Here is a 144,179-nt window from a genome sequence, read left to right as displayed (position 1 = left end):
TTTTATTTAATGATCAACTTTTCTCCTGAGGTGGCTGTCTCTTTCCGATAGAATTTAATATAGAAGGACTGAAAGTGAATAGTCAGGGAAGAAATATCAGGCACAACTCGTATACATCAAATTCAGATTGCATTTGTTAGTTAATTAGCTACCGGGGTTTCTCTGTGCAGTGTATATATGTCCTGTGGAACATGGCAATGGGATCTGTAGGATCTTTTTACTTTTTCTACGAATATAGTATCAAAAATGTCAGAGCTGATGTGGAAATGTTTTAGTGGTTATTTTTATTTAAGGCCATGTCTATCCAGCTTAATATATAAAATATTTCTAAGCAGTGTGCAGCAAATTTAAAAAAGCACAAATATTACAAAAATATATAATGAACCCATTCATATAAACTACTAATAAATTTAAAGCTATGATCAATACTGTGATTGGGTACTGATGGTAACCCTTTTTCCTTCTGATATACCTTCCCTCTTGACCTCCTGGCTCTAACCTAGAACTCTACCCTGGCTGTCACCCAGGACCCAAACAAAATTGCAGGGCACTCTGAAATCTCTCACAACGAAGAGGTCCATGTAACTTCCATAGGTTGAATGTAGCACTGCAGATTTCATAAAGCCTATTAGCTTACACATTACTTTTTGCCTGCCAATATATGCTTGCATTACTTGTTTGTATCACATAAATGGCCAAAGAGTGGGAAAAGAGGAACTAATTTACAAAAGCTTCCTGTGTTGCCTAAAGTTGATTCTTACTTGTTACAGCCAAATAAAGTAAATTTGCAAGCTTGGGCTGAATGTGTTAACTGTCCATACCTTGGACCAGCTGGAGCTTCTGAATAGAATGACAGCCTTGCATAGAACACACTCAATTTCTAAGGTTACAAGTGCATGGGTGGTGGTTGGTAAACTGGCCACATCCCTTTCTATCAGATGAAACTGATAAAATAAGTCAGGGCCATAGCCATTTGAGTGTTCATAAGTCTACCAGGTCCAACCTTTCCCAGACTGGGGAAAGTAATGAAATTAGTTGTAGGCATGCACTTCCCTTGGATGATTTATTTCTCCCCCCTTAACCCCACAGATATTAGTCAATATTCAACTAAAAAATCACGCTAATGCAAGGATTAGCACTAGCCCTGATGACTTCCCCCCCCTTTCCTCTGGAGGGTTGGGTGAATAGATGTAGGGGGCACATGGGGGAGAAGAGGGGGAGATTATTCTGTTGCACAAGGGGAAATCCTTACACTGACTGAAGGATTTGCTTAACACCACATTTAATACAACCCATTGTTTCCACCTGTTCTGAATCCTGTTTTTGTTTATCCTGAACCAGTTGATCCAGATTGTTGCTTTTTGTTGGCTACTTATTCTATTAAATAGTCTCATGGACGTGCCTTAGTAATCCATGGATACTCTTTTTCTGGATTGAAAAATAACTATCCAAGCCTGGTCTTCTGTGTTTATACTTTCTAATATTTTGCTTAGTACATCTCCTACTATTAAAAAAAAGCTGATTATTTGGAATTTCTGTTTGAAGGAGAGGTGAGTTGAAAAGCACAGAGATTTCTTTGTAAGTGTAGACTCCAAATGCCAAGGTTTCTGTAATAAAAAAGTGCCAACAACAAATAACATTAGCATTACTAAGTGCGGTTCTTTATCTTGTTGGAAAGAAGCCTTTTTCAAAAACAGCAACATTTTACCAGTAATGTTTGTTTGGTTAGAATGTTAATATGTTGCCTATAATGGGTTATATGTTTTTATCATACTCAGAGCTTGGAAAAGTTACTTTTTTGGACTACAACTTCCATCAGCCCCAGCCAGCTGGCTGGGGCTGATGGGAGTTGTAGTTCAAAAAATAACTTTTCCAAGCTCTGATCATACTATGTCTATAGTTCGGCTTTTAAGATTACGTCTGTTTTAATATGTGTTTACATTATTGTGTTATAAATATGTCAAACTATATTAACATATGCATGTGGCAGGAACATTCTTTTTCCCACCTGCCATGTTTATGCTGAAGTGATACAGTCTCTTGAGGACTGTGCCATCTACCCTTGGTAAAAAATAGAAAAGCAAACTATGCCTTAAGATGGGGTTCATCTTTTGATGTATTCTAGTTCTATGATCTTGCAGGCCTCTAATTCTAAGTGGCTTCTGACTAGTCCTTCATACATTTTGTTCACCGTGCTTGACTGTTCCCCACCCTTGTTTAGACCTGGGCAGGAAGTGGTAGTCGGAGACTGATTTAAACATAGTTTGAACTCTTACAGATAGAAGGGGGGTATATCTATCATTAGGACTACTCTCTAAATGGTTTCAGAAAGAGGGTGGCCGTTAGTTACCACCTTTAGGAAGAATCTGACTCATTTTTGCCAATGGGTTGACTGAAGGATTAATTAGAACTTACTATGTTGTAGGCTTAGTGATTTGGTTGCAACGCCTTAGATTCTTCCTGTATGATTCCTTCCTTTTTAAGGGGGGGAAATTGACACACATCAAATTATTTATATATATAAAATATCCTCTCTTTCCTCCAAGGAGCTCAAGGTGGCAACATGGTTCTCCTATATCTCCATTGTATCCTCACAACAACCCTGTGAGGTAGGTTAGGCTGAGAGACAGTGACTGGCCCAAGGTCTCCCAGCGAGCTTCATGGCTGAGTCAGCATTTGAACCCTGGTTTCCCAACACTCTAACCACTATGCTGCATGGGCTCTCAAGTTTTAGTAGACTTGTATAGGATTGCCCTGTGAATTGGTGTTAAATCCTGATGAATTTTAAAACCAAGGAGCTTTTAAAACCCAAGGAGAGATGGACATTGTGGAGTCATTAGAGAATTTTAGAAACTCTTCAAGAAGGTCCCTCTTGCAGGCAGCCAAATAATGTGTCTCTAGACTAGCTAGCCTCTCCAGAAGATATTTGGGTTTCAGGTATAGTGGGCCCGGACAGATTTCAGGCATTAGTGTTAATCTATACTTTGAATCTGGGTAATTGGTCTGTAGCTTTCAACTCCACGTTTTGTTGCTGATGTACAGTTCTCAAGCTACCTTCCATTAATATGTTTAACTAGAAGGTTTTCATGCTTTTACTGGTTGTCAGTCATAAATTGAGAGCCAGTATGGTGTAGTGGTCAGAGTGTTGGATTCGGACCTGGGAGACCAGGGTTCAAATCCCCATTCAGCCATGAAGCAGACTGGGTGACCTTGGCCCAGTCACTGCCTTTCAGCCTAACCTACCTCACAGGGTTGTTGTGGGGGATTAAATTAGGAGGGGGAGAACCATGTACGCCACTTTGAGCTCCTTGGAGAAAAAGTGGGATATAAATGCAATAATAATAAATGGTAAATAACCTCTTGTTTTGAGGGTTTTTTGGTTTCCATTATTTATCTTGGTCATACCTAGACCAATACAATCAGTGTATTGTATATTCCAATTTAGTTGCCTTTTAAGTATTAGGTACTGTATTATTTTGGTAAATCTTTTACGTTTCATGCAGTGTGCTTTTTGAGTCAATTAAAATATTAATTTGACAACTTGCAGTTGATAGTTTGCTTTTAATTATCATTAGTTGTGTAAAGAATTGGTTATGACCATTTTAATGTGTATATTGTTGTGTAAAAGCTTGGAAAACATGGGGAAAGTAGAGATAAGTTGAGTCATAATAGTCCAGTAGAACCATCAGACTTGTGACAGACTGTGTAATTGCTACAAAGCCGATCACAAAATATGTAACACAAAATGCTCTTATCATACTAAAATCCCATTAAATCACTAATATGACCACCACATTGCAGTTATGTCATGTATTCATTATATGCTTAGTTTACGTATGTTCTGTTCCAAAATGTCCTGTTCATTGGTCAAGTTAGACTAAAAGCTGTTCTAACTTCAAATTCAAGAAAAGCCAAAGTAGATTCAATGAAAGAGGATAATTTACAAATAATAGTTTATATAATAAAAGCTGCTGTGTCCTAAACAATATAATCTCTGTGTTATGATTATCGCTGAACTGTACAAATGGCCAATTTTGTTGTGTGTACAGCACATAAATTTGATACCATCAAATATGAGGGTATCATTTGAAGTAGAAATTCTGATCATGGAGCTTCCATCAAGGTAGAATCAATGTTGTCATAGTCTAGATTAGTTGACTCAACATAGCAATAAATGTCAGTCATCAGTCTCTGCGTTTTTTGCATTTCTTCATGACGTGCCTCAGCAGTTCACGCTTCCTGGTAAGAATATCAGTAATGCTTTGTGACAGTCACATGCTAGAGTACATGTGGAGGTACAGCCAGAGCTATCTAGCTTGAGAAACTTCTCAGTACTAGGCTTTTTTAGTGTGTTGGCAGTTATGTTAAGTACCCTTTGGTGCACTTCCATTTCCACTGAAGTGGTCACAGAGTCACCACAGACAGCTGTACTTGACAGCAAACTCTGAATATGTGCTATGCAGTTACAGAAGTTGTGGTAGAATTCTCATGTCAAACATTGATGTTACTTTGTATATTGGAAGGCATCTGCTTATCAGCCAGTTCCTTACTTCAAACACTCATCACTGTGTCCTGCATAGAGCCGGGATAAGGAACCTGTGGCCCTCCAGCTGTTGTAGTGCTGGCCATGCTGACTAGGGCTAATGGGATTTGGGAGTCCAACAATATCTAGTGGGCCATAGGTTCCACTTCTCTGGCACAGAACAAGTATAAAGGACTCCCATGCAGCTAAAGCATCGTATATGGTGTGAGGATCATTGAATACAGAAACATTATTGCATAGCTGTGAGTCTGCAAGAACTCAAATGCCTTCTTAGCTTGGCTGACCATTCCTGATGTTGTATTGCACTCAGTGAGTGGAAATGCTTCCCCCCTTCCCTTTTTGTACTGCCTGTAAGCTATAGATGGCAGTTGGACGTGTTGTTTGTTTCTGGCTTCAACAGGAGAGTTCCTTGTTTTGGATCTGCATGCATTAGCTGCATGTAAAACAATGCAAGTGAGTCTGCATCCTTGCCAACAATGGCCACATGATGACCATGACCAGTGTTCTCAAAGGCACTGAATACCATCATTGTGTCAGAATTGCCAACTGCCAGCTTAACATCTAAAGTTGGTTGAGTAGCTGCTATGCTTGTTCCGTGGTGTTGTGTGTGGATTTATACCAATCAGTGCCACTACATTTTATCTTTGATCACTTTTACCTTTGAACAATAATAAAGTGTTGGTGACAGTGTTAGTGCCATCAATCTACATTTCTTCATCTGGTCACTTACTGCAAATATGTACAGGGATCCAGAAATTTTGTGTGGCCCCAAGGGGGATGATGGGTCTCGAATGTAATGCCACATAGAGCTTTGGGTATGCTCTAAGTGCCTATGCAGCTCATTGCAACTGTGGGGCAAGCCCTGTTCTCTACCCCTATCCTAAGCTGGTTGGTGAGAGCCTATCATTTTCACATTCAGTCTCAAATCTGAAAACTATCAAGAATATCTACTACTGGCTACGTAAATTTACAGAACATCACAGCTGCAATGTAACTTCCCTGTGGCATTCTTTGATAATGCTACTGCTTCTCTCTTTATACCACTTATCGGTAAGGGTTTTGATTAATGGATTGCAAAAGCTCATGACGCTTCTCATGTGTGGTGACCATATCATTGGCATAGTTTTCTTGTAGTTGATATTTCATCCATCATTCTGCTCAGTATGGCATACTGGCATCTACAAGAAATTGGTTCATTTTACAGTATTGGCACATGTACTTGCTTTCTGTAAAATCATACAGCGTGGTAAAAGCATCTGAACTGTCGGGTTCTCGAAAGTGACCAGGTGAGAGTGTAGTGGAGACTGGTACTCTGTTATTGTGCTGAATCTTGAGGAGTTATGATTTATTTATTTATTGCATTTGTATGCCGCCCCATAGCCGAAGCTGTCTCTTATGATGACACTTTGCCTCTCTTACAGCTAAATTAAAAATGGTGACAAACAAAATAAATTCTTGCCCCCACTTTTTATGCCTCTGCATCAAATTTTATTAAGCCTTTTATCTACATAGTTGCAGCTTCCTATCTTTTCTCTGTTGAAATGGTTGGCACACACATCAACTTGGTCTTCATTAAGCAAGTATTGTCTCTTGAAGCCCAGCAAGGAAGCCCTTCTTGGAGATTCTTAGTCTTGACACAGAAATCTGTTCTTTGGTTTCTATACTTCCTTGTGTACATGTTGCCTCAGCAGTAGCTGTATCCCTCTTGCCTCTGTCACTTTCTTCAAACAACGTGCAAAATGAGGTTAACAAATTTCTGTTGATGTAACTGAAGAACATGCTGCTTTGTTTCATAGTGCTTTTTGGGTTTTTTGGTCAAGTTTAGTCTTGTTATCACTTAAGTTTATTTCACAGGAAATATAATGGTCTACAAAAGGATATATTGTTCAGTGATGATATCCAGTGTGATAAATTAATCTACAGTGTTGTGTAATAAGCATCCTCCCTCAAGTATTAGTAGTATTGAGAGATATTGGAGGGTTACATACTATTACAAGAATAATACTATAGGAGATAGAGGCCATCAAGTGGTAGTAATTGTTACATTAGTTCCCTTTGGATTTAGCAAACTTTTTAGTACAGTGGTGTTGGTACTTTATTTTGTATGCCATGTTTCAGCTCTATAACAATTACTTGTACCTTCTCTTACCATTCCACTAGGTTTGAAGAAAAGATTCTGGGTTAAGGTTTAAAATATATTGGATTCTTTTGTTTAGACTGAATGTGATGTGGCGTTGCTTCCCACAATGTCATCCTTGGAACTAAAAATAAAGCAATTGGAGGCGGATTATTTAAAATTTAGCCCACCAGTATGAATTACTTTCACCCAGTGCACTTACACTTCAGGTTTAGAAATGGAAAATGTTAAAACTTGCAGAGCTGAATTGGGGTTTGTTTTCTGTTTCAGTGTATTCTTGGCTACCTTGTGCATGGATTGCAAATTCAGGTTTATGCAACCAGATGCCTTAGTCTCATGATTACAATCACAAACAATTCTTGTGATTAGCAGTACTTTTTTCCAGTGTGTCACTGTTCATTACATTAAAAAAATTACTCTGAGCTAATATTTCATTAAGGGATAATTTAAATTGTGTTTGTATGGGAGCAAAAAGCATTACCTGTCACAAGAAGTTTCAGTATGAGTTATTTTATCATGTACTACAGTAAAGCCATGATCCTGCAAAGGCTTAAATCACATACTTTGCTGTGATCACGCTAGCTGCTCTGGCTTCAATTACTGGGCGAGTCATTCCTGGGGGAAAAAGTACTGAATCCCCACCAAGGCTACTGCTGTTGCTGGCAATCTTGATTATATTGCTCTAGTGTAGACTTGTGTTTAAAGCAGAGAAGGAGAACCTGTGACCCCCCAAGATGTTGCTTGACCCCAGTTCGCATCAGCCCCAGCGAACATGTGTAACGATTAGGGATGATGGGAGTTCTAGTTCACAACACTTGGAGGACCAAGGTTCCCCATCCCTGTTTTAAAGGAAAGAAACCCCCCCTCAGTGACAAAACCTTAAAAATCATAACCAGGATTCAAAGAAGTGCACAACTAGCTATGCACGCTCAAGGGGGCTTTGGGTTTCTGAGGCAGCAGTCCTCATGTCACATGACACAGTGCCCTGAGGAGTGTTTGAAAAGCAGTTTGGGATTGGGTTAGATATAAGCAATCGCCTTCACACAGTTAAGAAGCATGATCACATATAACACCATTCCACACATTGGGGTAATGTCTGTATACAGAAGCCTGCTTGCATGTGTAGGCTCACCCTATGATATGGCTCCTCTCTACAGTTGTTACCCCAACACAAGAAGGATATAATGTATGAAGGGAGCTATAGGGCCTCCTTTTCAAAGCTACTGTGGAAACCTTTGGGCTCAACAAAAGTAATGCTTTGAATCGAAGCCCATGATTTTATAGAGCAACTTCAGTGTCCTCATTTGTAGAAGCCCATAAATTTTGGATGGTCTTGGTAGACAGTCAACATCTTTGGTAGCTAGGATTACTGCATGCCCTACAACAAGGGAGGAAGAGATTTTTTTTTTAGTGTCACACTTAGTTGGGTAGATAAAGTACAGCATGAGCTCAGGAGTTATCCTCCTTTCCCAAAAGCACACTTGAAGGGTAGTTGCAGGAGTGAGCCATGAATGTTATCTCTGTTATCTTTTTTGGCGCCTATTGAAGATCTTCCTCTTTCAACAAGCCTTTTAAGTTGAGACCTTATCCCAGTCTGCATCTGTGTTGGAATTGTTTTTTAATATGTTTTTAAACCTTTTTTTAAAAAATGTTTTAACCTTTTTAAAAAAAGATGTTTTGAAAGCTTTTTAAAAAAATGTTTTTAAATATGTTTTTAAAGTGTTTTTAGCACTTACGTTTGCTGCCCTGGGCTCCTGCTGGGAGGAAGGGCAGGATATAAATTAAATAATAAAATAATAAAATAAATAAATCTGTAGGCCCCTGCTCATTTTAGGACTTTCCAGTTGAAGTTGACCAGTCATGAATTCAGGGGCTGGGGAGTATAGTCCTTCAAAACCTTGAAGTATGAATCAGGATGTCCCTGATTCAAGTCTTGATTTGATCATGAACTCTCTGAGGCTTTATGCAGACCGCTGTCTGCCAGCCCTATCTTCCTCTAACAAAAGCAGGTACTGGAGACAGGGACAAAAACGGTCATTGGTAGACATTTCTGCTCTCAAGTCCAAAATACTGTTTGGAATGATGACTGCTGTAGTTGGTACTCACACTTTTGTCATACTTGTAGGTCTCTGGGCCAGGACTGATGTCATGTTTCGGCTGTTGTAGGTAATGTGCTACTGCTCTCTCATGTCCTAACATCTGGTTAGGAAAAGTGCTTTGTTTTCATGTTGGATGAAACCAGTTTTGAAACTTATGTAGGAGGGCACTCCCAACTTTCAATGTGTTTATGTTCTGTTTTGAACTAAGATAAACCTTTCTGTGTCTTAATTTTTGAGATCTCTGCTTATTTAGAGGTTTCTTTTGAAGGCGAGGTAGGCTACCGCTTTCCCCTTGACACCGTGATCTACTAGGTGATGGTCCCACTAGGTTTATAGAATTCATTCCTATATTAACTGTCACCTTGGAGGTAGCTATGAGAGACAATTGCTATGCAACTGCCTTTGTTTATAACAGGTGTTTCCAAATTGTGGTCCATGAAACAGTGGTCCATGAGCTTCATTCATGTGGTCTGCACCATGTCCACATTAAATATTCATGCCAATTTTCCATTGTATTTTTATTGCTTTTTATTTATTATATTTTATTGTGTTACAATTTGAATTCTATGGAATGCAAATTGTAATATAATAGTATACAATATAAGAAATACAAGAAAGAATATAATGAAAAATTATGCAGCATTTATCACAGCACATTACAATTGCTACAGCAGGCAGAGAAATCGTTAAGTGATCTGCCAAGATCATCAGAAATTTTCACGTGATTCATGGGAGAAAAAGTTGGGAGCCACTGGTTTATAATATGGCAAGCCTTGGGTACCCAATCCACAACCACTGTAGGAAAACCATGTCTGAGAGTAAAGGGATAATGGAAAATGGGTCAGTAGATAAAAAAAATACCAGTGCTGAAAATTTCAGAAGCACAAGAGAAAGAGCTGCACGAGCCATGTGTCTGGCCAATCTATGTTGAGCATTAAAGTTAGCTGTTGAACATTTTTAGTTTCAGTGTCTCAGCACTTGTTTACTGTTGCATTTCTCTCTGCTGACAATGTGAAAAAATTGCTACCTAAATGGGGGGTCAAGTGAAAGGGGAAGAGTGAATAAAAGGCAGAGTCCCTTTGGTGATAGGATAACTCTGAAATCCTGTGATGTCAGGGTCATATTGACACAGTCTTTCTCTTAACTGTATCAGTGGTACCAGTTTTTGTTTTCTTGACTGAACTGGTAATCATTCATACAAGAGTCTTAAAATCATGGATAAATCACTTTTATTTTGGAGGTTGAAAATAAATTCTAAACATTGTATTGATTGGTTTATAGGTCACTCTAATGGAATTTTTCAGAGAAGATTGAAAAAGGATAGACAATAGACAGAGTTCTTGCACTGGCAACTAATTCCCTTTAAAAAAAAAAAAGATGACTTGTGTCAATGATAGGACCAATATTATGTAATGGTACAATATGTATGTTGAACTACTTTGTCATAAGAGAGCCAAAATATAGCCAATGGTTAGGAAAGTCAATTTTTTGTTTACATGTAATAGAATTTTACATTTTTAGCATTTATATGAATTGCCTTTTTGTGTATTTTCTTGATTGTACACCAGATTGTGAGGCAGTTGCATTTTTAAAAAATGAGTGGAGGCAAATGATACGATACATGTGGATCAAAGATTTGGTCATGTGGATTAGTGGCCTTTGTTATGGGTTAGTAAAGTATTTATCGAAGTCAAATGTTTAATTGTACTTTGCTCTGCGAAGTTTATCAAGCATTGCAGATTCCAAAGCTTTTGTCTGCTGCTTCTGTATTTTTACAAGACGTGCATTTGTTTTAACACTGTTCCTCTCTCAACCCATTTCAGATTTATATATGGAATTATTAGAAAAGACAGTGTAACAGTAGGTAGGTTGGTGTTGCACATAAGTACTTCAGACTTTTTAAAATATTGGCTTGGATACTAACATAAATTAACTTAAAAAATAATGGAAGGAAAGTTTCCTGTTCCCTTGTCTCTCCAGCAGCCCATCTGTGCCTGATCTCAGATTGTTCAAAGGGCCCCTGACCCTCCGAGGGCTTTATGGGGGTTGCAGGTAAAGGGAGGAGGGGAATGGGAAGCTGTTTGACTGAACGTCCTTACCACTTATGGTCAAAATCATTGTGTTAACCATAGAGAAAGTTGAGTGTGTTTTTCATCTGTCAGAAATTATTGGCAGTTATAAACTACTACTTATTAATATTGCATAGTCAAAATATTAATAATGTCAAAAATAAGAGTAAATATATCTTGGCCATGAAAATATATGTGTAACTTTGTGTTCAATTCTAAATGTCTGAGGGAACTTGATGCCTTGCTGGAGATACTGTTAGTGCCCGATGACCGATCATCTAGAAACCCATGATATAAATGTAACAAATGCTGATAAAGCCAGTGGCGTACGTAGCATATTTGACACCCGGAGCGGATCATTTTTTAGCACCCCCTCCTCTATACAACAAAATTATTTTCAGTAATAATCATGAAATGAAACGAATAATAATAATGGCCAGGAAAGAAATGCAGACAGTGAAAATGTTCTTTTATTGAACTTTGTATATATAATCATGCCAGAAAAAAAAAATATTACAGTACAAAAAAGGGAAAAAGTGGCAACCTGCAAATAAGGCGTTGTAGCTATTTGCTTTGCAAGGGGGTGTGTGTGTGTGTGTGTGTGTGTCGATGACGGTGGGAACTGAGGAGGTGAGGAGACAGAAGAAGGGGCAAAGGTCCACCTTGCATGCAGTTAACAGCCCGCAGAGAATCCCTCGCAGTTGAAGTTTTCCTGGTGGGGGTTTATCCATTTCGGGCTGGCACACCCGAGACAAGATAGAGCCGGTTTGGGGCTCCAGGATTTTGGATGGCCTCGTTGGCTCAAGTTGCTGGTCAGCGCACAGACAAGATCTTCTCCCCCTCCGCCCCCCAAAAGCCAAGGAGCGGTGCACTCTGGGGCGTGTGCGCTTGCTCGCTCACATGTGCTTGGCGTGGGGGCCTTTCCCGACCCATACACGCTCGCCTCCCATCCCTCTGGCATGTGCAATGTGAACAGCCAACAGTATACGTGTAGACCGTCCCAGTAAAAGTCGCCAGAGATTTCCAAATGCGATGAGTCCCTTCTTTTCTGGTTCTGGTAGACTTTTTTTTTTTTTTTAAGTGGGGACAAGTGTAATCATTTTTTAGTAAACAGCAGCAAGATATCTCAGTTTCCCTGGAAGTGATGGTCTCCTTTCCTTTGCTGAATGTGTTTTAAAAAAAAAAACTTCCGTCATAAAGTTTCCTTCGCTTGGTAGCACCCCACCCCACCATTGTTGGGGTGGGAAAACTGGTCTGGCTCACATTCCTCAACAGCTTCTGACTGGCTGGAACGATCGGCTTGTTTGGTTGCCTGACTGTTTATTTCACAGTCCTTTTTTTAATATAATGCCCCAGACAGGTAGCCACTGGGGCTAGTCAGTTTCAACTTTAACTTGAAGCAATGTGTATGACTAGGCAAGCTCAGTGAGGTGGAAGCGATGGAGCCTCTCCCCTTCCCCCTTTTGATTTCTTCAGAGAGAGACAAGGATCTTGTCAATTTCATGTGTTCTCCTAGCAGTTTCTCACGGTTGTGGCGGTGGGCAATCTTGCGCTTGGGCTCTCTGTCCATCCTTATGAGCCAATACAAGTGCTGACAGCGTGTTTCAGACAATGCACCCCCTTATTGGCTGCACCCACTCCTACCACTCCACCCTTGGTACCAGGGTTGTGGAGTTGGAGTCGGAAGCAATTTTGGGTGGAGTTGGAGTCGGAAGAAATGTACTGACTCCAGCTTCAAAATAAAATTAATAATTTATTTTTTTAATGTATTTTAAGGTCTTTTTATGGTGTCTTATAGTGTTTTTAGCATTTCTGTTTGCCGCCCTGGGCTCCTGTTGGGAGGAAGGGCGTGACATAAATCAAATAATAAATAAATAAATAAATAAATAAATAATATACATTTGCGATTTATGAAGGAGTCAGAGTTGGACAGTAGAAAAATAGAGGAGTCGGAGTCAAAGGTTTGACGTAACGACTCCACAGCCCTGCTTGGTACGCCACTGGATAAAGCGATTTCAAATATGACAAGGGAGGGGATCATATCTTTTTTTAAAAAATATCTAAAAATTTATTTTTCAGGATGGTCAGTTACTGCACACTTGCTTCCTTATAAGTCACACCCAAAACATTCATTGTTCTTTGTAAACAAGGTATTGTATGTTTAAAGAAAAAACAGATACTAGAATTTGGTTGAGTTACAGACCTATTTCCTTCCCAGTGTGGTTTTATGCAGGGGAATTTAATCCATGGCCAAAGATTTGGTGTGCATATAATATTATTTTAATCCGTCTCCTTTAGCGGGTTCATGACTTCTGTGCTAAATTAATTCAAACGTATGTACTTCCCCTGGATAAGAGCCTTGGTTTTATGTGAACAGGCCCTGGGGCATAAGTAATATTATGTGAAAGGGAATAGTGACATAAGAAAAAACAGAGAGGAAGTGGTTGAAGCTTGGTTTACTTAACCAGGGATTAAGAGGATAAGCAAAAGTCTTGTTCCAGGCAGTATTCCATTCCCCAGTGGTGCAGCTGAGAAATCTTCATCTTGAGAGATTTGATGAACAACTAAAGCTTCATCTTAGATAATTTTTTTAACAGAAGGGAAGATGCTTCGTCTCTACCATCCACACACACATATAGACACAGACATATAGACCTCGCTGGCTGAAACAAAATATGAGAGACAAACTACAAGCATTGGTTCACACATAAAGCCATGGTTTGGAGTGAGGTGGGTGTGATGGAGCAGCAACCCATGGTTTATTTCTGAGCATGAGTTAATGTGTGAGAATGAGGCCATTGTGCCCTTCATGCACAGGTAGCTACTACTTAAAGAGATTTATTTTTTTATCCTGAATATATGTAATGAGAGAGCCAGTGTGGTGTAGTGGTTAAGGTGTTGGACTAGGACCTGGGAGACCAGGGTTCAAATCCCCACATAGCCATGAAGCTCACTGGGTGACCTTGGGCCAGTCACTGCCTCTCAGCCTCATGAAAACCGTGTTAATAGGGTTGCCATAAGTCGGAATCGACTTGAAGGCAGTACATTTACATTTTATATGTAACAAGTGGAAACCCAGGAAAGTCTAAGAGAGGTAGGAGGAATTGGACTTCAAGGAAGTGAGCTCTTTAAACTCAGCTTGTTTAATTAAAGAATGATTTGTCTTCTGGCACAAAAGGCTTATAAATCACTTTTTAAACATCCCCCCCCCAAAAAAAAATTGGGTTTGAGTGGGCACTGCTGGCCTTATAATTTGAAGGCACTTGCCCAAAGGGCCCATTTGAATGAAGCAAATTTGTGATTCTGTAAATTGTGGCATGTGTATCTCCTATATGTAAGTGCTAGTTCATACATATGGTGATTACAGATAGGATCTAAAGCTTTTAGAAGTCAAAAGGCCACACATTGTACTTCTAGAGCAGATGTGGCTAGCATGCGACCCTGCCAAAGTTGTTTGGACTCCCAACTCGCATCAGCTCCAGCCAGCATGATTAATAGTTATAGAAGATGGGAACTGGAGGGTAGCATAATCTGCAGGGCCACAGGTAGTCACTACTGCTCCAGACTAATGGTATCGGTGAAAATGGATGAGGAGATCATTTATGTATTTGTATGCAATCCACTTGCTGTGCTATTCCTTGTATGCAGTACAATGAATTAAGAACATAAGAAGAGCCTGCTGGATCAGGCCAGTGGCCCATCTAGTCCAGCATCCTGTTCTCACAGTGGCCAACCAGGTGCCTGGGGGAAGCCCGCAAGCAGGACCCGAGTGCAAGAAGACTCTCCCCTCCTGAGGCTTCCGGCAACTGGTTTTCAGAGCATGCTGCCTCTGACTAGGGTGGCAGAGCACAGCCATCACGGCTAGTAGCCATTGATAGCCCTGTCCTCCATGAATTTGTCTGATCTTCTTTTAAAGCCATCCAAGCTGGTGGCCATTACTGCATCTTGTGGGAGCAAATTCCATAGTTTAACTATGCGCTGAGTAAAGAAGTACTTCCTTTAACCCCATTAGTACTGAAAAGGAGGGTTGCTTCTCCTGAGTATATTTATTTCAGAAGAGGTTTATCAGTATGCCTTTTGAACCCTTCAAGTGCATATTTTGATCTGGTTAGGTGATTTTATTTAAGGAAAAACAATGTGTATCATTTGAAAACTAGACAGAATAATTAACTCTGCAATACAGCAAGTTTCATTAGGATAAAAATGGCATCCTGTTGCTAATTTCTTAGAGTGAATTCACTTTAGTGGAGGATTGTTCATGCATTGCTTGAAGGAAAAAGATGCTTCGTTGCATCTATTCTTGATTCAACATGCTTCAGGAGCTGTAGCAAGATAAAGCTTAGAGAACTGCAGCAGAGCACTGTAAAGTTGCTAAAGTACTTTTATCTTCAAGGTGAATGCGATTTAGTCTCCCTGGGAGACCAGAGTTCGAATCCCCACATAGCCATGAAGCTCACTGGGTGATCTTGGGCCAGTCACTGCCTCTCAGCCTCATGAAAACCCTATTCATAGGGTCGCCATAAGTCAGAATTGACTTGAAGGCAGTACACACACACACATATATTGAATTTACAGTAAACTACTAATTAATGCAAAGGGCTCTCATCATTCAGTTTCCTGCATGCATTTTAGTTAAATACTCTCAACATTAATGTTGTGGCATCCTTACATCAAATTGATAGACTAGCATGCTCCTAAAAATTGCCATGTTGGTTTGATAAAAAAAAAACACTGTTGTCCTTATGCTGTTTAGTCTTGAGGACTTGAGTGAACCATTTGCTGACTGTGGTAACGCCATCATTTGATGTGGTCCGCTTGCCTGTTTTCAAGCAAATATCAAGTGGCACCTAATTCCTCTTTCTGCAGAACAGATGAGGAAGGTTGAATTTTTCCATAATTCCTCAAATGTTGTCATTGTCTCTTCATAAATCATGACTTGGCATTTTCCACCTGCAGCAAAAGTAGTCGCAATTTCAGATAACTTTCTTTCCTCCTGTCATTCATGCTTCCAGCATGCAGAGAAATAAACAGACATTTGGAGTTGAAATCTATTCAATTGCTTAATCATCAAATGAAAAACATTTGCAAATATCCCAAAATAGTGCATGCGAAGTTTATCTAGCATACATATCTGAGAAATTCATAATACATAATGACAGCTATCTTGAAACAGACGTATTTCACCACCTCTAGAGAAATGTCATTTTAAATAGGACTCTAAACATCTTACTATTTTGAGTGACAGAGGACAGTCCTTAACCTTATTTATATATTGTTTACTCTTTCTTTGCTACACTTATTGGTACTATAAATTACATAAATTATAAATTAAGTGATGTATATTTATATAGGTAGCCTAAATTGTTTTCATGACGAAGGGTGGAATTTAGCATTGTGCAAACAGACCTGCTCGTTCATTGGGACAACTTCCTCTCCTCCCCCTCCTGTTTCCTGTATGTTCCCAATATCTGTTCTGGAGGGTCCACCAACCCTTCAGAACTGGTTTTGAAGGTGTGTGGAGCTGTAGGGTGGAGGAGAGGAAAGTGAAGTAGTGTTGTTTGAGCAAAGGTTCGTTCCGTTCATATATGGACAGCTTTGGATACAACCCAAACATTTTATTAGTTTCTGTCTACTGTAGGAAGCTAAGCAAATGAGTGCACTGGAGCACATGGAAATAGTGGATCTTCTATATGTACCTAAACAGATTAGTATAGTTCTCTTGATGGCAAAAGCATATTCATTATGTCGGTGTTGTATAAGTTGCTTTTTTACTCAGTTTTGCTGTTCCTTGTGTTTGTGTGCTCACTTTTATGATAAAATGTCAAAAGTGCTGCCACCAACAGTAGATATACCAAAATTATGAAACTCTAAGTAGATAATTAGCCCTGCTAATGTGTTCTCTAGATTTCCAAGCATAAAAGATCCTTCATTTTTTTCATATATCAGATAGGGCTAGTGGTGATGATGTTATAAAATATAAACCCAAAACCTGTGGGTTGTATCTAACGTAAGTCATACTTGAAATAGGCTCTTGAAATTAATGAACATGACTAACTTGTGTCTGCTAAATTCAAAGTGCTCTTCTCTGAATTTGACTAATATTAGATAGAACTCTGTATTTGCAGGGTACTTAAAACTTGTTCCTTGAGCCCAAGAATGATTTGGACTCGTTTTTCTTGATCAGCAGCCCTCTCTGCCATGGCAAATTGCTTTTGAATTGCTTTTTTTAAAGGTGCAGTTCATGATATGGCATAGTTGTCTGTTGTCCCAAGAAAAAAGTAAAATAAAAAATGGAGGTAGTGCAAGCTCCTAGCATTAGTCTGTGTAGCTTTTTGATTCCTGGCTGGCATTTAGGTAATAACTAAAACTTTTTTCAAAAGTTGACATCTGGTTTTGTAGATTGATTTGTTCTGTTTGGTCCACTTTGGATGTAAAAGGATCTGTAAAAAGCAGACATGCATCCTATACTAGTGGTGTGCATATTTTCCTTTCAGGTGTTACATCTCCCTTGTGACAGACTGTAGAAATTCCAGAAGTGTGCGTTATGTACATTGTGTCCCACAGGTGATATGTACAAGTTCCCATGATACAACACATAGCAACAATGATACAGCTGAGTACCCCTTCCCTTCTTTTCACCATATGGTGTAATGTCTAAAGACACCAAGTTGTGTGCAGTGGAGATGAGTGCTCATAAAAGAGCATTCTCATCTAAAAAAAGCAAGGCTAGCGAAGTATCATTTGTGGTGATTTTCAGGCCTTTCTTACTTGTAACTTCCACTGCCTCACTGACGACCACAATTATATATTTGCACTCTTTGCAAATTAGAATCACTGTTGTCTCTTACTGGCAAATAATGGCTTTAGAACAGCTGAAATCTGTGAATGACCTGAGTGATGGAAATATTCAGGCTTGAAATTGTGAACCCATAGAATTGTGCCAAGTTTCACTGTTCATCCCCACATTGTTTCAATGAAGGTTATTATTTATATTTGTTGTAAACCGAGCAGTAGCAATTTGCTTCCTGACCCAGAGTGTGGGCTATTTTAATTTATATCAGGTAGGAACAGCCATTCTTTGTAATGACATTGTGACCTCTGCTCCGTCAGCTTCAACTGTCCTTTTGTTTTTGTTTGCCACAGGAGTAACAACCCATCAGCATTTTTTTAAGCACAGACTTTTCTGTTCACTTATATCCTGTCGAGAACTCTGGAAGTCCAGTCATGAAGTAATTTAAGGAAACATTTATTAATTAGCATATCCATATTAACAGTGGGGCTGCTAAAGCTTTTATTGTTATGTATTATGTACTTGAATAATCAAACTGTAAATATTACCTGGAAAGGTTTGCTGACTTACAGAATACTTCTCATGTTTGAAATACCTTCTAGTCTATATTTTATGCAGTTGACCAGCAAGTGGCTTTTGGACAGTAACCTCTAATATAAATATTAGTTGAATCTTTGTTTGAAACTATAGAGTATCAATGCTGTAGATGTCATCTATCTAGATTTCAGCAAAGCGTTTGACAAAGTCCCCCATGACCTTTTGATTAGCAAACTCGTCAAATGTGGACTACATGGAAATACTGTCAGGTGGATTCACAACTGGTTGGAAAACCGTACTCAAAGAGTGGTCGTTGGTGGCTCTGCTTCGGACTGGAAGGAGGTTTCGAGTGGAGTGCCATAGGGTTTTGTCCTGGGGCCGATACTCTTCAACATTTTTATCAATGACTTAGATGATGGGGTGGAGGGAAGCCTTATGAAGTTTGCGGATGATATGAAACTGGGAGGGATAGCTAACGCAATGGAAGACAGGAATAAAATCCAAAGGGACCTGGATAGACTAGAAAACTGGGCTGAAATTAATAAAATGACATTCAATAAAGACAAATGCAGGATTCTGCATTTAGGCCACAAAAACAAAATGCACGGGTACAGGATGGGAAATACCCGGCTTAGCAGTAGTGCGTGTGAGAAGGACCTTGGAATTGTAGTGGATCGCAAGTTGAACATGACCCAGCAGTGTGATGCTGTGGCAAAAAAGCCAAATGCGGTTTTGGGCTGCATAAACAGAGCTGTAGTTTCCAGGTCGAGGGAAGTAATAGTCCCACTATATTCTGCATTAGTCAGGCCTCATCTGGAATACTCTGTTCAGTTCTGGGCACCTCATTTTAAGAAAGATACAGACAAGTTAGAGCAGGTTCAGAAGAGGGCGACGAGGATGATAGCTGGTATGGAGAACAAGTCTTATGAGGAAAGGTTGAAGGAACTTGGCATGTTCAGTCTGGTGAAGAGAAGGCTGAGGGGTGACATGATTGCACTCTTTAAGTACCTGAAGGACTGTCACATAGAGGAGGGTACAGATTTGTTCTCTGCTGCCCCAGAGGGTAGGACTAGGTCTAATGGTTTTAAGTTGCAGGAGCATAGATTCAGATTGGACATTAGAAGGAACTTCTTGACAGTAAGAGCAGTTCGGCAATGGAACCGCCTGCCTAGGGAGGTGGTGGGATCCCCTTCGCTGGATGTCTTCAAGCAGAGGCTGGACAGCTATCTGTGGGAGATGCTCTAGCTGTGAATTTCCTGCTGTGAGCAGGGGGTTGGACTCGATGGCCTACAAGGCCCCTTCCAACTCTATGATTCTATGCTTCTAATCAGAAAACTACTGGAAAAATATAATATAAAAATAGACATGTCTTAACCTCTGTGGAGTTCTGTTGTGCGTTGAGATCCCACATGCACACAGTTACTTCAGTGTTGGGACCAAGAGATAAAAGGAATGTTCCCTGTATTGGTCAAATACCTTTTTTATCATATATTTATTGTTATGTGCCTTCATGATATTAATTAATTAATTAATTAATTACAAATACCCTGCCTTTACGTATGGTTCTCAGGCGGTCTTCCATCCAAGCACTGACCAGACCTGACTCTGCTTAGCTTCAGCAGGGTGCTGGCCTCATGTGCCTTCATAGCTTGGGACATGCACATAACATTAAACCATTGTTTAGTTTTACGAGGACAAGCTGCAAAAAGTCTCAAGTTCATGCATTTCTCCTCTGTCGTGTGGCACAGCCACAACGAGGAGATTAGAAGTAATTCTATTTTTTATAACCACAGTATAGCAGTTTAGCATTGCATCTGAATTTAAAAATGGTTAATTTTAACTATCATTAGTGAAAACGAGCCAGCTTCGTAAACTATGATTTCAGCTTGTCTTGTTTCCACTAACTACAGTTTCTCTGTAGTCACAACAACCTGCACTTACTCTAAAATAGAAGCAAAAGCTCCTGAACTCCTCTCATCAGTGCCAAAGGGAGACATGGAGGGCTCAGTAAGAGGATTTTGGCTCTGAATAAAAGTTGCAAAATATCTTGCTGAAAAGTGAGTTGATAGGATTTGGTGTCTGCCATGTATTTGAAATTAGAAAGCTTCAGGTTCAGCTCTAAAAATTACGTTGAATTGTGGTGCCTACTTGCTTAGACTCAATGGTCCTAAGCTTTGTTTTTACTGCTCCTAACTACATTCATTTTTTTGTTTTAATCTGCAGGTGAAGGAGGAATTCTAGAAGGAAGGGCACGTTCAGCTTGCAAACATGCCATTTCCCTTTGGCAAATCCCACAAGTCTCCTGCAGACATAGTGAAGAATCTGAAGGAGAGTATGGCAGTTCTAGAAAAGCAAGATATTTCTGACAAGAAGGTAGAAAAGGTATGTTCTGCATTTCCTTCTTTGGACACCTTTTAATAAAACGCTGATACTGCAAGTGAGAGAAAGATGTGCAGGTCTCCCTTTTCTAAAAGTGACACTTCTATGAATCCATTACATTTCCTGCTTGTTAATGCTAGCCCGTAAGTGCTTCAAATCTCTGAGCAGCTTATGTAGACATGGACAACTCTCCAGTTTTGATGCTGTTTCCAGCTTACACTAATTTACTCCTGTCACCACTACCATCGTGCCTTCCACAATGCTGTTCTATGTCTGGAACAGTCTCTCTGCTCCCAGGTTGTCAAGCCTCTTCTCCAAGCACCTCCTCAAAATCTACTCTTTCCTGAGCCTTGCCTGCACCCTCACCTGATTCTTTCCTATTTGTCACTGTTCAGTCAGTCACTTGAGATTGCCCACTGGTATGAGATGTAAGTTTGTCATTTGTCAGCTTTGATGGGTATAGTCATCTTTTCAAGCAACTTGACTATAGGACATCCCAGCATAAGCATTCCTGCAGTTGCTTAGTACAAGTGTCTGTGTGAAGTTGCTTCCTTGTATTAAATGCAGTATTTTCTCTCCTCTTGAGATGCTAAGACATCAGACAGTGCACAGAACAGATAAATAAATGACTGAAACATGGATCTTAATAACCTGGTTTATAAATATGCATACTCAGCTGCTGAAGAATACCCATATTCTCCCTAATGTGGAGGAGAAATAATTTCAGCATAGCTAGGAGAGCTAAGATTCCTTCCCCCAAACATTTTCCTTTAACTTTAAATGTAGGTAGTGTCTTATCCCCACCCCATCCCCAAAATGTCATTGTGTGTCCCTCGGAGAGACTTGCAGATAGTTGTGAAACAGGTGCATATGCCAGAAATACCCTGATGTTGGGTGGCTGAATTAGAGGAAACATTGCTTTAAAATGAGCTGCATAGCACAGCTTTTTGAGGACAAACTTGGGGATACCAGTTGGGAACGTGGGCGGGCGATAAACACTTTTAAAAATTCTTTTTAGTAATAAGCCTAAAGAGTCACAGTTAACATTTCCTACTATGTGGGTGTCAAGGTCTGATGGACAACTTTGAGCCCAGTTATATCAGTGGAGAGAACGAGGGTGTGTGTGCATGCAGGAAGGAAGGAACCAAAATGACAGTTTGGGAAGGAGTATGCCACAGGATGCAGCAGCCATGGAAGTATATCAAACATAGCTGTGTTTTTCGGTTGGGGAGGGGGTAATAAATAAATAAGCAAACTTAAGAGGGAGTATAATTTCATGAAGACTGAGAAGCAAATTTGGAGGAAAAGGAACATTTGCAAACCCTGGGGAAAAAACAATGGCATTCAATAGAAAAGGATGCTTCAGTTATCATTTTTATCCGTTACAATTGTTCCAAAATATAAACTAGGCTGCTTCCAGAGACACCATTAAGGAGCAAAGTCTGTTGTTTAATTTGGACCTATTTTTATAGGGAACAAGCTTGAACAATTTCCACATGTATTCTGAAATGATCACCCACTGATCACTTGAAATGAACCTTAAGGAAACTTAATATATGGAGCAGAAAATCATTATTTGAAAACATAATGAAGTTTGGTTTATTTTAGCTCTTTACTAATTTTGCCCTTACATCAAAATGATTTCTTGTGTGTGTGTTTTGAGTATGGATATATTTTACAGCTGGAAAGATGATATCTAGTTCTGGGACCTTGGACTACTTGCACAAATGGGACTTGCCCTTCCTCCCCTGCTGCCCCAAATACCCCCCCTCAAATTTGCTCTGGGGAGTGGGGGGGGCTGCAGGGAAGAGTGGAGGAAGGAAAGAAAATCCTGTTGTGTCTGCTGGAATGACAATGGATCTCGTACATTGTCACTGTCTCCTAGTGTACATATTCCTATGTTCCTATAAATCAGACTTCCCACAGCCTAGTGCCCTCCAGACATTGTTGGACTCCCAACTCCATCAGTCCTAGCCAGTGTAGCCAATTATTGGGGTAATGGTAGTCCAAAACATCCAGAGGGCGCCAGGCTAGGGAAGGTTACTTTTGAATCTAAGCAAATGTTAAATGAATTAGTGATCAGTCATGGTAGATGGGCTGAAAAATCATTTTTTAAAAGCAGAATTAAAAAAGCACATCAGAAACTACTGTTTTAGCAATCGCAACTCAATTTGCAGTCCTGTCATTTAATTGTGGGCTGTTACTTTAACTTGTTTGCTTTAGAAGCCTTTTAAATGTGGCCAATTGATTAAATAGCTGTTTTATGGAATATTACAGGAAAATATGTACACAGCAATGTTGATGCACAGCTAAGTTTTCATTCTGTCAATCAATGAAGCTTATAAGCGTAAAACACCACTTTCTCTGCATCTCATTATGTTCTTTTCTATACCACCAAATCTATAGGGAAATGTGGCTCAGGTTGCACAGTAGAATGTGTAGAATTATGTTGCCCACATAGCACCGCTGGTTGTGCTTGTAAAAATAAATTGTGATGCCCTACAAAATAACATACCTATTGCACCCTCAATATTCCTCAAAAGCTGGTTGATGAATAAGCAAGATTATTGTGGGGCAGGCACACATATTGCAAGAAATTAAGAGGCTGGTGTTAATAGTCATACAAGTATAAACATGAATGGCATTTCCTGCTACAATGTACGTATTCCCTGGTGCTCTGATTTTGTGGAGATCACCCCTGTGAAGCAGTTGGATGAAAGTTACTACCCTAGCGGCTGCTAATTGTTTTATCTCTTGGGGGTGGGCAAATTAAATTATCTTGAAACCACCGTCACTTGCTTCTGGAACCAGAACTAAAATCACTGTGGGAATTAGACATTCAAATTCAGCCAGGGGTTTAGAGTATTGGTTGTTTATGCTGTTCACAGTAGGATAACTCTATTGTTCCACCTGGATCTTTAATTATGGTGGGAAGGGTGTTATGCCTTTCCTTTCTGGCTGCTTGGAGCTTGGTCCATCTGGCTGCCAATCTTGGGTGATAAGGCTGTGCACACAGTATACCTTTAAAGCACATTCAGAGCACACACACCCCAAGAATCTTGTGACCTGTAGTTAGTTAAGGGTGCTTGGCATTGTAGTTCTGGAAGGGGTAAAGTACAGTTCCCAGGATTCTTTGGGGGGGGGTCTTGGAATGTGCTTTAAAGGTATGATGCTGCCATATACCTTTTTGTGTCCTATCACAGAATGCTGAATGCTGGGGGCGTGCTGCTGATTTGACTGTTACTTAAATGGCCTTTTTTTCTGCTTAATCTTGTGCTGGCTATGTCTTTAACAGCTGTTTTTCATGTTATGCCAAAGGACCTTGTTGAAACAATAGGAAATATCAGATCATTAATCCTGCATCCTTTTAACCAATTTAATGCTGACAGGATATTTAAGTGAGCACTAAACCTTTTCAAAAGCAAGTTGCAACTTCCTCTTTGTTGGCAGCCTCTTTGCTCTGCTATCAGAAATCTGTTGGTCAGATCAACTTCTGTTTGCCTTTGTGGATAGGCTGAGGTTCTCATGGCTGAGGATCTCGGTGAGGATATTTGAATTTGGGACAGTTCAATATTGAAGTCTCCCTATTTTTGTATTGGCTCCCTTCAGATTTGGGTTTTGCTCAGTGTGACATTTCCCCCCACTGTCTCCTCTCTCCCAAACAAACAAGCCTTGCCTTTTGAGAAGGGAGAGTTTTTAATGAGTGTGGAAGGTTCATTAGAAGAGGAGAGACCTTTAAAGTCCCTTCTTTATCCTCAGGACTACCACTTCCACCTGGATTCAGTTTCAGGAGCAGGGAACACCTCAGATTCCATGGTTCCCTATGGGGTGGTGATGATGATGCCATTCCAGTTAGTGAGAGGTTGGAAAGGCCTGTTCTCTTGAGAGCCCTTCCTGCTGACACACACCTCCTTACCTTCTCAAATGGATGGTCTGTGGAGGGGGAGCTTGCTTCACCTATTCCTCTCAGTTTCCTTAGATATTTGCAAGGGAACCCCCTTTTTTTATATATTCTCAAGAGATGCTTGGGGAGGAGAAAATTCATCTGTCATTTCCTGAAATTGATTGCAGACAAAATGTGGAGATAGCAGCTTGTTGGATGAAGGCTCACTTCTGAGGCTGGAAAAACAATAGACCTTAGGCAGTAGGTCACATTTTTAGATTCCTCCCAGTCACAGAATGACTTTGATGTTGAGTTTCCAACATAAGTTCAAATGATTGTGTCCCTGAGAAAGGCCCAGCCCTGCTGTACATTCATATTTGTGAACTAGGATTTTACTTCAGATACCGTGGGAGTCAAGAAGTAATATTAGGATTCCCCCCCCCAACATTACATTTTGTGTTAGGCTAACTCTAGACTTCCATTTTTTATGTATCTTTATCTATTCCCATCTTGGTTTACCTCGGCTTTATTTTTATGTTGCCACTGTGTTGGTTTATGGCATATGTAATTGCTCTTGGAGCAGTAAATATTTACTTAGTGATAGAACAGGCTTTGCTAGCATTCTGTTTCCCTTTTCTCTCTAACCTTGTATCAGTGTGCAACGTCCTCTGACTTTCAGCTAAGGTATGGCACTCTTGGTTCTTCTGTGGAACATACTCAGATGACAAGTGGCTTTTTTACTAACTACACCATCCCAGTGTTTTCCCATAGGTTGAGAGGCAAAGAATATGAATTCTTCTTTATCATAGTCACCTTTCCCTAGTTTCGGAAATGTGGTGCACTGAAATTTCATCACCATGCCAGGTTTTTGTGATCTGGCTTAACCACACCATTGAAAATATGTGTATTTAAAAATATTTTGTATTGCACTTTTACAATCTGATGCAGACTGATGTGATTTCAACACAAAACAAAATTAGGAGTAATTTTATTCTTTCAATGTATAATCAGGAGGTGGTTATGAATGGGTGGGCAGAAGTAGGGGCTGTATTTTTTTCAGTTAACAATTACCTTTATTGTCTTCATTCCTACTTTGTTCAGTCTAATATCTGTTGCATGTTGCTGTGGTAAATACATACTAATGAGCAGCTTGGTTTGGACTTCTGAAAGAATTGTAGCTATTTTGTTTTCCCCTCTTCAGGCTACCGAAGAAGTTTCAAAAAATCTAGTTGCCATGAAAGAAATCTTATATGGCACAAATGAAAAGGAGCCTCAGACAGAAGCTGTGGCCCAGCTTGCTCAGGAGCTATACAACAGTGGTCTTCTTAGCACCCTAGTAGCTGATCTGCAACTCATTGATTTTGAGGTAAGAAAATATTACGCTGTACGTTCATGTTCCTTTAGAAAACCATATCCCCCAAAGAGATTTCAAGGTGATCTTTCCTAGTCTATATTATAAGCAGTGGGGGGAGAATATAGGCTCATGAATAAATATTTTGGGTTTATTAATTATGCAAGAACTTAGCACTCCCAGAACTTAATTGCTTGACTGTAACACCAAAAGAACTGCCTTATCTTAGCACACTTTATACCTATACCTGTTACCATAACTTGGCACCGTGTCCTGCATAGGTGAAGCGCAGAGGATCCTTTAAGAATCTAAAGGGAAGTAAAATCTGTCATGATATTAATGCATGCCGTGGGGTTTGGCATCTTGGTGCCATGTCTCTCCCCACCACATAGTTTTATAGATCTATCCCCACGAAAGGTTGTTGTTGACCTAAATTAGGGATGGGGAAATGTGCTATGTGATGGGTAGGATTCAAAAGTACATAAGAATAGCCTTGCTGGATCAGACAAAAGGCCCATCTAGTCCTGTATCTTGTTCTCACAGCGGCCCACCAGATGCCTTTGGGAACCCTGACACTCATGGTGATTCAAAATGATACATGCTTGGGGTGTGTGTGTGTGTGCATGTGCGTGCGTGCACGTGTGTGTGTGGGCGGGGGAGAGCTAGCTCATCAAATGTCTCCAGATTCTTGTGGAGAGATAACATTTACTCTGATAACCTGGAGGGAATGAATTTTCTGTCGTAACTTCCATGGATGAAGAAGCTGTCTGTGCATGCTTTTTTTAATCCCTTTTTTAATCAAATTACTAGAGAAGCCTTGCAGGTGCTACAGGTGCATGTGTACGTTTGGAACTGTGTGACCAGATTGTGATGATCTTGCTCAAGGCACACTAGCTATGCTTATTGTTGTGTACTTTGATCAGGAATTTTTCATGATGAGCTGACAACTCAGTTGTTTTGATTCACTGAATATTACTCTAACATTAAATTGAGTAAAGGATTCTCCTGGTATACCAAGAAGTAATATATTTCTTTTCTAACTTCTGGTGTACCAGAGAGTAGCTTGTCCTCTAAATGGACCTGATATGAAAGATTTATTTTGGAATGTCAATTCTCTCTGGTCTTTTCTGCTGATTTTTCATACCTAACACTGTTGTGAGTGATGTTTTCCCCTTGGAGTTGCATTTCAAAACAGATTAATTGGGAAGCTAACAAATCCACAGCTGTGATGTCTTAACTAGATTCTTGTGAAATGTATGGGGAAATGCTAAAAATTACATTGTATAAAGTTCTGCTAAAATTATATTGTATAAAAATCTGCTAAAATCTTGTTTCTCTTTACACAAGTGGCTTTCTTAAAACACATTGTGTAAACCAGTGATTTTCAAACTGTCTCCACTGAGGGAGAGTTGTGCCTCCACCACCCCTCACCTACCAACGTCTGTTTGCAGAGGGGGCAACACACTGTTTTTATTTTGACTTCTCTGCAATACCCAATATAGCAAAGCTATTAGGGATTCCCTTTTATTCCCTCAACTCTGATGCTATATGGCTCAGGTATTAGGAAAGCCTGAACTCCCCTGTGACATTTGGTCCTTTTTAGGTTCATAGCTGTGAGTTCATCTCCTGTGACCTGATATTAAACTCTCCTTCAGGTATGCTCTGACCATAGATACAATGTATCTAAGCCAACCTCTAGCGTCACCAAATTATAAGGCATGTTTGTATGAAACAAAACAATACTTATTTTATAGCAGATGTGCTTAAAAGAGCAAGATTATTTGGTTACAATGCAGGTCTTTTGTTCTTTATTTTGGTTATCAAATGTTCTTTATACTGTCAGAACCCTGCCTAACTCCTACCCACCTAGATATACACACAAATGCCACCCTCACACCAACTAAATCCAAAATAATAAATCAAACGACCCTAAACTCTCTAAGCCCACAACTAACCAACCTAAACTCAAAACTGCCAAGCACTTGATATAAACATTCAACCCTCAGTCACTCAGCCAATCACTATCTAGCACACACCAACATTCCACTTTCTGGTTCCTCTCTCCCAACACTCACCACTTACCTCAATTACACTACTACACATTGCTTACCATAAATATTACAATATAATAGCATCAAACATTTATATACAAGTATGAAACATCACAGGGAGCCCTTTCCATATGTGCCTACTGAGAAACCCCTATCTCTCTGGTACAAGCATTCCTATATTAAAATTCTGACACATGTTCTAGGGCACACACAGGTTCCATTAAAGTGGGTGTGTTCCATTAAACACACCCAGGTCTAACATGGTAAGTTTGCATATTTAGAGAAATTTCCTATTTTTGGTTCAGAGAAAAGCCTGTATTTTGCCCTCTGGGGAAAGAAGATGGCAGTAGAAGCTCCAACAACAACATGAATGCAATTTTCTCTGTTATGAACTGAGCGACTTCTAGCTGATCAGCCCCACTCCCTTGCCTCAGAGGTACAATGTAGTACTGGCTAGTGGGTGGTGGCTTAAGTGCAATATGAAGGAAGGCTAATGTATCATTATGGTACCATGTAGACACCATTTTATTCTGTTCCTGATTGTGCTTGAATTTGTATTGTGCAAATAGTCTGTAAGCCATTTTGAGAGCCTCTTGGGGCTATAAAATGGGATGCAAATATTCTATATAAATGGAGAAGTGGAAGGAATGGGCCTGCAAAGCCTGTTTCCCAGGGCACTCAAAACCTGAAGCTGGTCTTGAACATGTCCAATACTTCCTGAGGCTGTTCTGTGTATGGAAAGATAGTAGTGATGGACAAGTTTTCTTTATGTTCATTTTGTTCCTCCATTACTGTTTTTTTAGGCATCCCAAGGTTCTTGGAACAAAAGTTGAATGTAAATTAAAGGAGCTGAGCTATATAGTATCTAATGAGTTTTCTATCAGTGGGAAAGAAGATTTCTCACTTGTATTGTAAGTTGCCTGTAGCAAACTAGATTCTGCTTTGAGGCTAAAAGGCAAAGAACTTGAAGCACATAATTGGTTTCCTTTCCTTTCAATACCAAACCACCTTTCCCCCTACTATACTGCAAACTGTGTCTGAAATTCCTGTGTTTCAGGAGCAGTGAGCCTCGTGGGGAATAGCTGTTGGAGAAATACCAATTCAGAGCTTTAGTGGGTAGTTCTTTGGATCCTGACTGTTTTTATAGACCTTTTGGGTTTTACTGGGATAGTTTTGAGTTGGATGTTTCTGACATGTGCAGACTACTTTAGGCACATGGGGGGGGTGCATGCACATGCATGTGTTTTAATTTCCAGAGGTATTGTTTGTTTATGGAAGGTATGGTAGCTGTTCTAGGTTTGCGGTGTACCTTTACTGTTCTTCAATGGATGTACAATGTTGTATGGGCAGACAAGTCTTCAGAGTGTGGTATATGGATAACAAAATGTCTTGAAAACAAAAATGCCCATAGGCAGTACTTCAACTGGAGTGATTTTTCTTGGGTTCTTCTGAAAACTGTTTGCTTAAGCGCCTTCTGCTGCTTAGGTCAGTACTAGTAACTTTTAGTCTTCACCTCTGCCAGTGCAGTACTTGTGCTTATCATCAGAGTGACAAAGTTACATCACTTGGAAATGATTAATAGTTCAACAGTAATGTAATTGTGTATTACTATGAACCATCACCAAGTTCATTATGAGACTAACAAGGCAATACTGTTACTAATGGCAAGTCCGGAGAGAATAATGGGACCCTAGGCATAGTTGGCTGAATGGTGTTTGATTGTTGTGATACATGGAGTTTGGGTGGGGCAGTTTCCAGAAACACTGCCCTACTCACTACACAAACAAAGAGCTCTGGTGGTGCTTTGGACCAGCTTTCAATGGAATTAGAATTGAGAAAACAATTTGTGTTGTAAATCTTAGCATTTATATTCAGTCAGCAGTTCTATTCTGTCAGCAGTTCAACATCCAACTACTCAGACAGGTTGGGGGGTATTGCAACAGTTTTCTATTAACAGCATCCATTTGGTGTTGATAATGTTTACATGCAGGTGCTAATGATATGGGTCTATTTCCATGTTGTCAACACCTCTGATACCTAGGTTATTGGGGCACTTTGATGTTACCCCAGCTGCATGGGAACTGCTTATAGCAAAATAGTTCCCACATAGCCAGCTAATGTTAAAAGCAGGGATAGCCAACATGGTATTCTCCAGACATTGAAATACAGCTCCCATTATCCCTGACCATTGGTCATGCTGGCTGTGTCTGATAGGAGTTGTAGTCCAACAACATTTGGAGGGTGCCACATTGGCTGCCCCTGGTTTAAAGGGACCTTGAATTAGCAAAGAAACCTACAACTCTCAACAACATGATCTTCCTTTATTTTCTTACTACTTGCAATAATATAATCAACACATTTCAAGCAAACAAACTGTTTTGAGAAAATCTATATAAAGAAAGGAGAACTTATGAACATGAATAGTACAACTTGTGCTGAAGAAAGAGGAGAGCAGAATATTGTTCCATTTTGATATTCCTAATAGTCAACTCAGAACATGAAGTTTTCCTTATAGACTGCAACACAGAGCAAGTGAAATTTCACATGGCATGGAAACTTGGGATATGGTGGTTTTGTTCCCTTCTTAATGTATGTGAATCATGACTGGATAAGGGGGATTCTCAGCAGCAACCAGGGATACCTATAGCTGCAGGATAATAAAATCCTGATGCCTGAAATGACATAATTAGTTAGCTAGTAAAAAAACTGATATATGTTTGTCACAATAGCAAATGCTTTGAGAGCTCTTGGGTGATGGTAAGTGTAAGTCCTTCTACTTAGACAACTCAATTTGCTGCTTTAAGGGCATGAAATTATGGGCTCTTAATGTTATTGCTTTTTATATACACCACTGATGTTATCTGCTCTATGGCTTGTGTTTTTGGCAGGGTAAAAAGGATGTGGCTCAGATATTCAACAATATTCTGAGGAGGCAAATTGGTACAAGAACTCCCACAGTTGAATACATCTGCACTCAGCAAAATATCCTGTTCATGCTGTTAAAAGGGTGCGTATAGTATGTTATAGAAACAAATTTAAACTGCTATACTTCCAACTTAAGACCAATTCCCACACTCAGTTTCTCTGGCTCTTTTCAGTCAGATACACACCTAAGATTGGAGATCAACCATGCTGTACACACAGACAGCTGCAGTTGCTTGCATGTATCTAGTACATTTGTTCCATTAGTACAAGGATTTACACTTGTGTAACAGAACTTTCCCACTCTCTCTCACCTGCACACATCCCACACCCTCCTGAGAGTTGGGGGAACCCCAGAACAGATTTATGGTGTGTGTGTGGGGGAGTTCTGCTGCGCAAGCATACGTCCTTGCACTCATGGAACAAGTTACTTAGCACTACATTAGATAAAAACCAGAGCCTTTTTATATAGAAATGTTCATACTAAAGTTTTCATGTGGATTCTCAGTCCTCAGTTCTGCAGTCATTCTTCATACAGAGTTATCTGACTCTGTAAACTGACCCTTACACATTTGACCATTTGCCTTTTGTCCAGAGCAATATTCACACTGAAGTCATGTGCCACAATGCCCCCACTGGCTTTTCATAACTGATTCATATCCTTGTAGCCACGATATACCATTGATTCCAGCTTGCCCAAACAAAGACCAATTCATTGTGTGCACTCCCTGCCAGATTGCTGCTTCCTCTTCTTATATTGTCTGCATTGTTCCATCTGAGCATCATGCTTTATTTTTTTCAACATTTTCACAATGAAACAAATGTGACACTTTAAGCCAAATTAATGTGTAGTGTAAATGTTGATGTTCGAAACAAAGGGATATTTGAGATTGTTTTCCTCTACACTTAGAGGAAATGACGTCTCTTCCTTTTGCCCAAAAAATCTCTGTAATATTTAAGTGACGTGAGAAGTCACAAAATACAGGAGCTTGTCAATCTAAAAACACTTTTGAAAGCCTTTCACACAACAAAAGCCAGTTATTTTTCTTCCATATTTTCTATCTTGATGAAGTTCTTAGTTTTTAGGCTATATGTTTAGTATAGCTCTCTCTTCCTTTCTCTCACCAACCAGTTCTTAGGGAAAGTAGTGTGGCACACTTTAATGTGTGCTTATTTTTGCATGTGCATGAGATGCAGAGGGTTTTTTTAACAAGGAGGATAGACAGTCGTAAAATATTAGACACACCACAATTCATGCCATATTTCCTGACCAGTCCATTCCTTAAAACTCTTACTGGGACCATCCAAGTGGATTGGTATAGAAAACAGTACATTAAAATCCTACTAAATGTTAAGGTCACTTAAACAGGTTAGATGCAGTCTGAGTATGTTTAAGTTGAAGCCAATTGGGGCTTTATTAGTCAAGCCAGCACTTTGAGCATGACACAGATATGGTAAGAACCCTTCGCAGATTCTAGTGTACCAGTGTAAACGCTCCTGATACTCTATCTCCATGAGGAAGGTTTGAAGCTACACATATTCAGCTTTGTTTGCAACTTCTAAACAGTTAAATCCAGCTCTCTGTTCAGTGGATTTTAAAGGTGAATGGGGTCACTAAGTCTGAATGACAAAAGGGACACAGCTGTCTAATCATATGAAGCTGGTAAAAAGTATTCCAGAGACTTTGTATGCACTTCAGTAGAGCCAACAGCGTTTCAGGTTATGAACCTGATTGAGAGGGAGAATTGGCTTGGGCAAGAGTATCTGAAGAACCATCTTCTCTCATACCAATGCACTTTGCTCCAAATGCCCCTAGCATCAGAAAGGCCTTCTCTGGACAGTCAGGCTTTGGAACTATCTCCCAGACTGGGTTTGTGTGGCATCCTTTCTTGCCTGTTTCTCCACTTCCTGCCACCAGCACCACAGCATAGAATCTTTAACAATGTTTTGACAATATAATCTACAAACGTAGAAGGTGGAGAGATTCAGTATTTGTTTAGTGCTAAGTGAACATTGCTGAATCAATCACTTCAAGTGTATTAAAGTATAAGCCATTGTCAGAGCAGAATATTAATCTTGCATCTAGAAATTGCTGTTTTCATAGGTCAAGATCTAACTCTAAGAATGGTGTGCAAATGGAAAGTGCTTCTGTGCATGCAAAGGGGGAAAAGGAGATTGGCATTTTTCACTTGTTGCTATATCTCTTCACGCTGCTCCATGGGATCTTCTGGATGGATCCTGGCCACATTGTTTAAACTCCAGAAGTAGCAATTCTGCTATATGAGAAAATTATTCCTAATGGCCAAACAACTTGTGAAAAAATTGAACTGGTGCACAATATTGACTATAAGACTAATACCAAGTTGATCAGTGTAGCTGTAGATAGGTGAACTGTAAAAGTGCTTTGAAAGCATAGATGTCCATTCCTAGGTCACTGGTCGAGATTAGAAAGCATCAATGTTTCTGTTGAAGAGTAAGCATTGAAAACGTTAAACAATTGGAATTATGGAATTGTACTAATAAATATATAATTGCTAAAACTGTTTTACAGGAGGTCAGTGTGTATCTTATATTTTGCTGTAGCATATTTTTTCTCTGAGGTGTTTATGTTAATTTCTCACGTTACAGATATGAATCTCCAGAAATTGCTCTGAATTGTGGAATTATGTTAAGAGAGTGCATCAGACATGAACCACTGGCAAAAATAATCTTGTGGTCAGAGCAGTTTTATGACTTCTTCAGATATGTGGAAATGTCAACATTTGACATTGCTTCAGATGCATTCGCAACTTTCAAGGTAACAATCTATATTTTGACTACTTCTTTAAATGCCTTCCCCGATAAATTTCAGGAAAACATATAACTAAGAATAAAAATATAAAAGCTCATTACTAATATCAGCAAAGCAGCAGCCATAGATTAGCATTAACAAAATCACAGCAATATCAGCAGTAAACATACCTTAGGTCCCTTTCAATAAAAAAAGCCTGCTGGAACAGGCCACCCTTGCGTTATTTTTCCTGAAGGCAAATGTGAACTTTGGTGAACCACTTTGGATGGTATTCAGTACTAGTTCTATTCAGAGTTGGACCTGTTGAAGTTAATGGATATGACTAACCTAGGTTAGTTATTTCAGCGGGCCCATTCTTAGTAGGACTTAGTTGAATATTCACTCATAGGCAAAAAACCTTGCGGTTTAAGAATGTACCTATAGCCCACCGCTATTTCTATCAAACTTTAAAAAGCAGGGAAATTGGGCAGCTATTGAATGCACCAGGGGAGCAGGAGACCTGACCTCCTCTCTGAGATATTGGACTGCCCTACAAATTTGTCAAAATGCAAACACCATTTCGGTTGGTCTTTCACAGTCCGATCCACTTCCTGTGTAGCTTGGAAGAATTTGGTAACGTGCCTCTGAGCATGTGGTGAGTGGTGGCAACACCTGCCATCTCCAAAGATAGAGAATTATATTTTTGTATGTTTGTTGGTGTTCTTCTTACTTTACTTCTTTCCCGTGTTACTAATGTTTCTACAGAGAATCTAAACTAGAAGATTTTATTTCACTCATTCATCCCAGAAATCTGTGTCAAATTTATTTTTATTAATTTCAAAGCCTTTTTATTGGTCAGTGTCATATGATGGTGAAGACAGCCTTTTGTGTTTCAAATTGGAGGCTATGTTCTATTTCTATTTTGGGTGCATTAACAGTGGAATCTGAAACTGCAGTTTGATGTAAAATCAGACTGATTACACTATGTTGCAATGACTCTAGCTGTTGGAAAAAAGAGGATGCATGTTTTCAGCCTGCTATGTTTAAACCATTTCATTTAAGGCAAGGTGGGCACAGTCAATTAAAAACATAGAGCACACCTAGCATTTTGCTAGAATATATTTCACCTACCACTGTTTTATCTTGTGCAAATTGAGACACTTCTGAGGTCGACTGGAGACTATTCTGCAGGTTAGTGCCATTATTCCACAATTATGTTTGGAGTTTTTTTAGTCTAAATTTTGCAAAGAGTTGCTGTACTTCACATATTCACAGAAATAGAAACAAAAGAAAATGATTTGCTATAGGAAACTTCACTAAAATTGCAAAGGAAATCAGACATATTCAAAGTGGCCATCTCAACTATATCAACTGTCTTAATAATGTTGCTTCCTCCCTGCTAAAACAAGATCAGCACAGCACATGTCTTCTTTCTATTATTTGGGCTGATTGCAGGTATTGCCACCACTCACCATATGCTCAGAGGCACATGTTACCATATTCTTCCAAGCTACACAGGAAGTGGATTGGACTGTGAAAGACCAACCCAGATTGTGTTTGCATTTTGACCAATTTGTAGGGCAGTCCAATATCTCAGAGAGGAGGTCAGGTCTCCTGCTGCCCTGGTGCATTCACTATAGCTGCGCAATTTCCCTGCTTTTTAAAGTTTGATAGAAATAGCTGTGGGCTATAGGTACATTCTTAAACTGCAAGGTTTTTTGCCTGTGAGTGAATTTCCCTGCTTTTTAATCCGGGAATTAAGAAATGGGATCCTGTCCAAGTTTGCTGAGAATGGATTGATCATTTGCATGCTTATTGAGTTCAATGGGATTTGCTCCCCTGCAGTCATGCTTAGGATAGGTGAAACTTACCACAGAGGATGGGGAGGAGGAGGAGGAGGAGGAGGAGGGAGGGGGGGAGGAAATGCAGAGGGGAGGACTGGGATAGGAGCAGGCAGGAGGGAGAGGGGTACAGAAGGACAGGTTTGATCATTTGCATGTTTATTGAATTTACTCCCGTGCAATCATGCTTAGAATAGGTAAAACTGACCGGGAGGGGGGAGGAAGGGAGAGCTGGAGTGGGCAGGGGAGGAGGAAGAAGGAAGAGGGGAGGAGGAAGGGAGAGGGGAAGGAGGGGAAAAGCTGGTCTGATCATTTGCATGCTTACTGAGTTCAATGGGATATACTCCTATGCAATCTTGGTTAGGATAGGAAAAGCTGACCATGGGGGAGTGGGAGTGGGAGTGGGAAGGGGAAGGAATGTATTGGAGGGGGGCAAAAGAAGGGGGAGGGGAGGGCAGTTTCGATCATTTCCATGCTTAGAGTTCAATGGTATTCACTTCTGTACAATCATGCTTAAGATAGGTAAAACTGACCATGGGGAGGAGGAAGGGGAGGGGGAGGAGGGGATTGGAAGGGGATGGGGATGGGAGGGGCAAAGGAAAGGGAGGGAAGGGGCAAGAGGGAGGGGATAGGAGGGAGGAGATGGGAGTGGTTTGATCATTTGCATACTTTTTGAGTTCAGTGGGATTTATTTCTATGCAATCATGTTTGAAAATGGAAATGGACTGCCTTCAAGTCAATCCCCACCTATGGCGACCCTTTGAATAGGGTTTTAATGGTAAAAGGTATTCAGAGGTGGTTTCACCATTGCCTGCCTCTGAGGCTGAGAGGCAGTGACCAGCCCAAGGTCACCCAGTCAGCTTCATGGCTGTGTGGGGATTCGAACCCTGATCTCCCAGGTTGTAGTCCAACACTGACCCAGGGAAGGGGCAGGGAGTGGGAGGAGAGGAGATTGGATGTGTTGGCACTGAGCAGAAGGGAAGCCCCTTTCCTTTCCAAAAAGAAAACATTGTAAACAGTATCATTCTTTTTCAGGCTTTCCCCCACCTTTTTATTCTACCGCAGGCACATGTAGCGTCCCACCAACATTTAAACCAAAGCTGCCCCTTGCCACATCCACACCAGGCCTTTATTTCACTTTGGACAGTCATGGCTTCTCTCAAAGAATCCTGGGAAGTATAGTTAGTGAAGGGTGCTGAGAGTTGCTAGGAGTCGCCCTGTTCACCTCACAGACTTAACATAAGAACATAAGAAGAGCCTGTTGGATCAGGCCAGTGGCCCATCTAGTCCAGCATCCTGTTCTCACAGTGGCCAACCAGGTGCCTGGGGGAAGCCCGCAAGCAGGACCAGAGTGCAAGAACACTCTCCCCTCCTGAGGCTTCCGGCAACTGGTTTTCAGAGCATGCTGCCTCTGACTAGGGTGGCAGAGCACAGCCATCACGGCTAGTAGCCATTGATAGCCCTGTCCTCCATGAATTTGTCTGATCTTCTTTTAAAGCCATCCAAGCTGGTGGCCATTACTGCATCTTGTGGGAGCAAATTCCATAGTTTAACTATGCGCTGAGTAAAGAAGTACTTCCTTTTGTCTGTCCTGAATCTTCCAACATTCAGCTTCTTTGAATGTCCACGAGTTCTAGTATTATGAGAGAGGGAGAAGAACTTTTCGCTATCCACTTTCTCAATGCCATGCATAATTGTATACACTTCTATCATGTCTCCTCTGACCCGCCTTTTCTCTGAACTAAAAAGCCCCAAATGCTGCAACCTTTCCTCGTAAGGGAGTCGCTCCATCCCCTTGATCATTCTGGTTGCCCTCTTCTGAACCTTTTCCAACTCTATAATATCCTTTTTGAGATGAGGCGACCAGAACTGCACACAGTATTCCAAATGTGGCTGCACCATAGATTTATACAACGGCATTATGATATCGGCTGTTTTATTTTCAATACCTTTCCTAATTATCCCTAGCATGGAATTTGCCTTTTTCACACCTGCCGCACACTGGGTCGACATTTTCATCGTGCTGTCCACTACAACCCCGAGGTCTCTCTCCTGGTCGGTCACCGCCAGTTCAGACCCCATGAGCGTATATGTGAAATTCAGATTTTTTGCTCCAATATGCATAATTTTACACTTGTTTATATTGAATTGCATTTGCCATTTTTCCACCCATTCACTCAGTTTGGAGAGGTCTTTTGGAGCTCTTCGCAATCCCTTTTTGTTTTAACAACCCTGAACAATTTAGTGTCATCAGCAAACTTGGCCACTTCACTGCTCACTCCTAATTCTAGGTCATTAATGAACAAGTTGAAAAGTACAGGTCCCAATACCGATCCCTGAGGGACTCCACTTTCTACAGCCCTCCATTGGGAGAACTGTCCGTTTATTCCTACTCTCTGCTTTCTGCTTCTTAACCAATTCCTTATCCACAAGAGGACCTCTCCTCTTATTCCATGACTGCTAAGCTTCCTCAGAAGTCTTTGGTGAGGTACCTTGTCAAACGCTTTTTGAAAGTCTAAGTACACTATGTCCACTGGATCACCTCTATCTATATGCTTGTTGACACTCTCAAAGAATTCTAATTGGTTACTGAGACAGGACTTTCCCTTGCAGAAGCCATGCTGGCTCTGCTTCAGCAAGGCTTGTTCTTCTATGTGCTTAGTTAATCTAGCTTTAATAATACTTTCTTCCAGTTTTCCAGGGACAGAAGTTAAGCTAACTGGCCTGTAATTTCCGGGATCCCCTCTGGATCCCTTTTTGAAGATTGGCGTTACATTTGCCACTTTCCAGTCCTCAGGCACGGAGGAGGACCCGAGGGACAAGTTACATATTTTAGTTAGCAGATCAGCAATTTCACCTTTGAGTTCTTTGAGAACTCTCGGGTGGATGCCATCCGGGCCAGTGATTTGTCAGTTTTTATATTGTCCATTAAGCCTAGAACTTCCTCTCTCGTTACCACTATTTGTCTCAGTTCCTCAGAATCCCTTCCTGCAAATGTTAGTTCATGTTCAGGGATCTGTCCTATATCTTCCACTGTGAAGACAGATGCAAAGAATTCATTTAGCTTCTCTGCAATCTCCTTATCATTCTTTAGTACACCTTTGACTCCCTTATCATCCAAGGGTCCAATCGCCTCCGTAGATGGTTTCCTGCTTTGAATGTATTTATAGAATTTTCTGTTGTTGGTTTTTATGTTCTTAGCAATGTGATCCTCAAATTCTTTTTTAGCATCCCTTATTGTCTTCTTGCATTTCTTTTGCCAGAGTTTGTGTTCTTTTTTATTTTCTTCATTCGGACAAGACTTCCATTTTCTGAAGGAAGACTTTTTGCCTCTAAGAGCTTCCTTGACTTTGCTCGTTAACCATGCTGGCATCTTCTTGGCCCTGGCGGTACCTTTTCTGATCTGTGGTATGCACTCCAGTTGAGCTTCTAATATAGTGTTTTTAAACAACTTCCAAGCATTTTCGAGTGATGTGACCCTCTGGACTTTGTTTTTCAGCTTTCTTTTTACCAATCCCCTCATTTTTGTGAAGTTTCCTCTTTTGAAGTCAAATGTGACCGTGTTGGATTTTCTTGGCAACTGGCCATTTACATGTATGTTTAATTTAATAGCACTGTGGTCACTGCTCCCAATCAGTTCAACAACACTTACATCTCGCACCAGGTCCCGGTCCCCACTGAGGATTAAGTCCAGGGTTGCCGTCCCTCTGGTCGGTTCCATGACCAACTGGTCTAGGGAATAGTCATTTAGAATATCTAGAAACTTTGCTTCTTTGTCATGACTGGAACACATATGCGGCCAGTCTATGTCCGGGTAGTTGAAGTCACCCATTACTACCACATTTCCTAGTTTGGACTTCAATCAGAGTGGCTGACTGTTAAACCAGTCTGGCCTGTGGAGCTCTCTCAGTGAAACAGGAGTCTCCTCTCAGCACCCTTCATAAACTACACTTCCCAGGGTTCTCTGAGGGAAGCCATGACTGTCTCAAGTGAAATCAAAGTCTGGTGTGGGTGTGGCCCCCTGATTAGGCAAGCCCAGCAGCTGGGAGGCTTTTAGAATTCTGACAGGTGGTCCTTACTGAGCATGCTCTGTGTTATCATAGGGCCCCAGCCAAAATTTATTAAATTAATTAAAAATCAGCCAGGCATTTTTTCAACTTTTCAACTGCAGTAGGTGAAGGTCAGAGTATGGGGCAACGTCAATATTAGGACTACAGGTACTCTGTGAACATGGCTGATTTTTAATGAATTTCAACAGATTATGAGAACTCTCAGAGAAAAAAGTCCAAAAGGGCTCTGAGGTTTTTTTCTCTTTTTACACTTTGAACTGTCTATTCTCTCTGACTATTTTGTGTATCACCATGAAAATTGACAGCGTTATTAAGCAAGCGTTTCTGAGTTCAGGACTATAAATTTTGTAAGGTTTTGTTTTGAAATGAGCTTATAGGAAGCCTCAGAATGGCATGGGGGTATTTTCAATTTAACATTGCGGAATATGAAAAATCCCCACCGGCTGTATAATACTAACGATGAATTTATTTCCATTTGCTTTAGCAGGGTAATTTAGTAGTCTATGTAATTTTACATACCGGGGGGGGGACTTAAAAAATGAGATTAAACCGGAGTTAGACACAGCATGAGAAACACAAAAGCAAGAGACTGAACAACACTGGACTACACTTCAGGGTTGTCATACACAACTCCCTCTCAGCCCCCCCATATCTGTATAGCCACACTAGGCTACTTTGTAGGGCTGATGTAAATTATGCATTCTCAAGCACTATATCCACCCCTCCCCACTGCTGCACTATGAACACACACACATCACCGTCACTCACCTCCATTCTGCTGCTGCCTTCTCCGTCATCCTTGCCCTCTGGCTTTCTCCCTCCAACGTCCATTTCTCTCTCTCTCTCTCTCTCTCTCTCTCTCTCCTGCCCGTCTCCTCCCTTGTGCTTCCTCACACAGAGCACGAGGGAAGAGCAGCGCTGAGCAGAAGGGCAGTGTGAGTCACATGTCTGTTGCCCACCAATCACAGGAGCAGAAGACTTCCCCTGCTTCCTCCAAGTAACTGGAAGGGGAGAGGGGAGGGGGAGTGAAACAAAGAACTCCTGTTTCTACTGCGCATGTGGTATGTTATCACCCACAGTAATGCATTTTTTTATTTATTAGTTAAAAACAAACCATCCCGTTTTTTTACTTTAAACCTACTGAAGGTCTGTGTTTGGGCAGGGCTGTGGAGTAGGTACACCAAACTGCAACTCCGACTCCTCTATTTTTCTACTGTCCGACTCCAACACCTCTATTTTTCTACTGTCCGACTCCGACTCCACCCAAAATTGCTTCTTGTCAATCAGAATTGATTTGGAAATCGGAGTCGGTACATTTCTACATGAGGCATGTACTTTCCATATCTGTCTTCTCAATTTCCTTCTCAATACTCTACACTCTGTGTCAAACCATAAAGACTTCATAGGCTTTAATTCATTTGGGCTCGTATCAGTTTTTAGAAGAGGTCTCAAATTATTACATATCTCGTGGTACGCTTCCAGTACCGCATTAAGATTGGCATCAGGGGTTAAAATTATATTGCCAAGTACTCTGCCCATAATTGAGTTCTGGAAGTCTTTAAGTTTGCTCACATTTACCTTTTGCCATTTCAGTCTCCTTTCCCCCTGAACCTCCAGTTGCTGTGATAACCATTGATCTGACTAGGTCACCGTCCTCCTATCAGATTCAACAGCTATCTTCACTGTTATGGGTTGATGATCACTATCTTCCCTAGAATTTACTATTACACCCAAGAACAAGTGAACTTTCCCTCTGGAGACACAGATATAATCAAGCACACTGCCTGCACATGCAGAGAAATGAGTAAAAGGGTACGGAATGTTAGGATTATTGCTGCCTACTATCCGTAATCCAAACATACATGTTATCCTAAACAGATTTACACCAGCTTTGTTTATCTTCTTATCCCTGGATTTCCAGTAATTCAGATCTACCGAGTCTGTTAGATCATCTTCCGAAAGTCCACACTGCTCAGCCACCTTGATCAAAGATGGGCCTATTCTGGCGTTAAAATCCCCCAATAGTATAAGCAGGGCATTTGGAAACCTAGTGCCCAGCTCCTCTAATAGATGTTTGAGGTGCACCCAAACATCAAGCAAAGAATATTGAGAGGTAGTTGGGGGTATATAAACATTTACCAGGATAGGCACCATACCTTGAACCACGAATTTTACCACCAAAGAATTGGTAGTCAGGGCTCCTGTACCAACCAATTCTCCCCTTCATCCCAGCTCTTCCTTAACCAAAATGGCTAGACTGCCTATAGCTCTGCCTCTATCTTTTATTTTCTGTACTGAGTTAACCCATGACGTAAATCCTGGTAACACTAACTCATCCTTTGCCGTGAGCCAAGTTTCTTGCAGTGCTATCATTGGATACTTAGATAAATACTCGATAATACCATTGTTGTAGGCTCTGGCCTTCCACCCAGCTCTGTTCCAAGGCATGATACCTACAGACCTGTCAGCGTGATCATAGTTTCCTGTTTTTGACTTTGGGGATCTAGGTGTTGATGCCACTATCAATGGGTCTGGCAAACCTGTGACCTGCTGTTTATGATGTCAATTTGTACCCTCCAGAATTTTGCTCTGCTTCCCCCAATTTTCCAGATCCTGCTCCAGATCCTCAATTTCATCGAATTGTGGGCTTATCCTGCTGACATTAGAGATCACAGGGCACACAGATTTTACTGGATAGGGATTCTTATAGACTGATTTTTCTGTAGATCCCAGTTCCCTATCTTCCAGATATCTCATATCAAGCCACATAGAAGGCGTTAAAATCAAAGAGTTTGCGTCTAATGTTTTAGGGGCTATGCCGCTCCCAGAACAACTGGGCTCAATTTTGGTTACTAGGGGGTTTATCTCAGCTGTAACCAGGCAATTCCTCGTACTCCTTTCCATGCCAGGGAGCTTCTGTGCATTTCCCACCCCTCCCTTCAGCCTGTTTCCCTGTTGAGCAGAACCGCAGTCTACTACTACCTGTTGTGTACCCTCCTTCTCAGTGAGTCCATCTCGCTCTGCCTGCATGTTAATCAAGTGGTCTCTTAAGGACTCAAGTCTCAACACTATTTCATTCTGTGCCTCTAGAGACAGAGCACAAAATGACTGTAAAAGCACTTTTTCCTCATTATTATAAAAAACCTTTCCCTTAGATGACCTTTGCCATTTTTGAGCTTGGGCAGGTGCAGAACCAGCTAAGTCTGGAAAGCTCTTCCTCTCAGAGAAAAGATCATTTCCAAAACATTCCAGCACAGACAGATTTTCTTTGAGTTCATTATATTTCCTTTCCCCTAATTTCCCTGAGTCCTTCCTGTCTTGGCAATCTTGGGATGTATAGGTAACTTCTGAATCATTCAGGTCTATAAGATTTTTCTCACCTCTGGTCACTTTATATGCGTATAGGCTTTCATACTGGTCATCCCATAATTTTCCCTTCACTAATGGCATGGCGGGGGCTATATTTTCAAACATTCTAGAAACATAGAGTCCTGTTTTTAGAAACTCTTCCTTTTTACAGTATATTTCCCTGGCCATTTGCCATTCCTGAAAAGAGACTACAGCACGGGCATATTTATAATTGAAAAATAGGTATTCAATACTATGTGGAGCAGAGATTTTTGCAGGGGCAATTGATTTTAAAATTTGCATTAAATGAAGTTTGCGTTGTAGCTGGGTTAACACACCCTTTGGCTTAGGATAATTTGAAAAAAACAATTTGTGACGTACAAGCCTCAACTTCCAACTTTGTTCGTCTTTTGACACCATCCAATTAGATGTCTCTTCTGGCACTTGACTCTGGTCATTTGCCCCAGTTTCAAGCCTCAGTCCCTGGTTATGAAGCACAAATTTCCATGGGTCATTCATTTCCCCCAGCCTACAGTTCCCATCAGTAGAGAGAGGAAGTCCAACTGATGTTTTAGTTGACTGATCACATAATGGTTTCTCTTCAACTTTCTGAGTTCTGCTCATTTTCCCTTTAGACAGCTTTCCCCTTTTAGATGATACATTGTCCTTTACTTTCTTAGGGATCTTATCTACCAATTTAAATAATTTCTTAAAATTCATTTTCCTATCCAAATGTGTAACCTTTGGGGCCCTCTTTCTTTTTTTATTTTTTATACACTTTATATTTTTATTCTTTTTTCCATTGCTATTTCCTCTTTTAATTACCTTCAGACTATGCTTAGGGCATGGTCCAATAGGCCTATCAGCATTAGAGGCACTCTGGGAAAACCCAGGCTTATTTTACCTTTGTATGGAGCCAATATTTCCCCTTCTACAAAGTTCTACCATTGTAGTTAGTAACCCATTACACTCTGCCAGGAATGATTTGATTAAACCTAGGTCCTTGAGCATGTCATTTGTCCGTTTTTCAATTTCAAACAGCTGCTCGATTGTTAGTTGTTCCGCCTCATACTTTAGGTTAATCGATTCTTGGATGTTAGAGTTCCCGTTTTGGGGTGGGAGAAGTGGGCACCTTTCCATTTTATCTATCTGTTTGACCATTAGCTCATCTAAAGCAGATTGTGCCTCTTGTTCTCCCACCCGAGAGGTAGTCTCAGTGAGAACCAACTCAGATGCTAGGTCCCTAGTCCCATCCGGTACTGCATCCCCGAACACAGCACATCTAGGGTCAATCGACCAGTCTAGTACAGAGTTTGACAAGGAATTGTTTACAACTTCATCCTCTATTTTTGGAGTGAAGAATTGTGACAATTTTGCTTGATGTTTCTGTTTCTTTATCTGCCTCTCAGATGGCACTTCGATTGCGAGTCCCAGATTTTTATATCCTTGCCTAGTATAAACCATTTCCTTGGCACGTTCCTCACTATGGCTACTGCCACTCACTCTCTCTGTCTGCTCTCTTCTCAGTTTCAGGGCGCACCCAGAGGAACTGAAGAGGTACCACAAATATGATTGAGAGAGCTGTTCAATGTTGGAAGAGCCTCCTAGTGTATTCTTCCTCCTCAGTTGTAATCAGCAGTTATGGAGTGGTGACCCAAAGGCCCACTTCCACTTGCTGTGTCTGCTGCCACTCTCTCTCCTTTTATCCTGGAGCTGCTCCCAAAGGGAGTCAAGGCTACCAGTTCCCAGAAACAGAGTAAACCAAACTGTCATTGTTGGTGGGTCCTCCCAGCACTTACTCCCTCCTCAGCGGGCGCATTTCTTCCTTGAGATGATGTTAACACTGTGACTTCTGCCACTCCAAATCTTACACGAGGATGGCAGCCAGTATGTCTATGGATATCAGGGCGAAGGCAGTAGTAACCAGGGTCCCAGTACTACTCCGAGCTGACTATCCTGTGTCTTCCACCTAATAGCTTTATATCGGTAGGCTTTTCCTCAGTCAACACAAACAAACAAACAGACAAAAAGACCCAAAGACAAATCTTGGCAAAAATTTGCAGAAGGCTGTGGCAAAAAAGTTCGTATGAAGTCTGCTGCTCGTATGCAAGAAGCCCGTCAGAGATGTTCAAAACATATTTTAAACGCTGAAAGCTGTAGCAGGCAATAGCAGTGTCTCCCACGCAGCTGATATCGGCTTGGGAAAATTAAGCCTTAAAACGCTTTGAAGTCACAAACAGGAAAGCAGAGAGCACATAAATCATCCAGCTCGCAATACACACAAAGGAGAATTAAGACTTTAAAACAGTTTAACCATTAAAAGATTAAAACTTAAAAACAAACCACGGAGCCTGAAAGAGACTAGTACTCAGGACGCCATCTTGCCCCCGACAGAAAAAGTTTGGGAGTAGAAAGCTCAAGTTCAGCCTTCAAGTTCAATGCCTTGAATTCAGTCTAACCAGTTTTTTTTGGGGGGGGGCATGGGGATAAGGTAAACTGTTGATATTTGATACTGAAGCCTTAGAATAGGGTAGGAAATATCTATAAATCAGTCCATTGATAACATAGTCACCTTATTCAGAATATATTTAAGAGGCCTTGATTGTATTTGATGCATCTTCAATTATTTTATAAATTCAGCCAATTCAAACTAGCAAAACTATATTAAAATGTATCATAGAAAACAGACCTCTATTAAAATAACGAGCTTTGCGGATACCATGGACTGCAAAAAAGACGAATAATTGGGTGTTAGAACAAATCAAACCAGAACTATCACTAGAAGCTAAAATGATGAAACTGAGGTTATCATACTTTGGACACATAATGAGAAGACATGATTCATTAGAAAAGATAATAATGCTTGGAAAAACAGAAGGGAGTAGAAAAAGAGGAAGGCCAAAGAAGAGATGGATTGATTCCATAAAGGAAGCCACAGACCTGAACTTACAAGATCTGAACAGGGTGGTTCATGGCAGATGCTGTTGGAGGTCACTGATTCATAGGGTCGCCATCGGTCGTAGTCTACTTGGAGGCACATAACAACAACAACATTAAAATAAAGCTCTACAAAATGTACATGAAAAGTATTGGTTTTAAAACATTGAATATAAAGATAAGTCCCACTACCTGATTCTTCCTCCCCCACCCCTGTTCTGGGGTTGAAAATACTGGGAAGAACCATATTTTGAAACAGATAGGAGGGGTGCTTCAGACTGTCACTGTGATCTTGGCTGCCATTTAGAAGAGGGATTGTCTGAAAGAGTGAAATGTTGTCGTGTATAAAGGTTTGTGTTAAGAAAATTAGAGAAGCATATGAAAGGGGCTATCTGTAACAATTGGGGAGGGAGAGAAATACTGTGAAGAACTATATTGCACTCTGAACTATAGGGTAGGAAGGGGAATACCATTTAAATAACAGGGCAATCTCTTGTTTTCAGGATTTACTAACAAGGCACAAGTTGCTCAGTGCAGAGTTCTTGGAACAACATTATGATAGGGTATGCACTTTTATTTCTTCATTTTTATTTTATTTTAATGTTTAATTTTATTGTTTAATGGTGATAATCTTCATGATACCTCCTCTAATAGTAGATTGAAGCTGTCCCTTCACAACAACCTTTTTGTTCAGTTTTTTTTGTCCTACCAGTGCAAGCTCAACCTAGAATTTGATTATTCAATGTTTGGCAGCAAATTGTTGCAACTGTATAGTATTAAAAATACTGAGAATGAAAAGAAGCCTCTTTACTTTGTTAGTATGCCAGAATAATCAAAAGGGCATGTGTGATAACTTTGCTCCACCTACTGGCCACATATGATAATGAAAGTATAAATCTGCTTGTGTTCTCTGGTCTGTTGTTGCCCAAAGAATTACCTGAAAACTTTCTTCAGCCTGTCTTTTTGGAGTCTACAATGCAATACAGAACGGTTGCAACATTTTAAAAAGCAAAACACTTGGAATGCTTAAATCCTTATATCTCATGTTATTTCTGTGTTTTATATTTGTGCTTCCAGTTCAATGAAATCATTTGGGCTCAGAGTACTTGTGATAGTCGAAAAGGTCCTGATTTTTCTTTCTTTTCTCCATTCAGTTCTTCAGTGAATATGAGAAGTTACTCCATTCAGAAAACTATGTGACAAAACGACAGTCACTTAAGGTATAAAAATTTTACTGCCGTTCATTAGCTCAACATTAGAACAATTTTGGAAGGATTTATTTTCAGCGGATGGTGTTAGGATTAAGCTACTTTGCCTGATGGACTGTTAAAAACAGCCCTGGGCTCCTTCTGGGAGGAAGGGCGGGATACAAAATAAATAAATAAATAAACATACAAAGAGTATTGGCTAGGATTCTGTCCTTTAGGAAAGCAGTATTTTTCCTGCAGTAGAGGAGGGGAGTCATAGATGGGTTGTTACCACCACTCACAGGAAGTTAATCTTTTGGAGGGGTTACCTGAGTGGGCTGGGCAACCAGACTCAGTCTAGACTGACTTCCTGCCAGCTCCACTGCAGGTCGCTCACAAACTCTCTAGAACAACACAGAGCCTTTTTATATATATATATATATACTTTTCTCCCTTTTCCTGCCTTCTGAATTTTCTTAGCAGCTAGTCAGCCAGCTTGCTCTCTTGTCTTTCCCTCCAATATTTTAACTATTTAATGGGTTAGTACAAGCTGCGTAACTCCCAAGTCTCTGAATGTTGACCAAAAAACTGGAAAGTTTTTTCCCTAAAATAGCTTATCAGTATATGAATCCTTCAAAGAAGTTTGTATATTAATATAACATACACACAGATACATCCCTCCCCCTTTTTACTATAAGCTCAATTCATCACAACAATTTCATTATAAAAACAAACAGCCAGTATGCAAGGTTCAAGATATAGAAGCTTCTGTGCACCCAAGGATCAAGTTTGTAGGTCCCTTGCCACAATGCTTTGCCTATAATAAGAAATGCTGGACTTGAGCAGCATATTGAATTCCTCCAAATGGCCACTGTGCTTCCTCCTTCAGTTGTAAGTAGAGAGACCTTGTAAGGACTTCGTTGGCCGCATTTCTCTTACAGTACTCCTTTACTCTGGTCTAATGTGGAGGGAGATCGTTTGTATGTATTCTCCTGTGTCACCTGGCAAGGTTTTTTTCCTGAAAGGTGCCCAAATGAAGCAGGCTCAGTAGCACTATAGCAGAAGGAGGGTGGGGTTGCGATAGAAAGAGAGCATAATACCAGAATTTATCTTTCAAAACTAACTGTGGGTGAAGAATAAAAATGCAACCCTTGCCTCAGCTCAACTGTTGCTGATTGAGTTTTTTATGCTTAATAAACCTTATGAAAAACCTTCAGTTCTTTTCTTTTTCTTGTCTCTTTAGCTGCTTGGCGAATTACTGTTGGATAGGCACAACTTCACAATTATGACAAAATACATCAGTAAACCTGAAAATCTCAAACTGATGATGAACCTTCTACGAGACAAGAGTCGTAACATTCAGTTTGAGGCCTTTCATGTCTTTAAGGTAAAAATAGCTTTGAAATGTTGTGCTTAACGGGATTCAAGACTTCCTGTGAACACAAGACAAAGATGTCTGATCTTACATTGCTCTATCACAACATTAGAGTGGTACAATGAAACTGAATGAAGTGTGGATAAAGGTTGGGTGGATTATGTTGTACAAAGCAATTTCTGTTTCAAAGTCAAATTTCTCTTTTAATCCAGGCCCATTTTTTTTAGATGGACCTAACATTTTTTTCCTGTGACAGCAAAGTAAATCTCTCAGATTTATCTATTCTTAAAGCAACCAGGTACCCTAAATTTTGCTGAAGAGGGACACTTAATAGTTACTGCAACATATGACAAACCCAAATTTCTGCATGAATTATTTCATTAATTGCATAATGAATGTTTGAATGCATAATACTCATCACAACCCCTTTCTGAGCAGCATTTTTTGCTTGGTGCCACAGTGGTTGTGAATATGCATGTTTACATGAACTAAGTTGCTTTGAAAATTATATCTAGGCCTTTGGTGAACATTTGTTTCATTAATTTGTTTCATTAATAATCTATTATATAGTTTCAAGTGATGTTTGTCCCCCATGCCCTGAGAAGACACATGCTAATAATTGTGGATACATTGCTCATGGGCTTTTAGCACCTTATAGACTTGGCTCATACTTGCACATTAAGTAAAATCAATATTCCTCTGACAGTTAATATGTTCTGCTACATTAACTAAGCTTTTCATTTCCTGTACTGATCTCCTGTTTTCATTGCAGGTGTTTGTAGCCAACCCTAACAAGACACAGCCTATATTAGATATTCTTCTAAAGAACCAGACCAAACTTATTGAGTTTCTCAGCAAGTTTCAGAACGACAGGACCGAGGATGAACAATTTAATGATGAGAAGACCTATTTAGTTAAACAGATCAGGGATTTGAAAAGACCAGCACAGCAAGAAGCTTAATCTCCTATAATCCCCTAAAATATTAAATCCAAATTCAGCATTTGCTGTTAGATATTCAGCATCAGGCACTCTTATCAATTCATGAGGAACATTACTGCTAACCTGCTGTTCAGTGAACAGTGTTTGTTTTTCTCTCTTTTTTTAGTCCAAGTTGACAAACCTAGCTGCTGCTTTCTTGCACAATGTGGACTTTCTTGGTATTTGTGTCTGAATTCAAGCACACTGCTTGTTTTTAGAAGTTTTTTTGGGGGGGAGATTATTGGTTCATAAAAGCAAACATACAGAAGATAGATTGGGATAGGAAAGAAGATATTAGAATAGTTTAAGTGATGGGGTGCATGCTTGCAAATCTGATTCAATCCTTATGTTTGCACTTAACCTTATATGAGATGCGAGCACAATGTGATCTGTGCATACTTGGCACCATAGTATAAGATTATATGCCTTGATTTTTAAAAAATGTGCAGTGCTTTATTTGTAATCAAAGGGGAAGTAGGAGCTTACTGGGATGAACAGTTGTCTTGCAAACAAAACTGATACTGAAACATAGCAACTTCTAAAGAGTGAAATGTCAGAGTTCATAAGGAAAATGTATATATGCCTTTCACTGCTTTATAGGTTTTTTTCCTGAGAGTGATTTTTCTGAGAATTGAGTTGTAGACTTGGAAATATGTTCTAAGGGTTTTTGTTAATTTTACTTTGAAGGTGTTTCAGACAGTAGAGCTTAGCAGTGACACTTTGCATTTCATTTCAACAATGCTTGTTGGTTTCTTTTGTATATAACTCCTAGGCTGCTCATTTCTTTAAAAAATGATTTAATTTGTACAGCAGAGGAATGTTAATGTATTAGTCTGTATCTTTTACCTGATACTGAGTTTTGCAAATGAAAGCTCATCTGTAATGAATACTTAGGATCACATGGAAATGATTTCACATTTCTTAATACTGCAGCATTAAAAGGAAAAGAACCCAGTTTTTCTGTACTCACTGGTCTAATGGGGAGCCATCAGTTAGGGTAGACTGAAGTATAGCACTGGAGCCCACTAACCTATATTCTTCAATTTCAGCCTTATCCATTCATATTAGTGCTGTATTCAACCAATGGCACATTATAAATGCTATTCTAAATTACTACCAATTTGTTTTTTTTGTGGGTACATATAAAATCTCTATTCCTTTCATATAGTTAATACTCGGTATGGTAGTTGTGATGGTAAATAACAATTCCCCTTTACTTCAAAACCCATAATTTCTTAACTATCCTAGTGTCCATATCTGGTTCGTTAATGCTGCAAACTATCAGTATTTATTTTTTTAAACGACTGATGTTGCACCACATTTTGTTACTGTGATCATAACAAAAAATCTGCTAAATATATCTAAACTATGTTATCAAAATGGTATCTTTTCATCTTAATTAGTAGTATTGAGATCACAACCAGCCAACTTTATGGATTAGGAGTATATGGAAGTTCAAATTCGGCATGATTGAACCTGAATGAGAATGCTATAAAATTATTTATTGCTTTCTAGCTTCTTTCTGATTAAATTATTTCACAAATGATTAAACTAATCTTCTGATTGACATTTAAGCTAATTTTTACTGCTTTCATGAAGGAAGTAGGAAAGTAAATCTAGCAGATAGGATTCGGGTAATGTTGGACATCTCAACATAGTCATGTTTCCTTTAGACTTAATAACCTGTCCTTTGCAAAGTGATTCATGTCTACTGAAAGAAGAAAAAGTAATCATCAGCCTTTATTAAATCATTTATATAGACAGGCAAAACTGGCCATGAGATGGTATTATAGTTCAGTACTCTGTCCTTTTTTATATTTTGGTTAATCGTAGTTAAGAGGAAGAAAATATTACTTGGCAAGTTATTCTCCATTATGCATAAGGCTTCCACTTTAGAAAAAAAAGTAGAAATGCTAAAATGTATGTGTATATATAAAGAAGTTAAAAGATGGATTTGGATATTGGTTTTGCTTCTCTACTATTTGGCATGGGAGAAACTTTTTTTAAACATTAATCCTTGGAGTGTTGGCATTCAAAAAAACTTGTATTTAAGACCATTTGATGTGCTATTCATATTAAAAACTATTGTACTGGAAGTGGTTTCTTATCTGCGTGAAAGCTTAAAGATATTACTAAAAGTTATTTAATGTGAGGGGTGTTTTTAAACAAAAATGTATACGATTGTAATTCTACTTCCACAAAAGCATTTCATTTCTTAGAAGATCTGGCTGGCCCCGTAATTTAAATAGAAATAAAATTTTGAAGAAACACAATTGTGTGTTTTATAATATTTATAGAGAAAAGTTCATTTGAATCTGGTTATTTCTGTTAAGAGATATACATTCTGCACTTGTGAATCATAAAATTGCAGTTAAAAACCTGATGCCAAAAATTTAACTAACTACACTTCCCTTCTTGTTGATGGCTAAGGCAGCTTCACACACATACCTTTTGCAGCTTTGTTTTCCCTATGGCATTCCCCACCATTCATAGGTTTACATACTGTATACAGCTTTGTGCAATTGTATTTTCTCATAACACTAAGAAAAAGTAGCCAAAATCAGATTTTTCCTGCCATTGATGTTTGGCCTCCTTCATTAATAAACACTTAAATTGTGTTTTTGAAGCCTGTATATAAAGCTTCATACATTTTTAAATATATTTGTTGAAGTAAAATTCTCATAATTTGCAAGATTCTTGATGTCTTGTATCTTTTGCCACTGCTCCTGCAAGAACCAAACATAACTACAGACTGCCAGAATAGCTGGGTGTCCTTTGAGCTTAACTGCAAATCAAGATAAATCAGATGTTAAGCTAAATCTCATTTCTGTACAAAGATGCAAATTGCCCTTAAATATTTTTAGTTCTAAGCCAAATTGGGCTACTCGAGGAGAGAAAAGTAAAACTGCTTTAAATGTAAATGTGCTTAAAATTAGCATATATTAACCTTTGTGAAATACTCTAGGAACTTTTTGAATGTTTGTTCCTTCTCCTTAACCTGAGACTGTGTGTGTGTGTCACTATGCAAGTCAAATTATATAGATATCTGGTTGCCCCAGGCTTACCACTATGCCTAATTCTAACCTAAAATAGCCTGTGAAGCTGCCAACACTTAGTGAATTCTTTTAGAGTCTTACCATTCTGTTTTGCTATGAGAATCGCACTTGGGGTATTGAGTCATAATTCCTCCAGTTCCCAATCTCTGCCCTTCCAACTGTTTTGCTATGAGAATCGCACTTGGGGTATTGAGTCATAATTCCTCCAGTTCCCAATCTCTGCCCTTCCAACTTCTTTTTGAGCCCAAACGCTGCATTCCTTCATGGGCAATCTTGGTGGTGGTGGATGGAGACAGAGGCAAAAAGTGGGCAGAGTAATGGTTGTGACTCTTACCTTTTGTACAGTAGGCTACATTCTGGCCATACAGTTTTTTACACAGACACATTCCTACAGTTGGACCTTTCTCCATCTTCCATCTAATCAAGCAAAGTCATTATCACAATTCAAGGACACATTCCAGCCAGGCAAAACTACTCCAGGGTGCAAAGCAGAACCAGCAAAGTATGTTGTGTGGGCAGCAGGTGTGACCTAGAGTGAGCCCTGAAAGCCACATTTGGCCCCTGGGCAGTTCCCCATCTCAACATACTCATCTGCTGTAGTTTGGTTGAGAAGGCAAAGGCAATAATGGTTCACAATCTACCCTCATCAGACAACTCAGTTTACTAATAAAAAAAGAACATAACACAACAACAATAATTCTAGTAATAGCCAAATTCAGAGGTGTGTGCTGATTGCTATATAGTTTAAAAGGCACCATTCAGGGGCGGGGCTTGGACACCAAGAAAAATGGTGGTGTAGGGTGAGAGCTCCCCAGCCTGATATTTTATTCATGCCCTAAATTAAAAGATAAAATCATTAGCTGGACCCTTAAGTAAACTCCCCCAGTGGGGTATGTTTCTGAGTGTGCAACGGAACAAAGATCTGAATCTGGCAGTGTATTTTAAACCAACGGGAAAGACACTGATCTCAAGACTGCCTCAAGAAAGGCTTTTCCCCAATCCCAACATGGCAATGAGCGTGAGTAAAGCCTCTATAGGCGCACAAACGGAGGAAGTGGTGGGTATACCTGAAGCGATTGCAGGGACAATTAAGGATGAAATTTCAAAATATTTTCAGTCCTTTAAACAAGACTTGATGTCCAGTTGGATGTCGATACAGAATGAAAAGCTGGGAAGAGCAACGGGGAAACAGAGATCAGTATGTTAAACTCAAAATATTAAAGATCACGATTGCTAAACTTGAAGACCTGGAAAATAGAAATGGTAGATCCAACCTTTGTTTTTGAAGGGTGAATGAAAATGTAGAACAGGACAATGTAAAAACATTTCTTACAAAATGGCTGATGATGCTTCTGCCTGAGTTCCTGATGGAGGAGGACCTTGAAAGGGCTCACAGAGCTCTTGGCACAAGGAAGGCCCTTGGGACATAATAGCTTGTTTTGCCAAGTACTCCAAATAAGAGGTGCTACTTAAAATTTTCAGGGGGGAAAATTAAAATTTAATGACTCAAATCGTGGTGCTGCAGGATCCTGCCCTAGAGACATTGCAGAGGCTGCAAAACCTGCAACCTTACACCCTTATATTACAAAAAGCAGGATTAAAATACTATTGGGGTTCCCATTTAAGCTTATTGTCCCTCATAAAGGGGTTACACACGTGGCATCTACAGAGGAGGAGATATTTTAAATATCTTTAAAATACTGCAACTGGAGCAACCTGAAGGAGAAAGAGAAGTAGAGAAAGGGTCAGGCTAGAGAGGTGGAATTGGAAGAGGACAGTGAGGACTTCAAAGTGATTAGATAGAAGAGACAGAACAAAGGGAAAGGAATTGGTTCCTTTTTTGAAAACCCAATCCCACAGCATAACCTTGGATCTTCCAAATAGACACTGATGAGATGGGACATCTGGTTAGATTAACACCACTTAGAAATGTGGCACTTGGAAAAGAATATTGAGAGTATCAGTCAGATCTGAATGTAATTGGATTTATAGGTCCAGGAATGTTTATATGGGTTAGTTTTTTTAGAAAAAGATATATATAAAAAATGGAGGGGATATAAAATATGAAGTTGGTAAAAAGGGCCAGTATATCTTGTCCCATCTTACCGTACTATGACATAATGGGTTGAACCCTTGTGAATAAGGGTAATTTTCTTTATTTTTATATTACGAATTTTAAGATTTACCCACGTAAATTATGTAAAATTACTACTAATAATCATAGTTTGGATTTAGAAGTAAGTTTATAGGGTGATACAGATTAGTGCACCTGGGGAAGAAGCTAGGCCTTGCAGTAAGGGGTGAAGCAGGATAAAGAGGCAGGGAAGTAAGAGGGAGGGGGAAAGGAGTTGGAGTTATGAGGGTTAGGATTAGAGATAAGAAATTGTTATTAGGAGAAGAAAGTTAATTTAGGATAAACAGTTCAGATTATACTTGAGAATAATATAATGAGAATTTCCACACCTAATATTAAAGGGATGGGCATGGGCATTGAACAACAGATTAGCCAAATTTTTGGAGTGCGTTGTCATCAGTATGCTGATGACACGCAGCTCTACTTCTCCTTTTCGTCCTTTTCAGGTGAGGCTGTCAATGTGCTGAACCGGTGCCTGATTGCGACAATGGACTGGATGAGAGCTAACAAACTGAGGCTCAATCCAGACAAGACTGAAATGCTGCTAGTGGGTAGTTCTTCTGACCAGATGGTGGATGTTCATCCTGTTCTGGATGGGGTTGCACTCCCCCTGAAGAAGCAGGTTCGTAGTTTGGGCGTTTTTTTAGAACCGTCCTTGTCACTTGAGGCTCAGGTAGCCTCGGTGGCACGGAACGCTTTCTACCAACTTCGGTTGGTGGCCCAGCTACATCCCTATCTGGATAGAGACAATCTCGCTTCAGTTGTTCATGCTCTGGTAACCTCTACATTAGATTACTGTAATGCGCTCTACGTGGGGCTGCCTTTGAAGACGGTTCGGAAACTGCAGCTCATGCAAAATGCAGCGGCCAGATTGTTAACAGGGACCAGGCGGTCCAAACATATAACACCGATTCTGGCCCGCTTGCACTGGCTACCTATATGTTTCCGGGCCCGATTCAAGGTGCTGGTTTTAACCTGTAAAGCCTTACACGGCCTGGGACCACGATACCTGATGGAACGTCTCTCCCGATACGAACCTACCCGTACACTTCGCTCAACATCGAAGGCCCTCCTCCGGGTGCCTACTCAAAGGGAAGCCCGGAGGATGGTAACAAGAAAAAGGGCTTTCTCAGTGGTGGCCGCCGAATTATGGAACGATCTCCCTGTGGAGGTATGCCTGGCGCCAACATTATTATCTTTTCGACGCCAGGTAAAAACATTGCTTTTCTCCCAGGCATTTTAATAATTTTAATAATTTTAATTTTAATTTTTAACAATATTTTAACATCTCAATTTATTTTTAGCATTTTAGTATGCTAGTATATTTGTATTTTAGTGTGTTTAAATTGTTCTGTAAGTGGTTTTAATTGTATTTTGCTGTCTTGTTTGTTGTGAACCGCCCAGAGAGCTTCGGCTATGGGGCGGTATAGAAATTTAATAAATAAATAAATTAGCCAAATAAGTTAGGAACCTACACCCTAAGGCAGTGGTTCTCAAACTTTTTGGTTCGCGGCGCACTGTAAAACAAAAATTTTCTGGCACACTTCGTGTACAAAATTAAAAATAAATTAATATATTTTAAACTATGAATAAAAATAACTTAATAATAATATACTTTCATAATATTTGCGGCACACCTAGCCACCTCTTGCGGTGCACCAGTGTGCCCCAGCACACCATTTGAGAATCACTGCCCTAAGGTGTTATAAAAAACACATAAGGCAAAACTTACAGATGGATTCTTAACTAGTACGCAATGGAAACAAATTTCTAGCAAAAGGTACAAGCAAAGATACAGGACTGGCACTTCTCTTTCATGAAAGTCTTGATTTTGAACCCAATATACAGATGTTAGATGCCCAGGGCAGATTTATTTTTGTAGAAGGGATGCCGGAAGGGCATTCAAAGATTGCATTTACAACCTTTTATGCTCACGATAAAGGACAATTTCAGTTCTTTCCAAAATGTTGAGGAAATTGTGCAGATTCACTGAAGCAAATACAGTTTTAGGGGGCAATGTAAATCTGAATATGCAGGGAATTGACCCTAATAAACTGAAAAGAGGACAGAGAGACGCAACAATTGGGAAACCCTGTGATAGGGGAAATACGGCTCCTCAGCTGAAGCAGGTAGTAAACTTTTATTCTATGATCCATGGGGCAGGGCTAAGGAAAGCGTGGTCAGAGGTTCACCCTAGAGATTTTAGTCACTCTTTTTATTCTAGACCCCAAGCAAACTTTCCCAGATTAGATGCCATTATTGTTTCTGAGGAGATACTTCCATCAGTGCAACAGGTAGAGACAGGCACAATACAAGTTACCGATGAAGCCCCAGTAAATGTGGAGATCCTGGGCAGTACACCTGGAAAACACCTCTGCCCAAGATGGAAACTACAGTAGGGCCCTGCTTTTCAGTGTTCCGCTTCTCGGCATTCCGCTAATACGGCAGTTTTCAATTACAGTAAGACCCCACTCATACTGCGCTTGTTCTGCTTTTTCGGCATGACACACTCCAAGAAGGTAATTGGGTGCCATTTTATTGTCGGTGTTCCACTTTTTGGCGATTTTTGCTTTTTGGCAGTGGTCTGGAACATAACCCGCCATATGAGTGGGGCCCTACTGTACACCCAGCACTGTTCTCCTCTCCTCAGTGTAGGAACAAATTTCAAGAAGGGTTGGAGAACTATTTTAAAGACAATATAGATGAAGGAATTGGGGAGGAAAGCCTGATGGGAAGCAATGAAAGCTGTAATTAGGGGGTTGTCTATAAGTAAGCTGAGGTTCATCCAATGTACACGCGAAGAACAGAAAGGGAAGTAGAGAAGGAACTGCAGGGTTTAATGGCACATTACAAATCAATGGACTCGAAAAGAGGCAAAAAATGGAAAAGAAAAGGTCAGAGTTGAACTGGTTGAATTGGACAAGACAGTGGTAAATCTTTATCTTAAAAAAAATTATTATGGAATGTATTTATTATTTGATTTATATCCCGCCCTTCCTCCCAGCAGGAGTCCAGGTAAAGGATAAAATTGAAAGTAAAGGGTCAAAGCACCTAACTAAGAGAGGCAAAGAAAGGAGAAGGGAAATTTGTATTCGCTCTCTGATAATAAGAGGGGCTAACACAGTCACTTAATCCTGCACTTTTTCCAGACCTATCTCATTTTATCCTCACAAAAACCCTTTGAGGTATGTTAGGCTCAGACCTTGTAACTCCCTGCCTTGCAGTTCATTTTATCCTCCCTTTGTTGGTCTTCTGCTCTTAAGGCCTTCCTGTTTAAAGCTGGGATAGGGAACCTATGGGCCTCCAGATGATGATGGACTGCAGCTCCCATCATCCTTGACAGGCCATGTTGCCTGGGGCTGATGGGAGCTGGTGTCCAACAACATCTGGAGAGCATAGACTCCCCATCTTTTATTTTGAGGTGCTCTCTACTGCAGGTGTGGGAACCCTTAGCTCCAGATATTGCTGAGCTACACTTCCCATCACCCCCTAGCAAGCCTGTCCAATGGAGAAGGATGATGGGAGTTGGAATTCAGCAGCATCTGGAGGACCAAAAGTTCCCCACACCTGTTGCCTGACCTTATCATAACTCATTTGCAATCTTTCTGTCTTACTGATTGAAAACAGCAGTGTTGCTACTAACAATAATCCCCTTTATTTATTGACTTTGTATTTTGGTGTGTTTTAAAATCTTGTTTTGTTTTGCTATTATGATTTTAAAAAATATATATTAGCCACCCTCAACAGTCCAAGAAAGGCAGACAATAAGTATTTTAAATGGAGAAATGATTGTCCCAAGGCCATCCACTAGGTTTTGCGGCTGAGTGAGGATTTGAACCTGAGTCTTCATGGTCTTAGTCTGCCACTAACCATTATGCACCACCTTGGCTCTCTCATGCACATCCACTTTCACCCTTGCTATAATCAATTTTCTGTTTCTAAGATAACAGGTAGCCTATTGCTCTGACACACTCAATAAAAGAGAAAAGGCTATTCCCCTGCATGTTTAGTGTGGTATAGTAGTCACCAACCTTTTTCAGCCCTGTGGGTACATTTAGAATTCTGAGAATGTGCTGTGGGCATCAGTCGCAAAATGGCTGCCATGTGGGCATGGCATAGCACCAAATGTCACATCTAAAAGATCAGAAAAAAGAGGTCCACAAAACTGTAGAAATATGGAAAGCTTTAATTTAAAAAATTTGAAACATGTAACAGCAAACATGCTCCAGGAATCTCCTTTTCCAAACACTGTTAAGTCTTGCCTATAGTATTGCTTGTTGTTGGTGAGGTGTTACGGATTCAAAATTATAATAATTCAAAATTATTCTTGAACTTGGTTATTGTGTGAATTATATGCATAATCACAAAGAAAAAGATGTATTTAATGTTGGCAGGCTAGTAATTTTTTATTATATACTTGATTTTTATCCCACTCCTCAGCCCAAAAACAGGCTCCGTGACCAGCCATACAGATCACTTTAAAAAAAGACAGTCCTTGCCCCCAGCCTTACAATCTGAAAAGACATGTCACAAAAGGAAAATGGGTTGGGAGGGAGGAGGAAATAAGTAAATGCATCTGCAGGTTCTTACTTATAAAAATAAGGAATACAGAATAGAAAAGAACAGCTCTTCAGAGACAAGTTGGCAGAGAAGCGACTAGAAAACACTGTGCTGAACTAGTGTGGTGATGTGCAGAAAAGTCTCACTGAACAGGGTGTTGTTTCAAGTCCAGGGGAAAGTTAATCAGTCAACAAAGCTACAAACAGCCTTTCCATGATGAATCTCCAGCCCAACACACACACCCCCAAAATACAGGATCAAAATCCCACTCCCCCTTAGCCATGGAGGAGAAACCTGGCTGAGGCATACAAACACAGCTTTACTGCCCTTGATGCACACAGTGGTTGAGAGGGCACTTTGCCTCAAAAAATAAACCACCGTATCACTGGCGTTCTGCCAAAAAAATAAAATAAAAGGGATGGGTGAGTGGCCTGGTAAGAAATGGGATAGCAAACTAAAGGAAGAGGTCCCTCGATAAACATACAGAATGGTCCGTGACTTGGTCATTCTGTCTGGCAAGAGATTGGGACATGTGGGCACACCCAGTGACACTGCATTCTGCAAAAACAAAACAAATGTTAAAAAGGGGGAAATTGAACAAGTGGTCTCTATGGTCCAGAGCTTCCCACACCCAAAACTATGAGTGCCTCTTAACAACCACCCTCAATAAAACAAGAAAAAGTCCAACATACCTGCACCCAGTCACCACCACTTGGTTTCTGCAGAGTGTTGTCCCTTCTTTTCTCCCGTACTCCAGAACGGAAGAGATCTGGCATCCAGTCAGAATTAATCTGGGAAAAGGGGTATGCTCAGCCCACATGCAGAACTTTGAAGCCTAGTCTCTAGTTGGATTTCCAAGGTAGGTATTTGGGACCACTCATTCATTCATTGGCGATCACTTGTGGCGAGAAAGATTGTCTTCCAAGATAAGGTCTTTAACAGTAGGTCTGTAAGTGACTGTGGAGGCCAATTCTGGATCCACACAGCCTCCCACAGTGAGGACAGAGGTTTCCAGATGGAAGATGGTCACGATGAGGATTTGTTTGATGTGCCTTCCGCTTAGCTCATTTGTCCTGTTCGCCCTGTATTCGTGCTTCTTCGAAGTCCACAGCACCTTTGATAATAGCTGACCTCTATTTGGGACGTTCATGGGCCAAGACTTCCCAGTTCTTGATGTTCATGTTACATTTTCTTAGATTCGCTTTAAGAACATATTTAAACCTCTTTTGCTGTCCACCGATATTCCGTTTTCAATCCTTAAGATGGGAGTAAAGTAGCTGCTTTGGAAGATGGTGATCAGGCATTTGAACAACATGGCTGGTCCAGCAAAGTTGATGTTGTAGGATAATTGTTTCAACACTGGTGGTCTTTGCTTCTTCCAAGGTAGGTATTTGGGACCTCTTGCAGGTGCTAAGGGAGTACTTGCAGGCATAATGGTGCCAGCAGGTGCTGTGCTGACAACCACCAGGCCCGGCCTCCAAGAGGTCTTCTGTCTCTTTAAAAGTTGTGCAGGGGGAAGGGAGAATTCCACCTTGTGGTTTTTCCCATTACAGTGTTGCAAGAACACCTGCACTTGGCTGACTTTCTCTTCTCCTAAAGATACAGGATCAGTCTCAGGCCCTGAACCTGGCAACCCTAGAAAGAAGAGAGAGATGGTGTCTGCTGAACCTCTACTGGAAAGGAGTTCCCCAAGGCAGGGCCTGCCACACTAAAGGGTCAGTCCCAGCTGAAGGCCAGCAGAATCTCAGTTATTATACACACACGAGATAAAGTCTATTGAAACTAAAGCCCACTGTTCCCAGGTGCTTGAATCTTTTCTTTTTTAAAGGAAAAGTAGACAGTTCCTATAAAGTTGTTCTGTTGTATACAAGTAGGTACAAGAAATGTCCTATTAAATTCAAGCATTTCTATTGCCATATTTGTGCCTCTATTTTGACCTGCCAAGATTTAAATAAGCCCCACAGTTTCTCTCTCAAGGCAAATCATTGATTCAAATTTATCAGATGGCCTATATCAAGAGAAGCTAGAGACATACGGTAATTAGGAGCCCTGCAACCTTCAGTGATATTGATGTAACGGTAAGCCGTAACTCCAGCAGGCTTTTGAAGCAAGGGGATTTTCGTAGCCAAGGTCAGTGTGTTCTGCTCTGCTTCAGACTGCCTTTAATGAACAGAACTGAATTTTAAATAGCAAATGCAATTACAGTCTGTCACTATGTTAGGTGAAATGGTCAATAAGAGAAGCATCAGGCAACATTGACTACCTGATGCAAGGACATCACATGAAACTGTTCAGCTCTTTCACGGAACATGCAGCCACATTTATTGTCTTGGCCCTCTGCTCTCCATATCAAGTGTTTGAGACAAATTAAGACTCACTGCCACTAAATGTTTTCACTTTGCAGCCATCATTTAAATATTTAATGCTTAATAGAGCGTGCCCCCTCCTGACCTTGAATGACTTTTGCAACATTTTGTGGCAATTGTTCTAAAAACAGTTTGGATTGGAGAGCTCCTGTTAACCTGCACTGGCTTCCTCAAGACCTCTTGCACCCCAGCCAGATCAAACTGGATGTAATTTGCATTGGATATTTTGTCTGTGTCAAGCTTCCTGACTCCATGATACTATCAGCATTACTATCAGCATTAACACTGCACTTGGTTGGGGTGGTCAAGGGGAACCATGACCACCCCAAGGAAGAAGGGCACACTGAAAATGTAGAGGAAATAATGATGTACAACCATAGTGTGAAATCAGATACTTATCAGGACATAATATGAAGAAATGTTTATATAAGCATGACTTTCAAACATGTTTATTATTTAAACAAACTGAAAAGATATTTGTGGTGTAATCCTGATTGTTTACTCAGAAGCAAGTCCCAATGTATTCAATGGGGCTTACTCAAACAGGGAAGGGTGCACAGAACTGCAGCCTCAAGTGATAAGGAACTTCACTCACCCAACTCAAAATTCAGAATCATGCCACTTTAGCTGTTTTGCAACTGTTTATACTTTTTATAGTTATTGGATTTCAAAAATATTTATATCTTATTGTGAGCTGCCTTGGTTTCTAGTCTGCAACCCTACCTCACAGTGTTGTTGGAAAGACTCCATATATACACACACACTGTAGATCTAAAAATACATACACGCCATATAATAGTTTATTGTCAAAACCAGTTGGTCATTGCAGAACATTTTTTTTTAAATCAGTATTAGTTTTCTACATAATAAAAGCAGTGATACCTAAGTAAGCCCTGCCTGCTTTAAAAAATAGGATTGGGGGGGAATAGAAAGATTTACAACACAAACACAATTCTTTGCTATGTTCATTCATAAGTTCCATTAATTTATAGCACAATCCTAACCATGTCTACTCAAAAGTAAGTCCTATTGAATTCAATGGGGTTTACTCCCAGTATGTGGGATCAGCACTGCAGCTTTACTCCCAGAAAAGCAAGCACTGGATGAAAACTTCATATTGAGAAGGTTTTCAAAACACTGCCCTCTTCAACAGCCCAGGAAATTTTAAACTTGTTTGACTCCTGCACACAAGAGAGAAAAAGACTGACAGCTATATACTTACTCAATTTATGAGATTTTTAGGTAAGCAGGAAAAAACAACAGTTTTCTGGCCTTGCAATGGGGTCTAGGTACTGCCTGGAGGTCAACAAATCACAACCCTGACTTCACTTATTGGCTATAAATCTGAAAGGGCAGGATTAGAGCAGCCAGCTACAAGCTCATTTAACAAACATTGCAGGGGGGGCAGTAGCTGATGCTTTGGTGTATATCTCGTGAACCAGACCAGCTAGAAACTTAATTTTCTTTTAAAATGAAAGCTGAGAGTCCAGAGATTAAGGTCACTTACCCAGAGACCTGGAGAGGACCCCAAAAATCCAGCGTCTCCAAGCAAAAACTAGAGACCTGGCAACCCTAATTTCTCCTCCCTGAGTTGTCTTGCCTCTCTCCAGAACACTGCTACCAAAACTGTTCACCTGTCTTATTGCTCTGACCACATGACACCCCTCCTTAAATCCCTGCACTGGCTTCCTGTTTGCATGGGGAAGTGGTGATGGGGATGTGTACACTTCACCATGATCTGGCTGCAGGGTCAGCTCCAGACATGCCGGGGCCCTTGGGCACCAGCTTGCCCCGGGCCCCGGCATGCATGCATGGACTCATACACACACACATGCACTCACATGCGTGCACCTGCCTGTCTCTCGCAGGGAGGGAGCTTCTTCCACCTGCCGCTTTGCTGGCTCCGTCTCTCCTGTCTTTTGCTGTTGTATGGGCTGCTATGCACGCACATCGCTGCCATCAATCAAGATGGCGCCGGAGGCTTCAGCTCCTTAGGGAAACCTCAGCTGCCATCTTGGTTAATGGCAGTCCTGCGCACACAGCCCGCACAGCCTCAAAAGATAGGAGAGACGGGCGGGCAGAAAAATCTCCCTCTCTGTGATCCGGTGAGATCTTCTCCCCCCAAATGGTATGCATTCCCACTTGTCCACATCCATTTTTGTTTATGCTAGCAATAAACCTGCAGACATCTTTGGGATAAAATCCCAGCCAGTTCCGGTTCAATTTTAAATAGGTGTTTTGTGGAAGAGACTGGTGGTTCTGCATTTTGTACCTGAGATCCATTTTTTCTGCAAGAGATGCTATTGCTCAAATTACTGCTTTGTATCACTGTCTCTCTAAGCAGTCAGGTGCTTTAAGTAACCTAAGAAGAGGTCATAGTGAGCAAAGTAGAATGCAGATCTCCAGCCCTGCGGAGATCTCAAAGCTGCATATCTGACAAAAAAAAAAAAAGAGGGCTGTAGCATTTATTCATCATTTGTTTCCTGCTGTATTTGAATGGGTGAGGTATAATTGAGGTAATGTTGTTCTACATGCTGTCTGTATCTCTGACACACAATTCAGCTGAATAGACAGGAGGTATTACTTTTCCGTTAAGTGGGAGATGATGGGTGATGTGAAAAAAAAATTCCAATGTAAAATTTTCCAAACCACAAGAAACCAATTTTTGTACAAACTCCATGTCTTGCCAACTGGCAAGGGTTCTTGTGGAATCAGAGGCAATAAACCCACAGGCAGGTGAAATTCAAATATTTTATTCAGTAGCAGGCAAAAAGATACAGACAGCAAAATCTACTGAGCTTACATTCTCCGTGCAATTGTCGGGAACTCCAAGGGAACAACAACAGAGAGACCCCAGCTGATGGCCAGTACGCAGCACCTTACTGGTCCAGGTCTGTGTCGAAGATTACTTGGGCAACAAATCTTGGGAACGTAAACAATTAAAAGCCCCAAACGCTATGCACTGATGCTCAACAACAACTTCATCAATCACACTTGTTGTGATGATCATGACCTTGATCTCATCATTGTTTAAATCAAATCAAATCAAATCTTTTATTTGCATTAGCCACAAGCCATTGCAATTGAGATATCTACAATAAAAACAACAGAGAACAGATATACAGCTTAATCAAATTTTCCTGCTGAGATTCTACAATTTCTATAAAATACCAGACAATAAAATTAATATATCCAAAGTCCATCAGCATAATAGAAATGGATAAATGAAGCTATCAACTGAAAAAAAGTTGTGTCAGATTAGAACTCAAGGTACCATTGTTGATCTTGTTCTAATGGCACCTGATAAAATTTTTGCAGATACTTCTGTCACCCTCTGTTCTTGGTCTGCAAGAAGGAAGACCACATAAAAGTTGGTTGAATGCCCTGGGAAAGATGACAACAGTGGGGTAATTAACTCGCTTCTCAAATCTCTATGGAAAGAGCAAAATAGCAGTACATGGGCTACTGTTTCAACACTACCATCTCTGCATGGGCATAAACAATTTTGCAGTGGGATTCTTTTGAAATGCCCTTCTAATACAGCTGATGGTAGTACAGTAGGGCCCCACTTTACAGCAATTCGCTAATACAGCGGACTCAATTAGACGCAATTAGACTAAAGCCCCACTCATACAGCGCTTGTTCCGCTTTTATGGAGGTTTTCGGGCATCGCGCACCATTCTGTTAAATGAGTTCTGCTTTACAGTGGTTTTTGCTTTACAGCGGGGTCCAGAACGTAACCCGCCGTATGAGTGGGGCCCTACTGTATATTCAGTCTTGCTCTAGTAAAAGCTCTTCTATATTTAAGGATTGTTAGATTTTATAAGTAAGGAGCGAGGATGTTAAGATTACTGAGCGGGAAGCTGTTGTACCACGGGCAGAGTTTTCTTACTGTGGCCAGATTGCTTTGTTGTTCGATGTCGTAAAGGCGCTGTTGGATTAGAGCTCTAGCTTTACTAGCCCCTAAGGTTTGTAATTGCTGTAAAGATAAGCCATAAGAGCAGAGCCTTAAGATGACGGCCTTCATCCAACTGCTCTCATGAGAGTCAAGCAGAACTCAGGAAGTCAGACCGGTGGAAGTTAAATTTAGGTGCAGCCAATAATTCTCATCATTGTTTATTAAGCATTCTTTTTGAAGTTTGTTGTTCTTGTTATGTACTTTCAAGTTGACTACGACTTATGGTGACCCTATGAATCAGCGATCTCCAACAGCATCTGTCGTGAACCACCCTGTTCAGATCTTGTAAGTTCAGGTCTGTGGCTTCCTTTATGGAATCAATCCATCTCTTGTTTGGCCTTCCTCTTTTTCTACTCCCTTCTGTTTTCCCAGCATTATTGTCTTTTGTGAATCGTGTCTTCTCATTATGTGTCCGAAGTACGATAACCTCAGTTTCAAATTTTAGCTTCTAATGGTAGTGCTGGTTTAATTTTTTCTAACACTCAATTATTTGTCTTTTTTGCAGTCCATGGTATGTGCAAAGCTCTCCTCCAACACCATATTTCAAATCTTTCTCTTATCTGCTTTTTTACCTGTCAAACTTTCACAGCCATACATAGAGATCGGGAATACAATAGTCTGAATGATCCTGACTTTAGTGTTCAGTGATACATCTTTGCATTTGTGGACCTTTTCTAGTTCTCTCACAGCTGCCCTCCCCAGTCCTAGCCTTCTTCTGATTTCTTGACTATTGTCTGCATTTTGGTTAATGACTGTGCCAAGATATTGATAATCCTTGATAAGTTCAATGTCCTCATTGTCAACTTTAAAGTTACATAAATCTTCTGTTGTCATTTAGTCTTTTTGACGTTCAGCTGTAGTCCTGCTTTTGTGCTTCCCTCTAACTTTCATCAGCATTCATTTCAAATCGTTACTGGTTTCTGCTAGTAGTATGGTATCGTCTGCATATCTTAAATTATTGATATTTCTCCCTCCAATTTTCATACCTTCATCTTGGTCCAATCCCGCTTTCCGTATGATATGTTCTGCGTATAGGATAAACAAACAGGGTGATAAAATACACCCCTGTCTCACACCCTCTCCAATGGGGAACCAATCAGTTTCTCCATATTCTGTCCTTACAGTAGCCTCTTGTCCAGAGTATAGGTTGCACATCAGGACAATCAGATGCTGTGGCACCCCCATTTCTTTTAAAGCATTCCATAGTTTTTCATGATCTACGTAGTCAAAAGCTTTGCTGTAATCTATAAAGCACAGGGTGATTTCCTTCTGAAATTCCTTGGTCCGTTCCATTATCCAACGTACGTCCAAGCGGCGGCTCGGTTGCTTACAAACAGCCGCCGCCGTGATCACATCACGCCAGTATTATTTCACCTACATTGGCTGCCAGTTGTTTTCTGGGCCCAATTCAAGGTGTTGGTATTAACCTTTAAATCCCTATACGGTCTCGGCCCAGTTTATCTGAAGGAGCGCCTCCAGTACCACAAATTAAGCCGCCCAACCAGATCAGCCACACAGGGCCTTCTCTCAGTCCCACCAACGAAAACAGCTAGGTTGGTAGGGACTAGAGAGAGGGCATTTTCAGTGGCGGCCCCCACTCTCTGGAACTCCCTCCCATTCGATCTTCGCCATGCCCCTTTCCTGGATATATTTCGCCGGGCATTAAAAACTTGGCTTTTTGGACAGGCCTTCAGGAATTCTGGGGAGGGCTAACTTTTTTGGGATATTTTATTATCTATTGATCGCCCTAACTGATTTCATGCTGCTGTGATTAATGATCGTTCTGATTTTATTGTATTTTATCTGTATTGTATTGTAATTTACTGAATTTTAGTTTGTACGTCGCCTAGAGTGGCTTCGGCCAGATAGGCGACACAAAAATTAAATTTATTATTATTATTATTATATGATCTCTGGTACCTCTTCCCTTTCTAATCCAGCTTGGATGTCTCACATTTATCCCTCTATATATGGTAAGAGCCTTTGTTGTAGAATCTTGAGCGTTACTTTACTTGCATGGGATATTAAGGCAATAGTTCGATAATTACTGCATTCCCTGGGATCCCCTTTCTTTGGAATTGGGATGTATTTTGAACACTTCCAGTCTGTGGACCATTGTTTCGTTTTCCATATTTGTTGACAAATGTTTGTCAAAATTTGGACAGATTCAGTCTCAGTAGCTTGTAGGAACTCGATTGGTATGCCATCTGTTGCTGGTGATTTGTTTCTTCCAAGTATTTTAAGAGCAGCTTTTACCTCACATTCTAAAATTTCTGGTTCTTCATCATATGGTTCCTCCATGAATGAATCTGTCATCCTGTCATCTCTTTTATAGAGTTCTTCAGTGTATTGCTTCCATCTTCCTTTTATTTCATCTCAGTCAGTGTGTTCCCCTGTTGATTACTCAACATCCCTACTCGTGGTTTAAATTTCCCTTTCATTACTCTAATCTTTTGGAACAGTGCTCTTGTTCTACCCTTTTTGCTGTCCTCTTATTTCTATACAATAACTATTGTAATAGTTCTTTGTCCCTATGAACTAGTCGTTGTACTGTTGCATTTAGGGTTCTGACCATGTTTCTATCTCCTTTTGTTTTTGCTTTCCTTCTCTAACCATTTTAAGAGTTTCTTCAGTCATCCATTGAGGTCTTTCTCTCTTTTTAACTAGAAGTATTGTCTTTTTGCATTCTTACCTGATAATGTCTCTGACTTCAGTCCATAGTTCTTCTGGTTCTCTGTCAACTAAGTTCAAAGCCTCGAACCTGTTCCTTATTGGATCTTTACATTCTTCTGGGATGTTATTTAAATTGTATTTTGGCATTATGATTGCTTTGTTGGTCTCCTTTAGCTTTACTCTGATTTTCAATACGACCAGTTCATGATCTGTACCGCAGTTTGCTCCTGGTCTTGTTTTTGCAGAAAGTATGAAACTTCTCCATCTTCTGCTACCGATTATATAATCAATTTGATTCCTATATTGACCATTTGGTCAATATGTACAGTCCACATGTACAGTCATCTTTTTGGTTGTTCAAAAGATGTGTTGGCAAGAAACAAATTATTGGCTTCACCAAATTCAATAAGTCTTTCTCCTGCTTCATTTCTGTCTCCTAAGCCCCATTTCCCCACAATTCCTAGTTCTTCTCTGTTTCCTGCTTTTGCATTCCAGTCCCCCATGATTATCAGTACATCTTGTTTATACCAACTTAATTCGTTGCACTTAGTTTGAACCAACTTAATTAGATGCACCTGGCTGGAAGGTCATGTTCCCAACCCTTATCAATGTTTATGAATATTTTTCACAGATGAGCCAAGAACATCAACTGTCCACCCTAAACAGTTAAGGACTTCTCCTTAACTTCCAGTGGCCAGCCAAGTGGCCTGGTTGGCCACTGTGAGAACAGGATGCTGGACTAGATGGGCCACTGGCCTGATCCAGCAGGCTCTTCTTATGTTGTCCTGAACAGGTGGCTACTTGAACGAAATCAGCTAATAAAGCTAACAAGTTGTATACCATCCAACATGCAGCCATTTTGTTTTTTTTAGTTTTCAGGGTTACGGGGCTGAAATACAGCAGACTCAGCATACCCCAAACAAAACATTAAAAAAGTCTTCAGAATCATTTATTATTTATTTATAAATACATTTATATACTGCTATCTCATTTAAACACATCACAGCAATAAATCAAAGCAGTTTACAAGCATAAAAGAAGTACAGTTTTTAAAAATCATGAAAAATACAGTAAAAACAAAATTAAGTATTGCAAAAAGACATCTTCTTGCTTGCATAAGCCTGGCAGTACAGAAAGGTTTTCATCAGGTACTTAAAAGTTGAAACAGAAGGCACTTGCTAAATCTCTTTTGGCAGAACATTCCAGAGAACTGGGCTGATGACACTGAAGGCTCAGTTTCATGTCAATGTTAAATGAGCCTCACCAATTTAGGGGATGACCAGCACTACTCCTGCATATAATCTCAGTGACTGAGCTGGGATATAAGGGTTCAGGAGGTCCCTAAGATACCCTGGACCTAAGTTGTTCAGGGCTTTGTAAATTAATACAAGGAGCTTGAACTTCACTTGGTAGTGGATGGGCAGCCAGCACAGATGTTTTAAGAGTGGTGTCACATGGTGTAAGCCATGTGCTCCTAACAGAAGTCTGGCCACCGCATTTTACATCAGCTGAAGTTTCTAAACCAGGGCAGCCCCCCATAGAGTGCATTGCAGTAATCCAACCTCAAGGTTACCAACACATGGACTACAGTGGTTAAGCTATCCCTGTCCAGGAATGGCCATTGTTGATGAAGCAGACAAAGCTGGTAAAGGGCACTCATAAGAACATAAGAACATAAGAAGAGCCTGCTGGATCAGGCCAGTGGCCCATCTAGTCCAGCATCCTGTTCTCACAGTGGCCAACCAGGTGCCTGGGGGAAGCCCGCAAGCAGGACCCGAGTGCAAGAACACTCTCCCCTCCTGAGGCTTCTGGCAACTGGTTTTCAGAAGCATGCTGCCTCTGACTAGGGTGGCACAGCACAGCCATCACGGCTAGTAGCCATTGATAGCCCTGTCCTCCATGAATTTGTCTAATCTTCTTTTAAAGCCATCCAAGCTGGTGGCCATTACTGCATCTTGTGGGAGCAAATTCCATAGTTTAACTATGCGCTGAGTAAAGAAGTACTTCCTTTTGTCTGTCCTGAATCTTCCAACATTCAGCTTCTTTGAATGTCCACGAGTTCTAGTATTATGAGAGAGGGAGAAGAACTTTTCTCTATCCACTTTCTCAATGCCATGCATAATTTTATACACTTCTATCATGTCTCCTCTGACCCGCCTTTTCTCTAAACTAAAAAGCCCCAAATGCTGCAACCTTTCCTCGTAAGGGAGTCACTCCATCCCCTTGATCATTCTGGTTGCCCTCTTCTGAACCTTTTCCAACTCTATAATATCCTTTTTGAGATGAGGCGACCAGAACTGTACACAGTATTCCAAATGCGGCCGCACCATAGATTTATACAACGGCATTATGATATCGGCTGTTTTATTTTCAATACCTTTCCTAATTATTGCTAGCATGGAATTTGCCTTTTTCACAGCTGCCGCACACTGGGTCGACATTTTCATCGTGCTGTCCACTACAACCCTGAGGTCTCTCTCCTGGTTGGTCACTCCTAGCCACAAAGGATACTTGAGCCTCTAGTGACAGATGAATCCAGGAGTACCCCTAAGCTACAGATCTGGTCCTTCAGTGGGAGTACAACCCCATCCACCTGAACTTGCCTATCTCCAAGACATGGGAACCACCTAACCAAAGAGCCTCCATCTTGCCAGGATTCAAGCACAGTTTATTAGCCCTCATCCAGACCACTATACCATTTAGACACCAATCCAGAGCATTCACAGCCTCTCCCGATTCAGATGTTATGGAGAAGTAGAGCTGCATGTCATCAGCATACTGCTGACACTTTGCTCCAAAACTCCTAATGACCACTCCCAAAAGTTTCATATAAATGTTAAATGCTGATTTGGTGTGCATTACCAAGACCTGGGTGGGTGGGCTGGGAAGAGTTGATCTGACCCAGCTTTGCTCACCTGGATACTCTGTGCAATGCCAGCACAGGCTGCAGGAACAGAGGAAGGAGTTGCTGTGGTCTACAAAACTTCCATCTCTGTCACCAGGAAACCACTCTGCGTTAGAGCTGGCTGTAAGGGCCTGCACCTGGTGTTTGGCCAAGGAGACAGTAAACTAGGGTTGCTGCTGATGTACTGTCCACTCTGATGTCTGGCAGCTTCTCTGATTGAGCTGGTAGATAGATAGCGTTTATTGCGGTCACAGACCAAACATATCAATTAGACATTCCAACATAGAAATGGTTAAAAACAATTATTTTACAGCAATTTAATAGAAGTTAAAATATTAACATATACAGGGTATCAATTTTTTCCCTACTCAGATTTACTTGGAAAAAAGAGCTTTAACCAAGCAGAGATAGATGGCCATCAAACATGTGTACAGAGTAAGTATGAATCTCCTTGTGCATAAGCTCTAAGGCCTTTGCAATATTAACAAATCGGATATTAAAAGAATAAAATAAAATAAGTCATGGCAAATCTCTAAAGAGTCTAATTTCCCTAATTAAAGCGAAACCATTAGGGTTATAATGAAATCTTAGACAGCCAGCTAAAATTATCAACAAACATAAATACAGAAGTGGCACATAGGTAAACTGTTAAATACAAGTTAAAACATTATCACCATCAGGATATCAAATTTTTCCTACACTGAATAGCTGAGGCACAGAATTTAGCAATTTTTTCCGTGATTTTAGGAAAGCGATCAGATAATAAAAGTTCCACATAATAGCTGTCACTTTTTCCGGGAAACGAATCCAAGATAGGGGTGATTATTTTGATTCTAAGAGTACTATAAAACGGACAATGTAGCAGAACATGTGCAACTGTTTCTATTTCATCAGTGCCACATGGGCATTTTCTTTCGGCTAAAGGGATTTTTTTATACTTGCCCTGTAAGACTGCAGATGGTAGTATATTGAATCTAGCTAAAGTGAAGGCTCTACGCCATTTAGGTATCGTCAGGTTTGATAGATAAGACATCGGTATTAGGGGTTTTATATTGTATCTGTGATGTCTTATCAGCATCAAGTGATGTTGATAATCTATATCTTTGATCCGTTGGATGATAATTGTTTTGGCCTTTTCATAACCCAAATCTAGAATTATTTGAGTTGAAAAACCTAATGACGATATTTTATTTAACATCATCTGAGTCCAAGTAGATTGGAAATTATCACTTAATGTGTGTGGTGCCAGACCTACCGGGTTGAACAGAAGTTTCAGCCAAAAAATAATTCTATAACTCCAGATATGGGATTCTACTGAAGGTAGTCCTACTTCTAGTCTTATAATGAAATTTGGAATACACCGGGAAACTGACAAAATCGATCTTAAGAAAGAATTTTGAACTGACTCAAGTGAAGCAAAGTTTTGACAAGTATTAGCTTGCATACCATATGTCAGCTGTGGAATTACTTTTGCCACAAATATTTTAATGGCAGCAGATATAATTTGACCCCCTTTGTTATAAAAAAAGGATAGCAGAGCCTTCGATGTTCTCATCGCATTTAGGATAATCATTTTTATATGTAATTTCCAAGATCTGGATGATTGTAAAGTTATACCTAAATATTTAAATGCAGATACTTGTTCTATTAATCGACCATTTAGCCGCCAAAGGTGTGTGGATGGTCTATTATTTTTCGAAAAGATCATGACTTTTGTTTTGTCATGATTGATTGTAAGATGTTCCTTATCACAGAAATGTGCTACATTAGATAGTAATCGTTTTAAACCAATAGGGGTTTGGGATATTAGAACTAGATCATCTGCATATAATAGAATAAATCTGGGTGCTTCCGCTAATATCGGAGGATGAGAAGGAATTACTGCTAAAGAATTAACTATTGTATTTATATAAATGTTAAACAAAAGTGGAGCCAGTATGCATCCTTGCTTTACACCCTTATGGGTACGTATAGGATTCGTTAAATGACCTTTATTATTGCACCTAACTCGAAGGTAAGTGTTTTCATAAAGGCCTCTCATCAATGATAGTAAACGCAAATCAATATTAGTACCTTTTAGTTTTTCCCATAATTTGGCTCTAGATATCGAATCAAAAGCCGTCTTAAGATCGATAAATGCGGCATAAAGAGAGCCCTTTGTTCTTTTGGTGTATTTCTCTATTAGATGTTGTAAAACCAGGACGTGATCTGTAGTTGAACGACACGTCCTAAAACCTGCTTGCTCTTGAGCCAGAATATGTTCATTTTCAGTCCAATCTATTAATTTATTATATAAATGGGCAGCGTACAGTTTACTAATTACACTTAATAGACTTATAGGTCTAAAATTGGCTGGGTCGGATGTGACACCTTTTTTATAGATTGGGACAATTATTGCCATGCCCCAATCTTCAGGTATTTGCATAGAGTGGTCTATATAGGAAAAAAGTGTTGCAAGTACTGGGGCCCACCAATTTGCATTATTTTTAAAGACTTCTGCGGGGATGTATCTGGGCCAGGAGCTTTATTTGGTTTTAATTTGGATAATAAATCTAGAATTTCGTTCACAGTTACAGGTTGCCATTCAGGTATATTATTATTGGTGACTTTTTGTGGAATTTGAAGATCTGAATCATTCTTATATAGATGTTTAAAATAAGATTCCCATGTTTGTGAAGGAATATAACATTCTAAGTTTGTAAAAGTTTTTTGCCAATTATTTGTTATTAGTTTCCAAAATAAAGAAGTATTTTTTAAGTTGGCAGCATTATTTAAATTATTCCAAATTTCTATTAGACCTAATTTCTTTTTCCTATTTATAAGTTGCTTATATTGGCTTCTGGTTTCACAGTATATGTTCAGCAGTTCTTGTGATCTTATAGACTTATATGCTTTAAAAGTGGCAATTAGATTTTTTTTTTTTTAACACACACTCGTGATCAAACCATGGTTTGGAATTTAGCTTCCGATTCTTTAAGTTATTTTTTATATTTGGCTGAAAAATCTGTTGAAGATCCTTTAATATCTGTTGAACTAGATTGTAGGGGTCAGTCTGTTGATTGTTAAGAAGTATAAGATCTTTTTGGGCCAAATTATCTACGTGATTCAATCTATCTGAAATTTCTTTTTCTAGTTTCGGGATCCACTTGAGTCTGTTTGGACGAATTTCACAATCAATGATCGAGAATGATTGCAAATCAGAATAGATTTGAGCTTCTGTACATTTTAGAGTTATATTGACAGGCGAATGATCGCTCTCAGGCCTATCGATTATTTTGAATCTCTCTATTAAATGGTAGAGTTCTTGAGATACTATACAAAGATCAATTGTGGATGCACCTCTAGATGATAAGTACGTAAATTCACCTTCTAGGTCTCCACTAGTACGACCATTTAAAAGAATTAAATTCAATTGAAAAATCATTTGCATTAAAGCGAGGCCTACATAATTAGATCTATTATCTTTTGCATGTCTGATAGGTATAGAAATTGAGCCATCCAATGAGGGGACTATCATTTTATATTTGCTAAACAAAGCTTCATCAGATGGACCCAGTCTGGCATTGAAATCTCCAGCTATTAATAAAAGGGCAGCTGGATAGCATAATGTTAATTTTGTTATATAATTTTCAAGCTGAGCAGTTTTAGTAGCGCTCGATTTTACCTCTTTACCTGGTGGAAGATAAACATTAAATAATAATAACATCTGGCGCGATAATTTTATAAGTACTGCATTGGCTAGATCCAATAGGGGTTCACAGTTTATAACAGAAACATTAATTTTTGTCGAAACAAATATACATAGACCTCCTTTTGGACGTCCCCCCCTAAGGCTGGGTATGGCTTTTAGCTGGTAGGCTGAATATCCATCAAAACTCATTAATGATGTTGCCCATGTTTCTTGCAAGAGCAAGATATCATATTGCTCCAAGAAATTCTTAAAAGATGGATCTTTGTCTTTATTAAACCAACCAGCAATGTTCCACGTGATTGAGCTGGTGGAGGCCGTCTCGGCTGTGGTGCTGGAGGAGCGCAGAACAATAGTGCTGGGTGATTTCAATGTCCATGCGGATGCTGCTTCTAGTGTTCTGGCTCGGGACTTCATGACCTCCATTACAACCATGGGGCTGTCTCAAGTTGTCAGTGGCCCGACGCATAGAGCAGGGCACACCCTCAAGTCGGTTTTTGCTCCAGATGGAGAAAGGGGTGGTCTGGAGATAGCAGGGGTGGATGTCACCCCATTGTCATGGTCAGATCACTTCCTGATGAAGTTTAGACTTATGGCTCTGATCCTCCCTGTAGGGGTGGTGGACAGATTAAGATGATCTGCCCCCGGGGACTAATGGAATCCACTGGATTCTTGAATGCCCTGCGGGAGTTCCCAGTAGATAGACCAGGTGACCCTGTTGAAGCCCTTGTCACGCTGTGGAACAGCAAGGCGCATCGGGCTGTTGACACGGTTGCCCCCAAGCGCCCTCTCCGGCATTGTGGAGCCCAATTTGCACTTTGGTACACCAGTGAGTTAAGGGCAGTGAAACAGGCTGGACAACGGCTAGAGCACAAGTGGCGAAAGACATGCTGTGAGGCTGATTGGGCATGAGTAAAACATCATAACCATGCCTACTGTGTCGTAGACAAGGTGCTTGCAATGATGCAGCCAGCAACGTGTCCTCTTGACCCTTGCCTTCTTGGCTTATTAAAGGGGGGTTGACCCAGTGGATCCAGGGTGTGGTCAACACATAATTGTGGGAGCGAGTGGTTCCATCTACCCTGAAAGAGGCGGTGGTCCGACCACTCCTGAAAAAGCCCACCCTGGACCCATTGGTTTGCAACAATTACCGACCACTCACAAATATCCCCTTCTTAGGGAAGGTGATTGAGAGAGTTGTGGCGCAGCAATTGCAAGTACTCTTGGATGAAACAGATTATCTTGACCCATCCCAGTCTGGGTTCAGGCCTGGTTATGGGACTGAATCGGCCTTGGTCGCCCTGATGGATGGATGGATGACCTGTATCAGGAGAAGTACAGGGGGAGAGCAACCCTGTTACTCTTACTTGATCTCTCAGTGACTTTTGATACCATTGACCATGGTATCCTTCTGGCCCAACTTGGTGAGATGGGTATTGGAGGAACTATTTTACAGTGGTTCTGATCCTATTTCCAAGGTCGTTTTCAGAGAATAGCATTGGGTGGTTATCTTTTGGCCCCCTGGCAGTTGTGCTGTGGGGTGCCTCACGGTACCATCTTGTCCCCCATGCTGTTTAACATCTATATGAAGCCCTTGGGAGCAGTCATCAGGAGATTTGGGGCGAGGTGTCAGCGTATGCTGACGATACCCAGCTCTATTTCTCTGTAACATCTGAATCAGGAGAGGCTGTGCAAGCCCTGGACCGCTGCCTGGACTCAATGGTGGGCTGGATGAGAGCCAATAAACTGAGTCTGAATCCTAACAAGATGGAGGCGCTGTGGGTCGGTGGTACCCAAGTTCAGATAATTCATCAGTTGCCTGCTTTGGATGGGGTGGTACTCCCTCTAAAAGAGCAAGTCCGTAGTCTGGGGATGCTGCTGGATCCATCTTTGTCACTAGAGGCCCAGGTGACCTCTGTGGCTAGGAGTGCCTTTTACCAGCTTCAGCTGGTAAGACAGCTGCTGTTGTTTCTGGACCAGGATAGCCTGACCACTGTTGTCCATGCAGTGGTAACCTCTAGGCTTGATTACTGTAATGCGCTGTATGTTGGGCTGTCCTTGAGTTTGGTCTGGAAGCTGCAGCTGGTGCAAAATGTGGTGGTGAGACTGCTCACTGGGGCAGGGTATCGCCAACATGTCACCTTGCTGCTGAAAGAATTAAACAGGCTGCCCATTTGCTACCGGGCCAAGTTCAAGGTTTTAGTTTTGGTGTACAAAGCCCTACAGAGCTTGGGACCAGGATACCTGAAAGACCATCTTACCCCTAATATACCCAGTGGATCACTGCACTCTGCGGGTGAGGACCTCCTGCAGATACCATCTTATGAGGAGGTTCATTCTGCACAACATAGGAAACAGACCTTTAGTGTGGTGGCACCTACCCTTTGGAATTCCCTCCCGTTAAATATTAGACAGGCGCCATCTCTGTTATTTTTTCGGTGCCTACTGAAGACCTTCCTCTTTCAACAAGCCTTTTTAAGTTGAGACCTTATCCTAGTCTGTGTCTGTGTTGGAATTGCTTTTTAATGTTTTTAAACCTTTTTTAAAAAACAATATGCTTTTAATCTTTTTTTTTAAAAAAAGATGTCTTGGAAGCTTTAAAAATGTTTTTAAAGATGTCTTGTTTTAATGTATTTTAATGTATTTTTTATGTTTTAAAGTGTTTTTACTGCTTTTGTTTGCCACCCTGGGCTCCTGCTGGGAGGAAGGGTGGGATATAAATGGAATAATAGATTAGATAGAGAGCTAGCTCACTAGCTAGTACTAGGGAGAGAATAGCACCCTGCAGAACTCCATAGCACAAGTTCCAGGGAGCTGAGTAACATTCACCCAGTGCTACTCTCTGGATGTGGCCCTGAAGGTAAGAGCAGAACTACCATAAGTCAGTCCAGGAGGATACCATAGTCAATGGTATCAAATGCTGCTGAGAGATCGAGCAGAAGTAGCAGGGTCATGCTCCCAGTCTCTCTCACAATAAAGGTCATCCATCAGAATGACCAAGGCTTATTCTTTCCAAAATTGAGTCTGAATCTAGATTGTAATGGATCTAGATAACAGTCTCATCCAGAAAACCTGTAGTTGCTCTATAACCACCTTCTCCACCACCTTTGCAAAAAAACAAACAAAAAAACAGCAGGGGGTGGCAACTGGTCTATAGTTATTACAGTCCATTGGGTCCAGTGTGGGCTTTTTAAGAAGTGGACTCACGACCACCTCTTTAAGGGCAGTGGGCATCACACAAAGATGCATTTACCACACCAGGAACCCATTCAGTCACCCCACTCTGGCTAGCTTTAATAAGTCAGGATGGACAAGGATCTAATGCAGCCTTTCCCAACCAGTGTGCCTCCAGATGTTGTTGGACCACAACTCCCATCAGCCTCAGCCAGCATTGCCAATGGGAGGCTGATGGGAGTTGTGGTCCAACAATATCTGGAGGCACACTGGTTGGGAAAGGCTGATCTAATGAGGAGGTGGTTGGGCACATCACTGCAAGCATTTTGTCGACATCATCCACCACATTAGTGGGCAGGGGTTAACACATTTGGAGAAACATAATGTACCAGGTTCAAAATAGTCAGAATAACGGAATAAAGTGCAGTGTGAAAGCAGCCCTAGCTTTCATGATCGTATAGAAAGTGTGGAAAATTCCTCTTCAGTGTGGCAGGTTTTAATATGGTTGCTAGAATTTTCAAGTTAAGATTTAGATGTGCTGGAACCAAAATTTAGCCATTATCCCACCTCTCTTGGGATATTGGTGATGTCTGGATGCATTATTGAGAGAACCATCCAGAAATGGTATGCCTTAGTTAATACAAATAAATCCAAGGCTGTAAATTGAAGACATTCAAGAAAGAGTTATTATGTAGGCTGAGCACAATAACAAAACCAGCTAGGATTCTTCCTGTCAAGTCCGGAAACAATCCTTGCCTTTTTCTGAGAAATTTCAATTGGCCAATAGAGTATTCATAGTTTGGAGATTCAGTTCAGTCTTGACACAAATGCTCCATTACCTAGGCAATGAAACTGGCTGTCATAGTAACTTCAAGGCTGGATTACTCATCAGTTGAATTTTTAGCAAGCAGATTGCTGCACTTTCACAGGAGGTATTTAAATCACCATTATCTTGTGGTAAGATGAAATCACCTTCCATATGGGTTAAGTTTATTTATTTAAATTTGTGCCCCTCCCCTACTTTGGTTTCAGGATAGGTAACACGGTTACAGGCATACAATGACGGATCCCTATGCAAAAAATTGCTAATTTATTTAATTTATAAATTTATAAAACTTTATTTGTAGATTCCAATTTACTTCTTGATTAATAAGCAAAGATGAGTTTTGGAAGACTATATTCCCATAAGGACCTTACAGAGGTGCACACTAACTTCCACATGCCAAATCTAATGAAAAATAAATGTTAGGTTATAACAAAGCCAGGAGATCTTTAGCACTGCATGGTAAAACCAGAGTTTTGTTTCTAGCGTTAAGAGCTAGAGGAAACTGAACACTGCTGAGCCAAAATCGGAGGTGACATATCTTTAACACTTGGATTTCCCACAATTCTAATTCACTTCAACTTTGTTCATTTTTGTTTTAATCCAAAGTTTCAGCTCAAATGGAAAAAAGAGGGAGGGCTCTCACAGCAGGTTTCTAAAGTTATGGTACTTCATTAAAAAGGCAAAGGTGTCCCCGCACTTGTAGTGCGAGTCGTTTCCGACTCTTAGGGTGACGTCTTGCGACGTTTACTAGGCAGACCGCATATATGGGGTGGGATTGCCAGTTCCTTCCCCGTCCTTTCTTTACCCTGGGTACTCATTTTACCGACCACGGATGGATGGAAGGCTGAGTAGACTTCAACCCCTTTTACTGGAGATTCGACTTCCTCCTTCTGATGGAATCGAACTCCAGCCGTGAGCAGAGCTTTTGACTGTGTTACCGCCGCTTACTACTCTGCACCATGGAGGATCTTCATTAGTATAATAAAAAAAGGCTTTTTCCTTCATACTGTATCTTGGAGAAACAATGTCTCACTACAACTTTTACTAGTGATGAGGAAGAAAAACTAAAAATGCAGTCCTTTACATATTTACTCAGAGAGGTAAGTTCCACTAAACTCAGTAGGACTTGCAATCCCATGCCATACTATCCGGGAAGAAGACCTATTGAATTCAGTGGAACTTATCTGAGCAAATGTGCATCACAACGAGGTGTGCCTGGCGCCAACACTGTTATCTTTTCGGCACCAGGTCAAGACTTTCCTCTTCTCCCAGGCATTTTAGCATGAGTTTTAAATTGTTTTAAATTTTTAAATTGTGTTTTAAATTGTTTTTAAAAGATGTGTTTTAATTTGTATATTTGTTTTAATGTTTTTGGTTGCTGTAAACTGCCCAGAGAGCTTCGGCTATGGGGCGGTATATAAATACAATAAATAAATAAATAATAAATGGTAAACCACCTCTGAATGCCTCTTACCATGAAAATCCTATGAACAGAGTACCCAAAATGCAACATGAGACAGTGCTGGAAGATGAGACACCCAGGTGAGATGGCACACCTCGACAGGGAGATCATTCCATAATTTGGGAGCCCCCACTGAGAAAGCCCTCACCCTTGTTGCCACCCTCTGAGCTTCCCTTGGAGTAGGCACCCAGAGGAGGGCCTTTGATCTTGAACGTAGTGTACAGGTGTGTACAGGTGGGTTCGTATCAGGAGAGGCGTTCCATCAGGTATTGTGGTCTCAAGCTGTGTAAGGCTTTATAGGTCAAAACCAGTACCTTGAAATGAGCTTGGAAACATACAGGCAGCCAATGCAAGCGGGCCAGAATCAGTTTTATATGTTCGGACCGTCTGGTCCCTGTTACCAATCTGGCCGCTGCATTTTGCACAAGCTGCAGTTTCCGAACCGTCTTCAAAGGCAGCCCCACGTAGAGTGCATTGCAGTAATCTAATTTGGAGGTTACCAGAGCATGGACAACTGAAGCCAGGTTATCCCTGTCCAGATAGGAACGTAGTTGGGCCACCAACCGAAGTTGGTAGAAGGCACTCTGTGCCACCGAGGCTACCTGAGCCTCAAGTGACAGAGATGCTTCTAGGAGAACCCCTGAGCTATGAACCTGCTCCTTCAGGGGGAGTGCAACCCCATCCAGAACAGGATGAACATCCACCATCTGGTCAGAAGAACTACCCACTAGCAGCATCTCAGTCTTGTTTGGATTGAGCCTCAGTTTATTAGCCCTCATCCAGTCCATTGTTGCAGCCAGGCACCGGTTCAGCACATTGACAGCCTCACCTGAAGATGAAAAGGAGAAATAGAGCTGCATGTCATCAGCATACTGATGGCAACGCACTCCAAAGCTCTGGATGACCGCACCCAACGGTTTCATGTAGATATTGAACAGCATGGGGGACAGAACTGACCCCTGCGGAACCCCATACTGGAGAGTCCAGGGTGCCGAGCAATGTTCCCCAAGCACCACCTTCTGGAGGCGACCTGCCAAGTAGGAGTGGAACCACCGCAATGCAGTCCCTCCCACTCCCAACTCAGCTAGTCTCCCCAGAAGGATACCATGGTCGATGGTATCGAAAGCCGCTGACAGATCAAGGAGAATCAACAGAGTCACACTCCCCCTGTCTCTCTCCCGACAAAGGTCATCATACAGGGCGACCAAGGCTGTTTCCGTGCCAAAGCCAGGCCTGAAACCCGACTGAAATGGATCCAGATAATCGGTCTCATCCATGAGTGTCTGGAGCTGGCCTGCAACCACTTGTTGCAGGACCTTGCCCAGGAATGGAACATTTGCTACCAGCCTATAGTTATTAAGATTTTCTGGGTCCAGGGAGGGTCTCTTCAGGAGTGGTCTCACTACTGCCTCAGGCAGCCAGGGACCACCCCCTCTCGTAGAGAGGCTTTAAGCACTTCCCTGGCCCAGCCGGCTGTTCCATCCTTGCTAGCTTTTATTAGCCAAGAAGGGCAAGGATCCAGCACAGAAGTGGTTGCACGAACTTGTCCAAGCACCTTGTCAACGTCCTCAAGCTGCACCAACTGAAACTCATCCAAGAAGTTGGGACAAGGCTGTGCTCTGGATACCTCGCTTGATTCACCTGCTATAACACTGGAGTCTAAGTCCTGGCGGATGCCAAAGATTTTATCCTGGAAGTGCCTAGCAAATTCATTACAGCGGGCCTCAGATGGTTCTACCATGTCCTTGGGGCCAGAGTGTAATAGCCCCCAGACAATTCTGAAGAGCTCCGCTGGGCGGCAGATTGATGATTTGTTAGTGGCAGCAAAATATTGTTTTTTTTGCTGCCCTCACTGCCCCTAAATACAGCTTACCATAGGCACTTACCAGTGTATAATTGCATCCACTAGGAGTTTGCCTCCATCTGCACTCAAGCTGTCTCCTATATTGTTTCATTGCCCTCCTCTGAACAACAACACTAAAACTAATTATAACAAAACCAACCAGAGGCTGCTGGATCACAACTCTTATCATCCCTGACCATTGGGCATGCTGCCTGGGGCTGATGGGAGCTGTAGCCCAACAATATCTGGATGGCATCATGTTGGCTACCCCGATGTAGACAGTACTGAGCTTGATGGTCTAACTCAGTGTAACGCAGCTACGTTCTGAAAACAGTGGTAGCAATCCTAACCAGGCAGATATGTCAGTGTATCTCCTGGTCCTGTGTAAGTTAAGGTGCGTCGTAACTGCTGCTGGCCAGGGGTGGGGTGGGGGCATTGTAAACCTTAATTTTCTGTCCTTCCATTGACTCCTATGGAATAGATTTTTGTTACACCTGCATTTTGGGTGATGCAAGTTACACCAAGCTCTGTGGGTGGGAACAATGAATGCAGCATGACTTTGTTTATCCGTCTCCCCACCTCAACAAGGCCATTCTCCCACCCTTGAGATGCCCCTTTCTGCCCTTTACACTGGTGTAACTTCTGCCAGCAGGGCTTTCTCGTCAGCTAGCATAGGTAGATACTTTAGGGCAGCGTTTCCCAACTAGTGGGCCACCAGATGTTGGACCACAATTCCCATCTTTCCTGACCATTGGGAATGCTGGCTGAGGCTGATGGGAGTTGTGGTCCAACAACATCTGGTGGCCCACTAGTTGGGAAACGCTGCTCTAGGATATGTCATTAATGCCAACTTAAGGTCAGCTCAGCCAGAGGGTGGGAAGATATGCCACATCCTAACCTCTTTCTAGCTGGCGACCTGATGGATAGGATTGCATCCTAAGTGCATGGATGGATGCGGAAATAAGATGGATCATGCTGAGCAAAGCAGAAGCCACAGAAGAAGACAAGGAGTTACCTAAGGATGGGGGTCAGGACTGGCTGGAGATAATTTGCTGCCTCAGGCAGAGCAACAAAGGCCCTGTCAAGTCACCCCCAAGTGAAGTACCCCAAAGCAGGTCAAGTTATTTTAGCACCTGAGGCAGAAAATCCGCAAAGCTCCTTACTCTCCCTCCCTAATATACAACAGTAATACATTAAATATCTAACAATTTGCTGCCCCTTCACTCTGCAGAATGACACACACACACACACTCCCCAGTTTTATTTATTTATTAACATATGTATAAGCTGCACTTTTCACAAAAGTATATCAAGGTGGCATTACAAAATACAAAATACATGATAGAACTAAAAACCAATAAAAAGCATCATTAAAAACTATAAAAAAATCCATAAGCACTGCATTGGTTGGAAAAGAAAATTAATATTAAAATGCCTGTTCAAAAAGTTCAGTTTTCAGGAGATGCCTGAAAGAAAAAAGGGATGGTTCTTGCTGAACCTTTGTTAGTAGGAGTTTCACAGGGCAGGGCCTGCCATACTAAATGCTCGGTTTCTGGTGGAGGCCAACCAAACCTCAGGCCCATGAGGAACCACTAAGAGTGCCCTATCAGGAGGCCTCAGTGATCGAGATGGAACATAGGGAGTCAGGCCGTCCTTAAGGTACCTTGGGCCCAAGTTGTTTAAGGCTTTGTGAATTAACACGAGTACCTTGAACCTGGCCCAGTAGGAAATTGGCAACCAGTGCAGCTCTTCCAGCAGCAGGGTAACATGTTGCCACTAATCTGCTCCTATGAGCAGTCTGGCCACTGCATTCTGCACTAGTTGAAGCTTCCGGAGCAGATACAAGGGCAGCCTAAATAAAACATGCTACGGTAATCAAGTCTTCAGGTTACCAATGCATGGGCCACTGTCGTCAGGCTATCACAGTCCAGGAATGGTTGCAGTTGGCGTACTAGCCGAAGCTGGCAGAAAGCACTCCTGGCCACAGAGCTCACTTCAGCCTCTAGTGATAAAGATGGATCAAGGAGTACCCCTGAAGTGTGTATCTGCTCCTTCAGAGGGAGTGCAACCCCATCCAGCAAAGGCAATTGAGCTATCTCCTGGACATGGAAACCACCCACCCACCCGGACTCCTTCTGTCCCAGATTCAGGCTGTTTATTGACTCTCATCCAGTCCACCACTGCATCCAGGCACTGGCCAAGGCTTGTACAGCCTCTGATGTAATGGAGAAATAGAGCTGCCCTCCAGGGTTAAAGAGTGGTTTTCTTTGAGCGGGTTGTATTCAACTAAGTTCTACTCAGGGCAGACCCACTGGCATTAATGAATTTAAGTTAGCCATGTTTAATAACTCCAGTGGATCTTCCCTGAGTAGGACTAGTATAAAATACCACCCAGTATATGCAAAATGTCGTACCCTATTATTAAGCATGTGCAAAGTGCTCATCTGGGGAAAATCCTGATATTTGAGGAAATGAGGTTCCAGAAAAGAGGATGCAAGCAGACACACACTTTCACATCATACTCTTTCATAAGAAGAGCCCTGCTGGATCAAGCCAATGGCCCATCGAGGCCAGCATCCTGTTCTCAGAGTGGCCAATCAGATCCCTATGGGAAGCCCGCAAGCAGAGCAGGCCCTGAGGGCAACCGCATTCTCCCTACCTTTGAGCCCTCATCAACTAGGCTGCCTCCAACAGTGGAGACAGAAGAGAGCTACCGACAGCCTTTCCCTCCGTGGTTTTGTCTAACTCTCTTTAAAAAACCATCCAAGTTGGTGTCTCTTAGTCCTACTATGCCTCCAGAGTAGCTTGTCTGCAAGCCACAGAGGCGTGTCGATGTCGTCTGCATTAATACAAAAAAAAAAGCACTTCCGGTGCTTTCTCCCAGGGGACGTGTGCGCTTGGTAGATGGTCCAGAGCGACAGCAAAGGTAAAGGAGGCATCGTGCGTGCTTTGGGCGCTGCCGCTCAGCCATGGTGAAAATCAGCTTCCAGCAGCCGGCGGCTGGGCTCAAGCCGGAGAAAGAGGCGGCAGGATCAGCAGCAAACTATGAAACCAAAGCCGAAATCCTCTTGCCTCAGGACTTGGTGAGTAAGGGCTGCTGGAAAGGAAACCTGGCGCGATGAAGTCTGGGGAGCGCGACTGCATTCAGTTAAGAGAGTAATAGTAAGCGATAATATAATGGGGGAAAGTAGACTGGTTCCATTATGATGAGTTTAAAAAACAATAGCCAACAAACGAGGTAGTTTTATGCACAGTTACTTCCCCGCCCCCATTGAATGTACAGCCCGGTCCTATGCAGAGTTCGGCCCACCTCTGGATGCTATCGGGCCGGCTCTTGTAGGATTTCCTTCTGCGTAACCATGCACGCCAGCAGCGGGCCGGACGGGCTAGCAGAGCAGAAGAATGGCCCTAAGTTGTCAACCGTTTCGACCCCCAAAGGAGGATATAAAATAAATTCGCTTTAGCAAAGGAAGGATTCCCTGTAGGGGCGACTGGGAGGGGAAGATGATGGCATTCCACCCGCCCCTTCACTGCTTAGCGTTTGCCTGCCATTTTTCCCTTCTGTGCTGATTCCAGAATCCTGAAACTGCTAGCCAGCCCCCTCGATTCTGAGGGTAATGGTGAAATATTTTCAGTCCCCTGCTTTGGGCTCTTGCATCGTTAGGGTGCGGAAGAGAAACCTAGAAGGTGTAATAACAAGTTGCCATATGCTGGGTTGGACCAATAGTCTACCAGTCTAGCTGTGTGGGCAACTGTCACTGGCAGCTGTTAGCTCCCCACAGTCTTATGCAAGTTTTCCCCATTCCTGAAGCCCCAGATCTGTTTTTCAACTGCTGGTAGATACTGTAACAGGAAAAATGTGTGCTTTGACAATGAGTTATCCCCTATCCCCCCACCTCCCCTTTCAGACACCAACATTTATTTTCAGCTGCTAAAACGTCCAGCTCTGGCAACCTATGGACAGGGCTTTTTTAAGGGGAGGGGTGCAGGAGGTAATTGCCCCGGGCCTCAGATATGAGGGGGGGGCTCACACATGGAGGAGGCCACATCAACACTGGCACTGCTGCATTGTTGCCAACTCTTCTTTCAGAATCCCACGAATTTGAGCTCCATAAACGTAAGGGGGGGGAATCACAAAACAAACTGTATTGGTGGTAGTGCCCTTTTGTCATGACAGCATGAGCAAGATGATTGCAGCTGCAGGCAGGGCTAATAGTAGCAACCCAGCCCAACCATAGTCAGTTTTTTTTAAAAAAAATACGTTTATATCCCACATTTTTTCCTCTAAGGAGCCTGAGTTGGCTTACACAGTCCTCTTCCTTCTCTCTATTTTATCCTCACAACAACCCTGTGAGGTAGGTTAGGCTGAGAGTCAGTATCTGGCCCAAAGTCACCCAGTGAGCTTCATAGCCAAGAGGGGATTAGAACCTGGATTTTCTGAGTTTCAGTCCAATACTCTAACCAGTACACCACACTGACCCTGCATATACTACAGGCCCAGGGTCCTCAGTGTAGTGCCTAAAGGCACCTGTATGCTCACAGAGACCTAATAGAGCACCTGGAAGGAAAATGGCACTGTCACAAGGGGCTGTGAAAAGGAGGTGGTGGGGAAGGGCTTCAAATGAACATTCTGCCCTGGGCCTCTCAGTGTCTCAAAAAGGCCCTGCCCGTGAAATATGGTGTAGAGCTCCTGAACATGTGCAGACAGACATTTTCCTGCAGAGTGTTTATTTCTTTACTTTTACATCCTGCCAAAAATGTTCTTCTCCCTTTTTTAATCCTCACAAAACCCCTGTGAAGTACGTAAGGCTCTGTTTGTCTGTCTGTCTGTCTGTCTGTCTGTCTCTCTCTCTCTCTCTATCTATATGTGTATGTATGTATAACTAGTCCAAGGTTAACCAGTGAGCTTCATGGCTAAAAGTGTGGATTTGAACCTGAGTCTCCTCATTTGTGCTCTGACACTCAAACCACTATGCCACACTGTTCTTTCGTAACCAGAGCCTGCCTATTAGAGAAGGGCTTTTCAGCCAAGGCAAAAGGAAGATAGGCTGAGAGGGATGCTAACATTCTGTTGCCTCTTACTTTGAAAACTGAAATGTGGTGGTGGTTTTAGGCCTGGCACTTCAGCTTGGGGCCTAGGAAAAGGGCTGTTTTGGCAAAAGCTGTGCTTTGTTCTATTCTTATTTGTTTTTATGGACAGGGACCCATTTAAGAGACCAGCATCTCTACACTGGATGGTGCTTTGGATCTCTGTCTGGATTCCCCACTCACTCCAGCCTGGGGTTTGCCCTGCAGGCGGTGATCTGTGCTGTGGATTCTTCCCCTCTACCACCCCCTTGAATAGAATGAATCGCTGGCATTCTTCTTAAAGATTTCAGTATCTCCAATTACACAGCAGAGGGAAACAAGCCAAGAGGTGTCTGAGCAAATGGCTCTGTTCCTTACTGCAGAGACTCTGCTAGTGTTTCTTTATGTATCAGTTTCTGCCAGGCTTGTGGTGGGGTGGGGGTTAGGCTGCCTCCACACTCTCTTCTTAAAATAATGTGACTCTGACTTCATCCTTTGTTGTTTGTATGTGCTGCATAATATCTGTCCCTGTTTTCATCGCATCAGGAATCTCTGCTTGATTCCTGCAAATTGCATTGCACCTCCTCTGTTTACCCAGTCCGATTTCTCTTTCTCCCTCTCTGCTCCCTTGAATAGCCTGCAGGCCATCCAACATGCTCAGATAATCTTCTCATTCGGCCAGATTTCCGGTGTGTTTCCAGAGGTTGTCACTGATACAAGGAACGCACAAAAAAGAGAAAATAATGAATATTGTTAAATGGAGGTTTGGATGACCAGGATTCTTTTACAATGAGTTTAAATTTAATTTTTGTACAGACCGCACATATTTTATTTATGAATTAAATTTATATCCCATCCTGCTTCCCAAAGGAGCTCAAGGTGGCACCTTGGCATTTATCCAGTTATCTATGCATTTTTCCTAAATTCTTGGTAAGTGGTGTGTGTGTGTATGTCTGTGCATCACAATGATAGGTTCCTACAGTCTTCTCTTTGCACATTTATTTTATTTATTTATTTAATTTCTATACCGCCCCATAGCCTAAGCTCTCTGGGCGGTTCACAACAGAATAAAACATCAATATACAATTAAAACCACATATAGAATGCAAAAACACACAAAAATACTAACATTAAAATACTAATATACTAAATAGTAAAAGAATGAAGTGTAAAATACAAAGATGTTATAATGTTGAATGATTAGATATTAAAAAGATTAAACAGATTAAAATGCCTGGGAGAAGAGGAACGTTTTAACCTGGCGCCGAAAGGATATTAACGTTGGCGCCAGGCATACTTCAAGGGGAAGATCGCTCCATAGTTCGGGGGCCACCACTGAGAAGGCCCCTTCTCCTGTCGCCACCCTCCGAGCCTCTCTCTGGGTAGGTTCCTTCCCCCTGTTGCCAGGACTGGGTATACAGAAGAAGCTTCTTTATATGAACTGTTGGTCTATATAGACCAGTCTGACTGGTAGTGGCTCTTCAGGGCCTCTGTTTTTCCCAGCACCTGCACCTGAACCTTCTAAGTGAAGATCCCAGGGACTGAACCTTGGAAAGTCTGCCTGCAGCATGCAAAGTATCACACTCTACCACTGAGCTATAATCCCTCTCCAATATCTAAAGGTTCTTCCTCCCACTCTGTCTCGGCAAATACACTGGACCTTGAGCATTCTGAGGCACCAGCCACATAACAGCTCTATACTTTAAAATAAATTTGAATTATGTCTCAAGAATAGCAAAAAAAAAAAAAAAGACCTTCCAACTGATGTAAATTAAGCACATTGTAATGTAATTGATTGTCTTGGGGAAACAGGACAAAGTTCTGGACTTGTGGAGTTATAGAATTAGCACCACCATATCTGTAGCCTCAGATTTATTGATCCTGCAGTTATTGCTGCTTCTGGTTTGGAAAAGGGAGAGGCCAGCACAGGGTGAACCTGTGGTTCAGTATGAACTGTGAGAGTTGGATGTGTTCTTTGTGATCTTATTCCCCCTTTCCATGCTGTCAGTTGTCTTTTATATGGGATCTGGATTTTTTTCTGTGTGACAGTTATGGGAAATCTTGATCTTCCAAATGTTGCTGAACTACAACTCCCATCAGCCTCAGCAAGCATGGCCAGTGATTGGGGATGTTGGGAGTTGTCGTTCAGCAACATCTGGAGTACTAAATGTTCTCCACACCTGCAGTATGTTCTGCGCTCTTTGGATCTATAGCCAGGGAGAATAATAGCGTGGAGTATCTGCCCAGAAAAAGAAAAATTCTGCACCAAGGTAACCCAAGTTCTGATCCTAGAAAAGCTGAATTCTGCAACATCTATGAATTATGCAAATTAATACAATTTGCATACTTTATTTTGCCATCTTGATTGTTTTGCATAATTTATTTTGCTTTTGTTGGTACAGGGAAGTGCTAGAAGCTATGCAGGACAGTGAAATCTTCTACTGAAACTCATATTTACAATAAGAAGGGATAGAAACTTGTTTTTTTTTAAATCAAAACTCAAGATTCTATATACAGTACATAATTTTCCATTGTTTCCCCCCCCGCATTTATGTGAAATAAGCAAAATTATAGCCATATTAACCTCAGAGTAGTCTCCAGATATTGTTTTGTCTACTTGTAAATGTGTAATTTATAGTGCTATACTTACTTTAAAAGAAATGGGGGTGCCACAGCATCTGATTGGCCTGAAGCTCAACCTATACTCTGGGCAAGAGGCTACTGTAAGGACAGAATATGGAGAAACCGATTGGTTCCCCATCAGAAAGGGTGTGATAACCCTGTGTATCATGTCACTGAATGCATTACTAGAATCAGTGTGCCCTGTCATCTGGCATTCTCTTCCCTGGTTCAGAGTTAGGAGTGACTTTTAAAATTTGTTATTATTAAAAACAACAACCCTACACCTAATTTAAACTAATCTGGAATATGTTTATGATTATTATAAAACTGAGCAATCTTCTCAAAGCTATTGTATTTCAGGGGGAGCAGTGATAGGAATATCATTTACAGCGAGTTGTAGTTCAACTACTAGGGTGTTAAGGTGATTGCTGTTCTAAAGCATTTAAGCAAGCTGGGCTGCAGCTTCTGTCTGAGGCTACTTTTCATTTCATTTGTCCCATATAATTAAGAGTCGGAATCCTAGCTGTTCTGCTGCAAATCAGTTGCAGATCTACTAGTAGACTCCTCTCTATCTTCTGGCCACCTTTGCATTGCATAGGAACATAGGAAGCTACATTATACCAAGTCAGACCATCGGTCCATCTACCTCACGCTGATTGGCAGCGGCTTTCCAGGATTTCAGATGGACAACATTCTTGGTCCTACCAGGAGATGCTGGGGATTAAACCTGGAACCTTCTGCATGCAAAGCAGATGCTCTGCCACTGAGCTACACTTCTACAGTGTTAGTATTCAAGGCATGTCACATACATTGTGCAGTATCCAATGTCACACCAGTAGACACAACTTGCTCTTCCTCTCTTCCCACCTGAAGCCCCATGTGCTCCCAAAATCTGCTCCAGAGGGTTGGTGGACCCTCCAAAGCATGGGGGGGGGAGGTGCAGGGGGCAAGAGAGGAGGGGGCAAGTCACATTGCGCAACCAGCCTCACACTGTTAAAAATAATGAACAGCTGTAGAATTCTTAAAACTTGCAGAATAAGCAACAATAAACCCGTGAAACGTCCAAAATTAGCTACTAGGGTTCAAAAACAAGAGATCATCTTGCTACCTGGAGATGACATTTCCAAAGCTAGGGAGCCACCACGGAGAAGGCTCAATCCTCAGTCACTACCCATTTTACCTCAGCTAGCAGGGGCACCTGAAGAAAGCCCTCTCAGAGAATGGACAAACTTGTATGGGACCAGGTGGTCTTTGAGGATGGCTTGCCTAAAGTAAGCTGGTGAGTTCATGACTAGTGTGAGATTTGAACTGGGATTTTTGCACTGATTGACAGGTTTTTCTATTCTCTAGTAAACCGATAGCTACAGTAAGCTATTGTTTTGTGTATCTTGCTAAAGGTCTGTTGCTTTTTGTGACTTCTACGTCCTCATTTGTCCCTTGATCACTTGGAGATCAACATGCATGGGCAATGTAGCCTGATCTTATGCATTCCTGTTTGTTCCTGTTTGTGAAACAAGCTATAGAAAGAAGTAGGCCTGCTAAGGTCTCTATACGTACACTAAAGTCCTGAGGATGAAAGTAACAGTCACATACTACTACTATACTAGTAGTAGTTATTTATTTATTATTTCATTTATGAATTGCTTCCCATGAGGTATTCCAATGCGATTTGGAATATGACAAAATGTCTAAAACAGTTACCTATATAAAAACAGTTAAAACAATTACATATATATAAAAACAATTTTAATAAACAATTATAAATACATAAACAGTTTAAAACAATAACACGTACATAACATCAGTTCAATTCCAAGACAGATACCAACTGGGCTGAAGACTTTAGAAGGCTTCTTGAAAGAGGAATGTCTTTAGCAGGCGCCATAAAGACAAAAGAGAAGGCGCCTGTCTGATATGCAGTGGGAGGAAGTTCCAAAGGGTAAGTGCCATTATACTAAAGGCCTGATTCTGACCTCACGCAGAACAGACCTCCTGATAGGATGATATCTGCAGGATGTCCTCTCCTGTGGAATGCAGTAATTGGCTGGGTATGTCGGGGATGAGCTGATCTCTTACTTATCCTGGTTCCAAGTTCTATAGGGCTTTGTACACCAATACCAGCAACTTAAACTTAGCCCGGTAGCTAATTGGCAGAATACTAGTATTCTTAGTATTTAAGAATCATGCTGTATTTCCTTCTGACTTCTTGTTGAATTGAGTCATCAGTTATTTAGAGAAGCAAATAGGGAAAATAGTAAACTGGATATCTGTGGGCATTTTGATGGTTATGTAAGCAACATAGTACAATGTGGATCATAGATCTTGTCCTAAAATATTAATGGAGGGCCATTACTTGTCCTGCTTCCTGCAGTAATCTGAGATTTGACAGTGTTGCATGTTAACAGCAGCAGACAATTTCCATTGACTACTGTGAAAGATTCCTCCTCCTCCTTGGTTCAGGACCAGCCCAACTCTAGCAGCAACTTGAAGCACTAATGAACGACAACACAATCTGACCAATATATCCCAGGATCCCTTACAACAACACAGGATGCTGTATTGCCCACCATCTTTTGGGACATCACAAAGCTTCCTGGCACTCACTTCTCAGATGCCTTAGTGTGGCCAACAGGGATAGTAAAATGTCTTGGGCAGATGGTCTTCCACTTGGAAGGGTCAGCATCTTGGTGCGCAGGCAGGAGTAATTCAAGGCTGTTAAGTCAGATTAAACATTAATGCCTCAGTATCCCAGTGCATTTGGAACAGCTGCACGTACATAGGCACCCCTTTGCAGACATAGCGCTGAAAACACTTATGTTAAAAATGTGGAACTAGCAGCATGTGCAATGTCGGGTTGAGTACTGCTCCTCCAAATGTTTACTTTATACATAAAGAAGATCTAAAGAGGCTGTTTCTCTCTTTCAATTTGAGCTATCTGCCCTCTCTCCTAAACTGGAAAGCTGTCATCTCCTCCAAGCTCTGGTTGGTATTGCATTTCAGAAACTTGAGAATGAATCCCGACTTCATGAGACTGTCTCCTGCCGCTAGGTTTCCATTGATGAAAATCTCAGTTGGTCATCTTGGGCTAGTATTAGTCAGCTGTCAAAGGAAGCCTCAGTCAGCAGCTATAACAATGGGATTGGGCTGCAGGTGGCTTAGATTTTATAAACAATTCAAGAGCAGAAAATCAACAGTTAACTAAGGGCAAAGTAGGTTCAGAAACACTAAAGCACTGTGCAGTTCACAGCCTGGTCATTTTGCACATTGTGACTGCTGAGATATCTTTTGAACCATTGTTAACCTATTGGACAGAAATTTGTTGTTCAAATATATCTTTAACAAGCAAACACTCTTCCTCCTTTTAAATCAGTGGAAGGTGGGCAGTTGCAGAGTTAATGAATATAGCATTCAGAAGGCAGAGTAGAGTCTCCAGCAATGTGTAAAAGTAGAGGGGTGTATGTGGCTCAGGCAGTAGTCCTTGGGATGACTATCTGGGTGTCACAAGCATGCTTCCAATTTGATCTGTGAAATGTTGGGGGGCAAACTACCTCACCTCCAATTTTGGCTTTTTCCAATTTCTCTTGCTTTTACTTGCTCTGACTTTCTCCCTCCTAACCTGCCCCTGTCTATGCTGCAGTCCATCACAGTTAGAAAGTGGAGTGCTGTGTACTCACAAATACATACCATTTGTCCAGTGCATGGACTGGTTTATATCTATATCAATTAGCAATTGGACCAAGAATTGCTGACAAGATCTATGTTATATCATCACTTGATGAATCCTCTTGAGCCTCTTATATTGGCTTCTGGGATGGGTATTGCTATGGCCTCTGAAGTCTTTCACACCTACCTGGACTGTGTCTTCCCTGCATCGCCACTACTGAAAATGGTTCCAGAACAGGGATGGGGAATTGGACCCAACTCCCATCAGCTCTAGCCAGCATGGCCAACAGCAAGGGATGATGGGAGTTATTTATTTATTTATTAAATTTATATCCCACCCTTCCTCCCAGTAGGAGCCCAGGGTGGAGTTGTGGTCCAACAATATCTGGAGGGCCACCAGTTCCACATCTAGAGTTATCATGAGTTTATAGGGTGGGGAAAGCTATTACTGGGAATTGCATGTGGTGGTCTTCCTGTCTACCTCATTCCCTTTCCGCAAGATTGACATTTGTGTTCCACCTTGAGTTAATTTTGCACTTTCTGACAGAGGAAAAAGGTTAAGCAGTCAGTATTTATTGAATTCCATTGTTCTGATTGCACACCCACGCTTATCAGCACTCTGAGTGGCATCCTGCTGCCTCTGTTGTACAGCAGCAAAGCTGTGTGTTAATTAGAAAAGCAGCTTTATTAGGGTGTTTTTTTGGCAGGACTTGCTGCCTGCAACCTCTGCTTACGACAGGTGACTGAGTTTTGTTTCTCAAGCACATGGCTGATCTTAAAAATGTGATTAGATGCATCATTGTGGTTGTTCCTCTTAAATGTCTTCATTTGAACTGCATGCCTGATCCCAAGTGTCTGACTCTCTGTGGCATTGCAGTAGTACCTCATTTCATACGCTCTTTGCTGAAAAATTGGTTGCCATGAAGACTGCATGTGGTATCTTTTCCAATCTAAAGCAAAGATTTTAAAACAGCCTGTATGGATTGTCATGCCCTATTTTCTGATGATATTAGGAAACAATCAATAGTCACAGAATGAAGGCATGCTCTGACTTCCTGTGGTCATAGTAGCTCTTACTGTCAATCAGCTGACATCTGTGGACAGGTGACATCAGCTTATGGCCAGCGAGAAGAGAGGGGAGGGGAGAGCGGTTCAATGATGTGTTGGCTGGACACCTTAGTTCCCCACAGGAAGTGGTCTGCATTGAAACCCCTGCTAAATGGGGTCATTGTAACATCAGGTGATTGACAGGTGGGTGGTCCCACCCACCTATCATTTTTGGCTCCCAAGGCCAATCCCATCAAGGATCTGGCTGGTGGGGCCCAAAAAGTTCCCCATCCCAGCAATAGTAGTAGGATCCCAGAGATGGGGTCTAACTCAAAGCCCACCCCCCAGGTGCCAGCAAGAATTCTCGGGTGCTAGAGATGCAGGACAATGAAATGGTAGAGTCCTTGAAGCAGCAGAATTGACTGCCACTCCAGAATCTTTGTTTGTATTTATTATATTTATATCCCAGTTATTCTCCGAGGAACTCAGGGTGGCATGCATGGTACTCCCTCCTTATCCTCACAACAATCCAGTGTTGTAGGCTAGGCTGAGAGTTTTTCACTGGCCCAAGGTCACCCAGTAAGCTTCATGACTGACTGGGGATTTGAACCTGAGTCCTTCCACTCAGGTACAGGTGGTGGATTGCATCACTGAATGTTCCCCTGCACATTTTTTATATACCACCTGATTGTAAAAAACCTCTAAGCAGTTGACAAAAAACATTGAAATTGTTGATAAAACAGTTTAAAAAAGTAGTTTTAAACATATTTAAAACATTAAAACAGCAACAAATTAAAATGATTAAAACACATGAACATCTATATGTCTGGGTAGGCTTGCCCAAACAAATAAGTTATAAGCAAGTGCCAAAAAGTGAAGGTGCTTGTCTGATGTCCATAGGCAAGGAGTTCCAAAGAGTAGGGTGCTGCCGCACTAAAAGAATAATTTCTTACAAGTGCGGAACCAGTATTATGTGGTACCTGTAATGGTGCCTGTTCCACAGACTGAAGTGCTCGAGTGGGCACATATGGGGTAAGGCGGTCCTGAAAGTACGTTAGTCCCAAGCTGTTAAGGGCTTTATATAACAGTAGTAACACCTTGAACTTGCCCCAGTAGCAAATTGGCAACCAGTGCAGATCCCTGCTTTAGAAGTATTATATGCTGACATGGTCTCACAGTCAGCAATCTGGCTGTAGCATTCTGCACTAACTGCAGTTTCTGGTCAAGTGCAAGGGAAGCCCCACATAATGCTTGCAGAAATCCAGTCTTGAAGTCACCAATGGCTGACTACTGTCATCAAGGGCTCCCAGTCCAGGAACGGTCATAGTTTTACCAGATACAGCTGATAAAAGGCATTTCTAGCCACTGAGTCTACCTGGGCCTCCAGTGGCAGAGCTGTCTCCAGAAGTAGCCCCAGACTGTGTACCTGCTCCTTCAGGGAAAGTGCAACCCCATCCAGGGTAGACAGTTGACCAATTTCCTGGACACGGGAACCATTCACCCACAGTGTCTCCATCTTGCCAAGATTCAAGCTCAGCTTATTTTCTTTCATCCATCCCACCACTAATTCAGGACCCACACAGCCTCTCTTGATTTGGATGTTATGGGGAAATAGAGTTGAGTGTCATCAGTATACTGACTGATGACACCTTGCCCCCAAACTCTTAATGACTGTTTCCAGCGGCTTCATATAGATATTAAATAGCATTGGGGATAAAGTGGTACCCTGTGGTACCCCACAGCACAGCTGCCAGGGGCCCAAAAGACAATTGCCCAAAGCTACTTTCTGGACCAAGTCCTGTAGGTAGGACTGGAAGCACCGTAACACAGTGCCCTCAATTCCCATTCCATGGAGCTGGTCAATGATAATGAAACCAGCAGAGAGACTGAGGAGCAGGAAAAAGATTGCACCCCCTATGTTCTGCTCTCTGTAGAGGACATCCATCAGGGCAACTAAGGCTGACTCAGTCCCATGGCTGGGCCTGAACCCAGATTGGAATAATTTAAATAATCTGTGTCATTCAAGAATGCTTACAGCTGCCCCACTGCTACTCTCTTTGCCACCTTCCCCAAAAAGGGGGTGTTTGCAGCTGGTCAATAGTTATTCCCAACCAAGGGGTCCAGGGCCATTTTCTTTAAGAGTGGCCTCTTGATTGCCTCTTTCAAGGCAGCAAGGGTCACCCCCTCATGCACTGAAGCAAGCCAACCAGTCATACCCCTTTGCTAAATTTTATAAGCCAGGAGGGCCATGCAAGTAAAAAGCTAGGGCAACAGGAAGAAAGCTGGGCTATATCTTGGTCAGCAGGTTTTCTCTTTATAGGAACATCTTTTACATGGGGGACCCGCACCCTGGCCTGCCGTTAGAAGTGGTATAGATCATTCTACCATCTCAAAACACACACACCTCTTTTTAGCCAGAAAAGGTGACAGGCCACAAAAAGGAATAACAGATATTAGCACCGTCTCCTTCCCATCTATGATTAAGATGGCCTCAAAAGTCAAAATAACATACATCTCTTGTTTGTAAATGGAACCCGTCTTTTCTACCCATGAAAGTGTCTTTATTTGGGCTAAGAAAATTAGATCTTGGAGCAAAAAGGAGCAATCTTTGTCTCAGGATGCTTCCAGACTCGCTTTTCTGCCAGTATTATTCAATTGTATACCAGCAAATGTTGGGTGGGACAATAGGAAGTTACCTTTGGACTGTCTGCCTCAGTATGGTTTACCAGAAGGTCCCACTGTGGTTCACACTTCATTCAGGTGGCCCACAGCATGTCCACATTAAATATTCCTGTTGATTTTTGATTGTATTGTTATTTTATTTCTCACATTGTATTTTGTTGTATTACACTTTGAATTGTATGGAATGCAAAAGGTAACACAATATAAGAAATAAAAGAAGCACTAAAAATACAATTAAAAATCATGCAGCATCTAGCACAGCGCATGACAACAGGCAGAAAAATCACAAAGTGGTCCACCAAGACCCTCAAGAATTTCCATGTGATCCATGGGGGAAAAAGTTTGGGAACCACTAGTCTATACCAGTAGTTGATAACTTTTTCTAATCTGGGACCCTCCGTCAATGCAAACACGCAATTAGGGACCCATTCCATTAAAAAAAAAAAAATCATATATTTGTATGGGGGTGGTGCTGCTCTTGCAACCCACGTCAGATCAGGCTGTGATCTAGTAGTGGGTCCTGACCCAGTAGTTCAAGATGAATGGTGTAGCCTAATTGGCAGAGGCTCCCCAGGTTTTCAAACATGGGACATTCCCAGCCCTACCTGAAGGTGCCAGGGATTGAACCTGGGATCTTCTGTGTGCAAACCAGATGCTCTACAACTGAGCTACAATTAAAGTGGATTTGGTGCTGTTGGGATTTTTGTGTCAGGAAAACGGACAGGAAAGTGCACTAGAACGTCATCATATAACCTCTGCGCAAGCAAATCAAAATGAGCAGTGGCATTGTATAATCGCCACAAATTTTGTGCAAACAAATCACGATGGATGCTCAATAAATGGATTGTCTGGAAGAGCCCGTAGCTACATTTAGACTTCATAGAAGCACATATAGTACTACTGCATCTGTGTTAGAATTGCTTTTAATATGTTTTCTTTAATAATATTTTTTTAACCCTTTTAAAAAGATTTTTAAAGCTTTTTTTTAAAAAAATGTTTTTAGCGTTGTTTTGTTTTAATGTATTTCGAGGTCTTTTTATGATGTTTTAAAGTGTTTTTAGCATTTCTGTTTGCCACCCTGGGCTCCTGCTGGGAGGAAGGGTGGGATATAAACCAAATAATAAATAAATAAATAAATAAATAAATACTGGGATCGTGGCGGACATGCGCTTATCATGATGTTGCTCAGGAAACCGTTCCCTAAACCCATGTGTTTTTCTAAGCAAGGGACTCTTAGTCAGCATTGCTTACAAAGCTCTCAGTCCAGAAAGAGTCTGCTAGACCCTTTGAATATGTAAGCATATTTTAGTTGAGGTAATTTTCATATTGCAATCTTAATACTATAAATATGCCCTGTGGGAGTTGCTTATTGTAGTAGAAGTAAATAAATTGGGAAAGAGTCTTGTAGTCTCAGCAGAATAGAAACTGAAAGGCTTCAGGGAAAGTCATAAATAACAATGCTCTTCTCTCTGTGTAATTGAATGTCATCATCTGGGGTTGGGGGGGACAGGACAGAGGACTAACATGTGATAAGATTTGAAGGGCTCAATGTCCTTTGCTCCTTATTTGGGGAAAATTGTAGAGTTTAAATCTAGGATGTCAGTATCTGATAAATGAAACAGATGAAACTATTTTGGAAAGCTAAAAGATGTAGTGGTGTAGGGTAGGGGAAGAAAGAGCTTCTCTCTGGCTGGACTGAACTTGAGTAAACTTGATTTAATTTCCTTCCTGTTGTTTATATCAGCTGAAATCTCATTGAACAAACCTGTCCAAGCAAATGTAAGCTGGGACTGAGCTTATTATATTCAACCTTCAATTTTATCAATGACATCTGATTTCCTCCTGGGGTGTGTGTGTGTGTGTGTGTGCGTGCGTGCGCGCGCGCGCCAGTCAGACATACACCCTGCCCTGGAACTCCAGTTGTCCTTTACACTCTGCCCCCATAAACATCCTTATTTTACCTGGGAAGACTACATGTTTTTCCTCACTGGCCCGTGATTATCTTGAGTTATTTTCGTCTTGTAGTATTACCTGTCCTCCCATAATGATAGCCAGGGTTTTGGTACTGCAGGGCACAAAAGGAAGAGTGGGAAATACTTGCTGTAGACCAAGGTTATTTCATCTCACACTTTCCACCTTCAGGGCCCAATTGAGAGGGCTAAAAATTACCAAGGCCCCTAACAAAATAATGTAAGGGTGTAGCCAGTATAAAATGGAGGCAGAGATTGGCATAATCAGATGGCAGCTTCTGGCATCATTTTCTACTGATGTCTAATCCCTCTTTGAAAATTGCTTAATTATTTGCCACTGTGATTTCCTTACAGCAGGCAGTGCCATACTTCAGCTTTCGTCGTGCTAAGTACAGGAGGAGGAATTGGTTCTGGAAGAATTGTGACTCCTAAAATTCTTCCCATTTCAGGCAGAATTTGCTGATCCAGAGGCTCCCCACATGCCTCTCAAAGTATTAGTTTCTTTCATCCTTCCTCCCAGTGCCTTTTATTTTCACTTCTTCCTCCTGCGAGGGCTTCTTTCCCTCTTGTACTGCAGCTAGCATCTCTCCAACCCAAAGGCCGTTGCATAACTGGGTGGGTGGCAGTACCGGGGCCTGTCTGAAAGTGGCTTGAGGTTCACTAGTGGTCTTTGGCGAAACATTGTTCTAGCTGAATTCACATTCAAAATGAAGATAATTCCATCAATGTTTTCTCCCTGAACCCATTTAGAATCGTTTCTAAGAAAAGAAGAAAAGGATTTGTCTGCAACACTCCTGGTGTGTGTGTGTTTGTATTTGTTAACCTACCATAAAATGGGCCAGATGTTTTTATTTATTCTTTATTACATTTATATCCTACCCCTCCTCCCAAAGGAGCCCATGACCCTTCTGTTTTGTAACAAGTTTGGGAGAGTCTGTTTTTTCAGAGTGTGATTTTTGCTATGCTGTACATGCTGTTCTTTGCTCTGCTCTGCTTTCTGGAGCAGACTTGTCACTCAAGCTGGCCTCCATCCCCTTTTTTACTGGATTGTATATTCCAGTGTCCTGCCTGCCAACTGGGACAGATTTAAAATGCCAGAGAATGTTTCCTGCAAGTCAGCTAGTGAGCCTGTTCTCATCCCCTCACTTCAAAGCCTTCTAGCTCAGATGATACCCCTGTGGTGTGTTTGGAGTGTTAGTGGTGGCAAGCCACACAGCCTGCCTTGTTGATTAGCAGGGCTGTGGAGTCAGTACGCCAAACCTTCAACTTCGACTCCTCTATTTTTCTACTGTCCGACTCCACCCAAAATTGCTTCCGACTCCACAGCCCTGGAAAGGGCTGTAAATGTCTTTTTAAATTGGAAGCTCTCATAGGAGCATTTTTATCGCTGCCTGAATATGTGCTGATCTTGGCATCACAGCATTTGTCTTCATCTGGGTCCTGTGTCATACACTGACACACAAAATGTTTTCCATCTTGAGTTATGGTGAAATGCTCAACTACAGCTGACTTCATGGGAAGCTTCTTTGACATTTTGAATTTATATTTTAAAAAAATTGTCAATCAAAATTTATTTTAAAGCCAGAGTCGGAGTCGGTACATTTCTACCGACTCCGACTCCACCCATAATTGCTTCCGACTCCACAACTCCGACTCCACAGCCCTGTTGATTAGGTCACTATTTTCCTTCCTTGCCCTCCTGGTGGAAAGCATGCTGTTTGCTGAATTCTTTTTGTTACATATAGAGCCTTTGAAATGAGCTCATTTAATGTTTTCATCCAGTGGATCCTGAGCTGCGTTTTAAGTGTTGTCACCCAGAGGCTAGCTTTCAGCCGTGACCCTTCATTGTATTACTAGACTGTGTGCCTGATGTTACTATGTTGAATTAGCATTATCATTGTGTAGGCTGATCTCATGGGCATTGAAACAGTGATGTAATGCAGATACCAGTTGTCTGTTTGATATTTATTTATCTTGTTCCTACAAATGTGTCTAAGGCAGTGTACAAAGTTTAAATCATTAGAGGTTAGTTCACAAACCAGGATCTGAAACCACAGTTTGAGCCTGTTTTGTTATTACTGCTAACTACAGATGGAATAAATTAGTTTCCTGAGTATGGGCATAACAGGAAATTGAGGTTTATTCAAAAGTAGAAGTAAGCTTTCAGTCTGCACCCTTCACATGTGAACAGGAAAGAGAAGCACCTAAGGCTCTCTGCAGTATTCTTTTCTAACAATTTACAAAAATGAATTCCTGTTACTCTTCAATCCTGATTATATAATTGTAGCAACAAGAATATATGTGAGGTACTGGAAAAAATAAGATATCGGCAACTAACAAATTACAGGATTATGCAGTAATATCAAAGATTTAAAAAAATGAAATAAGAAGGACAAATCCTGAGTATGTTTCCCAGCCATTGGATTGATTATTTAATTGGAGAGGGGCTGGTAGGTCCTTTGCCTCAGCTAACCTGTATGGATCAGCTCAGGTGAGGGGAGCTGTGTATGTGTATACGTGTGTGTAGAGTGGGCATACCCACTTTTGGCCACACTCATCTGTAGCATATGACCCCCAGAAAGATGCACGTGGCCCTTAGGCCAAAAAGGGTTAGCCACTCCCAATTTATTCCCTTCCCCCACCTCTGATTGTCTGCCATGATCAATGGTACCTCTTGCTGCTGATGGTATGTTGCACAACAGGGGTGGCAGATGTGGAGAGCTCTGTCCAAATTAGATATTTCTTTGTAGAAACCAACTGGCGGTATCTCTTATTGCTTATTCTCTTTTTTATGTTGATGATCTCTGCATTCTGTCTCCTTGCTTTAAACAGGAGGAGCAGCCCTTGCCTTTGCCAGTGCAGAGCAGGAGACCTCTTAGTCGCATCTTCTACTTGACTATGATCCTGATGTTGTTGCTCCTTGGCCTAATTTTGACATCAGTGTATATCTACAGATATTTCTCCATTACTGTTGCAAATGAGGTATGTATGGAGCACTGTGAAGGGTCCGCACCCTGTCCAGAGATTCTCAAGGTTCACATTGACTTAACATATTGTCCCACCCTCATTAGTCATTTCTTTATTTTTCCCCATTTCATTTACTGTGTACGTCCCACTTTTGTTTCTTAGGGAAGCCCAAAGTGGCTAAGAGCAAAACAAACAAACAAAAAGCCTTAAAAAAAGTGTGAAAAAGCCATATAACACAATATAGCATAGATCAAAATATAAAACAAATCAAAGCTAAATTAATGTCAATACAGTATCAATGAACGAATAAATATCTTAGATGCATAAGAATAAATTAAACAACAAGAGTCCATATTCTGGCCTTAATGTTTTCACCCCAGCTCCTTGGCTTTGGTGTCAACAGTACTAACCTAGATGAACCCGGTAGGTCTGATACTAGTATAAGGCAGCTTCCTATGTTCCTAATGGTAAGAGCTGTTTATTTATATCCTGCCCTTCCTCCCAGTAGGAGTCAAGGGCGGCTGTTCTTGTAGAGCTCTTCTTGCCAGCCAGAGCCCTGTGCGATATTGGTTGCAACTGGCAGGGGCATGCTACAACACATGTACAGCTTTATGCACCTAGGCTCCCCTTCCTGACACAGGGAGGTGTGATCCTACTGCCCTATTCATTCAACAGATATGCTTGTGAAGGGAGCTGTGCTAAAGAGCCCTAGTGTCATTTCTTGGTGACAATCAGATGCCTTGTAAATTAGTCAGGAGAGGCTCTTCTGTTGGGCAAAGTGGGGCATAACTCTCCCAAGATTCTGGACCCTCCAAGCCGCCAAAGCGGAGAGTCTTTCTCCTCTCACCCACAGTCATATTAATAAATTTCCACTGACTGATGAGAGGCTTCCTAGATGCTTCTCCTCTCACCTTAGCCAGTCATAATAATCACTACCAGCAGGTCCCCACCCTGTCTCCTGGGAGGGAAACAGTTAAAAAAACCAAGGAACTCCTTCACATAGAAAAACCTTAGGTAGGGTGGGATGGCCAAACATATCCATTTCCCCCCTCCCCTTTCTTTTATCTTAGTAGCTGTTGGGGACACACAACATATCAAGACACAAAAAATAACAGAGAGTAGGGTGGGCTAGGGATGGGTGAGAATTCAGCTGAATTCGTATTTCACACCAGAATTTTCAATGGTCTGCATATCTGTAATCTTTGTGGACTGATCCAGTTTGCTCCAAACTTCAGCAGCTTTTCCTGACACTGGATTCCCCCCCCCACACAAATATATTAATTTCACTCACAGTCTCAGCACAGGTTTCTCTGTCTCTCTGCCACCACCACCCCTTTCTTGGCTAATCCAACAAGCTCCAAGTGGGGAGAAAGGAGAAAGGAAGCCAAAATTAATAGAGCCTACTGAGACCTTAACATGGGCGAGACTCTACTAGGCATGGCTTCTAATCTCTGTGGTGTTAACCCATTAAATGAAAGCCCCTAGAGTCTCATCCATTTTAAGGATGGGCGGGCACTGATAGCAGCTTTCTTACTTTACTCCTTTACAAAAGGAAAACAGCTGGACCAACCTTAGTCACAGGCAGTGGAGGAGGAGAAGGCGAAGGTAAGCGGTGGGGGCGCGAAAGCTGTGATCCTTTCCTTTTATCGATGCCCTTCAATTGATCTTAATATCGATTTGGGGAAGTGGGGAGTAAAAAATCAGACTGGTAAAAGAAATGGATAGCGGAAAAAGAGTGAACACGAATCGATATCAATTTGTCAGTTTTGTGGACTGTTATCAAAGCAGCACCGACCAATGGATCCCATCCCTAGGGTGGACCTATGGGTGCCCCTCCTGCCAGTTGGAACCATGCATTCTTCCTGTGGTTGTTGCTGTTTCAAGTCTGAACACATTCCCTCGCTTTCAGAACTCTTGCAGCAGCAACCAGCTATTATTATCATTATTAATTAATTAAATTTCTGTCCTGCCCATCCCAGAAGGAGCCCAGGACAGCAAACAAGGGACAAAACACTAAAAAAATATTTAAAGCATCTCAGAAACAAAACATCTTAAAACTTTTTTTTTAAAAGCAATTTCAAAAAGCAATTCCAACTTGCAAGCCTTGCAGCAACAGATCAGCTGCACCCTTTTTATTGATTTGTGTGTGTATGTGTGTGTGTATCAGTTTGCCTTTTCATTTCCCCCACCCCTATTTCTTCCTTTTTATATTATTTTTTTATTTTTTGACTATAAGGCAGAGGAACTGACTCTAAGGCAACAGGGGAAGAACTCTCCACAGGTTTCCTGGTTGAGCAGGTAAAATGGCCAAAAATCCCCATTCTTCCTTGTGAAGCCCTTTGTTTTTATTGAAAAACGTGGGTGGGGTGGGTGAGAGAAAAATGGCAGCCTGTCCATTTATGCAGCAGCAACACATCTTTTCTTGGGGTGGGGTGTATGTGTGAGAGAGCTTGCATGGTGAAAGTGCTGACTTCCTTCTTGGCCCTTGAGGGCCTTTTTCTATGCAAGCTGACGGTGGGGAAAATGTGGAGAGCAGATGGCAGCTGCAGAGCAGGAGACTTTTTTTTTGGTAAAGATGAAGGAAGAGTAATGGAGGGGCATCATGGCCTTTCTTCTTTCGGTCTGGGCCTCTTGAGAACTTTTCCCCCCTCTTGGAGTGGAGGGAAAGAGAATTTTGGAGGCTTCTGTTGAAATGTGAGTGGGGGAGCTGCTTGAAGAGATAGGGAGGATAAAACACATTTACTAGGTAGCAACATTGGGCATAGTGGGGGTTAATTCTGAGTGAACTGGCAAAGAATTGCACAGTACATATCTGAGTATAAAAGAGATTATAAGTTGCATTTTAGGTATCTTTCCAAGCCCTGCTTTGTGCAAATGTTTCCACGGCACTGATTTTCATACCCATTGGATTGTGTTTTTTTCCAGAACTCTGGATCCTCCAGTGAAATTAAAGAGCAGCAGTAGATTAAAAAAAAGGATTACTTTCTCACAGCATATCATATGGCTACTGGTTTAGACACCTTTTAAAGGGTGATTAGAAAAAGCAGAGTTTGAGGCCAAAAGCCCTTTTCTGTTATTCTCCCCAGCTTTAACACATTCAGAGGTACACTGCCTCTGAACCTGGAGGTTCCATATAACAATCAGTTGACATATACCTTTCCTTCTGTAGGCTCAGAGGCAGTCTACCTCTGAATATGCTGAAGAAGACAAACAATAGAAAAGCATTATTGGCCTCAAACACTGTTTGCGAGCTTCATGATACATGCAGTTTCCATTGGGGGAAGCAAAATGCTGGACTAAATGGGTCCTTGGCTTGATCTACTACAGCTTCACTTATAGTCAAAGAGATTCCAGTCACTCTTGTAAAGAAAATATTGCTTCTTTCTGGTTTGTTTCTCCCAATGTTTATTTTTGTTTTTGCTAACCTGTGAACACAACTCATTGCTTCAAGAACCCAAGCAAACCCCACTGTCCTGAAGCATGAAGATCTTAATTTTGCATACTATACAACTGACAGAAAAATAAAGCATTTTTACCCCACTCTTCGGCCTATAGAAGTTTCCAGAGTTGCTTACTAAGATCAGAATAAGACTAGACAGTCATAGTCTGTAATAGAATGTTTTAAAATCAAACATCTCTTTTCCACACACTTCTCGCCATTGTCATTTTGCACAGAGTCAACACAAATTTTAATATGCTTAGTCTAACCCTATTCAGATTATATTTAGTTTCACCAAACTTCCAAACCTTTCCCCCATTTATTATATTGCTGGGTGGGTGGAATACCCAAAACATTTAGGATAATTAAGGCTATACTGTATTAATTACAAGCGTAAACAATGTTCTCTCAAACAAATATCTTGACAGGACCAGAAACCTCTCATTTGGGGGGGGGGGAGCCAAAATAAAATCTTAAGCAGGGAATTTGAAGTTGCTTAGTAAGTGGAAGAGACCAAAAGGCATTAAAAAGCTGGTTTTGCCAGGCTTTTCTTCAACCACATACTCTATTCCCTTTTCCTTGTGGCTGCATATTGAGGCAATTAGAAGCAAAAAGACTGTGTAAAACAACAAATGGAGGAGTTTAAACACACTCAAACGCACAACTGATGCATGAAGAAAACCATCTCTTCCTGAATAAAGAGGACCCACAAACACGAAAGAGAGGAAGCATGTGTTCCATATTGTTTAGGATTGGCATTGGGGGTTCTTGTGCCTTTTAACAGCTGTATCTCCACAGTCAGGACCACCAAGACATAGCTGGTGAACATGAGGTTGTAGGGGGTGGGGTAGAGAGAGAAGCAGCAGTGACTGCAACTGTGGCCTCGGGCCTCTTCTGAACCAAGGAAGGAGACTCTTCGGTATTAAGTATTTGTAGACCTCTACTGCTTAAGTGCCCACTGTTTCTGTGCAAAGGAGGAGGATGGGGACCTCATAGGTTCCACCCATGTGACTTCATAGGCACCTCAGTAAGCCTAGGTTCCACCAGCCTCCACTGAAATTGGTACTAATTTTCTGAGAACTTCAAAATGTCTCTTGGGTAGAGTCCATGACAGAGGTGGTCAACAGCACTTACTCATTCACCACTCTCCTCCTATGTGCCTGTTCTCCCTTTTTGGCAAAATAAATTTCCCAGCTACAACATTAATTTGCAATTTTACATTTTCAAGTACTTTGTCGTTGCTCTCTCTTTAGCAGGTTCGTGGGCAACGATCTGTGTCTGTTTCTTTGATCACTGCAGACAGGTTTTGCTCTGTAATTATGTTAGGGCGGGCTGTATATCGACTTTTTTGCAAAGTGATATGTAAGCAACACAGTTGGGATGCTTAGAGTTGAGACAGATGCGGTAGGTCCAGAAAAATGTAAAAGATGGATTTTTGTTTTAAGATTTATCACGTGCTTGCTCTTGAGTTACATAGATTTCTTCTCAGATTGAAAAGCAGGATATTTGCAGGCACACTTGTGGGGCCCGCTGCACATTATATGCAGATGTGTGTAACAAAGTCCCAACTGTCTCTTGTGTTTAAAGGGGCTTCAGGAGGCTGCCATTTTGAGGAGTGCGGAGGATGGTTTTTGCACATAAAATGCTTTTCTAAGCTGCTTTCCCTTCATGGGGTAACCACGACAGATGCATATTTTACTCATATGACAAAAGGAGAGTTGGGGGGGGAAGCAGCCTGGGATCAGCAGAATTCAACTGTTGGGAAAGGGCTAAGCACCCCCTTCAAAATTGCAGCTTCCCAAGATTAATATTCATATAAAAATAAAAATGTAGGGCTTCATTACATATATTTATTTGTATGCAACCTATGTTTTTGTCACCACAGACCACAGTTAGCTAGCAATGCAAGTATTTTTAGATGCCCCAGACAGAAAGCAGCTGGTGCTTCAAACACATCCCCCTAGCAAGAGCAGGAGGTGTGAGTGCTTGCATCAATGAGTCTGCGCCAACTGACAGGTCTAAAATCTTTATTTCTGAAAACTGAAATTCTCAAAGTGCTGAGTCCTGCACCAGATCTCAGACCATCCCATTAATGCAGCCTTTCCCAACCAGTGTGCCTGCAGATGTGGTTGGACCACAATTCCCATCTTTCCTGACCATTGGCAATGCTGGCTAGGCTGATGGGAGTTGTGGTCCAACCACATCTGGAGGCACACTGGTTGGGAAAGGCTGCTAATGTATGGACAATGTCCATACAACAGCCTTCCCCAGCCTGATGCCCTTCGGATGCTTTGGACTACAACTCCTATCAGCCACAGCAAAGCAGCCATGCTAGCTTGGAGGCTGATGGGATTTGTAGTGCAAAAATCCCAAGAGTATTAGGCTGGGGAAGACTGCTATGTGGTATGTGGTGTGACATCTAATATGGACCATTTCCCAGTGTTGGAGAGAATGAGGCCATCTCCTTTCTTCTTTCTGCCCCCAGCTGCCCTTGGGAGGATCTCTGGGTTTATTTTGGAGCCACTCGATCAAAGCAGTCACCTTACCTATTTCATAGTTTTTCAGCCTGATGATAGGACAGCCTTGCATATTGTTGGTGCCTAAGCAAAACATTTTTTAAAAATGATTGCTGGATGAATTCTCTGTGTTGTTTCCTGAGTCCTTTCAAGTTTTCAGATTAGAAGCTTCATCACTGAGTTTTGCAAATTAAGCAAGAGTAGATATAGGATAGCAGATACCAGTTCAGCTGCTCCCCTCTACTGCCTCTGTCAGCAGCCATTCCCCCAGGTCATTATATAGCTGCATTATGTAACAATAGGAAAACGGTACCTGAATTGGCTTGTTCTCGTCTTCCCTTACTATTCTTTTTTCTTTCTGTAGCATGTCTCTACTGTAATTGTTACCCATTATTCTAAACTAAACTGCCTTGAGTGCTTTGGCAGGAGAGTGGTATCCTATTCACTAACTCATTCTCTGAGCCTGAGTTTTTACCTAGCCAAAATGGCACCATCCATGCACAAGAGGGAGTTATCAGCAGGACTGGAGGAAGCCCAAGATTTACAGAAGTGCAAATTTATTTGGGGTGGGGAAATGCCTAAAGCAAGGGAGAGGAACTACAAAACAGCCAAATGAGGACTGAGCAAGCTCAGTTGCTATGAAATGTTGACTGATATGGAAGGAAGCATTCTGGAAGAGGGCATGGCTAGCCTGGAATCCTGAACAGGAGCACTGCAGTGATTTGTTGCAGGTTCAATTTGAATAAATCTAATATGCAAGTAATTAAATAATACAGAAAACAGCCTGCCTGACCAGATAGCAGTTATGAAGAGTGATGTGTCCATTCTATTTGCATTCAGCATTCTCCTGTGACTTCATCCTTTCCGGGTCCCATTAGTCTGCACCATGGCTGGTGGCAATGGGACAAACGGAATCTGTATGGCAAGGATTTCACTACAAGAAGGCCTTTTCCAAGAAATACAGTCGTCTGCCCTCAAGTTGTGGTGCTTTCGTTAATTTCCAGCACTTCTAGTCTTCCAAGCTTTAACTGAGATTGCAGGATATTTTCCTGCTGCCTGTTTGGGATGGAGCTGAACTCCCGCTAAAGGAGGAGGTGCATAGCCTGGAAGTTCTATGGATACATTTTTGTCATTAAAAGCCCAAGTGACCTCTGTGGCTAGGAGTGCCTTTTACCAGCTTAGTCTGGTGTCCCAGGTATGGTTGTATCTGGATCAGGATAACTTGGCCACTTTAGTTCATGCACTGGTAACCTTGAGACTGGATTACTGCAATGTGCTGTATGTGGAGCTGCCCTTGAACATGGTCTGGAAGCTCCAGCTAGTTCAGATTGCATTGGCTAGGCTGATGATGGGAGCAGACGTCCGACAGCATATGACACTTCCCCTAATACACCTGCACTGGCTATGAATGTGTTACCTGGCCAGGTTCTAGGTCCTTGTATTAATATCCAGAACCCTGAACAACTTGGGTACAGGATACCTTAAGGACCACCTAAGCCCTTATATCCCAGCCTGATCACTTAGATCTCCCGGAAAATCACTGTTTGTTGTCCCCCATGTTACAGAGGCCTAAGTAGTCTCAACATCAAGTTAGGCATTTAGTGTTGCCGGTCCCATGCTGTGGCCCACTCTTCCAGCAGAGATTCATCAGGAATCCTCACTTGACTCTCAGGTGTTCTTGAAGACTTTTAATGTTCACAGGCCTATGCAGCTGTTGAAAATTTTCATGGCCACTCAGTGATGATTTTATACTTTTTAATGGTGCTTTATGTTCTATTACATACATTTTGCTATATATTTATGAGAAGGTGAATATCAATACTTTTATGAATAAATATATTGTTGGCCTTGTTTACTTAATCCTAAAGGGCCATAGCTTATTGTTTTGTATGCAGAAAGCTCCACCTTCAGTCCCTGGCTTCTCCGGGGTGGGAAAGACTCAAGTCTGAAATGGTGAGGAACCTCTGTCAGTCACGGTAGAGTCAGATGACACAGACAATACTAAGCTAGATGGACTAACACAGCCTAAGGCAGCTTCCTCATGCTTTAAACTTTTTCTATGACTCTTGTAACAAAGGTCACAGTGATGCATATTTCTGGCTACCCTTTTTATTTTCACAGTATGGCTTAGAAGACGAGAAGATACTGGAGTGTGATCTTTCCTATGTAGATGAATTCAGGGAGCAGCTGGAACTGCGTGAGAACGTGAGGATTTACCTTGACGAGGATTATGAACAGATCAGTGTCCCAAAGTCCCGCTTTGGCGAAAGTGACCCTGCAGATATTATCCATGACTTTCAGCGGGTAAGGACCTAGAATTGTGCTACACATATTGTAATGGAAGCTGAAGAAGGCTCCCGCTAGCCACTGAATAGCTTGTAAGCAGTGTCAGAAATTTGCAGGGGTGAGAGGACAGGGAGCACATGTGAATTGCACTTTTCCTTACCACGCTTTCAGTGCAACCTTTTAAAAAAAGTACCTGCTTGGTAGATGCCCCAGTTCCCTTTCTAACATGCCATCACGAGGATTGCCTTAGTCTGTTAGGTTTGTAAGCAGAGGGAGCTTTCAAGAAGAGGATGCATTAAATGTTAACATCTGATGATGTGTGAAGAGATTTTGAGTCTGATGTATTGCTGAGAGGAACTAACTTGGCATTGGCTGAAGGATCCTGGGTTGATGGAGTAAATCTCTACTGCTCTCTCACCAAGCCCTACATAGCTGCCTGTATTTGAGCCTGTGCTGTCTGTTTTGCTTTCAGGGACTGACGGCCTATCTTGACATAACCTTGGATAAATGTTTTATAATTGAACTGAATACTACCACTGTTATGCCACTTCAAAATTTCTGGGAACTGCTTGTTAATGTAAAGGTAGGTGAGAAATTCTCTCTATTCTCATAGTGCTGCTGTGAAGATAAAATGGAGTGGGCATATATGTAGAATAAATAAAATAAAAATGTTCATGGTCTGAAACGCAGCGGGGAATGTGACTATCCTTGTCCCTCTCTAAGTGGCTCCCTTGCCTTCTTCCAAAGCCCAGAGTTAAGACAGGTCAGTGATGACTTTCTGTCGCTTCTGTGAATAGTTGTACCTAAACAACTGATGAACAAAAGTTAACTGGGTGATAGCCAATGTGAGTCATATAGTAAATGGAAATGGATTGCCTTCAAGTTGATTCTGACTTATGGTGACCCTATGAATAGGGTTTTCATGGTAAGTGGTATTCAGAGGGGGTTTAACATTGCCTTCCTCTGAGGCTGAGAGGCAGTGACTGGCCCAAGGTCACCCAGTGAGCTTCATGGCTGTGTGGGGATTCGAACCCTGGTCTCCCAGGTTGTAGTCCAGCACCTTAACCACTACACCACACTGTAGTCACACTGAAATCAATGGACTTAAGTGAATTGATTTCAGTGGTACTACTGTGAGTATGAATAAGTTGGATATCATACTTTTGTCTTTTCCCCATACTTCAGGGGTAAGATATATTTGATCTTCTGACCTTGGATTTAACAAATGGGTATTGCCAGCAATTGTGTAATCAGTCTCTCTCATACACACTATTTCTTCTCTTTCTCTAATGCAGATAAACCAGTGGGCTGACTTTTATAAAACTGTTGTGTTAGCATCTCAGAACTCTCCCTAATAGACTGAGACAGCATTATTCTGCAACAGGCTATTGATTTAGCTTGATGTGCAAGCACAACAGCATAGCAGTGTGTTAAAATGCCCTGTTCTTGTTGAGTTTTCTATTATCCTAGGAGATATCTGAATCAGCTTACTTTGTTTTAATCTGTACTGAATACAACGCCATGATTTGAGACAGTTTCCATGTCATTTGTGGGTAGGCTATGCCTGACCATTAAATTTTTTGAATTTGTTATGTTTTTCAATGGGGGCATCCATTATCTCAAAAATTAGAGCCAATCTAGCAAAACCGATGCCATATTCGGAATCAGCGACACAAAGTTACCCTAAAATCGATCAAACATCATTGGCAATAAAATTAGTGTTGACCAGTGTAATCAATCACTGGGCCAGGAAGTGGGGTCAGAGAGGGCATTTGTGACTTTGCTCACTGATGCCATTCTGCTGGTGTAACAGTTGGGTCTCTGTGCTTGCTGCCTACACGGTCTGGATTGTGTAGGTCAATTTGCTGGTGGGAACCTTGTCTGCTGAGTGGATGGTCTTGTGCTGGGACAGGTGCCTGCTTTTTAAAATTCATTTAAAATATTTACTCCACCATATAATTGTGTTCTCAGGGTGGCTTTCAGATGTGTGTGTGGGGTTAATAAAACAGGATTAAAAACAGCCCAGACACCAGGAATTTAAAGGAGAAACAGAATAAAAGGCTGGAATAAAATTAAAAGATCTCTTCCTGACACCAAACATTATCCAGGTAGGTGCCAGGTGAGCCCCTCTTGGTAGGGCATTCATGGTAGGGTGCCACTGTAACAGGGTAAAAACTGTTTAGTTTATTGTTTTCCTTTCCTAAAAAAGTTTTGAATTTCACCATGGTCCCATATGCAAAGTCTTATACTTTTGTCCTGGTCCCTCAGGAAGGGAGGGAGGAGCAGAGGAAAAGGGAAAAATGTGTGTGGTTAGAGAGACTTGAAGGCCCTGCAACCATGGGTTAGATCTTTTCCTGGGTTTCTTATTAACAAAGTTTTTTTTTTGTTTTAATGACTGGCTTGTCTGTTATTGGAAAGCAACTGAGAAAAGCAGCAGTAGTAAGCTGGTTACACCACCACTGAAGATGCTCTTTCCCTAATAGCCACACCTTACTTGGAGGGGGATACCTGGAGAAGGGACTCAGCAGGAGATCTTTAGTTCTGTGTGGATGCTCTTTCAGGTACCCTAGTTTCAAGCCATGAAAGGCTTTAAGGACTGAAACCAGTGTTTGGAATTCTGCCCAGAAATGGACTGAGAGCTAGTGAAGCTGGCAGCACACTAGGATGACGTGTGCCTATTTCCTAATCTTCGTTCAGCAGTGTTGCAGCTGAGTTCTAAACTACCTGAAGTTCCCAGACCGTTGACAGCCCTATGTATGATGCATTGTACTACTCCAAATGGTTGGTTGCCCAGGGCATGGAGAACTGAAGCTGGGCTATTTCTGTCCAGGTAGGGTCATAGTCAATGCACTACCAGACTAATCTGCTAAAAAGCACCCCATGGCAGAGAAGTGACCCCTGCCTGTTGTGGCAAAGGTGGCTCAAGAAGCACCCCCAAGCTACAAATTTAATAATTCAACCCCCTCTAGAACAGGCTGAATAGCCACTCACCTCGATCTTGTTGGGGTTGAATTTCAATTTATTGGCCCTCATACATTCTTATTACTGTGCCCAGGCATTGATTTGACACCTCTTCCACCTCACCTGAGTTTGAGGAAAAGGAGAAATAAAGTTGAGGCTCAATCACATACTGATGACACCTGACTGAAAAACGTCCAGATGGCCTCACTCAGTGTTTTTTTTTGTAAACATTGAAGAGCACATAGGCCATAGAGCAGAATTCTGTGGGATTCCAAAGCACAAGTGCCAAGGAATCAAGTAAACTCCCTCCTGCCACAAACTCTTTTCTGGAATCATCTGGCCAAGCAGAAGCAGAATTGCTGCAAAGCAATGCCCCCACACTTCAACTCAAGACAGCCTCATCCAGAAGGAAACCATGATCTCTTTGCTTGTTTTTAAGGAGTGAGGATTGAATTGGCAAAATATGACTTATTTTGACACTCAGATCAGAATAAGGACACCTGTATACGATTGAGGACAGAGTGAGAGTCCCAAACTTAAAACAATACTCAAAACAAGGTATCTTTTTATTGTTCTGTACAAATATTGTTTGCTGGAAGCATGTGGGGTGAAGAAAGCTGTTGCCTCTATATTAAATCAGTTCTGTCAGCTTTCACCAACACGTTCAGAGCCATTTTTTGTGTCCATGCCTTTGCACAAGTGTGGGATTTCACTTCTGATTTGGCACCCTGAGATTCCCTGTTTAGTATTTCTTAACTACTTCTAGCCTCCTGTGGTTGCATCTGAACAACTGAGAAACCAAGAGACAGTGGAAAGAACTTCCCAGTGGTCTGGTTCTAAGTGGAAATGCAGCTTTCCCATTCTGCTGGGTGCTTTGCTTTAGGTTTTCTTTTTTAAAAAACACCCTCTTGAAACCTCTTCACTAGTGTGGGCATGCTGCTTCTCCACCTGCACCAGGGTTGTCTAGATTGCAGCCTTAGAGACAGAGTGGGATACAAAGCTCTAAAGATAGCAAGCAAAACTTGAAAGGGTTTTGATTAGATCTTCTCACCTTACTATGCTAGGCAGGGTAAACTTACAGGCTTCCTATAGACATCTGGTTGGTCACTGTGAGAACAGGATGCTGAACTGGATGGTCCTTTGGTCTGACCCAGCAAGGCTCTTCTTGTGTTTTAAACATAGGTTTTTCCAAGAAACCTGACTAGAACATTACTATTTCCCCTCAACTTTCTGTTGTTTCATTATTATTATCTTAACACCCCCCCCCACACATTTCCTCACAGAATCCCCAGAACAGGGCTCCTTTCCGACATGGGGCTTATTGTGCTTAATGGATTAAAATGGTAATGCTTCTGTCCCAGTTCCTCAGATTTCTTTCACACTGCAGTACCTGTTGCGTTAAGGAACCGTGGCTTTTTGGGCTGATATACCGGCATTTCGAGCAAATATCTTCTATGCTGCTGCAATGAACAACATCTTGTTTCATCCCTCACCTGCTTCTACACATGCACACTGCAGTTCCCCAAAAATTCACTGTGCAAATTAGTGTCTGGGCACAGGGGTGTGTGTGGGAAAAGGATAAAGGGAACAATGCTACCTTACACTGGAATACCGGTACAATTTTTGTCAGGCAAAAAAAAATTGCCACATGCCTAAATGGCAGGAAAGTGTTGCATGCTGGGTTGCCTGTCTTGTGAGTGGCTGCAGCTAGCACAAAACGCCCATGAACTTCCAGGTCCCCAAGCTTGCAAACAGATTATTTCTGAAATCATTGGTCACAAAAATTAGCGCTAAACTCCCACTATATTCCACTAGATTTCCAGAACTAGCTTTTACATCGTGTGAAAGGTCAAATAAATGTGCAAATTACCAGGTAAGAAATTGTTGGAATAACGGAATAAAGTGCAGTGTGAAAGCAGCCAAGATATAGGGGACATGCAGGTTGAGGAGAGAGGGGAAAGTTTCATTGTAGAAGCAGAAATCCTTGCACTGATGGAGCATGTTAGTTGGAGACTGCCTATTGATGATGATGATGATGATGATGATGATAATTCACCAACAATGTGCATTGCACTATATTGAGTAACAGAAGAAAAGGTAGGTCCCTGCCACGAGGAACCTACAAGTTAAATGTGGACTGGGGGGAGAGTGGACCATGTAAGTTAATCAGTATGAGGGAGAAAGGTGGAGGCCCTTTGGGTCTATGTGGTATTTCTTCTTACCTTTTGATTTATAAAAAGCAATTAAGGCCATGTAAGAAGACTTCACCCAATGTCTGTTTGCATGGATAGATTTTCTTCAGAAAGCTTACAAAATAACCATGTTCTATATCTCTAATCTCAAATGTGCTGCTATTCCTGGCTGGTTTTGAAAGTGCCAATAAATCCTTGGATGATGGACATGATTGAATGTTGCTTGATCCAACATCTTGAGGTCCTGATTAGTCATTTCTAAAGACAAATGCTCTTGGAGGTCACTGATTCATAGGGTCGCCATAAGTCATAATCGACTTGAAGGCATATAACAAGAACAACAAAAGAGTGAAAATAATGACTGTAAGAAGGGGCTCTTTCCCCCTGAAATTAAAAACTCATAAAATTATCTCCGTAAACTGTAAATTCTGTGAATTTAATTCTGTGATTTCAGAAAGGGGCATACCTGCCACAAACCTACATAATCCAGGAGGAGATGATAGTGACAGAGCATATCACTGACGTGTATGAGCTTGGCATCTTTGTATATCCTCTGTGCCATAATAAAGAGACCTACATGCTGAAGCGCAGGACTGCAAGAAGACGTAAGTTCTTGTTTGTGCTACACTATTTGCTGTTTGTGCTACACTATTCAGGTGGGCTGTGAAGTTGGAGCAGCATTTTATTTTTGAAATACCACCGTTGGTAACTATTTTATTTAGATGTTTATTAATTACCTGTGCTCTCTGGGTGGTTTGCAACAGTAATAATCAAAAATTAGAACAATAAAATCAATAAAAATAACCTCATAAAATCTAACACAAGCTGCATAAAAATCTTCTACAACAGCATTGAAAGCCCAGCTATGAATAAATTGTTTCAACGTCTAAAATACACTAAGCATGTTTCTAAAAGGCATGGAAGAATGAACAAGACTTCACCTAGTGCCAAAAACAACTTAGTGTAGACATCAAGTGAGCTTCACTTGGGAGTGCATTCCATAATGTGAGTACCACCACCAAGAAGGCCCTGTCCCTGATATCTGTCCACCTCACTTCATTAGGTGAATGAACCAATGGAAAGCAAGATTAAGCAAGATTAAGATTTTGGTTCCAGAAGGTCATACAGTGCTACCATTTTTTAAGATAGCCACTACTCGGTACAACCCTCCCCAACCTGGTACCCTTCAGATGTTTTTGGACTACACATCTACCATCCTTGATTATTGGCCATGCTGGCTGGGACTGATAGGAATTGTCCAAAACATCTGGAGGCCATGAGGTTGGGGGAGGCTGCTAATTCACCTTGTTCATTCTCAATAGGAGACACAGTATGCAATTGTAAATGGTAGTCTTTATTGCTGTTGCTTCATGTATTTTTTAAAATACTAGCTTATTTCTTTAGTAGAGTAAATGCCTCAACAGAGCCCATTTTCAAAAATGGATTATTAGATTATTTTTGTGCTCTAACTTTGACATACTTTTGGATTGGTTGTATTACAACACTTTTCTTCTTTCCTTAAATGCTCCCTGCCCACCTTTACTTAATCTGACCTCTTTTTCTCCCTTCTTCCAGATATCCATCGGCGTGCTGCTGAAAAGTGTCATCACATTCGCCATTTTGAAAACACTTTTGTAGTTGACACAGCCATTTGCCAGAAATTGTGAGAGCTGCTTCCTGGATGTAACCCTCCTGGGCTTTGCCTCAACTTAACCACCCAGGCGCTTCTGCTCTCTTCTTGAGAGAATGTGTCTTAGTTTACCTCTTGCTCCTGTTGCTTGTATATTACTAATTTCTCGGGTCACATGTGGTCAAACACTGGGCCTTGGTGTCATTATACTGCATTTGCTTCTAACATTTACACTTTACTGGGATTAAATTTACACAGCAACCCCAAAATGTGAGTGTGGGGTTTCCCTAGTAAAAACTGGCACAATAGTCTCTCCTGGGAGAACGTGAGAAATGTGAAGATTGGGGGCTGGTTTGAATCCACATCCAACCAGAATTGATAGATGCACTTGGCCTTTCTCATTGGAGCTGGATGTAACAAGTGCCACTTCCTTGTAAGGGCACCCTTCTCAGCATGAAATAATGATTTGTATGAGCCAATGTAGTGTCAACAGAAAATCCACTGTAAAATTAATTCCCTAAATGGGAGAGAGTGCGATGCGTTGTTATGCCTGCAGCCCTACATAGAAATGTATGACTCTGTTAGGCTGGCTTATTCCTGGCTTTACTCTACATAGCATTTCTAGCCTTTTTGTGCTAGCCTGTCTGCTATTTTTCTCATTTTTCAGTAATAGGCTATGATGTACAATGTGCATGTACAATTAATCTGCATGCATGATTGGTCATGTTTCACAAGAATCTTCAGTGGAAGGAACAGCAAACTTTCAAATCCCAAGTTTGTAGACTAACAAGAACAAGTTATTCTAGGAGACCTTGCTGAGGAAGAAATAAAACTGGGTCTCCTTTCCCAGTCCCCAGATGTCTTTGCAGATTACCCAGATGGTGTGAGTGTGTGAATCTTTAACCTTAGAATCATACCCATTGAGTCTATGTATTAAGATGCATAGGCTATTTAGAGATATCCAGTGTGATGCCTTCCAGATGTTGTAGACTACAACTCCCATCAGCCCCAGTTAGTATGACCAATGGTCAAAAATTATGGGAGTTGTAATCCACAATAGTTGGAAGGCACCATACTGCCTACTCCTGGGTTATGTAATATATTCAGCAGGAGTCTCATAAAGGGTGGAGCAGGTCAATATTAGCTGAAGTGTGACATCAGAGCAACTTTGCAAGCATAACAGCCCAATGTCTCGTAATCTCACAGGGGTGAACAATGCACAGGTTTAGATTGGCTTAATTCCTAACTGCACTTCCAGCACAAATAATGTGAAAGTGGACTGGTGGTTGATATTCTGACTCATCAGTTTCCTTTCAAAGACACTGCCTTAATTTATTGATCACATCAATAAGCAGTTGTGCTTACTTGCACATTGTTTTCCCCAGTTATCTGTTTCCATTAGTTTTAATTGGAGTAACTCTCTTCGGTTACTGTGGCTGTTACAATGGACACCAACTCAATTTTGTCCCCTCATAAACTCCAAGTGAAACAGGGCCACTTCTCTTTTTACCATTGGATGGATGGTTACTGAGCTTCGACCAAAGGTTTTCGTTGATTGACTTATTTTGGGGATCTTATATGAATGTTTTCAGAAGATCATTTAGATTCATTTTTGGCATATTGTTGTGGTTAAAGGACTGCAGATGCAACAGCCAGATTGATCCCTTCTCTTCTCTTTCCCACACCCGCAAAGTCTTGCTTTATAGGGATAGATTGGTTGAAATGAGGAGGAGGAGCCTCATGCAAACAGGTAGGACCCTGGGTTACATTGTCCACTCACAATAAAAATAAAGAGAAAAGAATCAGTAGCATTGCATACTGGAGGAAGGAATGGCTCCCTGTTTCTCCTGCTGTATCTTAACCATTCGGTTTCTAAACATTAGAATCTGAGCAGTAGACTACAATCGAGGTTCCTAGACAGGTAAAACGAGAAAAGTTGGCTGCAGCTGGAATGCAGTTATGCCATTTTCTTTTTCTGTAGCAAGGGCCAAAGAGTGGTAGATGAGATGCATGTGCTATGAAGGCTCCTAGACATGTAGAATTCAGGGAATGTGAAGAGGGATACGAATGTTTGGGAAAAGAAACCACCATCTGTTGACCAGAAAGTTCACGCAGACTCTTGCAAATAAATCTAAATAACCTTCAAAAGCAGGATGGGTTACTTTTTTTAAAACTGGGCTGGGAAGATCTTGGAGGCACTACTTGGCAAACATTGCACACCTCCATTTATGGGGGATTACCCCTTGGTACAAGAGACTGTGATCAGCACAGTTTTTAGCACAAACTCCCTAAACTGTCCTTGCACAGCCAAATTCTTCCAGAAGATGACAGAAATAAAAGTTGTGGTTGTATTTAAACCATCCACTAACATACTGGAGATACAAATTGCATCTTCATGAAGTATCTGGACCATAGAGAGCATTAATGGATCAGTCCCTGGGAGAACACTGGTGCAGATTTTAGGGGAAGGAGATAGGATGCTTGCGTGAAGCTGGGAGAAAGAGAGGTGGATGCTGAAGGACAGATTGCTTGTGAGAAGGTCTGTGGAAGGTTGTCTCCTTGAGCAGATAGTTGGAGAGAATTGTGGTATCATTGAGCAGCTCCCAGTTTACAGAAGCCTCTTGAGTTGGGAGCCTGTCTCCAGGGGTGTAGTCGCCCAGGGCCTCAGGAGCAGAGTCCCCAGCAGGGTCCCTATCTCCAGCATCCTGCGAGCCAATCAGCATGAAAGGGGAATGTGTTAGCCACTGAGAAGAGTCTTCTAACTTATCCTTTCCTGCTGATTGTTGCCAATCAGAATGAAAGGTGAGTCAGCCACTGAGATGACTCTTCTCAGTACGTAACACACTCCCCTTTCATGCTTATTGGCTCCTAGAGATGTCTGTTGTTGTGGGAGAAGGCATTAAAAAGGCATTCTCAATCTAGCAGCAAAAAAGGGGGAAGGTGGCTGTGACTAACATGAAGAGACCCTGCACTTTGAACTTGCTGCTACGCTACTGCCTGTCTCCATTTAAAAAGTGTGTGTGCATCTCAATTTGAATTTCAGCTGCTTATGAACAAGGCATAGGGTAGCTATGTATGAACAAATGGCTGTACAATGTCTGCTTTAAGTGTTCCGGTGGTGTTAAGTGTTCCTGAGGTGGTTGCCTGGACTGGTCTGTCACTGTGTTGTTGCAAATCCACCCAAATGCGCTGCATGACAGCTTTGCTTGGCAAATTATATGGCTTAACCAGCATTAATAATAACGAAGTGCCTAAAGTCTGGCTGCTGCAAAATAAAAAAAGGGGGGGAACCAAAACAATGTGATTCCATTAAAAGTAGTTACAACATGGAAGCTTATAACATATAGCCATCCTTGATGCTTTTTTACCTTTAACCTGCCCATGCAAACAGAGGTTTCAGCTCCTATTGAGCTGTACAGTGTCCTTGGTTATAGGCAATGTACAAATTCCTATTGATTTTTATTGGAATTTCACCTGAAGAGTACAGGTTCTAAAGGGAGCATCATACTGTTTGTTCAGTGAGCATTGTGGCAAACTAATAAATAGAAGTCTTGCATTTGCTACCTGCCCTCAGGTTGGAAATCCAACCTTTTCATGTTTGCTTCGTTGTGCATGTTTTACACTGGTCGTTCATCTTGTTAATTTTGTGCAAAACCTGAATTATAAGGATAAGGCCTTAGGTCTTTGCTAATGTTAATTCAAAGAGTCAGAACATCAGTTATATGGGGGAGAAGGGAAAGAACATTAAATGCTTTATATATTTTGTCTGAAAGAAATCTTACCTTTTCGGAAAAATGAATAAGATAATAAAATATTTTACTTCTGGTTTCAGTTCGTTCTCTCTCTCTCTCTCTCTCTCTCTGTGTGTGTGTGTGTGTGTGTTCGTGTGTTCCTGAAGGATTATAGCTGGCTTCAGGTGTTCCAAAGAGAGTTAATTAAATGTGGGGAAGATAGTGGGGGTGACCAAACTAGATCCTCCGAGCCCCAATTTTCATTGCCTTCCAAATGTGGAAGGAGACCGTCTGAAGTGGGGGGCTTTTGTATCTAGAAGCTCCCTGCATATTTCAGAACCTTGGAAAATCCAGCAACTTCAAAGGGACTTGCTGTAACTGCCAATCATCCAGGGTTCCAAGTAGGAGGGAGCCAATGAACATGCAGCGGCTTCCTTTTCATAGATGCTCCTACTTCCACCGCATGAGGGGCAATTGATGGGGATGCAATGGCATTTCCCCCTCTAAGTAATTACAATTGTTTGGAAGGAATGTCCAAGTAGGTCTATGAATTCAGGACACTGTCTTTTGAACATCTCTTTGGCATCAGAAAGATTCCAGAGTGATCCAACAGATATTTCAGCTAGCTAGATAACTTGTATGTGCTGTTTATATCCAGAAATGGAGAATGAGATAAGGCTTCATTTTCCAGTATTAAAACTAGTTCGTGGTGAACACCAACACAAATCTTGTATAGGCGGGTTCTCCTGATGCAGCTCTAGTTATTACATGGATGGGCCCTAATTCACATCTAGTCATGTGCAACATCTTGTGGCCTTCTCTATCTTATTTATTATTTATTTATTTTATTTATTATTTGGTTTATATCCCGCTCTTCCTCCCAGCACATCTTCATGTGTTATTTTCATTAGTGTCATCAGTGCACATGGTACATTACAGAGTTCAAGAGGACGGATTCTCTCTACAAGCAGCTTACAATCTACACAGCACGGGGAACAACAGAGGAAGGGGACAGGAACAGAGACAAGTAAATGGGAAAAGAAGATGGAAATGTTGCAGTGACATGTATTTAGGCTTACAGTCTTAACTGCAGTAGAGCATGGACATTAGAGGGTTGTGCCAAAGGCTTTATAGAAAAGGTGCATACTATGTGATTTGAAGAAAGTAGAGATGGTATCTCCAGTAAATGCATTCCACCAGGTGAGTGGCTTTAGATGAGTATTGCATTACAGATGTAGATCTAGAACATCAGAGAAGGGCTATAGCTCATTGGAAGAGCATCTGCCTTGCATAAGGAAGGTCCTAGGTTCAAACCCTGACATCTCCAGATAGGGCTGAGAGAGATCTCCGCGTTAGATGGAATAATGTATAAGGCAGCTTCCTATATTTCTAACATCTGCATATATGTTATCTTTGCCTGTGGAAGATGACATCTACAGCTACCTGGGCCATACAGAAGTCATGGGGTGTTCCTTTTTTAGTTAATCTTAGGTGTACCCCTTTAGAACATACCAAATTTGTTTGTTAAGCCAGTATAAATTTGTAAGACTTTTCAGTTTTGAGGGTTTTAACATTTTTGTTTCAATCAAAAGTGGATGGGGGGCTTCTGTTTCCTGTGCGGGATATGGCCTGACCATACCACCTTTTTTTCATAAGACTAAATAAACGGGGATGGGAAAATTTAAGAATGAAAGGTTAACCCTCCCCATGTGCTGCCACTGCCCCCCAACTGCATCACCACATGCAGCAATTAGGCTTAGGAAAAATGGTCCTGTGTGCTGAAATGGGATGTTTGTATGCTGCCTCAGCTACACGGACATTTGGCCTTGGCCCTGCCCACAGCTCCTATGTGGCCACAAGAAGGTTACCTGTGAGCAAATGTGGCCCTTGGGTTGAAACAATTGCTAGTAGAGACAAGAAAATGATAGTCCTTGTTATGGGTACCTTTTAACAAAATAAGTTGCTTAACTTTTAATAAGACGTCTCCCAGCATCTTGCATCATTGCTCACAATAAGTGTGTACTGTAGGAGGAGTAAATGAACTGCAGCACAAGTGCTGAACTTACGTAATTTCATCACCTAACAGCCACCTAGTTAGCGCTTTGTTCTGAATGTCATGGGCAGCTAGAAGTACAGTTCCTCCTGTTTGAAAAAGTACTAGTAGGGCACTACCTTTATTAGGACCAACTGAAAGGTCACAAAAATGCACAAAGGTCCAAAATGTGGCTGCGAGACTGCTCACTGGGGCAGTTATCACCAACAAGTCAGCCCGTTACTGAAATAATTGCACTGGCTGCCCATTTGCTACTGGGCCAAGTTCAAGGTTCTAGTTTTGGTGTACAAAGTACTATACAGCTTGGGACCAGGATACCTGAAAGACCATCTTATCCCTTATATACCCAGTCAATCACTGCACTCTGCAGGTGAGGGCTTCCTGTAGATACCATCTTATCAGGAGGTCAGTTCTGCACAACATAGGAAACAGACGTATAGCGTAGCAGCACCTACACTGTGGAATTCCCTCCCTTTAAATATTAGGCAGGCTCTGTTATCTTTTTGGCGCCTATTGAAGACTTTCCTCTTTCAACAAGTCTTTAAAGTTGAAACCTATCCCAGTCTGTGTCTGTGTTGGAATTGCTTTTAATAAGGTTTTTTTTAAAACAATATGTTTTTAAACCCTTTTTAAAAGATATTTTTAAAGCTTTTTTAAAAAAAAGTTTTTTAAGTTGTTTTGTTTTAATGTATTTTAAGGTCTGTTTTTATGATGTTTTGATGTGTGTTCAGCGCTTTTGTTTGCCACCCTGGGCTCCTGCTGAGAGGAAGGGTGGGATATCAATCAGTCAGTCAATCAATCAATCAATCAATCAATCAATAAAAGTAGTGAGCAAGCTTTCGAATCCCACAAAAAGCCTCATCTAATGTGAGTCTTAGTGACTTGTAATTGTGAAACAACCTGGTAAGCCAAAAGAAAAGGGAAACTGCCACTTCATCATTTTATTTCAGAGCAAAGTAAATGAGTTGCAAGTGTAAAGTACATCATGTGTCTGGCTATTCAACTATTCTTTGCAAATTAGGAAAGATCCTGATTAAATACAGCAAACTGGATGTATCCATTGACTTTAATAATGTGAATTCCCCAGTTTTTACCAATAAACCTGTGATAGTGTAGTCCATTCAGGGCCAATGATTAAAAAATTACACACAATTGTAGTTACTGTAGCTTTTGTTACTGTGCTAATTTCAAATACAGGAGGGAAGTGGAGGACAGCTACCTTCTCACCCTCCTAAATGTGGGCTCTAGTTTGATTTCCAGGAAGCCTAGAACATTCCATCTGGTTTCAGCGGCCAACACAAATTTGGATGTGTCTATCACACGGTTTGTTATTTAGGAATTTATACACCACATTTCAAAACAGTTTTCTTGAGGCAGCTTACCATACATTTAAAACCAGCAGTGAATTTAAGTGCACTTCAGAAAACCAGTTTGTTCAGAGGGGAGAAATTTCAGTCTTACAGTAACACATCGAAAATTGTTGTTCTCTGAATAGTTTAATCAAGAACGTTACTCATGCATGTGCTCCTCTCAATTGAGGCAAGTTTCATAAATTCCTTGAAGACAAAATAATAGCAGATTGCATCCAGAAAACAGTTGAGGTTAGCCCAGCACAGGCTGATCTGAACAAATATGCGAATGATCTCCTGACTATCACTAAGTATTTGATGCTTCACCAAATAATATAACACCAGTGCCACGTGGAAAGGGGTGAAGCAGACAAGAAATGTAGTTAAGTTTGCTGTGATTATATTGATTGGTTTGTTTCTGTTTGTGAGGGGATCATCAGGCTTTTGGTTCCCACGCAAACATATGATGATTTGGATTGTGCAGAAGATCATAGCTGTCATGCAAACAAGAAAAGCTGTCTCCAGGGTGATGAGCAAGGTTGTGTTTTTCCAAATATCTTTAGAAAAGCCATAGAAACAAGTCTTGAGGTCTCCATGTTCATGTAGTTGATAAGTACATGCAGTTCCTGCCCACACCCCAGCTGAAATGATAGCACAAATTATGGCAGCTTTCTTGGGAGATCTCAGGGTAACAGCTACAAAGGGATGAAGGATAGCAATGTATCGATCCACACATATACATGCAGAGATGAGGATGCTCCCATACATGTTCACAAAGTACAGGCTTTCCAGGAATGAGCAAAACGCACCCCCGAGACCCCACTCTCTCTTATGATAGGAAATGATTTTAAAGGGAAGAGCAAAGAGCATCAAGGTATCTAAAATCATCAGCGACACCATGTAGATAATGGGTTCTGTCATTTGCCTGATCTTGTGGAAGGCAAACCACACAGCCATGCCATTGAACAGCAGTCCCAGGATAAATGTGGGAATGTATATAGCTATTTGGAAAAACTCCACGTAAGGTTGAATAGGTAAGTAGGATTGATTTGTGTTCACTTGAGTAGAACAGTTGGCTTGAAGGCTGCTTATCTCCATCGACTCAGTTTCCTTCAAAAATAGGAAAAGACAATGAATGGTGCAGGTTATTGGACAATAGATTGTTTAAAAAATGAGTGATTGGTTCCCAGTTGAAAACTTATTTAAGCCACAAACTCACTGGACAGCATCAGGAACCCACTTTCTTTCCCATATGTAATACAGGGTAATAGTTATACAAAGGTTGCTGTAAGGACTGAACCAGTTAGGAATAGTGGTGGAGGCTAGCCTGGCTTCTATGAGCCATTAGCATCAGCATGGTTCTAACTGGGTATGTGGTCTGTAGGTGTCTGCCTCTCCTAACCTTTGTGTTCCTTCTGCTGGCTTATAGATCTTTGAATCTACAGGGACCCTACACCTGAGTAGTCAACGTGGTAACCTCCAGATGCCATTGGAACTCCAGCTCCCATCAGTCCTAGACAGCATGGCCAATTGTCAGAGATGATGGAAACTGTAGTCTAGCAACATATGGGGGGCACCACATTGGCTACCCCTACTGCCCTGTACTGTGCAGAAGCCAGTGTGCCACAGGGCATTGATACTTGGAGCTAGGAAGAGCAGGATCAAATCCCACCTTTACCATGGACTCATCATGCCCCTTGGTGCATCAGGCCCTGCAATGGGACACCGAAAGGCTTGATAAGGGATTGATAGCACTGCAATCCAGTTTTGAATTTTAGCATTCATATTTAGCTTAAAGCTATTAAACTTCAACAGACTTTAATGTTTTAAGATGTTTTTTTAAAAAACATACTCTGAGCATTTGGAGCTTCACGTTTTAAACTCCCTTCAATTATTGTGGACACTAAACAAGGGAGATGTGTGCTTTCTTGAACTAATTTTTATGCATTCAATTTATTGTGGAGCATTAATGTTCATGTTCAGTGTGGGATAGTAGTTAGAGTGTTGGACTACGACCTGGGAGACCAGGGTTCAAATCCCCACACAGCCATGAAGCTCACTGGGTGACCTTGGGCCAGTCACTGCCTCTCAGCCTCAGAGGAAGGCAATGGTAAACTCCCTCTGAATACCGCTTACCATAAAAACCCTATTGATAGGGTCGCCATAAGTCGGAATCGACTTGAAGGCAGTCCATTATATATTATATCTGAGCATTTACAGTTTGTCATTCTACATTCACTGTTGCACGGGGGTGCTGTATGTGTGTGCTATGCCCTTGGAAGCTGCCTTCTAGAACTTTTTTTTAATGTTGAGCTGAAATGGTTGTGGCTTGGAAACAGAAATGTGACCCTGATGTGCGACATGGAATATGGTGCTTGATGGATTGTGTTTTTGTTAATATTTTGTTGCCGAACAGAGATGTGATCTTGAGCTGTACTCTGAAACCACTTTAGCTTTCGCTAGGTATTATTATTCTTTTTTCAGAATACACCATGGCAGACTCTAACTAATGCCTTGATGGACTGGCTGAGAATGAGAATTCCATGTATGCTACCTTGAGTTCCATAATGGAACAAAGGCCAGACATAAATGTACTAAATAAATACATTCATAAATAATTCATATATTCACCAACCTGATGCCTTACAGATGTTTTGAACGACAACCCCCATCAGCTGCAGGGATTGACTGTGCTGGCAGGGGCTGATGGGAGGTGTAGTCCAAAACATCTGGAGGGCACCAGGTTGGCGAAGGCTGACTTACATAATCAGTAATGTAAAGTACTGGTTAATAACTATAAAACCTAAACAGCGTGAGATCAAGTTACTTGAAGGACCTTATGCGAATCTGTCCATCCTTTAAGATGGGCTATTGCACCCCTCTTGTCTGTCCGATGCCTTCTGAGGCATGATTGGTGACAAATACAAGAGGGCTGTTTTTCCTGTGGTGGCATCCCATCTGAGGAACTCACTGCCTCAAGAGGTTAGGCTGTCTTCCTCTTTATTTGTTCTGCTGGGAATTGAAAGCATTCTTTTTCAAACCAGCTTTTGATTCTGTTGTTTGATGTATTAATTGTTGGTGATGCTCTTTGTGTTTTTGCTTTCTGCTGCTGTTGTTAGTTTGAAAATTCGTTGTTTTTATATTTGTTGTTATATTGGTACACCACTATGAGGAACTTCTTTGTGGAGGGGAAAATGGGGCCTGCATTAAAATACATAAAATAATTATTTTTATATCATTCTTATTCTTGTTGAGTTGTTCTTATTTTAGAATTTGCTGCCACAAAACATTGCAATGGCAACTGGTTTTAAAGGGGGATTAGGCAAATTGCTGGAGTAAATGGCTTTATGCCGTCTCCAGGATCAATTAGCATCACTCGGATTACCAACTGATTACTGTTGGGAACAAGATGTTGAATCAGAGGGATCCTTAGTCTAATGCAGCAGGGCTCTTCTCATGTTCTTATACTGATTGAATAGAGTTTAATTGTGTATTTTTATACTTTCTACAAGGTTCAGCATACCTAATGAAGTGCAAAAACAAAGTTATAATATTAAATAAGCATGCTATGTAGTCCTAAAAACTATAGAGCAGAAAGGTATAAACTGAATTTACTCCTGCTGGTGAGACGAGACTACATAAACCATCGAAAAACAAAACAGCAAAATGCTTCAGTCAAGACATATAAAGAAAATTGATTGCAAAGCGTCTTTCTGTTTTTGGTAAAGTTCTAGCCTCAAAGGACCCTTGCAAGCAAAGAACAGATAAGACGAATCAGAACATTCATTATGAGTGCAATCATCCTATCAGATATGCATGGGCACATTTCATTTACTTGAATAGGATTTATGCATGAATAACTATGCACAGGAACACACAAATGATCCTCATCTAGTGATATGTTGTATAATTGCCAGTGCCTAGGTGCCTCTGAAATAAAGTAGTGCTGTTAGCTCTGGCAGCTCTTATCCCCTATTCAGGATGGTGGAACTGGAATGCTAAAATCAGTTCCTCTAAACCTTCCAAACAGGTGAGCATCACTGTCAAAGCTGACTTTGTCAACCATCTCACCATGGCTGTACCTACAGCATCTGATATAACTCTGGATATTCCACACAAAGCACCTTTTGTGCTCAGGACCAGTAGGAAATGCAAATGCACAAGCACTGTTGCGTATGTTATGCAGCTACACAGAAACACACACAGAAACAGGAGCTGTGCATGTACTTCCCAGGGCTGAACTGCAGTATCTGGTATCCAAGCCCACATATGAAGTCCCTGGATCAAGACAGATATTGGAGATAAAGCAATAAAGATGTTAAGCTTATTTGCATACAGTAGGGCCCCACTCATATGGCAGGTTACATTCTAGACCCCCGCTGTAAAGCGAAAACCGCTGTAAAGTGGAACTCATTGAATAGAATGGCCCGCGATGCCTGAAAACCGCCGTAAAAGCAGAACAAGCACCGTATGAGTGGGGCTTTAGTCTAATTGCGTCTAATTGAGACCGCTGTATTAGCTGTAAAGCGAAGCGCCGTAAAGCAGGGCCCTGCTATATTAAAATCCTGCTTATGTAACAAGCAGTATTAAAGCTCATAGCACTTACCATAAATTCACTCTTCATAGACACAGCCAGAACACGTGGATAATGCTCAATGATCAGCAGTAGGTACTTCTTTATAAAGCCTTTCTGGAGCTGATTAAATGCCGCATCCCAAATGCAGATGCTAACTTCCTCCAATCAATATTCTCAAAACAAACATATACCTGCACATTTAATTAGCTTGATGTCATTTGTGGAAAGCTGCAGCTCTACTCTGTCAGCTCCAGCTAATGTTTTCAACTCATATTTCTTTGAACTCACCATACTTCCGATGTGGGTTTTTAAGGTATTTGTGTATAACTGTTTTATCTGGCTCTCACATTCTCCACTCTTCAGTATGTGGTAACACTGGCATTAAAATGAGCACAGAGGAAATGTTATTTAACTAGCATAATTTACTTCATTTGCAGCATGCATGACACTTCTCAGCTTGACCATGATTAGTGAGTGGGAAGTGTGCTTGCTTGAAACGTCTCCAGACACCTTGCTGTAGCATCAACTACAGAGTAGCCCTGCCACTGCCACTATATTGCACTGAACTGAAACAGCACCCCTGCTTAACTTCTGTTGTAAATAGTGAACGAACCATTAGAAAAGAAGCAAGCATGCAATGAACAGGGTGTTACCTCTTTTTCTCTTGCACTATTGGAAGTGATATAGAACTGATTTGTGGCACACCCACACATGTTGAACCTAACTGATCTCTGGAATGAGCGGGGACACAAGCTAGATCTGTAATGCATGGTGCATGCACATAACTGGGATCTCTGTCTTTTTTAAAGTTGTAAAAGGAGAAGGGCTACAACTGATATTAAGAAAAAGAAGTGGACAAAATGCATGGCCATATTTTTATAACTGTTCCCAGATTTCTTGCACATTTACAGAATATTTAGTGTATTTGGTGCAAATGACTGCACATTCTATGAAAGTATTGTTGAAAATGGGGTCAAAATAGGTGTGAACTTTATTTCTCAATGGGAAAGTCAAATCTCTAATGCACTTTGAGCAATTATTAGTCATTTAAGAAACACGTCCTTCTGTTTCAGGAAACCTATACATATGATGAATCTGCTGCTTTTACCTCCCAAAAAGTACAAGAGGGCAGACTATGATGGAATCATTCAGTACATGGATATGTGAACTGAATATTAATTTTAAAAGGCAGTGTCAGAACTGAATATACTAAAAAAATAACATTCTGGTCAATGTTACTTAATAAATGAATGGTTAAATATCAGTTGATACACAGTGGACATATGCATATGGCCAAACTATAAGATGGTGAACAAACAGCACCAGTGATATTAGTTCTTCCTGATGAAGTATGAAAATCCACACTCAGCATCAAGTACGTTTGACTTTACTAGACCCATGAAAAGACTTAAAATTCAGCAGTAACTCCCACTTGTAAATGGTTGTGAAAATGCTGCTAGCTTTATTTTACCAGTGGGCAGGATTTTCCACTCGCCATGGTAGTTACTTCTACTAAATACTGTGGACATTTCCCTTGAGAGTTAATCTTTAATTAAAATTCATAAAATTTATTTTAGCTAGATGTGTACATGAGGACAGTTTCAAGCTATTCTTGATACCTGTTCTACATTGTTGTCTCCTGGATCTGAATTGTTTTATTACCCATATTTCAACAATCCTAAGGTGCAGGTAACTGCAGAAAACAATTTTCAACATTTTATTAAAATTAATGAGCAGTCATAGAGCCAATACTAGACAGAACTTTCAAATGCAGAAACAGAGTTTCAAATTTAGTGTTTTTCAATGGAGGAAGCTCAAGCATTCATTATGTGAATGATCAAGAAATGATAAAGCGATGGTCATGTAATTTAACTTGGCCTTAGAGGCAGTGTGGTGTAGTAGTTAGTGTTGGACTATGACCTGGGAGACCAGGGTTTGAATCCCCACAGCCATGAAGCTCACTGGGTGACCTTGGGCCAGTCACTGCCTCTCAGCCTCAGAGGAAGGCAAGGGTAAACCCCCTCTGAATACCACTTACTATGAAAACCCTATTCATAGGGTCGCCATAAGTCAGAATCCTGGATGGGGTTGCACTCCCCCTGAAGGAGCAGGTTCATAGCTTAGGGGTTCTCCTGGAACCATCTCTGTCACTTGAGGCTCAGGTAGCTTCGGTGGCACAGAGTGCCTTCTACCAACTTTGGTTGGTGGCCCAGCTACGCCCCTATCTGGACAGGGATAACTTGGCTTCAGTTGTCCATGCTCTGGTAACCTCCAAGTCAGATTACTGCAATGCACTCTACGTGGGGCTGCCTTTGAAGGCGGTTTGGAAACTGCAGCTTGTGCAAAATGCAGCAGACACATTGGTAACAGGGACCAGACGGTTCAAACATATGAAACCGGTTCTGGTCCACTTGCATTGGCTTCCTGTATGTTTCCAAGCTTGATTGAAAGTGCTGGTTTTAACCTATAAAGCCTTACATGGCTTGGGACCACAATACCTGATGGAATGCCTTTCCCAACAAGAACCCACCTGTACACTACGCTCAACATCCAAGGCCCTCCTCCAGATGCCTCCTCCGAGGGAAGCTGGGAGGCTGGCAACAAGGGAGAGGGCCTTCTCAGTGGTGGCCCCAAATTATCTCTCTGACGAGGTGCACCTGGTGCCAACAGTTATCTTTTTGGCACCAGGTCAGGACTTTCCTCTTCTCCCAGGCATTTTCGCATGTGTTTTTAAATTGGTTTTTTTTTAAAAAAAAGGGTTTTTAATTTGTATATTTGTTGATGTTTTTAATTGTAAACCGCCCAGAGTTTTGGCTATGGGGCGGTATACAAATGTAATAAATAAATAAATAAATTGAAGGCAGTCCATTTCCATTTTAGTTGTAACAGATTCTGAATCTAGAGTTACTAGCAGATCTATTTCCTTCCATTGCCCTTTCCCAGTATTACACAGCAATCAATCCTGTTTACTGGTTGTCAATCCTTTCCTCCACTTGTTTTCCTTTTATACAATTCTGATCTTATGATCACCTTTCAAGTGTTTTCTTTTATCATGCAGAATGAGCGCATTCCATATTTTGTTTTATGGCTGAATGCAGGCAAGTTAGTTTTGAGATTAGTCTACTCCACTCCCATTTGATAACACACCTTTATGTGGGCTCTTCAATGTCTGCCATATAGCACTCAAAAGGTTACAATTTCATACAAGTGCTCTGTTGCTGCAGATCTTATCTGGTATGGGGAACAAGTGATCTAATTTAGTTTGTGTGGGTTGAGCAGCCCCAATTCTGGATGTTTTGGAATAAAATAGGATGCAAGACTTTTCTAACCTCATTGGTGGTGTTCCAGTAGAGAATCATTCCAGGGTCTGCATCAATGATCACCAAAGTTCAGCTTCTGAGACGTAAGGGTCACCATTCTGGATAGCTACCCTCCTTCCATATTTCCAAAGGTTCATATGGTAGTTGAGACTTTCTCCGTAGCTGGGAATGAGAGGGCCAAGATCCAATCAAACAGAAAATGACCCACTGACAGCTTAAGGCATTGTCAAGCCTGGTACCACCATGACAATTGCCAATGCATACAGAAATAAGGAACTGCGGCAGGGTGTATCACACAAACTTTGGGCCAACCAGTATCATACACTAGCAGCTTATGGAGTGTCTGCAGGGTGGCACAGAACTGCATCCAACGCCCAACCTGTTTTGGGTTCAAGGCAATTAAGCATTTAGAATGGTCCCAAGCTTATATTGCAGGGTACACATCAATTCCTTATTCTACCTACGTTGTTCAAACAGGATAAAAAATTGTTATCAAGCTGAGCACAAGCTTTAGTATGTTACCTCTTAAGCTAGTCTGACTGCTCCCTCCCATAACCTTTAAAATAATTGCAAATATTCAAACTTGTTTTAAATGGACCACCTGGAGGCTATTAAAGTTTTAAATAGCATTAAAATGAAACCAAAGTTTAATTGTAAACTTAATGTTTTAATGAAGTTGTAAGTATGAAATAGTATCCACCCTCAAAGACTGTCATGTATTACAGAAAATGACCAATAGATCAACAATTTTAATATAAGTCTTTAGGTTCTCCTCTAAAGACATGCATGCAGGCTGCCATGGTTACTTACCATGATCTCCTCTGCAACTCATCAATATGTTTTGGTTGCAGTGGGTCTTGTGTAGCAGGCATGGCAAGATCTAGAATCAGGATATAGCACCTACACTTGTTTAGTTAAAAGTTAATGGCTGCATGCATGCCTTTACTGCAGCTTAAGGTTGCAATCATATGTACTCAAGTACTTCTTACTTCTAAGTGACTATTCATAGAATGACACCACACAACTGCAAACTTAGGCATAAGATGACCCAGATTCTTCAGGTACTTATATTAATGTTTGGTTCAGGACTCCATGCCTTTGTAAAAGAATCTTGACTGGCAGAAATGATGGGTTTACATTCCCTTCCCAAAACCTGTTTATTCCTTCCATTATTGTTAATTTGTCGTTATTTTAAAATTTACATGGACAATGATAGATTCTATTTTGCTATTTCCATTTTAAGGATACTTTCATGAGGTATTATTTCCAGTCAATACTGGAAATGTCCGGGGAATAAGGGTGAACATGAAACCGTATCAAATTCTAGATATGAGACAAAAACATTATATTTCAGAAGTAATGGGAGGCATATTTTCACTTATTCATATTTATTTAACACAAAGCACCATTTGCACAATGAAACAATACTCCCAATGTGATTTTCATTATAAAGACATGTCTGCTAAGATTTAAGATCCAGTAACATATTTAATATGATTCTTTTCAATATAAACATTTTACAAGTTTTCAAGATTGTTGCGAAAGGAGTGCAAGGGGGAAGGAAAAGCAATCTTCAAATCTAGGTGACATATAGCATTTTTGACAGAAAACTTTATTTTTTCCTTTTCTCAGAATAGGTTTGTATCTATTCTAGGAAAAAATTTAAATCTTTTTAAAATCATTTAACCGAACTTTGCTAGAACACTTAAATGTTTATTTGAAACAGAACAAGTGAACTGAAGTATGAAAATATTTTAAAATAATCATCTGACGCTACTCCCCTCCTAATACTCTTCTCCTTCTTCAGCCTCAGCTTCCACAGAATCAACACCCACTTCTTCATAATCTTTCTCAAGGGCAGCTAGATCTTCCCGGGCTTCAGAAAATTCTCCTTCCTCCATCCCTTCTCCAACATACCAATGCACAAAGGCTCGCTTAGCATACATCAGATCAAATTTATGGTCAAGACGAGCCCAAGCTTCTGCAATGGCAGTTGTATTACTTAACATACACACAGCACGTTGGACCTTGGCCAAATCACCTCCTGGCACGACAGTGGGTGGCTGGTAGTTAATGCCCACCTAGGAGAAAAAAAAAAATGAATCTGACATTAACTTTTCCAAGGGCACAATGCTCCATTCCCCACACATGAGAGAATCACCATAGGGCTTAAGAACTTTGTTTCTTTTTTACTCCCCACTACAGCAGGCAGACAAGGACATTAGAGAGAAAGCTAGACATGAACGGAATCTCAAGTAACTTGAACAAGGTAGAAAAAGACAGGTGGATAGGGATACAGAAGGTGCATATATCTATTCTCCACAATATCCTGAGCTTCTGCTTCTACACACCAGAGTGAAAAGAAAGAAAAGTGGATTTGTGGGAACCCATGAGGATCTTTCTGCAAGCGGACTGCACTTGAGCAGAGGATTGTGTCCTTATATCCCTATAATTATCAATACACGGATAAAACTACACAGGATTACCATTCAGAATGCAATCATTAGTTATATTTTAGCCAAAAAAATCTGTTACATACATGATTAAGTTAGTTTTAAAAGGACAGGCAAATCCTTACTTCTTACCTACATAATCCCCATTCTGAAAGCAAGTATTATAATTGCTTCTTACAGTGTTGCTAAATAATTTGAAGAAAATATTGTAGCTGTGTGTGGCTTGCCCTTCTAGATCTGCCTCAGTTTGCACATAAGGATGCTGCAAAGGGGGTAAAGCCTATATTAAGCTCTCAAAGATGCTCCTGCATCACAAAAACAGTAACAGACGCCATTAGCTCTGGTCTCCTATTTTGGAGAATGGAGAAAACAAGACCCCCATCCTTGGCCCAATGATTTTGTTCTAGGAGAAATCCATGTGTTGCTATATGAGTTATCTTGATACATTTTTATTTAAGCATTCCTATCACTTTTAATAGGTTAGAGCCTGTGTAGTCTAATAGGCAAGCTATTGTTCTTTAATCCAGCAGACTTGGATTCAAATCCCAAACTATTCTATGAAGTTTACTGAGTGATTTCAGGGCAGTTACTATCTCTTGGCTTAAGTTACTTTATAAGGCTGACCTGAAAACACAGAAGGCTGGCCCTCCCTGGGTGTGAGACAGGGCCCCATGTGAAAAAGTTTGAATGGATATGACTGTTCCCAATTCTCTCAGAGGCCTTCTGGGATAATTGGCTCCGGCAGGCTTTGTTGGTGCGCTTGTGTTGGGGCCATATCAGGTGTTAAGGAGTCTTAGTATGGAGGAACATGGGTGATGCCACCCCAATTTCAGTGATCACGGGCAGAGGGAAATATAGCCATGGGGAGGTGGTGAACTACCATAGAAGATGAGGGCAAGGCTATCTGTGCCTTGTTCCTTGCTGCCACTCCTCTCATGGATGGGTTCCTCGTTGCTCAACTGGCCTGTGTGTGTTGTTATTTAACACCAGATCGGTACACAATAACACCACTCTCATCCATGATTTGACTGTGGATGAAGGTGCCAATTTGGTGTGCATTACTGAGATCTAGGTGGGTGAGCTGGGAGGAGTTGATCTGACCCAGCTTTGCCCATCTGGATACTCGGTGCAACACCAGCATAGGCTGCAGGAACGGGGGGGAGGAGTGGCTGTGGGTCTACAGAACTTTCATTTCTGAGGGCCTGCACCTGGTGTCAGGCTGAGGACACAGTTAACTAGGGTAGCTGCTGGTATAGTGTCCACCCTGCTGCCCAGCAGCTTCTCTGACTGAGCTGGCGGAGGCCGTCTCGGCTGTGGTGTTGGAGGAGCGCAGAACAATAGTGCTGGCTGACTTCAATGTTCATGCGGAGGCTGCCTCTAGTGTTCCAGCTCGGGACTTCATGGCCTCCATGACGACCATGGGGCTGTCTCAAGTTGTCACTGGCCCGACGCATAGGGCAGGGCACACTCTTGACTTGGTTTTTGCTCCAGATGGAGGAAGGGGTGGTCTGGAGATAGAGGGGGTGGATGTCACCCAATTGTCATGGTCAGACCACTTCCTGGTGAAGTTTAGACTTATGGCTCTGATCCTTCCCTGCAGGGGTGGTGGACAGATTAAGACGGTCTGCCCCCGGAGCCTAATGGAATCCACAGGATTCCTTAATGCTTTAGGAGAGTTCCCAGTAGATAGAGCAAGTGACCTTGTTGAAGCCCTTGTCACTCTGTGGAACAGCAAGGCACATCAGGCTCTTGACACGGTTGCCCCCAAGTGCCCTCACCGGCATTGTGGAGCCCAGTTTGCACCTTGGTATACCAGTGAGCTAAGGGCAATGAAACAGGCTGGACGATGGCTAGAGCGCAAATAGCGAAAGACATGCTGTAAGGCTGATTGGGCATAATTGTGCCTACTGTATGGTGGTGAGGGTGGCGAAGAAGGACCACTTCTCTGCCTCCATGACACCCTCAAGAAGCCATCCAGTGGAGCTTTTCCATATTGACAGGGGTCTGTTGACATCAACTCCAGGAAATGGAGTTTTAGACCCTTCGGAGGCCCACTGTGAATTGTTTCCAAGGCACTTAGTGGGTAAAGTTGCTTGCCTCCGTAGCAGTCTTGATGCCCCCTCCACATCTACTGTAGTCCCCAATGAGGTGTCCAGTGCAACGTCTGCTGCAACTTCTTGGGAACGGTTTGTTGATGCTGCCTGATGATATAGACAAGGTGCTTGCGATGATGCAGCCAGCAACATGTCCTCTCGACCCTTGCCCTTCTTGGCTTATTAAAGTTTGCCGAGGGGGGTTGACCGAGTGGATCCAGAGTGTGGTCAATGCATCATTGCGGGAGGGAGTGGTTCCAGCCACCTTGAAAGAGGTGGGATCCGACTACTCATGAAAAAGTCCACCCTGGACCCATTGGTTTGTGACAACTACTGACTGGTTACAAATACCCCCTTTTTAGGGAAGGTGATTGAGAGGGTTGAGGTGCAGCAATTGCAAGTACTCTTGGATGAAACAGATTATCTTGACCCATCCCAGTCTGGGTTCAGGCCTGGTTATGGGACTGAATCAGCCTTTGTCACCCTGATGGATGACCTTTAGCAGGAAAAGGACAGGGAAAGTGCAACCCTATTATTCTTACTTGATCTCTCAGCGGCTTTTGATACCATTGACCTTGGTACCCTTCTGGGCCAACTTGGTGAGATGGGTATTGGAGGAACTGTTTTACAGTGGTTACGATCCTATCTCTAAGGTTGCTCTCAGAGAACAGCATTGGGTGACTGTCTTTCGGCCCCCTGGCAGTTGTGCTGTGGGGTGCCTCAGGGTACCATCTTGTCCCCCATGCTGTTTAACATCTATATGAAGTCCTTGGGAGCAGTCATCAGGAGATTTGGGGCAAGGTGTCAGTGTATGCTGACAATACCCAGCTCTATTTCTCTGAAACATCTGAATTGGGAGAGGCTGTGCAAGCCCTGGACTGCTGCCTGGACTCAGTGGTGGGCTGCATGAGGGCTAGTAAACTGAGTCTGAATCCTAGCAAGATGGAGGCACTGTGGCTTGGTGGTTCCCGAGTTTGGATGATTGGTCAGTTGCCTGCTTTGGATGGGGTCGTACTTCCTCTGAAAGAGCAGGTTCGTAGTCTAGGGGTGCTCCTGGATCAATCTTTGTCGCTAGAGGCCCAGGTGACCTCTGTGGCTAGGAGTGCCTTTTACCAGCTTCAGCTGATAAGAGCTGCGGCCATTTCTGGACCGGGATAGCCTGACCATTGTTGTCCATGCACTGGTAACTTCCAGGATGGATTACTGTAATGCACTCTATGTGGGGCTGCCCTTGAGATTGGTCCGGAAGTTGCAGCAGGTGCAAAATGCGGCTGTGACACTGCTTACTGGGGCAGGTTATCAACAACATGTCATCCCGCTGCTGAAAGAATTGCACTGGCTGCCCATTTGCTACTGGGCCAAGTTCAAGGTTCTAGTTTTAGTGTACAAATCCCTATACAGCTTGGGACCAGGATACCTGAAAGACCGTCTTACCCCTTATATACCCAGTCAATCACTGCGCTCTGCAGATACCATCTTATCAGGAGGTCCGTTCTGCACAACATAGGAAACGGACCTTTAGTGGAATTGCCTCCCCTTAAATATTAGGCAGGCACCATCTCTGTTATATTTTCAGCACCTATTGAAGACTTTCCTCTTTCAACGAGCCTTTAAAGTTAACACCTATCCCAGTCTACATCTGTTGTAATTGCTTTTAATGTTTTTTTTTTACTCCCCCCTAAACAATATGTTTTTTAACCCTTTTTATTTAAGATGTTTTTAAAGCTTTTTAAGACAATGCTTTTAACGTTTTGTTTGAATGTATTTTAAGGTCTGTTCTTATGATGTTTTAAAGTGTTTTTACTGCTTTTGTTTCCTGCCCTGGGCTTCTGCTGAGAGGAAGGGCAGGATACAAATTAAATAATAAATAATAAAGTAAATAACTCCATATATGGTGCCCCGAGCTCTCCAGAGGAAAGAAAAAATAAAAATAGGAAACATATTCACAATTGTCCTCAGAAGTTTTTTCCCCAACTTGACAGCTTAATGATTTTGGAAACATTAATAATCTATTCTAGTAAATGATACCTCCATGTCACAAGTTAGTACAATACTGGTGTGGTCATGTACTTTTCAAACTACTGGCTCATTGGGGAAAGGAAGAAATGAATATAAATTTATGGGAATTCTTCAAAGCTACCTACATATCACCATAGCACAGGTAGTATTTTGCAAATGCAGTAAATGTTGCTTAACCTCTCATCAGAATTATTACAAAGCATTGTATGTGGGGCTTGTCTCTGAAACTTGTCTTGAAACCTCTTCTGGAACACAGATCTGTTTTGAAAATTAAAAAGTCTTCATGCATGTACAACTGGCATACATTCTTTTTTAGATTAGGGCTTGCATCTTCAAGAAGTTTCTTTATAACTTGTATAAATGATTCACTTTGATTAATTACTAAGTTTGTTACTTTTGATCGAGTTTACATGAAAGACCACTAATTTTACTTTCAAAATTAGTATAGTACTGAACTGTTGAAGAGGCAAGTGTGGAAACAGCTACCCATTTGTCTTTGACTTCCAACAGGTTTAAAGAACATGTATACAGCATGCACAACATGAAAACCACCTATAAAGAAACTGTTGGAAAGTCCTATAAAACCCATGTAAAATGCTTTAAAATACCTTGAATCCAGTTGGACACCAATCCACAAACTGAATGGTTCGCTTTGTCTTGATAGTTGCAATAGCTGCATTAACATCTTTTGGGACAACATCACCTCTGTATAACATGCAGCAGGCCATGTATTTGCCGTGGCGAGGGTCACACTTTACCATCTGGTTGGCTGGCTCAAAACATGCATTAGTAATTTCAGCCACAGACAACTGCTCATGATATGCCTTTTCAGCTGATATAACGGGTGCATATGTTGCCAGAGGGAAATGGATTCGTGGGTATGGGACAAGATTTGTCTGAAATTCTGTCAGATCTACATTCAGAGCACCATCAAAACGGAGCGAAGCTGTGATCGATGAAACAATTTGACCGATGAGACGATTTAGGTTGGTGTAAGTAGGACGTTCAATGTCAAGATTACGCCGACATATATCATAAATGGCTTCATTATCTACCATGAAGGCACAGTCAGAATGCTCCAACGTTGTGTGTGTAGTAAGGATAGAATTATAAGGCTCCACTACAGCAGTAGATACCTGTGGAGCTGGGTAAATTGCAAACTCCAGTTTTGACTTTTTGCCATAATCAACTGAGAGTCTTTCCATGAGCAGAGATGCAAACCCAGACCCTGTACCACCTCCAAAACTATGAAAAATAAGGAAACCTTGAAGACCTGTGCATAAATCAGCCTAGAAGAAAAAAAAGAGACAGTAAGCAAAATATTATAGTATTCCAATTGTGTATACTGGACTCCTTCTAGGAGAAAGAGCAGCATATAAACTTAATAAATAAATAAATATATTTGACATACAAATCACTCCTATAAACTACATATATTTGTCACTGGGTGCATTCAAAATGTTCTGCTAATTAAAAAATCCCTTTCTATTTTATTAACAAATTTCAAATTTTTGTGATCTTTAACTTATTATACATTTCATTTATTTCATAATAGATTGTTTGTTACATTGATTATTCTAGTATTTTTAGTTGAGCTAAGTTGTAGTTAAGTACTGGCTTGTATCCCACTAAGTTCTACTCAGAACAAACCCAATTAAATTAATGGACCTAAGGTGGCCATGTCTGCTAATTTCAGTGGATCTACTTTGACTATGGTTAATGTTGGATACAATGCAAAGAAGCAGGAGAATGAAATCTTTAGTAAATTTTACTTGAAATAAAAGACTTCTAAAACATTTTTAAGAAATGGGGAGGGGGTGTAAGAGAATTGTGATGCTATTTTCACTACATCTATTTCAGACAGCACCATGTAAATTTCTGGTTTGGATAAAATTAACTTGGTACTGGAAAATGTGACCACTTAAGTCACACAATTAAGTTCTAACCAATTATTATTCATACAGTCAATAAAAGTATATGGCTTTGGGGACACTTGTTTACAGGCAATAAACAAACAGTTTTCCTGTCAGTGTTAAATCTGTAGAATTTGTTTTATTATTTTAATTATGATTTAATCCTATTCTAGAAGACTAAAATTACCCCATGAAGATATAGGACCAAATCTAAAGAATTACATGGCAAAATTGTGCATGCAGAAACACTTTAATCCTCCTTTAAAAAGCAGATCTCTATGTAATAGTAGAAAATGGTTAGTCTGTGTCAATCATATTTTGCTGCTATGTGCACAAGCGTTTTAAACCCTACTTGTCTGTGCAGAAGTAAATTTGATCACATCTGATGTGTCTTTGCTTCCAAGTCAAGTGTGTATAAGATTGTGGCCTCAGCATTTAGATCTATTCAGTCACATGTGCAAAGCTCTCTTCTCATGGAAAGGAGCATGGTTGGCCAATTGTATTTATGGCTCATTACTACCCATTTAAATGTACTTAAGAAAGTGAACTGTCATAAAATAATATTTTCTGAGCATTTCAAAAGGTAAAGAAATAAGCTCTTATTTTAGAAAAGGTTAATTTCATATAATCAGCATCAGCATAACTATCTGAAGGTAATACAAAGTTTACTACTAAAACTCACCAATTTACGAATGCGATCCAGCACCAGATCAACAATCTCTTTTCCAATGGTATAGTGGCCTCTAGCATAATTGTTAGCAGCATCTTCTTTCCCAGTAATGAGTTGCTCAGGATGAAATAACTGCCTATAAGTGCCTGTACGCACTTCATCTAGAAAGATTTTATAAACACTCTAGTTAATCATTCCTATTTCAATTTTCTGTCTGTTGAGTTTTGCCTTAAAACACTGTGCAAGAAAATGGTGAAAACAAATTATGTTAATCACACACCTATTTTGTATTAATCCTACATTTTGCTTGAAAATACAGATTACCTGTTTTGCAGAAATATTATTTGTTGAAGGATATATTAATCTGCAATAATAACTCTATGTGTATAGTATTGCAACCTTATTTTACATGCTTTATCTAAACATTCTAAGCTAGCCTTAGAAAAATAAGGCTATTCAGGAGCCCAGTCATACCTACTGAAATATCCTGTGTAGGACTGCAATTCTTTCCATACTTACTTGAAAGTAAATTAACTGAATTAGGTAGGACTTACTTCTTAGTAAGCATGCATTAGATCAGGCTGAAAATTTGATTATCAGAAAACATATACCACATTACCTAAGACATAAACTTCAATGAGTTCAGAGGGCCTTTCTCCAAGGTAAATGTATATAGGACAGCAACCTGCAGCAATCTTACTCTTAAATAATGAAGCAGGCAACCTTGCTTAAAAAATCAATAAAAAAGGTAAAGGTGTCCCCGCACTTATAGTGCAAGTCGTTTCTGACTCTTAGGGTGACGTCTTGTGATGTTTACTAGGCAGCCAGTATATATGGGGTGGGATTGCCAGTTCCTTCCCTGGCCTTTCTTTACCCCCCAGCATATGCCGGGTACTCATTTTACCAACGGATGGATGGAAGGCTGAGTGGACCTCGACCCCTTTTAAAGGAGATTCAACTACCTCTTTCCATTGGAATCGAACTCCGGCTGTGAGCAGAGCTTCGGCTGTGTTACTGCCGCTTACTACTCTGGGTAATAAAACTGGATAATAAAAATAAATAAATAATAAAATAAGTAATAAAAATGGATAATAAAAATGGACTGTATAAAATGTATACAGCTCTATATTTTAGCTGTAAGAATTATGAATGTTCAAAATGTTGATCTCAAGACAGCTGTACTTGTCTTAAAACTGATATACATACCAACCACTGTTGGCTCAAGGTCCACAAAGACAGCTCTAGGCACATGTTTGCCAGCTCCTGTTTCACTAAAAAATGTGTTGAAGGAATCATCGCCACCTCCTATGGTCTTGTCACTGGGCATCTGACCATCAGGTTGGATTCCATGTTCAAGACAGTACAGTTCCCAGCAAGCATTACCAATCTGAACCCCAGCCTGTCCAACATGGATAGATATACACTCACGCTGATAAAACAAAATACAGAAGAGGGGAAATTAGTTCATTCTTTTTGTAATTTACTTAAGTAGTAACCACAAACAATGCATACAATTCAACAGAATAGGTTTTTGTTTAAAAGCCTAAGTTATATTGAATCAAGTGCCTTTCTTTCCAAATATGTCAGTAACTCCTTAACCTATTTCTCTCTGGATAATTTACTACCCTCAGGACAAGTAAGGTAAGCTGGCTCCTCGGAGGAATGTTTAGATAACTGTCTCAAAGAGGAATATATTAGTTTTTCCTCCTCATTACCTGTCATCTAATTTTTACAGCCTTTTGTCATGTTTTTCCAACTAAGCACTTCATTTCACAACCATTAACCCCTTTCCCACGATTTCATGCCTGGATTCCCCCGTTTTACATTTTAACAGCCCCCGCCGCCTCTTATTTCCACATTTCCCAACCACCGGCTGTAAACCTAATTCTAGGAAGAAGGGAAAGCGAGGGCTTTCACGCTTCTTTCTGGTTCATGCCACCCTTCAATATCAAAACCACAATAATGCACCACCCCGCACCATTGCGAATGTGAGATGAAGCGACTTTCAGCCCTCGCGCTCGGCCCTTATACCTGACCGCGAACGGCGCGAGGCCAACTGACTTCCTCTGTAAAATTCGCGCCTTTCGGGGTCACGCGGCCACACTCTACTGGCTGCCCGAACCGCCGATGGTTCCCTCACTGTCGCGCGAGCAGCACTTTCGCACGAGGTAGCTTTCGCGACTCCTAATAGGTAGACTCCGTGCTCTCATCTCCCCTCTTGCCATTGGGCCTTGCCTACCACTTCTAGTGCTCGTCCTCATGGCAGCACCCTGAACTGAAAGGCTTCAAGGCCCGTCGTGCGCTCCCTCCCTCATGCCCCTCACTGACCAAGCCCGGCCACAAAAGTCCCCGCTCCCCACCATGGTGCCTCGTGGAAATGACGGGTTTTACGGTCACCGGTCGAGCGTTCTCCGTACAACCCTGTCCTCAGGTGGCGTAAACTGTTGGGGCAACTGTCTCCCTCGCGCCCCTCTCGGTAGCACTGCTAGCACCCCATTGGCAGCAGGTGCTCCGCTGCTGAGAGTTGATTGGTTCAGCGGTTTTTTTTTTCCTACTTGGGATATCTGTGGCCTGACATGCCAACGGAGAAGGCGAACGTAACTGCGAAGTTGTTGGTGTATGTGGAGTTTTCGGCGGGAAACCGCTTCGCTTCTGAGGGCGAGGCTGGGGGAGGAGTGTTCATAGCTATATTGGTCGTAGGAAACCCGTCAAGAAGACTAGTTAAAAGTTCATTAATATGGGATGTCTTTGTGTGTTTACTCACCAATCATTTCTGCATTATTGTTACGCCATCGATGTACTTCTCTAGTTTTCTTTGAACCCATTATGGTTCTGCATCTTAAGAATCGTGATGCATTCAAATTCTTGAGAGGTAGCTCCGCTGGTGGAACAGTAAAGACTAATATTATGGCACAAGCTTTCCTGTACTAGAATTTACAAAAGATTATGGGATTTTGCCATAATATACTGGCTACCCTATAAAGATTTAGTTATGTGTGTTCATGTGGTATGCAGTGTGTGGTATGGAGTGAAATTGTTTATTCTGA

General features: G+C 41.4%; 4 protein-coding genes across 7 annotated transcripts in view; 2 read left to right on the top strand and 2 right to left on the bottom strand.

Annotated features, from left to right (window-relative positions):
* The window catches only part of CAB39 (calcium binding protein 39), a 63,847-nt gene extending 12,483 nt beyond the window's left edge, over window positions 1–51,364 (top strand). For both annotated transcript variants that reach the window (XM_061636720.1, XM_061636719.1), the window contains exons 2-9: window positions 20,399–20,557; window positions 25,639–25,803; window positions 30,728–30,846; window positions 33,390–33,558; window positions 46,231–46,290; window positions 46,882–46,947; window positions 48,158–48,301; window positions 49,062–51,364. In XM_061636720.1, coding sequence (XP_061492704.1) covers window positions 20,444–20,557; window positions 25,639–25,803; window positions 30,728–30,846; window positions 33,390–33,558; window positions 46,231–46,290; window positions 46,882–46,947; window positions 48,158–48,301; window positions 49,062–49,250 — 1,026 coding nt within the window. In that variant the 5' untranslated portion in view covers window positions 20,399–20,443 and the 3' untranslated portion in view covers window positions 49,251–51,364. The remainder of the gene's footprint in view (window positions 1–20,398; window positions 20,558–25,638; window positions 25,804–30,727; window positions 30,847–33,389; window positions 33,559–46,230; window positions 46,291–46,881; window positions 46,948–48,157; window positions 48,302–49,061) is intronic.
* A 33,178-nt stretch (window positions 51,365–84,542) lies between these two features.
* Window positions 84,543–120,781, top strand: ITM2C (integral membrane protein 2C). The gene is made up of 6 exons (XM_061636718.1): window positions 84,543–84,996; window positions 101,797–101,946; window positions 110,008–110,190; window positions 110,645–110,755; window positions 115,780–115,930; window positions 116,901–120,781. Exons 1-6 carry the CDS (start codon window positions 84,883–84,885, stop codon window positions 116,990–116,992), a joined length of 801 nt encoding a protein of 266 aa, XP_061492702.1. The 5' UTR covers window positions 84,543–84,882; the 3' UTR covers window positions 116,993–120,781.
* A 3,454-nt stretch (window positions 120,782–124,235) lies between these two features.
* On the bottom strand, window positions 124,236–132,053 carry LOC133389692 (G-protein coupled receptor 55-like). The gene is made up of 2 exons (XM_061637720.1): window positions 131,994–132,053; window positions 124,236–125,198 (listed from the first exon to the last, which is right to left on the bottom strand). Exons 1-2 carry the CDS (start codon window positions 132,021–132,023, stop codon window positions 124,236–124,238), a joined length of 993 nt encoding a protein of 330 aa, XP_061493704.1. The 5' UTR covers window positions 132,024–132,053.
* Window positions 132,054–132,739: 686 nt separating this feature from the next.
* On the bottom strand, window positions 132,740–143,753 carry LOC133389308 (tubulin alpha-3 chain). 3 transcript variants are annotated; one of them, XM_061636716.1, is made up of 5 exons: window positions 143,493–143,753; window positions 142,339–142,561; window positions 141,145–141,293; window positions 139,158–139,838; window positions 132,740–134,065 (listed from the first exon to the last, which is right to left on the bottom strand). In XM_061636716.1, exons 1-5 carry the CDS (start codon window positions 143,493–143,495, stop codon window positions 133,769–133,771), a joined length of 1,353 nt encoding a protein of 450 aa, XP_061492700.1. In that variant the 5' UTR covers window positions 143,496–143,753; the 3' UTR covers window positions 132,740–133,768. The 3 variants fall into 3 exon arrangements, with proteins under 3 accessions (XP_061492700.1, XP_061492699.1, XP_061492701.1); XM_061636715.1 differs by lacking the exon at window positions 143,493–143,753 and adding an exon at window positions 143,111–143,294; XM_061636717.1 differs by lacking the exon at window positions 143,493–143,753 and adding an exon at window positions 143,164–143,253.
* Between the last annotated feature and the right edge of the window lie 426 nt (window positions 143,754–144,179).

This window comes from Rhineura floridana, chromosome 7 (genome assembly GCF_030035675.1).
Source record: "Rhineura floridana isolate rRhiFlo1 chromosome 7, rRhiFlo1.hap2, whole genome shotgun sequence".
NCBI lineage: Eukaryota > Metazoa > Chordata > Lepidosauria > Squamata > Rhineuridae > Rhineura > Rhineura floridana.
Note: the sequence above shows the minus strand (reverse complement) of the source record. Positions and strands in the feature narration are given on the sequence as shown.

Bases quoted from the DNA above. Each gene is read 5' to 3' on its own strand.
- LOC133389692 (XM_061637720.1), bottom strand. From the start codon at position 132,023: ATGATTCTCTACTGGAACACCACCAATGAG. The intron at 125,199-131,993 runs GTTAGAAAAGTC...CTATTTTTGAAG, and splicing joins ACTGGAACACCACCAATGAG to GAAACTGAGTCGATGGAGAT.
- LOC133389308 (XM_061636716.1), bottom strand. The intron at 141,294-142,338 runs GTATGTATATCA...AAATCTTTCTAG, and splicing joins CCTTGAGCCAACAGTGGTTG to ATGAAGTGCGTACAGGCACT. The intron at 139,839-141,144 runs GTGAGTTTTAGT...TTTTTCTTCTAG, and splicing joins TGGATCGCATTCGTAAATTG to GCTGATTTATGCACAGGTCT.
- ITM2C (XM_061636718.1), top strand. From the start codon at position 84,883: ATGGTGAAAATCAGCTTCCAGCAGCCGGCGGCTGGGCTCAAGCCGGAG. The intron at 101,947-110,007 runs GTATGTATGGAG...TTATTTTCACAG, and splicing joins CCATTACTGTTGCAAATGAG to TATGGCTTAGAAGACGAGAA. The intron at 110,756-115,779 runs GTAGGTGAGAAA...CTGTGATTTCAG, and splicing joins AACTGCTTGTTAATGTAAAG to AAAGGGGCATACCTGCCACA.